General features: G+C 45.7%; 4 protein-coding genes across 8 annotated transcripts; 1 reads left to right on the top strand and 3 right to left on the bottom strand.

Annotated features, from left to right (window-relative positions):
- Positions 1-5,793: 5,793 nt before the first annotated feature.
- Positions 5,794-10,634, top strand: LOC135383765 (neprilysin-1-like). Of its 2 annotated transcripts, XM_064613098.1 has the most exons (3): positions 5,794-5,922; positions 8,364-10,263; positions 10,320-10,431. In XM_064613098.1, exons 1-3 carry the CDS (start codon positions 5,806-5,808, stop codon positions 10,340-10,342), a joined length of 2,040 nt encoding a protein of 679 aa, XP_064469168.1. In that variant the 5' UTR covers positions 5,794-5,805; the 3' UTR covers positions 10,343-10,431. The 2 variants fall into 2 exon arrangements, with proteins under 2 accessions (XP_064469168.1, XP_064469167.1); XM_064613097.1 differs by having other exon boundaries at positions 8,364-10,634.
- A 28,064-nt stretch (positions 10,635-38,698) lies between these two features.
- On the bottom strand, positions 38,699-80,412 carry LOC135385618 (ATP-binding cassette sub-family G member 4-like). 3 transcript variants are annotated; one of them, XM_064615051.1, is made up of 17 exons: positions 80,295-80,412; positions 78,956-78,991; positions 75,635-75,673; positions 62,357-62,404; positions 62,199-62,264; positions 61,876-62,061; positions 61,565-61,724; positions 60,402-60,591; positions 59,799-59,944; positions 57,284-57,407; positions 51,400-51,514; positions 50,005-50,240; positions 48,070-48,147; positions 47,821-47,989; positions 45,168-45,268; positions 43,707-43,862; positions 38,699-39,072 (listed from the first exon to the last, which is right to left on the bottom strand). In XM_064615051.1, the coding sequence occupies exons 1-17, from the start codon at positions 80,398-80,400 to the stop codon at positions 38,716-38,718; spliced, it is 2,313 nt and encodes a 770-aa protein (XP_064471121.1). In that variant the 5' UTR covers positions 80,401-80,412; the 3' UTR covers positions 38,699-38,715. The 3 variants fall into 3 exon arrangements, with proteins under 3 accessions (XP_064471121.1, XP_064471122.1, XP_064471123.1); XM_064615052.1 differs by having other exon boundaries at positions 80,201-80,379; XM_064615053.1 differs by lacking the exon at positions 45,168-45,268 and having other exon boundaries at positions 38,983-39,072.
- A 6,370-nt stretch (positions 80,413-86,782) lies between these two features.
- On the bottom strand, positions 86,783-97,077 carry LOC135383764 (major facilitator superfamily domain-containing protein 6-like). Its single transcript, XM_064613096.1, has 5 exons — positions 96,937-97,077; positions 92,813-92,959; positions 89,804-91,210; positions 87,518-87,682; positions 86,783-86,979 (listed from the first exon to the last, which is right to left on the bottom strand). Exons 2-5 carry the CDS (start codon positions 92,907-92,909, stop codon positions 86,891-86,893), a joined length of 1,758 nt encoding a protein of 585 aa, XP_064469166.1. The 5' UTR covers positions 92,910-92,959; positions 96,937-97,077; the 3' UTR covers positions 86,783-86,890.
- Positions 97,078-109,372: 12,295 nt separating this feature from the next.
- Positions 109,373-143,765, bottom strand: LOC135383762 (homeobox protein rough-like). Of its 2 annotated transcripts, XM_064613094.1 has the most exons (4): positions 143,444-143,765; positions 116,669-116,903; positions 112,904-113,092; positions 109,373-109,433 (listed from the first exon to the last, which is right to left on the bottom strand). In XM_064613094.1, exons 1-4 carry the CDS (start codon positions 143,727-143,729, stop codon positions 109,430-109,432), a joined length of 714 nt encoding a protein of 237 aa, XP_064469164.1. In that variant the 5' UTR covers positions 143,730-143,765; the 3' UTR covers positions 109,373-109,429. The 2 variants fall into 2 exon arrangements, with proteins under 2 accessions (XP_064469164.1, XP_064469163.1); XM_064613093.1 differs by lacking the exon at positions 109,373-109,433 and having other exon boundaries at positions 111,712-113,092.
- Positions 143,766-144,179: the final 414 nt, after the last annotated feature.

Genomic DNA, 144,179 nt, shown 5'->3' with positions numbered 1-144,179 from the left:
AGTTTTTGCGGTAGCTGTAGAGGGCATAGCGATACACAACTGTAACTGGTCGTTCTGACGTATTATGCCAAATCCTTTGTTAACTACTTCTTAACTTGTGTAACAACTACTTTATTTAAGCTCTTTGGGAAGCCCAGATGGGCTTTTGAAGTTCGGCCACATTACATATGTAATGCTTGTCCATAGCGCACAGCAATGCTGAGTGTGAGGGACAGCTCCGCATCGTGAAGAAAACAAGAACATAGTTTCGTGCTTCCATGTACTTTTGAGAAACTGTCAGGGACCTTGTCACAACTTACCCAGAGGACTTCTTGAAAATGGCAAAGTCGGTTGCCGTAAAACTTTTGCAGTACTAAGTTGTGCCTGATGAACTGCTGGGTCCAAGCCCGCTTCCGTCGCATGTGTTAATCAACATCGTCTTTCTCCCTACCCTATATAAAATAGCAAGTCCATTTGCCAACAAACGTAACCCCCGTTTTAACCCCCTCCCTCCCCCCAGTCAGGTTTCGCCCAAGTTGGCCAGGTCTGTAAATGCCCAAAGCCAGTAAACGTTCGTTTTTTTTTTGTTCTTTTTTTTTTTTCGGTGGTATCGAACGTTGAGTGGTCATGGTGAGAGGTCACTACTCGCTAGTACTGAGCATTTGGTCCTTGTGGGGCCCAATCTTCGGCACCCCATTCTGCCACGTGTGGTAGGCTTCCGTGGTATAATTTGATTGGAGGCACACATTTGACCCGAAATGAATGGCCCAAAAAACCGCGCGATCTATACCATATTCCGTTGACTACACGAAACCCAGTTTCGAATGAAGATTACGGCACACGACAAGGACGCGAATAAAGATATTGCAGTAAGGTTAAGACGAGTTTGTGTTCTTGCTACTGCGCTGTGTACCAGAAACATATACGAAATAAACGAGACTTTGAGAACAGGAATAAGAGATGGGAACCCGAGGCTACGTTTGTTCCCAAGCCTCCGTAGAGGCTTTAAACAAATACGCCGTCAGACGAAGATTGGTGCGCACGAAATGGCGTTTCAGGGCGTATCGGAGTAGGACTTCCTTGCCATACGTATACCGGAGCAATTCCAGATGCAATGCTTCGAAACTTCAGTCAAGAATTGTAACATGGCAATTGCCTACTATACGTTGCACCAGTTATTGCACTCGAAGTTTTATGTTTTCTGTTCTATGTATATGCATCTGTTTTGGCTGTGTTGAATACACACCATGTTTATGGTATTATATAGGGAACTTGCACCGCGCGCGTGCAAGAGAACATCCCAAGAATCCCTACCTCTCAGCAAAATCACAAAATTCTATCCTAAAGCAAAATCTGTAGCAAAAGGACGCGGACAAGCGGGTTATGACAGTAAACGTGGTGCGGTGGGGAATGACCAGACGGACAGCGCCGTAGAAGCAGCCCTCTCGTATCGGAAGCGGACCAGTATCGCACTGCTGCGAGACCATCGCCCCATTCTGCGACGCCTCGTGACACCCTGGCTTCCAGCCAATGGACAACCGATATTCTCCCCCATCTATGCTGAGCAGGGTTGATTCATCCCTCGCTTTCCGCATGCCACTAGACACCTCTCGTCAAGATGCTGCATTAATTCATCGAATGCGACTCGATGTGGTTTTTACAGCTCAGTGGAGCTACCGCTTGAGACAAGTTGACTCTCCCAGATGCTGTCACTGCGGTGCTCTAGAGGATCTGGAGCACATTCTTCTTCATTGCCCACACTATACCAGCGAACTGCTGCTGTCGAACCGCACTCTCCGGGTCTCTTAGTCAGCTGGACTCTCGCCCCTTCTCTTTATCAAAATTGCTTGGTCCCTGGCCGAATCCAGCCCACCAACGCTCTGCGCTCAAAGCTCTTTCGACCTTTTTGGACACAATAGGACTTCGATCCTTATTCTGAAAGAATTCACTATTTCGTTCCTCACATCACCACCAGCAATGGGGTACAGTATCGTCCCTGGCGATGAAACTCCCCATTCATCATCTCAAAATAAAGTTGTTGTTGTCGACAGTAAACGACAGATAGGAACCTGTATGACTGTTCCTGCAGACAGGAACAGATACTGCGGGTCTGTCTTTCGATTACTGCTTAACCAGCTCCAAGGTTTATCTTATTTTACTAATTTACTAACTAACTACTGCTTAACCCGCTTGTCCGCATCCTTTTTTTATTGCAGTTTTTACTTTAGTACGTACTTCAACAAACTACCTCACTTCAACCCGCTTGTTTCATAAATTCCATCCACAGATTCTGCCTGAACCTTTGATGAGCCCCGTCTTACAAAATATACCACAATGCTCTCCCTAATAATTTAGATCAGACGCCGCAGACGTCGAAATTGAAATCCGGGAAGCCGAATGGTCTTCATTTCGCTAATGGGCATGCATGGTTAGTGTCACGCTCACAAATGATCGGGATGAATGCGCCGGAAGGAAAGACGTATGTACCCGTTAAATTAGACTCTGAAGGAGGAACATTTCCTCTTTCCTCCGATAGAGAGACGCTTTCTAGGAGGAATAGCATCGCGCGCTCCACAAAACGGTATGTAAGGGGCGAAGGCGACGGTATCGCACTTCACCGGTATGCTGTTGCCACAACCGAGCATCTTATACAACAATCGTCCTTGGAAGAGCAGGAAAAACATCGCGTCCTAAGATATAGTTATTTCTGGATAATAACCTTCAGGCCTGCCCAAGTCAACTCAGATAATGTTATAACCAGAGACCGGATTTTCATGCAAATGTTTTTTTTTCCTGAACATGGTTTACATTGGGGGTGACATGCAAGCACATTTGAGCCTTGTCCCAAACGATTTGCGGTATGTTTTAAGTGCATGTAAATGCATATTTCATACGTTGCTGCATATTTTGCGTTTTTGCTGCATATTTCCCTGCTCGTCAGATATGACGTATCGATCTGAACCATATTTCGCATTGTAAGCCGCCCATTAGACACTCGGCATCGTGCCGTCTGCTGTGATTCCTTCCCTGCGAGCGTCGACGCCACTATGGCTGCGCCGAACGCATCTTGTGCGCTCTCTGGCTGCCACAGAGTATGACGCATTCTCTTGTCTGGCGACTAGTGTGCGTTTGCCGCTTTTACGTCGTTTCCTTACGATGCCGAGACCTAAGCCATCAATTTCATGCCTCCTCAAGAGATGAACGACAGAGAGTCCAGATTTGTGCACCGACGGAAAGATATTATTCTGCAGGATTTGCGAGAAGAAGGCAAGAAAGGAGCGTGCATGGAACGTTCAACTATAGACGAGCAACACTTAAGTTTCATCCCTTGCTATATTTTTGCTTTAGGAATAGCAAGCCGACCTTCGGTCAGGCTGACCTTTCCGAAATCAACATATATCCCCCCCCCTCGTCCCTTGACGTTTACAAGGCATGGGCTTTCATGCATTGGGGAGGATTACGAACGAGAATCTCTCAAGCAAATATGCGTAAATGGGGCTCACTTAGCGACGCAATGTAGCGCATAGACGCTTATTAACGACGCAAAATCAAGGTCGTTCTTTAGTATTTACTTCACAGCAGTTCATTGCCACGGCTGTTTATTCCCGTTTTATTTATGTTTATGTTTCCCGACTCAATTTTTCTTTTCTTTTTTTCTGTCTCTTATAGGTCAATGCAGAGAGGAAATTCCAAGTGGACCAGCATGTGAGGTCGCAGTGCCACATTTCTGAAAAGGCAAACAGGAGCAGGACTTCACAACCCCAACTTGCCCACGCTGCGAGCTCTCGCCCTGAGTTTACGAATTTTCTGCGGACCTCTCTGAAGCCTTTGTCGCGGCTAATATTCCGTGGTGCAAACTCGAAAACCCGACGCTAAGAAAATGCCTTGAGAAGTATACTCACAGGAAGATACCAGCAGAGTCAACTCTCCGCAAAAATTACCTGCTTCTTTTGTACGAGAAAGCCGTGAACGAAATAAGGTCTTCTGTTGGAAACGGCCCAATGTGGGCTGCTGCAGATGAGACGACGGACGCTTGCGGTCGCTACTAGCGCATCTTGTTGTTGGAAAACTTGATGAAAATCAAAGGTCCAGGCCTTATCTGCTTGCAGGTCGAACACTTGAGAAAACAAACCACGGCACTGTAGTAGGATTCGTAAACGATGCTCTCAAGCTACTCTGGCCAGATGGGGGCGGAGAGAACTTTAGGATATTTTACACAGGTGCAGCTGCGTACATGATAAAGGCTGCTGACACCCTGAAGGTTTTCTATCCAAACCTCGTGCACGTAACGTGTTTGGCGCACGGCCTCAACCGCGTGGCAGAGGAAGTTAGGGGGCTCTACCCACTCGTCAACAAGATGGTGTGAGTCGTGGAGAAAATTTTTGTGAAGGCGCCAGAGAGTTGAAGAGAAACATACCGAGCAATGATGCCAGACGTTCCCCTGCCCCCTCAACCTGTTCTCACAAGATGGGGCACCTGGTTGGAGGCAGTCAACTTCTATGCAACTGACTTCGACGACTTGAAGGACGTGGTGAACACGTTCAGTTCCGAGGAGAGCAATGCTGTCAGAGAAGCACAAGCGCTCTTTGAAAACCCAGTGCTAGCTGTGGAGGTACAGTTAGTGAAAACGCACTTCGCCTTCCTTGCGCGAGCCATTCGGAAGCTTGAAACGGGAGGCCTCCCGCTCGTGGAATCCTTAGATGTGGTGAAAGGTGTACGCGAGGAGCTCGCAAAGATTACCAGCCCAGTCGGCGCGAAGGTTGTTAGCAAATTTGACGCCGTGCTACAAATGAATCCTGGATTTGCCGTTCTCCGAGTAGTCGGCGATCTGTTTGCTTCGGTTCCTAACGCCACCCTACCGGAGGTTGTGCCCGCACACCTACTTTCAGCCTTCAAGTATGTTCCACTCACAACGTGCGACGTAGAGAGGTCATTTTCGAACTATAAGAACGTTTTGACTGACAGCCGCCAGAACTTCGCTCCAGACAATATTGAACAGTATCTGGTGGCAAACATTTTCTTCAACAGTTCTAATCATTGAAACACGGCCTTGTATTATTTTTTTCTGAATATCCCGCTTTTCGTTATCTTTCATTGTAACCGCAACATATCCGGTTAAATAAAAAGGACATTTACATTTAGAAACCATTCGTCTCCGCGGCGGTGTGCGAGATCACTTCATATACGGCTCGATTTTTTACCGCATATATGACACATTTTTACTGAGTGTTGTGACCAGGTTTAGTGCATAGTTGCATGCATATTTTATTACTTTTTAGCGCATATAAATCCGGTCTCTAGTTATAACACATCGTAGTGCAACGGGAACCAACGACGCTCCCTTTGATATGGGGAAAGAACTTTCTACCAGCTTGGCTAGACCAAGTACTGAATCGTCACTACTTTCTGTAGATGTTGGCTTCGTTCATAAAACAGCAACATAAAAACTTGCCATATGAACATACTGAAGAACTTTCACCGAAGAACGTTGTGCGGGTAAACTGCCACAGATCACCCATATACACGCTCGTTTCAAGCCAAAAATACGCATTGCTGTGAGGGCAACCGAGGGGGACGCCGGCTCTACAGTCTCTATGTGTTTTCATAAGTCTCTTGTTTGAGCCTTCCAACCGGTTTGGCACACTTTGGGAAGAAAAATCGAACCAACCATATTTGTGACAGTTTGGCCATACTTCCCGAACAAGCGTACTCTTGCACAGTTCACCAATATATTCCATGACTCCGATGGTATGATTCCATGATTCCATGAGCATGCAATCATACATGGGGCAGAAGAAGAAGTTTCGTCGCAGCGGAATGCGTTGAATGCTCCGACACATTCTTTTCGTGCCTAACTTAAGCGTAAACCTGATTATTCCCCGTACACTATACGTTCTCATTGTTGAATTACATCCAGGACCACCGATGAGCCTCTGGGCCTGGGTAAGTGTCATCGATAGTTTCAATAACGTAACTTTCTGTTTTGAGTTTGGGTTTGATTACAGTAATATTCTGTAATTAATAACGCATGAGGTAAGGTCACATTGGAGGAGTTTCATTCTTAAGATTTGTACTATAGAAACGTAGCAATACATACCGCGCTTCCAATTTACTGCACGTCCGTTTGATGCAGGTTGAACTTGCAAAGTACACAAGTGATATTTACTTTTGTGGGACATCGTTGCTCTCGTATAACATTAGCGTGGCATCCAAAACGCACCCTATAAAGTTGGTTCTGTGCAGATTCCTAGGACTGTTGTAACATATGATAAGTTCCGCGTAGCTTTGAAAACGTAGCAAGGCGTGCCCAGAAGATGCACCTAGACAGTAGGACAAGATGATGTTACAAAAAGCAGCTTTTAAAGCCACTATTAGTGATTTTAGCCACTCTAGACATTGAAAGGAATCCTCTAAATAAAATAAGAAATGAAATCGAGGCAACGAGAGAATGTCTGATTCTTCCGCTTGGCTATGGAGTAAAACGGGTTGCACAAGTGTTGACGAGATATTGTAGAAAATGGGTTGGGCAGTACTGTCCAAAGTCGAGGCAATTGGTCCTGATGCGGTGCAGAGGTTGGTCGAGGTGTATGCGTGGAGAACACACAGTCGAGACTGAGGTTAGGCCTGTCACAGGTGGACGCGTAAAAAATGCGTAATGAGGTTAGGTCAGGGTACTTGACGCGTATTCGAGAGTGGCGTGAGAGTGACCTTGTGTGAGGATACGCAAGGCACTCTATACCAGGGGCGTAGCAAGTGGGGTACTTACAGGGTGTTATTATTCCGAGCCTAGATACGAGCCCCTAATGCCTTTCAGGATTTTGTAATGGTCCTGATGATTGCGTCACGTATCTCCTGACAGACAAGTGTTGTTTTTTCTTTGACACCGGCACCTGCCAGTTTGATTTTCCACGACTTTTATCACCATGTCGCAGAAGGGACCTTTTCCTGTGGATTAAGTTGTCGTTTTGCAGCCACTCTCGGGAGGAGTGGCTGCAGTTTTGGCTTCAGGGACCTAAAAGCATGGGCGTTCCCACATATTTTGCGAAGGTGAGGGAGGGGCAAAGTGACGGATGCTGCGGACTGTGGGGGTGTTCAGAGGTTTATATTATTATGACGTCTGAGAAACCTCATGACGACTTATGAATAAACAGCACACAAAAATCACAAATGAACTTGAAGATCCGGGGTGGGGCCACGCCCCCTTCCCCTTGCCACCCTCTCGGTCGCCAATGGTTCTAAGCAACACAACCTAGATTTTGAAAGCCTGCTAACTCGTCGACGTGGCGTAACAACTAAGAGTCAGCCAATCAGGACTGTGTTTTGAACGGCTGTAGCAAATCACGAACGTAATTTGAGCGGTCGACAGTGGCTGCCCATGCGGTTGACGGTGGGAGACGAGCCACCGTCAACCGCATGGGCAGCCACTGTCGTCTGCGAGTAGTAAACATCTCCGTGTACTAAATGGGAAAACAAAATAAAGCGCTATACGGTCCTATATTTTTCTCAAAGCTAATTTTCTCTGAAGCGTGTTGCAATTTTAGTCTACAGGTTCAAATTCGCGAAGTTAGCTGCAATCATTTGGGGGTTCCTGAATTCGCAGAACGGCGAATCGCGGTAGCAGACGAATTCTGACTTTACGTGTCACACGAAAGTGAAATCGCCTTTAAGCAATAACTGGCGTTTTCGGCTAACGGAGCTCACTAACGGCCTTTAGAGAGCATAAACGGCGTAGCCTCGATGAGCACTCGCATGTATCCTCGCACCTACGGTTTGTTTACGCTGTTGACCGCGAACGATCTGCTTTTGTATTTTGCTTCTGCTCTACGTTCGGTTGACTTTTTTCGTTGTTTTATGTTTCTGTAGACATTTTTTTTCTAATATATTGTAACTATTAGTTGCTTGTACTCACAAGTAATTGTTCCATGCGCCTGATAAGGTTGTTCATCGCTGCGACGCCGTCGTTGCTGCAGCCCGCCATCTCGCAGAATGGACGCGCTGTTCCCCCTCTACTTAAAAATATACTGCCGCGATGGAGGTCAAGATGGATTGAAACATGCTCTGAGTAACATTTTCTCTTGACGTAGAGAGCTCCATTTTGTATTGTTGGGGTATTATGTGACACGTGTTCCACCGTGTATCCGAAATGATAATTTGGTTATCAGCATTACCATCACTGACACTCATCTGGCAGGTGTCGACGATATAGATAGTTAAGTAACACATATTTCAGTTCACTAATTTGAATTAGTTGTTCGTCTGACAGGGGTATTATGTAAATATGGCTGTGTGCGTGTGTGTTTTGAAGCTGGTTGTCCATTTACGGGACTACAGCCAACACTAGGGCGTTAATTACTATCTAATATCCCCGTATTTCTTTGCTGCAGGGTAAGTTGCCTATGTCGCAGGAGTCAACTAGCGGCAGTCCTGGTTCACCAAGTGAATCACAGCACTCGCAGATCGCAAGACCAAATCGCACGTGGCTGCAAGCCGCAATGATCGTCATCGGCGTCAGTTGTACCGTCGTCAGCTTCATAGTGATCGGCCTCATCTTTCACACGACAAGACATGAACGCAACTTCTCGTCACAGAAGCTCATGACATGCGCCACACCTGCCTGCCACAATTTCGCAGCTCTGCTTTCAAGCAGCATGGATGAGCACAATGAACCTTGCGACGACTTCTACCTGCATGTGTGCGGCGGATGGAGGAGGCGCTTCTCGGCGTCTGTTTACGAGGTTCATATTAGGAAGTTTACCAACGAATTGACCGAAAGCTTGAGGAAAGTTATCATCCCGGTATCCGGACAGACTGCTTTCGAGAAAGCTGCTGCCCTGTTCCAGAGCTGTGAGTCCGTAGCGCGCGGAGAACTGGATGAAGTGGACAACTTTAAGCTGATACTGAAAGAAGCTGGGCTGTTTTGGCCCAGGCCGTCGCAAGCTCCTGACGTTCTGACGTCGATGGTGCTGATCTCGAATGTTCTTCAGTTACCGACACTAATGTTATTTTTTAAGAAAGTCATGAACGGCACACACTTCGCTCGTATATCTCCGTGCAGTGCAATTGAAAGGAGCCGGCGCAGGCGGTCGTCCATAGAACGAAGTCACAGTGGTCTCATACCGAGAGGGTCAACTCCCTACGAGCGCTATTACGGCACATTTTTTGACGCGTTTACGAGCCGTAACGAAAATACCACAGGTTATATGTCGTACGAAACCTTCCGCGACGTGGAATACCAAGTGTTCAAATACCTCGGTCCACACGACCAATCCAGGGCGCCACGTATTCTCGACCCTGAAACGTTCCATCACCTCACACCTGCTATTTCATCAGATAGGTGGAAAACTGCACTAGAAAAGCACCTCGGAATGCCTTCCGACACGCCCTACTTTATCAGTCTAGGTAGCCACGAGTACGTTTTCCAGTTCAACAGACTACTTGCAGAAGTAGGGGAAACAAATTTACACCTTTATGTTGGCTGGACAGCAACGCAGGGCGTTGCATACGTCCTCAATAAAGATCTATCGCTTGCAGTATGCGGTGGGGAAAACGCATCACAGGAAATCACACCTGCCTTCTGCCTTCGCCTGACTGAAAATGTCATGGGCATCCTAACGTACAAGAGCTACCTTTCGAAGCATTTCACGAAACCCGTGAGGGATGGCGTTAACAAATTGATCGAAAACGTTCGAGAGTCATTTGAACGAATGAGCGCGTCGACGTCATGGTTACGTACCCAAAATGATTCCACCTTCGACCTGAACAGGGAAGCAAACTGGCTGGTAGACCGTTGGGATCGCAGTGAAGAGTCTGACACCATAATTGAAGACGTCTACTCAGGGCTAGCAGACATGAACACGTCGGTGGCGAACAATTGGGTGCGTGGAATCAAACTTAAGAGAGAACTGAATGAGAGCACGGCGTGGGAGGTGGCATCCCAGTATATGCAGCATATCATAGGGCTAGACGGTTACTCCACAAGAGACGACCTCCAAGACATGTCTTATATCAGCCCATATTCCCTGACCCTTCCTGTTTACGAACGAGACCTAATCGACGCAGTGAAGTACGGTGCGCTCGGATCACTGGTAGCGATGAGCTTATTTGACCAACTCTATCGCAAATTTCTACAGTTTAACAAGAACGCAAAGGAGAAACTTTCCTGCTTCAACAATAATACGGAAGACACGCTGCCGTCAGAATTAGTCTCAAGAGCTGTATCTGTGGACGTCTTGTGGGAAGCATTCTACGCAGCCCGACCGAATTCTACACGCGGTAGGCTAAGAGGTCTGACACATTACAACGATGAGCAAATATTTTTCATTGCTCTTTGTTACTTACAGTGCACTGGAAGAATTCCTGCTGAGGCAGCAAGAGCGCTGTGCAACGAACCTCTCAAGCACACCGCGAAGTTTGGAGATACGTTTAAATGCCCGAAAGGGTCACTAATGAACCCAATAAGGAAATGTTCATACTTTTATTAACTTCGAAGGGCTGCCTTCGAAACAATACAGCAGTACAGAACAGTTTCAACACAGTTACAAATGCGCACAGGACTTCGTCTGATAAATACGGTATCCATTTTATTGTGTACTTCCAGACTTTCGCAAGTGCGTTGTGTAAACTACTGCTGTAATGAAACAAGTTGATGCTGCATACGTTCTTCGATGCATTTATCGTCAACATCTTGGTGCTGTTTGTTATGGACATGATACCCAGGAAGAAAACGAATGTGCACAACGACGCGAGTATCGCGTAGTTCGTGGATCCTGTAACATCACTGGCAGTGATAGACCATTACACTCTAAGGAAAAAAGGGTGTGGAAAGCTACTTCTATAGTTACCACTTAGGTCAAGATAGCGTCTGATAAAGGGTGTAAAAGGGTGGTAAAAGCAATTTTCATATATTCAAATTGCTACAAAAAGGTGTACGCCCCCACCGCTCACTGAATCAGAAGCGGTAATCCAATCATTCGTGGCAGAGAGTGAGGTAGCAGGTAGAACTTTGCAACCTCATAGGCTCAACATATGCGACAACTATTATCTCCTAAAAGGTGTAACTACTCCACCCTATTTTCTACAAGTGATAATACTCCCCGAATAGCTATCATAAAACTGAGGCCAGTACGAAGTCGAGCGAATATAGTTACATCTTAACAGTTCTCGTTCACAGTAACTCGTTACAAGTATCTCGCTACCCAGCAACCAGTTAGTTTTTTGGTAACGAAGTAACGACTTTGTCAAAAATTATAACTAATAGCGTATTGAGTTACAAAAATCTGTAACCGTTACCCACGTCAATGGCTACTTTTCTTCGTTTACGCACTGCTTCAACATGGACGACGTCTTCAATATGTGGAAATTCGGTAGGCTTCTAACACGTGCCCGACCTGGACGTTAAGCTCCTGGGAGCCTCTGGTCGGCAGTCACTCTCTTGTTGAGTCCTAAGGTGAACGGTATGACTAATACAGCAATGCTATCCGGTCGTGTCATTCACCATGCAGAGTATTCTTGAAAAAAAGGATGCCTTTTTTGTTACCTCACAGTTTGCTGCCCATGGATAAACTAGAGTCACTACAGTCGGATCCTGTAATGACGTCGTCGTTCTCTGCTGATTCGCCGTGGTGTTGTAAAATGTGTTCATCTGACTTGGATGAGGACATCTCGGGTTCATTATGCAGCTCGTGCGTGTCATTTCCGACGCAGGGTATCCCTGGGAAATTCTTAGTCCATGTATTTTCCCTTTCACCTGCACACTTGTCGGCTGCCGTGAGAATCTTTTGTTGTAGTAAGATACGCAATTTTTTATTGTTAGTGATTAGTAACATAGCACAAATGGCAACCACGTTAGCATGGACGAAATGTTCAAAGTGAAGACTACAAAATGTGACGGAGGTTCAGTATTTTCGTGCCGCCTTTGCATTCCCAAAACAAAATGCTTTACTGCTTCCTAGACGTCGTGCTCGAATTTGAGGAAGCAATGTTAAGGCAAGCATCTTTGACATTTTTGTTGGCTGTAGCAGTTAGACTATCGAGGATCATACATTAAAGGCGCTGCTTTTCACTAATCAATCGAATACCTTGTGGAGTCAATGCCGGGTTGGTGGTTAAACCGAAATCTACAGATGAACACATACTTTGCATTGACCTCACCAAACTAAATCAAGTGGTCCTAAGAGAGCGGCATAACCTGCCAACTGTCGACCAGGATTTGGGTCATCTCGGGGACGCAAAAGTGTTCTCCAAGTTGGATGTACCTTGAGGCTTTGATCAGGTGAAACTTACAGAGGACTACCAGGAGTTGACGACTTTTATCACCCCTTTAGGACGGTATTGTCTTCGACTGATACTATTTGGGTTACCTCAGCACCAGAGAAACACATGCCCAGAGTACTTGATGGTCTGGACGGTATTGTCTGCATGGTGGACTGCATTCTGGTATTTGGTCGCACAGTTGAGGAGCACGATATTCGGCTGCAGCAAGTTTTGACGAGGCTCACTCAAGCGTGTATCACCCTCAACAAAGAAAAATGCCTTTTTGGTCAAAGGGAACTTTCTTTCCTTGGAGCTCAGGTGTCATCGGAAGGCATCACCCCAGACTCAAACAAACTCAAAGGTGTGTGAGATATCAGTCCACCGAGAGACGTAGCCGGGGTGCGACAACTTCTTGGAATTGTCAACCATCTAGGACGTTTAATTTCACATATATCAGAGGTGGCAGAACCTATCAGAGGTCTTCTAGAGAAAAATGCTGTTTGGAACTGGTCACACGAGCAAGAAGCTGCGTTTACCAAGCTGAAGGATTTGCTTGCTTCTGCCAGATGCATTGCCATGTAACATCCAGTATACTCAACACTCCTTTTAGCAGATGCAAGTTCTTTTGGACTCGTAGACGTCCTCATGCAGACACAACCCTGTGGCGAAAGTTGTCGGGTTGCTTTCGCATCAAGGTCATTGACGGAAACAAAGCAAGGCACAGTCAGACTTGATGAATATATCAGCGGGTTTGTTTTTCGACATCAAGACTGATCATCTGCCACTAGTTTCGCTGTTCGGAAAGATGTACTTTGTGTCGGCCCCATGCATGTCGCCACGAGCTCTCGCGCGGAGAACAACTGCGACGTTTGTTTGATGTCCCAGCGGCTTCGTTGGCTTAGCAGGTAACGTGTTGAGCTCAAGATCGCGGGTTAGATTCCAGCCGAGGGCAGTAGCATTGTGGGGGAGATAAACATTTTGTCCATCATCATGTGTCTGAGCGCGCACGTCAAACGCTCTCCAGGTGGCAGACAACTTTACCGAAAAAACTAAATGCCGTTACTCGTTACTACAAAAAAAAAATGAAGAAAAAAAGGACCGGAAGGAAATACGTTACGCGTTACCAAAGTGCTACAAGATACGAGTTCCGGTTACCCGATGGTAACGAGTTAACACGATGGTAACATGATATTACAGAGCCAGGATCAACATGTCAAAATCAAAATTGGCACGTGCTTTATTTGGTCCGACAGTTTACATGGCATTCGCTTTCAACAAGAGCTGGTACGCGAAATGAGCATCGGTTATCTTGGTGCGTTTTCTTGTGAGAGCGACTGTGGTAAGACTGAGCGATTGCTGTGGAAACGCACGACAGCTTCAAATATGCGTTTGTTGGATGCATGGACTGGAAGACGTGCCTCATTAGTAACGAGGCTGCGTTCCCCTGTTTTCTGTAAATTGAAAGTCAACAGCCGTTTTCCACTACCTGTTCTTTTCCACTGCTTATTCTTTTCTTATTTTTTGCACCGCTGCTAGGAGGCTACACGACATCAGCAGGGTTGTGTGTTTACGTGCTGGTAAGCCCAACACCAGCATCTATAAGATGTTTTAAACCGCCAAATCAGCTAAGCTTCTTCGGCTACTACCTCACATCCCGGCGTTCATTCCACAGTGTTTTCGATTGATTAGTGAAGACTACTGTATTTAATGTATACAATCCTCGATATGCTAGTTGATACAGCAAAAAAAAAGTAATAATAATAAAGACGCTTACGTTAACATGCTTCTTCAAGTTCGAGGACGACGCCTGGGACATAGTAAGGCATTTTGTTTTGGGAAGGCGATGAAGTTACGAAAATACTACAGTTCCGTCACCTTCGGTCGGCCTCCGCCGTGAACATCTCGCACAACACGGGCCACGTTGAGGCGGTTGTCATCTGTGCTTTCTCACAAATCCAAGAAGTGATTCACACTGGAGCCGACAAGTGTGCACGTGGGGTGGGAAAATACACGGACTAAAGGTTGGTCCTCACTGGTGCGTTTCGACGCACAGGCATGCGTTCCGTTGGCACGCATCCTCAGCGCTCAACGCAGCACAATGCGTTGACATGTTCTCACTGCCACGGACCTACGTCCGTAGGGTGACACATGCGGTCGACGAAGCGCACCAACGTGGGTTCAGTGCATGCCCCTACAACAGCACAGACGAAGGCTTTACGATTGAACATCGTTTTTTAAAGGCGTTTTATTTGCGTGTTGTGGTGCCTCGATATGCAAGGTCCAGAAACGGTGACGCTCAGAGATGCTTTCGCCGGATTTCTTGTGGCCCAGTATTCCTCGGCGGCGCTACTCTTGCAGCAGAAATTGAAGAGACAAGAATACACGTTTTCACGCTGCACTGCCTTTTTATAATCTACCCCCGTCTTGTCACCTCTATTTCGCTGCAAAACATTCATTGCACAGCAACTCCTATGGCAGCACGAGATACACAAAACCACAAAACGCTGCTCCGTTGCCCGCCATTGCTGTTTACCTACCAAGCACAAACTGCGCACCTGCGCATGCATCAGGTTCGCCGCTCTGATTGGTCTCCTTGCTGCGTCGAACGCACTGCTGTGCGGACAAAGGTTGGTCCTCACTGATGCGTTTTGACGCACAGGCATCCGTTCCGTTGGCACGCATCCTCAGTGCTCAACGCAGCGTACTGCGTTGACATGTTCTCACTGCCACAGACCTACGTCCGTCGGTTGACGGCAGATGACACATGTGGTCTACCAAGCCCACCAAGGTGGGTTCAATGCATGCCCATACAGCACACACGGAGGCACTAGGATTGAACATAGTATCTTAAAAGCGTTTTGTTTGTGGTGCCTCGATATGAGATACGAAAACGGTGACGCTCAGCGATGCTTTCGCTGGATTTCTTGTCACCCAGTATTCCTCGGCGACGCTACTCTTGCAGCAGAAATTGAAGGAGACAGAACACACCTGTTCTCACGCGCACTGCCTTTTTATAATCTATACCCTCGTCTTGTTACCTCCATTTCGCTGCATTTATTCCACTGCAATGCCAGCAAGGCAGCACAACATACACAAAACCACACAACGTTGCTCCGTTGGTCGCCATTGCTGCTTACCTACCAAGTGCAAACTGCGCAAGCGTCAGGTTCGCCGCTCTGATTGGTCTCCTTGCTGCGTCGAACGCACTTTTGTGCGGAAAAGCTGAGCCGACACGAACTCTTCGACGTCCGTGCGTGGGAGCTCTCCATTAGCTCGTTGTCATGGTAACTGACGGATACCGGCCAACGGAACGGATGCCTGTGCGTCAAAACGCATCAGTGAGGACCAACCTAAAGTTGAGCAGTTGCGAACCATTGTACGTCCGTGCGTGGGAGCTCTCCGTTAGCTCGTTGTCATGGTAACTGACGGATACAGGTCAACGGAACGGATGCCTGTGTGTCAAAACGCATGAGTGAGGACCAACCTTAAGGGTTTTTCCAGGGATACACCGCGTGGCTAATGACACTTACGAGCTTGAAACAGGACATTTCGGTGCGGACGTCTCGGTGCACTACATTTCGGTGCATGGACATTTCGGAACACGGACGTCTCGACGAACGGACATCTCGGAGAACGGACTCTTCGGTGTATGGACATTTGGGTGCGCGGACAACTCTGTGCGCGTTCTTTTCGGAGGGGCAAAGCGAAAAGAAAAAGTTACAGCAAACATACTGTTTTCGCCGTTCCTTATTTACCACACATTCAGAACTCAGCAAGTTTTCACGGATGCGCTTCACTGATGCGTGCCTTTACTAGAGAAATATCATGTGACTGTACCTATGTTACTATGTTCTTCCATGGACTTATCTTATGAAAGAGAGCTTCGAATGCAGGGGCGGGAAAATAGTCACCAAGTGCTTTACGTGCTTGTTGTTTTCGAAAGTTATGTATCGTGTCTGGTGACACAATATAATAGAAATATATTTATCGCTGGAGAACATACTGTATTATGGCTGGGGGATGACTGGTGAGAACATCAGATTTCTGTGTCATATTTCCAACCACGCTCACGACCGAAGCTCCTCAATATTAAAATAAGTCATACATGTGCACAAGCATAGAAGCATGGTAGGGCTCACGTATAGTAGTGGGTTATGTCGGTAAAGGCTGAGTATAAGTGTAATAATAGAGGACATTTATTGGTCGTTGATTTACTTCTAAAAAATTACAGGACGGTTTACGACTCGCCTAAAGCGAAATTCAGCGTCAGCTGTGTGGTAAAATGAGGCCCGATGAAACTGTGTCGACAAATTTATTTAAGGGTGATGAGTATTGATTTGCGGTCGCTGAAATGGTCTGCGAGGTGAGTGGTGTCCTGAAGGAGAGGGCTCTCCTGGAACACCAAGTCTACGCATGATCCATGTCTAGTTGTGGGTTGGCGGATGTCGGTGCACAGCGCAACGTCCAGCTGTTCGGTTGTTTACTTAGGAATGTGGTGTTCTTGGCCAGTGAAACGTCCACGTTGAAGTCTCCGACGATGAGAAGTTTGTGCGTGCGGTAAGGAGCGTATACATACATGATAAAGTCGCGGATGCGTTCCGGCGAGGCGCGAGGCTCGCCGGTTAGTGGTAAGGAAGAGCACCGCACCGGTTTACAACTGCTATCGGTGGTATCACCGGATTTTTCTCACTTTCATCAATAGTGGTTGTAAACTGGCAGGATTCTCCTCCTTACTCCCAGCGCTGAGCGCACGCGCGATAAGAGTTTTGTGCGGACATGCGAATGCCGACGCGATCTCGGGGAAGTCTCCACAATACAGCTCACGCTGTAAAATATCTTCAATAGTTGCGAAGCAGAATCATTTACCAAAGTGATTTGAACTCGCATGCCTGCAAGCGCAAAAGCGTATAAAAATAATGTGTATCAATGCCGCTGTTATGAAATGCTGTGACGCTAATATCGTACTCTATGCTATGTAAACTAATCCAGCCACGGATTTTAACCCTGACTTCGCAAAATGCAGTGGGCGCGCATATAAGCCCTGTGGTCGTTCCGTGAATATTTTAAGCCGCGAAATTAGTTTTTCTTCTTTTTTATAGTATGCGTCAACAGCTAGTATACGATGAGACGCTGGGCAGGTTATCCGTATAAGTATTCTGTCGGATGACTCCATGGCGTAATCCTGCAAGGAATGGAAATTCCCTGTGTAGGTGGACCTCAGAAACGTATTTTTGAACGTCATATCTCGGGGAGCGATCCTGCTTTCTGTATGTTAGGTGGTGTTCTTCCTTCTATTACTCCCTGTACAGATAACGAGCCCTGGGAGGTTTTTCATCGCCCTTATTGCCTCTTTTCTTGGAAAGCCAGTACCACACAAATGCAAACTAAAAGACGAAAACTGCACAGACGTTTGTGTAAAAAAACTTACTCCGGCTTGACGCAATAACTTAAAACAATAGATCACCATCCACAATATATCATCTGTACACAATTAGAGATAAGTTGGTTGACTCGGTCTCATTGTGTACTGAGGATGTATAGGTGGTGAAATGTCTACGTTTTACAGCGGCAGTTATTAACAGGATGGTTCCAGGAGATCTCCGTGTCCGTGCGCCGAAATGCTCCTCGCCTCTCCCTTCCAGAGAGGAGGAAAGGGCGCGCGCAGGCGTGGAAAGGGCAAGCGGCGCTAGACAGCGGTACCTACTCGCAGGGCAGGGATATCTAAAGGAAGCACACATTAGGTATAGCTTTAACAAGTCGGAAGCGTTCCACGGAAACAAAACAAGAAATGACTGCGCACTGCCAAACGCGTATGAAATGAGGTAGCATTAGTAACATTACAGCAGACGAAGGGCGACGACTCCATTTCGAAAGAAGCACCCTTTAGGGAGTTTTAGCAGATCAGCAGCACTCTACGAAAACGATATGGTAAGGTAAATGAAGGTGCCAAATCAAAGATCAGCAACGTGATGTAATCCACTTCAAAGGAATCAGGCGATTGACTAATCACGTTTTCCGAAGCGTTATCGTTAAGGCCTTCCGATCTGCTAAAACTAGCTATTTATTCCTAAGGCCATGAACCTGAACGTATGTGTGTCACCGTACACGATCACTCGAACGATTCCTCTTGGACTTGGTGGTCTCCAATTCTGGCGATGCAGAGAATAGGTTTGTGAATACTGTTGTAGGAGATGTAGTCCATGCAGGGCACTCGATAACGCTTAGCTCACAGTATTGCGTTTCATTGAGTGCGGACACATGCGTGCGTATACGTACGACGTAAGCTGAACTGTTCACTTACATACGGGCGCCGTAAGTGTAAGCCAATGTGCGCCTTTCATGAAACGTGATGGCGAAAAGTTTGAGGTCCACGTTTGAGTTCGGAGTAGCGCAAAGTGCAGTTAGGTCGGCATAATTAAAGTGTTCAAGTGTAATTATTACTGCATCTTTCTTTCTTGCAACCTCCATGCACCAGTGTTGGGAATTTGAGGGAACAAATCCGATTTAAATCAAATCAGCGGTATGCAGAAGGCGCTAAATCAAATCACTTTTTAAATCCGGATTTTTCAAATTCATTACAAATACGGAAGAGGAACTGGTTACTTCTACGCGGAAATGTCATGTGGGCGCCGATAAAATTAAATCGAAGGTCTCACGTGCATTGTAAATATCGTTGCATACAGAGGGAATTATAAAAAAAGCATAAGAAAGAAAGAAGTTTCACCACATACCCTTTCATTTGAATTTGGGTGCTCCGTACATAGAATGGTAGCGTTGCAGGAATATCATAATTACGGAGATACGTGATTTCGCTTTGATTAAGGCGAATATCGAAGGTCTTGGTGGTGGTTGTGGTGGCCGCTGTCGGCCTCACAGAGGTGGGCAACGTCACGACTAACGCCCTGGGCAATATGCGTCCTGGGCCGGCTTCTAAGGGAACTGTGCCGGCATATGTCTGAAAGCGTCTGCGGAAAACCCAGGAAAAACCCCAGATAGCACAGCCGACACCGGGATTCGAACCGGGGTACCACCCAGTCTAGACATGGCATGGCCAGCACGCTTAATAATTGTCGAGCTTATCGATCCGCAAATAGCAACGCGTTTTCCGTGCGAGTTATTTTGCGATGTGTGGGCAACGTCATCACCAGGTGCTGCGTGCGATGCATATACCAGCACTACAACCAACTGAGAACATCGCTGAAGACTGTCTGCTGTGCAGCAAGCTTTCGTTGTGTGAGATTGCTGGGATACTGAGACCAGCCCCTTTTCATATGAGGTGAGATAAACATGATGTAGGCAGCATATCCCTGTGTTTCGGATGAAGAACAGGGCACGAACAGACGTATAGACGAACAGGGTGCAACAACGTCCTATGCTGTATGTTTGTCTATTCGTCGCCTTGACTTCACCCCAAAAACACGGAAATGCGGCCTACGTCAGGTCTACGCCAGCTGACTTGCATGCTTCTTTTACACTCCTGACATAAACATTTTATGATTCAAGAGTGAGGTTGCACGACTTGAAGATGTTGTAGTGTCATGGGGAAGTCCTTAGGAACTTTCCTGAGCGGATGCCGCAAACGAAATATTATCCCTGGCATGCCGAAGCTCGGAGGTGACGCGGGTTCGAATCCCTGCAACGGCTGTGCTGTCTGACGTTTCCCCCCGGGTTTTATGGGAGACCTTCCAGACGAATATCGAATGTCACAGTTCCTCATGAAGTTGTACGGACGCATACTAACCCCCTTGTCCCCCACTCGTTCCTGTTATCTTCTCTCCCCATGTCCACGTCTGTATAGCCACAGTTTACTTCGCGGCGCTAACTCGAAATTTAAAGAAAAATGAATATTGCCCCAAAACTTGAGGTTTTATACACTGTAAGAAAAATTTATACCTTTTCGGGTATAAACGGCTTGTCTCAGGGCGTATACCTTTTCAGGTATAAACGCTATACCTTACTCAAGGTATGCTATTTTTATACCTCCGTGAAGGTATATTATTTGCACCTCAGGGTATAAACATATACCTCCTAGAGGGTATATTTCGCAGACCTTGTGGTATAATTGACAAAAACGGTAATATTCGATTTATTTCAGCGTCATATCCGAGAAGCGGCTTCCCAGCCGAGGTTTCCAGCAATATAAAAAAGAAAAAAGAACCAAAGGAACGATAACGAAACAACAAAATACCTGGGGACGCTCGCGCACAAGCTCACAAAGCGTGGATGTGAATCGGAGAGAAACGTCATCATGACGTTGGTGGACAGACAGACTGAAATCGAAACAAATCGGAAGGGGAGAGTTGGGTTCCACGTGTGGACACTTGTTGGCTGCCTCGTACCGAAAGAAAAGTAGCACCACGTGGTAGGACCAAAGGTCGCGTCACTTTCATGGACCATCGTAATCCCCTCAGGACCGTGGCTTTCGTGCGCGACATTGTTCGTCCCTAGCTTCCAGCGTAGTTCAACCCTACCAAATGGACCTTTTTCAGAGCGGAAAAGCGCCTCTAGCGGGAGGAGTTGGAAACACGGTTGGTGGATCGCGCGCCGCGGGGTGTCTGTACATTTGGTCGAACGCCTTGTGATTGGATACGTCTGATCGAACTCCGCTTGGTCGAAAGCCTTTGACTGAAAGCCGGTTGATCGACACTGTTTGCTCGAAATAATTTTGTTCGATGGGAGTTCAAAGGGAGTTCAGTGTGTTGTCCGCACCTATTTTTCTGCAACTTTTGACGGTACTAGCTCTGTCTGAGCGTACGGAGCAGGCAGCCACTGTCCAATTGCTTTCTTTCTTGTTTTTTTTTTCTTTGCTTTTTTAGCTGAAGAGGGGAGACCACGGGTTATTTGCATATATTTGTCATTCACGAACAGAACAGCTGAATAGAACAGTGCGGAACAATCCGGCGGACCAGTAGGACACATCTTGAAGAAAATGGCCTCATGTTGAGCACAGCCGATAATCCGTACTTCTTCTGGGCACCCTTCTCATTCACCCTTCACCCTTTCCTCCTCTCCACCATCTTTCCCTTCCCGAGAAACATGCCGCCTAATCAGGCAGGCAGACCTCTCGGGTTCCTCCCAACGACACTCCTCCTCATCCTCCATGTATTCCTTTCAATAAATATATATTCCCTCCCCCCCTTCTCATTACTGGTGGCATATTTAAAGGAAACGATCTGGAATGGGATAGTCATATGTGCGCGAAAGCCACTCGAAGTCTGTGGATGCTAAGAAGGAAATTTCGCCACGGTGCAACGAAAGATATTGAATTATCAGGCATATAAAACCTTCGTTCAACCTTGTTTAGACTATGCATCTGCAACGTGGGTCCCATACATGCACGCTATCAAAAAAAAGAACAGAAAAGACACTACAAAGATCTGCTCCCCGGCTTATATTGTCTAGGTTTCGAAGGACTTCTTCAGTAACATGTACGTTGGAAGAACCAAATTTAGATTCACTTGAACATAGGCACAAAGTAAATATACCAAAACCATTCTTTCTCCTATACAATAGTCAGTTAAATGCAAACATTAATAATACATTGCTAAAATTTGTCCACATTCTACGCGAATAAATCATCAAAAAATGTCATAGATTTATTTGATTGATTTATAAAATGTTTATTATTTGACACCAGTTATTATTTGACAAAGTGTTGGGGATTAGGGGGTTGAAAAACATATATGGCATGTTTAGTAATTATGTGTTAGAGCAGAAAAACCTATCAAGTTGTCGAACGGGCTAGGGTGAACAACCCAGGCTCTTGGACCGCTTTTTGGACGTGAAAAAGTGGGTTAGCACGAGGAATGTGTTTATGGGCAAGTGGATTACACACGGGGCATGTTCTTAAGATAACGGCAAAGAAATGTGGAACGAGGTCCATGAAGGTCTAGTATACTTTTACAAGGCAGCAGTCGCACCAGGCACATTCAACATCTAGGGTTCCTGTACAAAAAATGGGTAGGGTGTGTGCCCTTTCACGGTACAAGAATGGCTTTTATGTGGTTGACGAGCAAAAAGAACCCATCAAGCTGAAGATAAGAAGGTTAAAATTAGGCACCTAAGAACTACACGCACTTGTGCAACCAACGGCAACGCATCGTTCAGGCATTTTTCGCACGGAATACGTGAACCAAGTGCTGCTTGGTTCGCGTGCTATGCTGACCACCGAGAGCCACCAATGATGATGGGGGCGGCGCGGCGCAGCTCGCGCATGCGTAGCGCGTCCACCTGAAAAAGGCCCATTGTTGGCGCTGTCGAACACTATGACGTCATTTGTTTACAAACAGGGAGATGTCCACTAGCATCAAATTGGAAACCAAATAGCAACACCAACAAATATTAGGAAAAATATTTCCAGGAGCAGTTGGCATTTGCTGGTGAACAGGTACATAAACAACAGACCGCGGTTACGCATGGTGGAGACCATCCTTCGCCCGAGAAGCAACTTAAGAAGTAAGAGCGCGTACATTTATTTATTTTGGTAACAAATAATAGGCTTCCAGGTGTCACTACCCAACCTAATTAGAATGCTACTGTATTACTATGTTTTTTAACTTAACTCTTTGTTTAACTGAGACGATATACTCCTCGCCACAAATTGATGTGATCCCACGTGTTGCGGAAGAAAAGGTATACAAAACGCTGGAGGTATAAACATAATAGAGAAGTACTTTATTATACCCTCAGCTGCCGTGTAAGGTATAGACTCAGTGATCTACCTTACACTTGGTTTGAATAGGGTATAGACAGTGGTAATGAGGTATAAATGCCATACATTATACCTTTATACCATTTATATACCTTTTGTTCTAACAGCGTGGACAATGAGGTCATGGTGGACCGAAAGAGGAATGCTGTCGAGGTGTAGTCTACTGGAAGTTCGGCTGTTAACTGGCACTCAAATCCCGGACAGTTCCGCTCTACACCCACTGCTGTACACGTGGCTGTGCACACATCCGTCTCTCCTCTTATTCCTCCTGGGTGCGTGCGTCTTCATTCTTACTGCCTGGTGTTGGGATCGGGTTTACGCTACAACGGCTCTGGTGTCTGTCTTTTTTTCCTCATTGTTTCATTCGGACTCTTCCTGCTAACTAGGTGCTGCGATCATACACGCAGAGCTTTTCTTTTATATTTAGCTCAACCAGCATGCAAGACACAACACGCGAGTCGAAGTCGCATCGCGAAGAAAACCAGAGGAAAATTGCATATCTTAATGTGGTCCACTCGTTCAACAAAAGGTTCGAGCACCGTGCAGAATACGCTTAGCAAATACGCACCGAAAAGCCACGGAACCGCATTAGGCTATGCAAATCCCTCGAGGGAATAGCGCTCAAACGAATTTCCAACAAAAGGATGCTTTGAAAATAAGGGCTGTGTTCGAGAAGTATTCTGAAGGGTGACCTCATATTTCTAAGAGATTAAATTAAGAGAGGGACACTGGCGAAACACAGAGTGAAACAGTCTCGAGTCGAACCACAAAAAGACGTTTGCGAATAGAAGAGACGCACACTGAAAAATATTTTGTCATCCTCCTACAGAGGAAGCTTCGGAGAAAAAAAAGCGCCCAGAGCGCTTTGTGGCGGTTCATAGAACTTCTGTTCTTATATGCTTCACAGAAATATCGTGAAAGTAACAGAATTCTGTAAAAAATACAAGTGCTCTGTATCCGTGATATCGGAGCATTTGCGCGTCAATAACAGGGTCTGTTATTACCTTACAGTCTCCTGTAATATTACAAGTTCGTTGAAGCTAGGATCAAGTTGCCGTTATCACCACATAACATCGCATTCTCTCTCTTCAAATCTTTTATTTTTGTCTGTATTCCCAACTGTTTTCGTTAGCGTAGCTGCGACGCCACCGGCAATATTTTACCGACATCACACATACGTCACATGCATACGTTACGCATACGTTTACCGACGTCACATGCATACGTCACACAGGCATGCCATTATAAAAGCGAGATTGTGCACGTGACAGAGGATGAAGTGCGCTGGTAACAGCAGAAATATTTGGTCGAAAAATGCGTAGGAGGAGTTGCAGCTTCTTGTTCGATGAGAGTACAACAAGTGTACTCTGGCATTGGAACAAAGCTAGAAACAGTGAAAGTGGGAACTACAAAACTTTATTTCGCATATCTTCATGGTAAAGGACAGCAAAATGTGGTCACAGCTCCGTCAAACCAGTCAAAGCCGTTCGCTACCAGATTCAGTACCTTGACAATGTGACTTCCATTCATGCTGCTTCTCTTTCTTTTACATTGCACTGAAGAGTTACAGTACGAAAAATACAGAACAGAAACTGCAGGACTTTTATATAGTTGCTTGGAGTCTGCATGGAGGCTGGAGGGAAATCTGCAGGTTTCGTTTTCAGTTTGCAAAATTTATGAAACAGCGCCTGGAAGCGTATGTCTCTAGAACAATCCTACTCAAGGAAAACAAGTGATGGAATAAATTACAAGGCCCTTTCAAAACATCCCGACTCTTACAGCGCCGGTATTATTACCAGCGAGGGTACTCGTACGTGCAGAAGAAAGACAAAGGACAAAAATGACAAATATTCAAATTTATTTGTTCTATTTCCACCACAAGAAACATGGACACAGCATGATTTGCTTAACCACTTTAATACAGAAAAGACCCAACAGTATTATGATTGCGACATTATGAACGGCCTCAAGGTGAGTGCTGATACAGGAATGTCAAAGTTTGTAAATTTATGTACCTGTTCTCTGTATTCACCAGTGCAAATACTCCGCACTAATCAACATCAACATACAACACAATCTTACATTGGCAAGTACACCATCACACAGAAGTGACTTGGTAAAAGTAGACTGAAACTCCGTTTCTTTGCTTGTTTAGTAGGTGACTGCTTTGTATATCTGCTACTACACAGTCAAGGGAATAAGTCAATTCTGTAAGAAATAAGGTAAGAGGTAGTTCTGTACCAAAGAGGTGGAGAAAGAAGGAGGAAGAGACGGAGCATGTTCACAGTGGCTGCTCCCACGTTTGCCTCTCTTCCTCCCCCCCCCCCCCGCTAGTCCACAGCAGCGTCTATGTTCACGAAGCACCTGAAGCACACCAAATTGACGTTAACCCTGCAGTACACATACAGGGTGTTCAAAATTAAGCTTTCACGAGCGCTACGCAAACACAGCGATGACAGGAAACCGGATGATAACTTTACGCTACTTGTGTAAGAAACAGGTGCTGCTAATTATGTAGCACCTGTTTCTCACTCAACGAACAGAAAAAGTAGCACCAGTTTTCTTTTGTTCGCCTATTTATAAAGTGCTAGTGAAAGCTTAATTTTGAACAACCTGTATAACGGGTGTAGGATTCATGTAAAATATAACATTCTACAAAACACATTGTGTAATGTACACGGTTTTCAAAAGCCAGCACGTAAAAATGAGGCATCCCATATTTGACAAATGCGACCCTTACAGTTACAGTTCGGCAGTGTGTTGTAATCAAATGACCAGTATGCATGGTGTACAACATTGAAGAAAATATTAGGCTACCTCAGTACATGTCGTACAACAAACAATCGCTTCTGTGGATTCTTAGCGGAATTGCAGCTAAATCGAGAAAGGATAAACAACTATGCACTTGATACACACCACGACAATCGACACATTAAACCGACCAACGAGTTTCAAACATATAGGACACAACGACGGTGCCTACAATCGGATACAATCGGAGCCATTCAACGAACTTGAGTATGTCGACTTTGGCCGATTGTGTGCTTCACTCAACGCAGAAGAGAATACACAATGACACATAACAAAGGAGTGTTTAATCAGATTACTGAAAATGACGCGTCATTTTGTTTTGTCAGTTTTCGGAGCTGTCCATGAGGTGCTGCCTGAACGGTGGATTAGAAAAGACTAGAGGATAGAGAGGTAGCAAGCGAGGTGGTGGTATAGATTCATAACTTAAAAACCCGAGACTGGGGGAATCCTAATCCTCCCCCAGTCTCGGATTTTAAGAAGAAAGAAGAAAAGACTGTCATGATTACACCGTCTGTACCACTTTAAAGTGCATTTTCTGTAATATATCTACTATTTTGGCTTTTTTTTTTCAGTGCAGGGCCGACATTATAACAGACCACAGATAAGCGATTAGATTGCGTAACATCGCATTATACTCTACTGAGCTAGATGAAGGACATAATATACAATTCATATACGCTCAGGAAAATGACCGGCAATGCACGTGGTCTCGTGAACGGTGTTCCAACCGGTAGAAGTTTCTAGACATCATGTAGAACAATGGAAATAACTGGAAACACAATGTGATGAACGTCACCCCTGGTAACGAAACTCCCCATTCATCATCTCACAATCAAGTTGTTGTTGTTGTTGTTGCGCGCAGTTGATGGTCGGTTGTCTGATGTGGCAGTGTCCGATAGCTATACGAGGGAACGCGGTCTTACGCGCCTTCCGACGCAATTATTTTGCGAGAATTCCGTTCGATCAAGGCATCGTGAAGGCGTCAGTACCATGGCCGTAAGGCAGTAAGGTGATGCCGAACACTGCGCCATGCAATAATGAGGTGGAGTTAAGTCGATTATTCTGAATCGATAAAAAATTAGGGTGGCTGAGCACAGACAGCCGACACCGCGGGGGCAGCACCACCGAGAGAGGTGTCGTCACTTCTTCGGATATCCCTCTCAGTAAGTGCGGTGAGATATGAAAAAAAAAAAAAAAAATAGAGAGAAAGAGAGAGAAGTCAGCAATGTTGAGGTTCGCAAAGGCGTCTGTCCATCGCTGCGTATCAATCGCTGTCGCATCACCTAGTGTGAAGTCTGATATGCAATACTCGACAAAAATAGTTTGTCAAAACCTTGCTGAGGACAACGCAAGAAATATGGTAGCAATAGCCTCGGAAGATATGGACTGAACATTACAGAAGATATTTTCATTCAGTGATGGGCAAAGTACCTCGAAATGGAACAACAACAACAACTACATGAATGATTATGGGATGAGGTGATTCACCGCAACAATTGCGGTACCATACCTCAGTGCCTGTGGGTTAGGACATGGGTGGGGATGACGATGAAAAAGATGAGGCATACACACTTGCACACACACACACACAGTATAAAGTACGGAATACCTGGGATCCTTGATGCAGCTGTGCTAGTGCAAAGTATTATTATATCATGAGCAAGCTGGGGTCTTTCAGAAATGTCACATGTTAAAAATGTAATTAAAAGTGCAATGCAAGACTTCTTTTTCATGTAGCTTTATTACCTGCAGCAAAATAAGTTATATTATGTAAAAAAAAATATTTTTTTTGCCGTATCATAGGTAGCAGTCGATTATACATTGTGAAATAGAATGACCAGAAAGCACTTGAATCATGTCTTGAGAGAACAGAGAAGACCCAAGTCATCGTACTGTGTATGTGCCTGCATTGCCAACTTTTAACTTCTTGACAACATAAACGCATAAATATTACTTGGAGCGAGGCGACTACACGTGAAGAGACAACACACAACGACGTCGCGGTGGGATATTTATACCCAATTCTGGGTACAAATGTTGTTCTTAATAGAATATTTTGAGAATGTCAATAATGAATTTTACTCTTCAAAAATGCCTGTTCCAGTATTTTCCGGTTTTCTGTCAGCTGTCCCAGTTGGGTACTTGTGTACCTCACGGGAACGTAGTAAGATAAAATACTTTGTATATAGAGCGAAGCACGCAAGTTCGAATATACTTCAAACAAAGCACAAGTCCCCAGAAATTTACCTAAAGTAGCACTTGAGTTGGTACTCCAAGTACTCCCCACCACTGATTTCATTCATGGTTGTCCTTCTGTCGATTCAAAAGTGAAGGGAATAAGAGAAAACATAGAAACCAGCTCCCGTGGCATAGTGGTTAGGATGATCACTTCCCACGCCGAGACTGGGAGGTGACACGGGTTCGAATCCTGTTATCGGCTGTGCTGTCTGAGGTTTTCTCTGGGTTTTCCGAAGACCGATGTCGGCACACAGTTCCTCCTGAAGTCTACCCAGGACGCATACTAACCCCCCTGTCCCCCACTCCTTCCTGCTGTACTCTCTCCATCTGTCCACGTCTGTACGCCGCTCATAGCCAAAGTTGCTTCGCGGCACTAACACGGAATAAAAAAGAAAACATAGATGGAGAAACCGCAAGAAATATGCGGACACATTATCACTTTCGTCATTCACTACTCCCAGCACCGCGCAAAATAAATATGTTGCTTTGTTGCTGTTGTTGTTTCGTGTATTGAACTCTCCTCCTGCACTGTGCGTGAACTGTCCTCCCCTGTTGCCTCTGGCGCCATGTGCTAGTGGTCCAGCTGTGTCAAACTTTCCTTTTCGACTTCATTTTGTACCTAAGTTTGTGGTGATGCTCTCATCTATTCCATTTCTTTACTCGCGTCTGTGCCTCACAAAGTGTATGGTCGTTCTTCTTTCTCCCCCACCTTCCTTCCCCTTCATTTGTATTATCATTAATTATGTAGGTCCCTAATAACGCGTCGTGCTAACATCACCACAATTTCTTTTTCTTTTCCCAATCGATCAATCAAAACGTGCAAGCATTTACAATTGCCCGCACGACCTCACCAACTACTTCCAAGGTAAAGTGATCGTGCGCTGAGACATCCCAACAGGTGCCAAGAAAACAGTAAGTAGGCATTATTAGTCATGTACGAATCATCTGACACAGCTCAAAGCCAGCACGCGGGTCTTCCGCATCAATCAGGCCTTTCCAGAACAATCTGTACCTGTCTTCGACTCCTCTTTCGTAGATTCTCCCACGAGACAAATCCGCGAAAGCTATCCTTCGAAAGTGTTGGACGTGGTCAACTCCTCCCATCTCATGCTTCATCATTCTGGAGACAGTTGGAACAGCAACTTCCATTACGCAGCTGGAGAGGACGTGAAATGAGTCGGAAAGGCTTCATATATGTCCGGTGACAGCTGACAGAGTCGCATTATCGCCTTCCTCGTCACTATGGGTTAGCCCCCGCGCTTCTGCGAGAGTGATTAGTGTGCGCATCTTTCGTTACATTTGCGTGACACGTGCAACAACATTAGATAAATGGTTGAAAATGTGACATCGAAGGGAATGAGGAGGTAGCTCCTTCGGTGATGACTTATTGTACACAATAGTAAAAAGAAAACTTTTTTCCACCTACAGATCACAGAAATCCGGCCCTCGTCAGATCCACTGGCGGACAGGATTCAAAGCTCGGCATCATCAACTTGAAAGAACTGATGTTCTGAGGCTGGAACAACATAGAAGGGACAAATACATACAAAGCCTAAAATTTCCTAAGAAAGTGTGGCTTCGAGTCCTATATAGCTGGCTAACCTTTTCAGTGACTTTCATCTTTTATCATCAACTTGTTACCTATAGCTTCAGTCGATAAACACACTGCATCGTTTCACCATATACTTGTAACTTGGTATTGTTGAGGTTTTACACGAACTGTATTAAAAATCGAACTGTATTAAAAATCAAAAATTTCTTGTATCTCACAGTGACGCGCTGACGTGATCAACGAAGGAGTCGTGACCTAGACTGTGGTATGCACATGATGCAACTTTGTTTGGTCAAAGACGAGAACTCTTGACGTACCTGCTCACGAAAACAGAAAAAGAGCCTACCAGCATGATTTGCGTCCAGAAGAAAAGACCACAGAAACATCCACAACTGCACCAATAAGCAATATCAAGGTAAATGTTGGAAATGTTAGAGTTGTCAAGGATTTCATTTTTTTCTGAAACCGGGATCGGTACCGCCGGAAGCAGTCGTGAAGAAACAACGTTTCGTACCGGGAAAAGCACCTTGAGGAGACAGTACGTGTCTTCGATTGGGCTGCACTTTTTGCAAGTAGTGCAACTTCTGCCGTTCGATTCGGCGAAGGTGCCCCCCCCCCCCCCCAAGCCTTTGCACTACACTTTCTCATTCGATTCAAAAAAGTGCCGCAGGAGTGCAGCACGAGTGCAGGAAAATGTTGCACCTCCTCATACCACCGTGCAGCGTTCCGTGCAACTCAGTAGCAGACGACAACATGGCGGACGCGTAAAATAAAGCACTGAAAAGAAAACTGTAGCTTCACGTTCTTTTTTCAATTTCGGTATCACTATTCTAATTTTTTAAGCTTTTTGATGAACTTCCGTGCTTTCGCTTTTCCGTGTTAATTCCTTATCCGGTTTCCGAATGTACTTGAAGCTTGTCGTCTGCCTATTTTGTCACCAAAGCAAACGGTTTTCCATCATGGAATTCACTGCTGGAGTTGCTGGAATGTTAAAATCTGTTCGGCCTGCGCTCGACGACGATGGAAATTATACTTTCCAACATGTGTGTCTGTGACGTTCTCATAATACAGTGGCGCTCGGTTCCTGTCCAACCCAGTGCCGTATATTAATAGGGAGTCTGGCCATTGGGAGGAGTCACAAAAAGAGGCTCGACCTGTCAATCACAGTTTCGCTCCTCTGATTGGTTTGCTTTTTACCAAGGGGGTCACCATGACACCATACTGCCACCCAAAATGGCGACGAAAACAAACACAGTGAAGCGGGGATTTCGTGACAAAAAATTTTCACAGGTTAGCCTGATTTTACGCTGCAAATGTACATCCTAATATAAGTTTCTCGGAAATCAGTTTCATCTTATGCTCATCCATCGATATCTAACCGAAAATAATACGTTTTGTCGACGGTGTTAGGCCTAGTGAACACGGCGATCACAACGAAACCATAACAAAAACGGCGCTGTGCTGTACAATCTTATATTTAATTGCTGGATTTCATGGATATAAACACTCTTGCCTTTTATATTCAAACTATTCATGTAGATTTGTTTAAAAAGCATACCGACGACAGAATCTGTCCCAGCAGGTGGTTCTGCCGGCAGTGGTACAACGACGGAAGCAGACGACAGTTCCCGATGTGCCTTACGCTCCCTAGGTGGCGCACATCAAATTTGCACCAAAATCCACTAGTTTTGCAGATTGCGTGAGGTATCCATTTCAATCCCATCCAATCCACTTGCCACCCAAAATGGCGCTGCCCATGTTGGATACAGGGACAAATAGTGAGGATATGTTGATTGATAGCGCCCTATATTTCAGAACTCTATTGGTCCAACCGCAACTCGCACAACGATCACGCTGCGATCACGGTGGACGTTGTCTTCGTCTTCCTCCTCCTCACTACAGGACTCTGTGAGCTCAAAGGCGCTGGGCAAAGAGTCGCTCATTGTTGAAAAATTGTCGAAGTTAACCGGACGGCGCGCAACAGACGACAGACTGCACGGAGCCAACTCTCCTATTCGATTCAGCTTTGGTGCAACCCGCACTGAGCCTGCACTGACGTACACTTCCGCCCGCTCGCCTTACACTCACGCCCTGCACTTTTTGTGAATCGAAGACACTTTTTATCAAAGCGTTCAAAAGGAAATAAAACACCTCGTAAGCTCCTAGCCACAGTCACGCACTCACGCGCCTGGCGTGTGTGCAGCAGCTCAACGGCAATACAAAATGTCGGATAAGAACTCATGCAGTTGAATTGCAGTGTTCAATATTAATTCACTTGTCTTGTATCCTCAAAAACAGGTACGATTATACGAAGCAATAACAGTTCTAAATACAAAAAAATATGGTACAACTTTTTAAACATGGCGGGCCTAAAAAACACACACGCGAGAACAGCTATGAGTAAGAGGATACTTAGCTATTTAGATGTTACAGTGGAACATTCTGTTAGTCAGACAAAGCGAGATATGTCATCAAAGCTATTTTCTTTGTCATACGTATGTTCAGTAGTGCAGCAACATTTAAGATGATGGTAGGTTAACCTGGCTTGTACGTGAACACAGTGTTTTCAATGCTTCAATTTTCGCGTTTGTCTTGTATCATGTTTTTGCGCTTGTTTTAGTCCATGTTTAATAGCTAGGTAATTATAACCTTGGTTTGTCATGATATGTTTTTTTAATAATTCGCCTGCATAGTAATCGAATGGCATACTTGGTTTTAGTCCAATGGACCAAGAAGGCTCGAAACATGGTATTCCCTAAAAATACTAAATATCCTAATGATTCTAACTTTAAGATGTGCGTTCATCCTATGTAAGGTTATCTGAAAACTATTGCGCTATTTACTATTTCAAAAGACAGATTGCCTAATAAGTGTTGTATAGGGAAGGGACGACCACAGGTTCAGAACTGAAATCTTTACTCATGAGGAGTTGACCAGACAAGTGTCCGATCTGAAAGCTAAACAAAACGAAAAGAAAAACGCGTACGTGCTCCAACAACTGCTCGGTGTCGTGCGCTTCCTTGCACTTCCTTTCTATAATCCGAGCTAATGTCGAGACAGCCCTCGGATCAGATCTTGAAGGCACCAACACAAGCTCTCCTAGACTAAAAAAAAAAGAAAACAACAGTGGTGCACATAGATAAGATGACCAGAGGGCACCTCGGAGACCTATAGTTTCATGCGTTAATAAATTGTTATTATTATTATTATTATTATTATTATTATTATTATTATCGGTTTAGGCGGGGTCTGTATTATGTGTATATTTAATATATTGCAATAAAAGTTCCAATTAAAAAAAATTATTATTGTTATTATTATTAATTCTATTATTATTTCTAAGGCGTTTGATGTGATAAATCACACTCATCTGCTAAAAAAAATTGAGGCCATAGGATTTAGGGGTCCATTCCTTAGATGGTTCGAGTCGTACTTAGGAAATAGAACACAGAGGGTCAAGATAAAAGAAACATTACGTAACTTCACTCCTGTCCGTGCTGGTGTACCACAGGGTTCGTGTTTAGGACCGCTTTTGTTCAACATATATGTTAATGACCTGTATGAAGCAATTAAGGGCGCTCATGTTTACCAGTATGCGGATGATACCATGCTACTCACAACTCACGTCTCCTATCTGCAAGCTGTGAAATCTTTACAATCTAATATTTGCCTGGCGATGGATTGGTTTCATAAAAATGGTATTGCTGTTAATCCCGCAAAAATCGCAACTTATCTGTTTTCATAACCCGCTAAAACGCCTAGCATGCAATTTACCAGTTCATCTTCATACGTCACATTGCACTGATTGTAGCTGTGAGGCTATGACATATGTTTCCTCAATAAAACACTTAGGTATACACTTTGATAGTGATATGAAATGGAACACGCACCTGGCATTTGTGGCTAAAAAATTGCGCGCTGTTTCATGCCTATTGTATAATCAAAAATCTTATGTACCTTACTCAGTACGAAAAGTGATTTTGCAGTCCTTAGGATACTCTAGTTTGCGATATGGTATTACATTATTTTCTAACTGTTCTACGGAATGGGCGAATAGAATTGATCGCATCCTCAGAACTGCACTTTGGAATTTATCGTATGGGCAACTTCTTGGGTCAGATTTGGAAGGTGCTGATATGTTCCGTTTACACCGAATGTCTTCCTTTAAGAATCTATTTATTAGAACTGTTGTGTTAAAATTTTTTTGGATTGACAGGTTTAAGACCAGTCGTCCATATTATTATGGCCTCAGATGTCCTGAAGTTTACTATGTACCACGAATATTTACAAATTATGGTAAGGGTTTGCGGCGCTACTACGTTCCTAATATATTTAATACTTTGCCAACTGATTCGTTGGATTTGATGTCAATTCGAGCTGCTAAGAGTGTTCTGGATGTGTTGCTAGACTGATAAATCAATGGTATTGTTACGGTTATTGTTACTAAGTCATGATTACTAACTCATTGTCTATTTCGAGTTGATTAGTTTTTTCAGATGTGTAACTAGAGCCATAAATTAAGGGTGTTGTTATTGTTAAGGTACCTCTACTGTTACTGTTGTTACTTAGTGTTCCACTTGATTGCCGGGTCCTGCCCACAAACCGTTATGGTTTAGGTGGACCTTATGACATGTACAAATGATTTAACCAGATGGTAATAAACAATTCCAATTCCAACTCCAATTCCAATTTCTACACATTGTACATAGCGTATTTTTGAGAAAGAGCCCTGACTTTAGAATGTATGTCTATAAGAGCTAATTTCTTCTTCAGCTTCTTCAGCAGAGCTGCTTCTAAGCATTTCTTAACCTCGAACCACTGTCAACGCGACGCCGTTTTCATCATATTATGCTCTGTTATAAGATCCTACACAGTTTTCTCGATACACCGTCTTTATTACATCAGCTTCATATCGTCGTGCCTGTCAATGTAACCAGACACACGAATATATTTTGCCTATCCCACCATATGCCTGCAAATCCGATCGCACGTATTCAACAAGTGAGAAACGCAGTTCACCCCTCTCTTCACATCTTTAACCCCCATACAAACGTTTTCAAAGCTCTCTTCTGGCGTTCACTGACTAACATGTGAAGTTGTACAGTTTTTTCCCTTCCCTTTTAGTGCCATGTACTGTATATCTGTATGTTTGTACTGTATGTATCAATGTGAATATCTTCCTGTTATGTTCCTGTTCCTGGATATGTTATGTTTTGCTTAATCTGTATATGTATGTACTATGTACATATACATGTATATATTTGTAAGTACTGTATTGTCTACGTGCGCCAATACCAAGGCTCTGGCTGTTCTTGGGCACGCGAATAAGATTATTATTATTATTATTATTATTATTATTATTATTACTACTACTACTACTACTACTACTGCTACTACTACGACTACTACTACTATTGGCGTCATCGACCCCCAAACTCGTTACTCAAAGCATTTATTGTCGCTCGTGACTTCTTTCCAGGATATTACAGGGTGTATTCTGCATCATCCTGGTCCAGGACACGTTATTACCCCACCGTGTCCTGGAGCAGCTAGTCGACTTCACACAAGGAAATGAGGTGAACAAAGAGCAGAAAAGTATCAGGGGTAGTCTGAGACGAAGATCAGCGATCCTGAGTTGATGATGGCTTCTACCACAGGCAGGATAGTGGTTAACTCATCGAAAGTAAGGCTGCTGCGTCCGAATCTTCAACTCTCCTGATTAACGTTCCCAAAGAGTGTACATACGATTACTTTCAAGCTCACTTAATGGTTCGTAAAATATTTATCTCGTTGATACAAATAATGTCGAAGAGTATTATGGAATATACCACGAACTGCAACCACAATGCGAGCGAGACATTCTTTCACACAGCATACCTTTTAGATTCTAAGGACATCGTGAGACGAACATCGATGTATGCTGAGATCCTTTACAAGATCGAGTCAGAGAGTGACTGAATATAATGGGATCTGTAATAGTGCTGATTGTGGGTGTAACTCAATGGGACAGACATGCTCCATATGATACTGTGCATGAAGTCACTATGGGCGGGAAAAAGCAACACGCATAGTCACGTACCTACGCGCAGAAACGCAGCAAACGAGTTTCGACTTCTGGATGTTCTTTTTCTTAGACGCAGAACTATGAAAGGGATGTCTCGAAGGGAATGGAGATTGAGAAGAAACAAGAAAGACAAGCACAAGTTTCTCAAGACGTAATAAGTTTCTGAGGCGTTGTTATCGACTGGCGGACCGCGACACTGGATCTCCTGGTACAATTTCTTCTCACACCGTTATCCCCCTTTCAGGAGAAGCATAAAATAACAAAAAAGTACATGTGATCTGCGGACGGAAAGACAGAGAGCGTAAGGTATAAGCCAAGTTCCGCTATGTTTTGAACAGACAGTACAAGAAGAGGAGATGAAGAATCGATCTTTTACTCCTCGTCGTGTCTTGACTCAGTCGTCATTTCTTTGCCTCTATTTTGCTCGTTGTATAAAACCGATCTCATTGGTAGAAATTTGTGGCGCTTCTACCCTCCAAAACAGTGACGCAGGTGGGTGGGCTCCTTCTATGTCGTGTGCAATACAGGGAACTTGCATGTCGTGGACGGCCTCCGTGCTTGATAGTCAGGATTAAAATTAATGGGTTGTGTACTACCGTACACAACCCATTAATTTGTGTACTACTCCTCGTGATACAAAAAAAAAAAAAACACTGCGTCGTTTCACCATATACTTTGTAGCTTGTTATTAGCATATGATAGGTAACGTTTTACACGAAATTTCACCATACAGACAAGTTACAAAGCTACAAAAACGAGACGCCCAAGCTTATTTGACAGTAAGCAATCTGCAGTGGCTACGAGTAATGGGTTGTGTCCTACCGTACACAACCCATTAATTTGTCAAGCTGTGTTTCGTCATTGTAACATACATGGTGAATTTAGCGATCATACGCATTCGAGAATGTCGCGAAAATACGTGGCGGGGACTACCTCACCTCGAACTTTGCAGACTGATAGCCATCAGTATGGTGCTACATTTCTCTGTAGACATTATTGTCGCGCGCTTCTGCCTGCTTCTGTCACCGCACGAACACGACGCTGTCTACGTCAATACGGCATACGTCGTTCAGTAACAATGGAAGAGAGCTTGCTGGGGGGGTGGGACCTGGGTGGGACTAAACGCAGAGTTGAAGACGCAAAGCTCGCAGCAGTCGGTAGGAGTCTAAAAGACGACGCGCAATATACCTCAACCCAAGAAACGTCAGCGTGACGTAATAATGACGTTGATAGACAGTGAAACCGGAACAACGCGGAACGTCGTGATTTCACGAAGCCGAATTTCTTCACGAATGGCACGGGTCGCATCTTTGTATTACAGTGGTACACATACGGATACAAGGGCGTGTCCTTGTTATTAACAGTCCACACTTGTAACCCCGTGCGTAATGTGATTTGTTAGTATGACCACGTGGTATGCTATAGTTAGGGACACAACAATAAATTATGCGATGCACGATGTTGCAATATGTGGTGCCTCTGAGTATACATAGTTATCGAGGAATGCAGGTTTGGCCATTTCTATGCGTCTTTTACGGCACGTCTTTTACGTTCTATGGTAGAGTATCGCCCCTGGCGATGAAACTCCCCATTCATCATCTCGCAGTAAAGTTGCTGTTGTTGTTGTTAAGGCGGACTGCTTGCTACGCAGCAAGTAACAAACAAACGACAAGAAATGCAAACGGTAACAACCCAGGTGCGTCCGTAGCTCCCGATTTGAAGCAGAACGCGATTCTTGCCCCCATTAATTTTCCTGAATGCCTATGCAATTTCGTGCAATTTGGTGCAAGGCAGCGCTCGAAACTTCGACGTCCGCCTCCATCCTGCAGACCAGAGTAACTCCAGTGTTTCGGAAAAAAAAAAGTCCTAAGGTGGCTACTCTAGGGCCACCTGACGCTACGTCATACCCAGCTCGCGAGGAAGGAGTCATGACTTATGAGAGTGTGTCCTCAATGTCGCAAATTGCGACCCCTTCCCCCTCAGGATGAAGAGCTATTGGTGAAGTTCTTCGTGAGGATCTCTGTAGCTATTAATAATAACCAGTAGCCTTGTGATTAATAGCGGACATTAATCATTAAGAGCTACGAAAAGGTATTAGTACACAAACACGTACACTTATGAATGTTCCCCAGAGGCTGGAACTGGGAACAAACGGAAAGGTACCTGTGTTACCGACAACCGAAACATGTTTACCGACACCGTGTCAACGGACTGCACTGGTTATATTTCACGCCACTCTCAGGAAAAAAAAAAGAAAAAGAAGACAAGGTGTGAAAAGGTGGTAACTCCACCATTTACCACCTTACGCGTACGTCACCTCTTTGCTTGAGACCACAAGGGGTGTAACTGCCCTCGTTATCACCTTCATGGTAGAGTGATAAAATCTCTCTTGTCAAATCTTGTGACTGTGCGCATTTAACACAAATGTTGCGTCTCTTGCGCCGTCTTTTGGTGGCTCAGTCGGTAGTGTGTCGCCAGATCGCGGGTTCAAACCCCGCCGAGTACGGTGGCAACTTCGGCGATTTCGGCGCACGTTAAAAGAACACCAGGCAGGCAAAATTAATCCACAGACCCGACCACTGTGGCGTCGCTCATGGTCGCAGTTCTCTCGCGACGTAAAGCTCGGTTATACCCTTCGATAGTGGTATTGTTACCTGCTGCATGTGGAAATGTTACACCCTTGCATGGGTGTGTAACTTTGCGCTCACAACCAGGGGTGTAACTTTACAACCTTTTGGCAACAACGTAAGCCAGTTACCCCCCACCCCACCCCACCCAAAAAGTGTAACCACTCTACCCTTTTTTTTTTTTTCTGGCAGTGGCACTGGGTTGTGGCTTGTGTAAACGTCAGTATACACAGGTGTAAAGGTCGGATTGACGCCCAGCCTGCCGAATACGTATACGTACGAATACGTACATGATTCTGACGTCGGTAAGTACAAGTTGACGCACTGAAGAATCTTGGGGTAGTTTGGTAGGTCATTTTATTGCTTTTAAAACTGGCGCATTGATTAAACGCTGAGAGATGGTCGTACCCTAATTGATTTACAACCTACGACGGCAGCTGTCCATTTAAAAATACGTTGCTGCCTTAGAATATGTGCTGCCTTAGAAGCGCCATTTAATCCTGAAAGAGAGTACAAGGTATCCAGCCACCCACAACGCTACAATGCAACACGGCAGTATGGAAATGTCAATATAGAATTCGAACTCAGAAATTGAGTATGCTTCAAGCACACTCTTCCCCGTCGAGTAGGTACAGTTCCTGTCAGAGTCCTCTGGACAGGATAGTTCTTTCCTGTTTAAGCCGTAGATGCAGGCCATGGCACCGTTGAAGGCGTAGTGCATGTACGACGTGTAGGGCATCCATCGAATGTGAACAGCCAGGTCGCTCGTAGAGAAAAAGTAGCCGCAGAAGACGAATGAATAGATGTACACAGTAACGGCCACCATGACTGCCATTTGCTGCAATCAAACAAACGGCATCGGTCCGCTTGATCGAAAATACACATCATTACGGCCTTATTATACAACATTATTATTAAAAAAAGTGAATTATTATAAAACATTACGGCTTTTAGAAACCACCGTAAATAACGCCATGCGAATTATATAGTTTCTTAATAGCCATCGCCTCATAGCTTTCGCCTACGATACACTGCAAATATTAACCAAGGAGAAGTATATTGTGCTCAGATCACTACAATTAGCGCACAATATTATAAACAACCAAATTGCAATAGATTCCATAACAGTTAGACCTCCGCAACCAATTGAACACACAAGTAGTACATAATGTGAGGCAGAATCATCGCCATGATCATCTTAGCGCATCTTAGCGCATGCATCTTAGCGCGAGTTGCAACCACCCGCGTTCATTCTTCCTGCCCTCATTAAACGGCTCTTCTCTCGCCTTTTCGCTATCCCACATTTGGTGGAGGTGCGAAGACGGTGAAGCGGGACGGGATGCATATGTCACAAAGGGCGTGTAGTTTGTGGGGCAGGAGGCTGACGTGCTGATCGTCATAGCAGGGCATACCAGAAAGAGATAATTCTTCGGCAGAACAATAAATTCAATCGTTACACATTCCCTCTCTACGTACCAATTATGGATGCTTCTCCTTTGCTACAGCAGTTCCAGTCTTTGGAACTCCCTACCACCTGATATTCGGTCCATTAGCACATTCAGAGGTTTCAAAAAAAAAGTTCAAGTACCACCTCCTATACAAATCAACTAGTAACAGATATCTCCCCTGTACAACGTGTTATTAATCCCAACACCTCTTTATTATCACATATGCTCTTCATGCAACAAACACCAATAAACCACACTGCATCTACTAATATACTGGTTGGCCGAAATGTTTTCTTCGTTTTCTTTGTTTGTTCTTTGTTGTTCTTGTTTGCTGTCATTCCACACCATTAAATTATTGATGCATGTTATATTGTCGCAAATGCCACTTTGTACTTTTTAATATATTTATTATATATATACATATACATATATGTATTTATATTTACTTATTAATTTATATTTATTTTATTTTATGTATAACTTTTCATATCAACATGCAAATAGAGCTGTTAATTCACGTTGTAACTAACACGGGGCCCTAGCTTGCTAGGGACCCCCATCTGTATATCGATATTTGTAGTACCTGCAATATCAATAAAGGATTTGATTTGAAAAAAAAAAAAAAAAAGATCCTCACGTTGCTTGACTGGAGCGCTGCTCTAGCAGACTCAGGTAATGTGGTGTTCGCTGCTGAACTAATGAGACATCTTAAAGGAGAATGAAAGGAGTTGGAAAAATAGACTGGAGAAGAAGCCCTTGGATATATATTCGCAGAAAAAGTATGACAACAACGCGCAATCTTGGTGCGCAAAACAGGCTTTCAATCGGGCGGTTCAGCAATGCCAATTCCCTTGGCTGCCAGTAGGCGCGTCAGGTCAGTCACCCAATAGTTAGGCGCACGCCTTCTTCTTTCCTTTCTTTTTTTTAGTTCATTTCGCGCCGTACGTTCTGCGTCTTGACTGGTGGTTCTTGCGAGCAGATGATTCCCGGAAGCGAATAAGAAGTGCTGACGAACGTGACGTCATGCGCCACACGCCAGGAGTAGCATGGGCGAGGTTGCCGCCGCTGCATTTTTGTTAGCTAATTTTCACATGAAATTGGCAGTTCCCAAACTAAATATTTTCCGTGACAGTTCCTGAAGGGAGTATATTCGTATCACGCCATAAAATAATATACAGTTTTTTTTTATTAGTTACAAAATTTTACGATAAAACTAGCAGAGCAAAATAGATGCCGTTTTAGCAGGTTGGTTATACGGTCATGTGAACGTCCTGTAGGACAGGGTATGCAACTATTGGATGAGTAATTAGTTAAGGTTCGTTAATAGCTTAATAATTAGATGTTTTCTGGGAAAGGCGAGATAGCAGAATTGGAGCCAGTCATTACTGAAATCCATCGTCTTTATTAAACACCCTCAGAACATACTGCGAAATGTAAGGTGCCAAATTTCACTATGCAAATGAGCCGAAACCACACCGCTCGAGTACAGAAAGAGCGACAGGCAATACATGTGAGACGGCCACATGCTTTGCAGCAGGGTGTCGGAGCGAACCGAAAACCTGAACCGGAAACCGAAAAAAAAACGTTATTTTGGTGCGAACCGGAACGGAATCGAAACCGTATACGTTTTTTTCGCTCAGGAGGGAAACCGAAAAATATATTTAACGGTTTTCGGTCCAAGAAAAAACTTCGCCGGTTTGGACTACTGATAGGCGAATGAAACAGGCGTCGTGTGCTCTGAAGTCATGTCATGGATACTATACCGGGGTTACGGTTACGGTGGAATGTATCTCGGTATACTATGACCCTTAGGCTCCCTTTGTAATGGTTTATCATTCGCGCTCGCACACAGACTTAGAGGTACATGTGAATCTCCAGCAATGTGCCGTAGTGTTCGTTTTAATTTGATCCCCGCAAACACTCCTCAACTAAACAGCGACCCAAGGGGGCTGCATAACGGCTTCTTTAACGGTAATGTCGCGCAACGCGTCCCTTTGTTTGAGAGCAGCTAAGTTGAATACATTTACGTATACGCGAGGGCAAGCCCGTGCGAAGTGGCAACTCTTTTGTGGACAGGACACGAAGAAAACAAAACGGAGCCGTCGAGCGCGTTTGTGAGTAAAGGGGTTCCTCGATTTGCGTCCTACTCGTGCGGTGGTGCTTGCTGGCTAGACAGTAGCATAGCAACAGTCATTCGGATGGGACGCGATCGCTCCAATCCAGCAAGAAAGTACTGTACGTAAGACATCACGACAAACAAGTCCGTTTGTAGCATGTGCTTCAAGAAAGGGGAAAGCCAATTTGAACAGACAGTAACGTACAGGAACCAGGAGCTACCAATTTCACAGCTGTCTATTAATATTACATACCATGTATGCGGAACAAAACGGGTTTACACTTTGTAACATTGATTTTTTTTGTGTGGATGAATATTCCCAGCAGAAGCGGAACCGGTTAAAAACCGGTATGAACCGTTATTTTTTTGCTCCGGAGCAGAACCGGTACCGGATGGTTTATGATGTAACCGGAACGAAAACCGGAACGAAAAACGTTTCGGTTCGACACCCTGCTTTGCAACGATGGCGCTAATTGGAGTATGCGCTAACCTGTTGGCCAGATATAGACCGCTATCCCACTCAGGTAAGGCGAAGTTCGCGTCGTTTCTGCGCTCGAAAATCGTGTAGTTCTGGTTTCGGTTCATTTGCATAGCGAAATCTGACAATTTATATCTCAATGTAGGGTAATGTTCGCTTCAGAGGGCATTTAATAAGGACTGTGGATTTGCATACTGACTGGCTCCAATTCTGCTACCTCACATTTCCGAGAAAACATCTAATTAATACGTTAATTAATGAATTTTAGCTAATCAGTCGTCCAGTACACTCTAAGAAAAAAGAGTAATTTTACTCCTTTTCGGGACTAAATGCATTGCAACGAAAAATGGTCCCTTTCGGGAGTAAATGAATGTCACAGAGTGGAGAATGCAGTTCACCCTCTGTTCCAACAGTTCCAGGTATACATAATTCGTGTGCATGCATGAAAATACTTCGAATCAAACCTTCAACCGTGATGTATCGAGTGATATAAAATCTTGCGAGATATATAGGGCACAATTTGCGAAGAAAGAAGCGCTAACTGTTTCTTGCTCTGTGTGGGTGGAAAATTGCTATGTTGGCTGAGCTATACAGCCTTATGTCATCAAATTAACCAATGTATCATATTTACGAAGACTGTTGCATTCGGAAGACCATTTTCCAAGTTCAGTGACAATTTGCAGTCCTGGGGAGTAAATGTCGGGGTTAGGGGACTAAAACGGGGAGTAATTGGCAATCTAGGGAACTATGAGCTGCAATTACTTCCCGTTTTACTCCTTTTTTTCTTAGAGTGTAGTTGCATACGCTGTCCTACAGGATGTTCGCTGGCCGTATAACCCATCGGCTAAAACTGCATCTGTTTTGCTCCGCCAGCTTTTTACCAAAATTCTGTGACGAATAAAAAAACACTCAGCATATTACAAGTGTTTTCCACGCTCCTTTGATAAACACAAATTCTGTCGTTGTATCACGTGAACTGAAACTACGGACCAATCTTGTGTCAGAATCCTACACAATTTATGTCATTACAACCCACGTGTTCCAGACTGCCTCTGCCAACATTGCCCTTGAAAGGTCAATTTCCGTCTCCTCATCACAGCTGCTGGTAGTCTTGCAACGTGGGACGGAGAGCGGATACACGGTGTGTTGCTATGAGCGGACAGATGCTTCCGATGGCGCCATCTACACATGGAGAATCCTAAACTATGAGATTTTGCTAGTTCTTGTGAAAATTCGTAGAAGTTCACTGACGGCATTTATATTTTGCATACTGACTCGTTAAGGGAGGCTCGTTTGCCAGCCCCCGATAACCCTTTTAGCGAGACTGTCGGGAAGCCATGCAATCTGTTTTTCGCTGACCAGTAAATGAGTTGCACGCTTTTCTTCCTTTCTCTCTTCTCTCTTAAGGGCATACACCATGCGGTACTTACATGGCTCTCAATTGTTGTTCCGATGAGCATTCCCAAAGCCTGGTTCAGGACTGCAACCTCGAACGCAAGCACAAGGAAGTAAAAGATTCGGTTCTCCTCCTTTGGCTGATGGGTCAGGTAGTAGGTAAAGATGCCCGACGACACGGCGAACATTAACTGAAATTATTAGCGATAGCTTTCACACACGAAATCGAATGTTACCTATCGCCGGTGCAATTAAGTCATTACGCATACACCGTGCCTGTAAGGGTAATACTGTATCCCTCTTGTGAGAAGAAACGCTTCTCCTCCCAGGTATATTTGGTCTCAGCCAGTATTATGAAAGGGAACTCCCCACGTAAACCACAGATAGTCGACAAAAAATTTGGTACCCCCGGCGTAAAATGAGCCTTGTGAGTTTTCGTTCTGTTGCCTAATTTACCTTATTCACATTTCTGTTTCACATGACGGAACCTATGATCTCGATTGCACCGTAATGTTTAGGACGTCACTGTGACATCGAAAGGTAGAAAAACCCAGCGAACCGGTAAGGAAATGGTAAGGGAACAACCTCAGTAAGAGAGTCGCCGATATTTCAAAACGAGACTGTCCGTCTGTTTGTTTGTTTCTAATGGAAAAAAAAAACGAAGGGAGATTGAACGCGTCTCCCGACTTGTTCTGCTACTCCACATATATTCGCACGCCACACCAAACCCCACCCACAAATACTACGTCTCAGGTGGTCTACTCGCAAGTTCGCTATTCACTATTCACATGTTCGCTATACAGAACCATCATTCTCATTGCATTGTACTCAAAGGTTTAGGGATGATGGGACTTATGGGGAAAATGGCCTATATGGGTCAACAGCGCGCGTGGATGGGAAAATCCGACTAGGAGCGTGAAAGCCTAGTTAAATTATTTCCATCCACCCACGCTGTTCTCATAATACGGCATCGATCGCCAGAGCTTCACAAATATACTACGCTATATGTGACACAAATAAATCCCCGTATCACTGAATAATTCAGCGACTGAGCACGTGAGTATATAGAGATAGGTATTTACAACTGTGCACCGCACAACAGAAAGAAAAAAAAAAGAGGGGGAAGGAAAAAAAAGCATATACGCCGCCGCCTACGGGTAAATAGAATGGGATGCAGAAATGAATTTTGAGTCAGTCGAGGGTCATTAGGAAACGAATATATTTTCTTTTAGAAATTGGAGACTCGGAACGTAATCGTACGGGATCACGACGTAGACGAGGGTTTTATTATGATGTGTGCGCAAGTGACGGTAATCCGATTAATGAAGTGCGAGTGTGCCAGTGACACGCAAGACGTGTACAATGTTTATGTGGAACGTAGAACACGTTATCCCGCTTTTTATGTGGGTTTCATTCGATTTTCGAGGTACGCCCTTTTCTGTCCGAGCCTAAAGAGCACACCATGCGTATCATACTGCCGTGTAGGAACTACTCACCTCGTAAGTTAGTTCGGAGCATACCCTTGCCAAGAAATAGACACGCTTGCTGTACATGGCATACCGTTGCTCTCGCACAACGTGTCGGATTAAGCGTGGTGCTAATGTCAATGAAAATGAAATATGAAACACATATCGTGTAAATATCATCAGGTCATTGTAAAACATTAGCGTCACTCAAGTGTTTGAACAACACAGAGTTTTAGGAAAACGTAGAAGTTTCACGATAACGTTTCCGAAAACATAACCCAATTGCCTGATTAATTTGGAGTGGGTGACATCACGTTGCTGATATCTGATTAACTGACAGCGACACGGAGTCCGAATCCGAGGACGCTTACGATTTCCTGTAACTCCCTTATGACGTCACATCACATCCCACAGGCAGCGACACATCCTGTGCATCTATTAATCAAACCGTCAGTCACTGTTTTCGTACGATTAATACTTTGGTCAGTGAGTAATTACTGAGTATTTTCTTATCACGTGATAACCGAGCGTGATATTAACTATTTACACTGTGATTCACCCAATTCGTTCACCTCATGACTGCACTAAGGTGCCCCTATGAACAAATCTCGTTACTTCAAAACCCTAACGAATTAATCGAGCGTGATATTTACCACCTACAATGTGAATCACCCAATTACTTGATACCCTTACTGCACTACGGTTACCCTACGGACTGAATATCGTGTTTTCAAAATGCTAACAAATTAATCGAGCGTGATATTCACTACCTACAATGTGATTCACCAATTTCTTAGACTGCTTGCTGTACTAAGGTTTTCTTACGAACTCAATCTCGTGCGTTAAAAATGCTAACGAATTAATCCTGCGTGATAGTCAGCACCTACAATGAGTTTCATCCAATTACTTCATATCCTTACTCAGGCTGTCTACCAAATTGCAGCCTTCGAATTCCCTGACTTTTCCAGGTTTTCACTGACTATTTCAAGCGAATTCCCTGACAAAAACAAAAGGGAACTTGGTGCCTGCTCCTACATTTTGATACAGATCCCTCATAAAACAGATCATTTATTAAGCATTAGTAAGGCTGCCCTACTTTTCTGCCTCAGATCTTGTCGTATTGGGGAACTGCTACTCGCGGTAACGTTGCTGCGGCATCTCCGCTCAACCTCGGCACTCGCGATTCGCCGCGCATCATCACGGCACTTCTCTGCGATTTTCCCTGTCTCCAGCTGCTTTTTGGCCAAATTCCCTGACAATCGCCTGACTTTTCAAGTCACATCAAAATTCACTGACAATTCCCTGTTTTCCAGGTTGGTAGACAAACTCTGTTGCTGCACTAAGGTTCCCATACGGACTGAATTTCGTGACTTCGAAATCCTAACGAATTAATCGAGCGTGATATTCACCGCCAACAATGTAACTCTCCCAATGCGCCAATGGACAGGTTCTCGTGTCTTCAAAATCCTACCGGATTTATGCCGCTGCAATCCACGTGTTTCAAATTGTATTCTCTTAAAACAGCGCTTCTCTATGTGAGTCTGTGACATCTGACAACACTGCTTCGGCAAGGCCGATTTTGAGTCTCACCACAGGTACTGGAGGTATTCCAACGTAGGACGGAGATCGCGCCTAGAAAACGCGCGCGGTGTTGCTAGGTTACTGACGCCAGAACTTTTTTATTCCATGTTAGCGCCGCGAAGTAACTGCGGCTATGAGCGGCGTACAGAGGTGGACAGACTGAGTGAGGACAGCAGGAAAGATTGGGGGACAGGGAGGGGGGGACCAGGGCTCTCCATGACGTCACTTGCCCTGGTAGAATCCAAAACTATGAAGTTCTGCGGGTCCTTCCGAAAACTCGCGTGATGTTTACTGCTGGCGTTTATATTTTGCGTGCTGTGTCCATGAGTGAAGTTGACTTTGAATACGAATTTAATACGAAGCAATACAAATACAATTTTTTTTAGTCCGTAGCGATATTTTGAGAATAGAAGACGACTTCTTACGTGACATGTAATTTTTATGTTCCTTATAGTTGATTTCAGACTGTTCTTTTTGCGCTGCAGTGACTTAAGAACAAACGAAACACACACATACAACACATGTAATAGCACGTACTGGATAGGCCTGTTCAACCAGCACAATACTATCAACGGCTTCATTTACATCGGGCTCGCGTCATGAAGCGTTAACGGTGCAACATGATAGTGAAAAGAAAACTCATTCATGTTTATGGTTAGGGCAGGGTGTCCGTAGACATCCTGCAAACGTGGTTATATCACGCCCCCTAGCACTAATGCTACAAACACGGTAAGACAAAGCAGTCGATGGTATCATTTGGCATGAATAGGTCAATCAAACGCGTGGGGCGTGAATTAATATTACTTTTTCGTTGTTTGTTCCCGCGCATTAATAGAGATTGCGCAAAGCTGCATATGGCTACATGTCTTTTATATACGTGATTGTACAAAGAGTATAACCACGTGTCCATTGCTGCCACTGTATTATTCCGTAGTACAGAGAAAACGCAGCAAAAGAAAGTTGATTGATTGATTGATTGATTGATGTGTAGAAAAGAAAGTAGAGACTGAAGAAAATGCAATGAGATTCTGTGTCTCTTGCCACGAAATCTCAGTGAACCAGTGACGTAACAAAGGGCTACTCCTCCCCAGCGAATACCTACTTTTGACGGTAGCATTCAGGAGCGATGCCATCGAGACACACGCAATGTACAGGCACAGAAAGCTGACGTTCATGTTGACGTACGTGTGATCAAACCCAACCGACTTGAATATGTTCGCAAATAGTACTATAAGGCTGATGTTCAGGAACTGCCGATAGGACATGTAGACCTGCATATGTGCGACAGTAAGATCGATCTGAGTACATACATCACATGAGTTTAATGGATGAAGTGTCAAATATTACTTACAGAGCTCCTGAAGGAGAAGAAGATAAATCTGTTGAACAGCAAGGCCAAGTAGTCGCGTGAGTCCTCATCGTACCATCCCTAAGAATGCGTAGAATAAGAGAGTAAGGAAAATAACATGTGTGTCTTCTGCTATGTCCTCATTGCGCTGAACGAGCAACACGAACCAAATTTTCGTAACTTTGTATTGCTTTCTCTTAACTGATGCGAATCAATAAGGGCTACATCATATTGTGTAATTAGATGAACCAACAATGTGCTTTGTTATTTAATAATTACTTTTGACGGCAGCCGTCAGCTTTACCTTCGGACACCATTTCGTGTTCTTATATTTCAAGCTTGTACGTCTTCATTTTCGTTCGCGAAACACAGTATCGGCGCAAATCGTTCCAAGGTGTGACTTGGGAAAGGGGGCGGCTGCGGAGACGCAAAAGAGAAAGATGAACGGTCTGCCTGCTCGGGAAGGCGGCAAGTTGCACCCCAAAGTGCGACTTAAATGCTGAACGTATTTATATTTCCGCGCTATGATGTCCTGACAGAGGGCGACCGATAGACATCTACCGCCATCTGTCCACAGCACACATAAATACGAGCAGCCGCGGGCGAACGAACACTACGAATATATATTCCCGAAGTTGTGTCATTTCGAACCCTGTTATCGTGTGCCAACATGAAGACACGCAATGCAACGCAATGCTACGTAGTGTGCCAGCCGAAAAGTGCGTGCTTCATTGGAAATTAGGAAGGTTATAGCTTGTGACGAATGAACACGTTTCTGTGTCACGCGTGACTATGTGACGGATTCACCTTCAGCAACGCAATGGTCCTACATTCGTATTAACGCTTGAGGCCTTGTGTAATGACACTATGCAGTTTTAGCACACCGTTGGTAAGGTTATCTTGCCTACCGGAGCCAATCACAGTCGTGTGTGACTCAGAATCTTTTCCACAGATTGGCTCCGGTTGATACGGTTCGACGCAAAGCCACGTCATCAAAGGTCTGCTGAAACTCTCTATACATCGTAAGCTGTCACCCTTGTGTGCGTAAATGGATGGCGTGGTGGTTCTGCGCACTACGCGATGTACTCTTTATGTTTTGCTCGTGCGCAGAGCCACCGCCACCGCTATATTTTACGTGCGCGATGGCGATAGTGTATGACAGAGCCGTTCCGATGGGCCGAGGGGGAGCGAGATGGGCAGTCGCCCCGGGCGCCCTCGCCTGAGAAGGCGCTGAACAATGCACCCTGGCAGGTTGGACGGACAGGATAAAGAGGGAATGAAGATAATTTGAATTTACGATATCGGCAGTGCAAATGAGCGTTTCCTTTTCTTTGTCTACGGAGCTTCTGACGGCAATGAGGGAGGGCGTGGAGGTGGGAACGCTTCACGTATACCCTGCCCCGGGCGCAAACTAGTCTATCGGGACTGCTCTGGTGCACGATGCACTAAAACACATGAGTACTTGATGCTCCGTGTCTATACCGGAAACATACACGGTGTACTCAACGGACCTGACACATCGCTCAAGGAATATGCCCCGTGTTCGTTTCAGGGGGTGTTGGAATTTCGTGTGCGACATTTGTATTCACTGGATACTGCTGTGAACATTCGTACAAAGTCTCTATGTGTCAGTATAAAGATTATATTGTAGAACGTTTCGGGCAGTGTATATCGGTGCTAGGAAAATCCCTATTGCGTTACCTATATCATGGTGTCCTCTTTTCTACTAGTAGGCTATTATTAGAATGCTATTCTCCGCGTCTTCTGCACACAACTTCCCTGAAGCCAACAGAGTAGTATCATTGCAAAGTGCATCTCGCATACGGCGAGTAAAGCGGCACTTAGCCACAGAGAGCCAAAAACAACCACAGGTATACCCGAAAATGCTTTTGACCGAGGTCTCATCTAGCGCCACTATAGGATCGCAAACAGACTTGCCTCGCCAATGGTGGTAACACTAGGACGTTTCTTCTTCTTCTTTTTCTTCCCATTGTCCGCAGGTTGGCCTTCTTTCTGTGATTCACCTTCATTGTCATCGAAGTTATTTTCAACTTTCACAACCACCGGGTCATTCTCAGCATTCATTTGCGCTTCCAGAAACTGTTTAGCCTTAACAGTTTCTGTTTCAGCAAGGGCCCGCAGACCTCCGTGCATCTTCGCAGTCACCTGGAGCACTGATAAAAAAAAGACAACCTGACATGAATAACATGGCTGGTTCTTGGTTCTTGGCTTCTTCACTCGTGTTCCAGTGAAGGTTACAGGGCAGGTTCACCGGGGAAATAAAGGTTAAAGGCATATATGGGTGGAAGTAACATCTTGCAGCGAAACAGGGGTCAGCTGAGTAGAGAAACAGCGTAGTGAACGACTTCAACTGCGCAGGAACACAAGGATACATCATACAAGACTACTTAACTCAGAGCACGGCATAAGCATCCCGCTTGCCTGTCACTACCCACACACTCCACTTTTCAGGTTGAAAAGCAAGGGGAATCATGCAAGTTCGGATGTCTATTGAACAATCTGTCGAAATAAACAAGGTGTCGTCAATAACTCTCTCAGAATATGTTTCCTGAATTAACGTGACAACCATCTGCGTAAGTACGTCATGTTTTCGAACTAGCAGGCAGCTTTAAAGTTGAGCGTTCTTTTTCCTTGCATCATTACTGACAGGTAATGATAGACAAATCATCGTAGGAAGACTAGATGAAGAATTTCGGTGCGCTAATTGGTTGCAGAGGAGTTGTAGTTTCCTTAACGGTTCGTCTGCGCAAACAGACAGTATCAGTATCTTGGCATCAGTATTAGCAGTAGACAGCAGACTGCCTGCTTTGAATTCCCTGCGCAGTCTCTCTATGCTTGAATGATTTTGAATCAGCTTCAAGAAACCTGTAAGCAAAAGCATCAGGCTTCTGGAAAGCTTTGCCGAAAAACGCACGAAGTGACAACTGTAGACGGGCGATATCAAAGCGCGACAAAGGAACAGTGAAATGCCCTGCAATGCCAAATGAATTGAGAGTTCTCATCATGAAGCATGAGTTCATATATAGTGTACTCTCAGTACAAACGATAAAACCCGCGTATAAAGACATGCCTCGCACAACGGTCTTTTCTTTTTCTTTTTGTGAACGGCGTGTTGGCAACACCGAAGAGATTACCGATGATGCCATTGAGCGGGGCGCCATGAATGCCGCGGAACCCCTCGGGACACATCATGTGCCCCAGTTCGAGGACCTCTGTGCCTTTCTAATCGATTCTATCGATTTATATGTTCCCCGCGTTATGAAGACACATTAGTGGCAAGGCAAAGATATCCGTATCGACTGTGCAACTTACAGTATTCGATGATGGGCAGCTCTGAAGGACATATAAAGCCATGGGCTGCTAAGGCATCTTTGATGTCCTGGGGTGGGCCTTGATATACAACCCTTCCTTCGGCTAATACGTAGACCTGCGCATATTGCATTATTGCCTTCGTAGTCCTGGTTGGAAACCAATGTTGAAATCTTAGCCTGAAGTTAGGGTTGCAATCAACGTTCCACCGCATTTAAAACGACTATGTTATGGTTAAAGTTAACAGGGAGGACGTGTCCATCTGCAGAGAGCGCAGAGGGTGCCCGGGATCGTAACTCTGATATACGCAGCGTGTGCAGTTGTCGATGTACTACACGATAGCATGTTTATTCTAACAATGCGTGAGTGAAATTATCAGTGAGGAGGTAACATGCCCGTGAACCTTAATGCACCTTGCAGAGAAGAGAGAATAGTAGCTGAACCTCACAGCCAAGTCTGACTCTGCCGTGCAGCCTAGATTTGGTAGGTCTACTGCTTCCATTGATTTGAAGAACGAAATCTGATCATATAACCGATGCTGAATCAGCCGGGGACCGCACACTTACACTCTCAGAAACGAAACGGATCCAATCTTACCCTTACTAAGCGTAAAGTTCGACAAAATCGCTGACGCCGTATCCGTCAAGCTCTGTTTTATTCCTAGTACCCGGAAACGAGCTCGCTGTAAGCGTAAAGGGCGGAATTTTATGCGTAAATGGGACGGACGACATGATTTACTCTTACATCTTGACGCATACGATTTCGTCTTGACGGATAAACTGAGGCTCTGCGTTGGAGTATTAACTCTTTACGGCTATACTGACGCTTATTGTTTTTCAATTGTTATACGGGCCCTGCCTTGTGAGAACACGTGCATGATTCCGTGTGCAAAGCGTCTTTTCTTTCGCTTCGTTAACGGTCACTCTGGCTTCTGGCATCTCACGGTCTCACATCATGCACGGTCTAGCAAATGTAAGTTGTCACATTTTGCGCTGGGTGTCTGTAGTTTTTTTTATTTCATATTTCATTTGTGTCAAACTTATCACACGAAGAGATGGCATCGAACGAGATAACGTCGCACGATATGTGGGCAAGGCACGCGGACGACGCTGCTTGAACATTTGTGATTCTCCAAGCTTTCTCCGCGCTACAAATTCGTATGCGTACGCCCAATGTCCACCAGGTGAGACTCTTCTTGTTTTTCTCGGATGTGCGTTTCTCCCCGTTGAAGCATCTGTGTTAACGATTCGTCAGTCCGTTCTTGTAATAGGAGTTCGGATGATTATTGCTGATTATACCGCAGCATGATGTGTTGACATGAAGGAAATCGATTTTCTGACAGTCACGATTTTCGATAACGTGGTGCAGGTGGTGGTTGTGGTGGTGCTGCAAAACACGTATGGAACGCCACTTCTTGGACAGCTGAAATGAGTTACGCGTCTAACATTACTCAGTTAACTGTTATCTTAAAGGACTAGAGTGTTTCCAGTTATAGTAAGTGGTTTTTGAAGTCCATGTTACGTTTATGACTGTTCCATGTAAGCGGCCTCTGCGGGGATGGACTCAGGTCTGGCAAAGAGCACCTTGTCGGCATGATTTATTTCGGCGTTACCATATTTACGAGATTAGCTTTCCCATTTAAACACTAGAAACAGTATCAGTTCCGCGATATATACTGCTGCACAGACACGTGCACCAATTTGACAGTATACCACAGATCACATCAATGACATGATAAAATGATTTACGGGTCTAACAAAATTCAGTTAAATGCTACTTAAAGGACGAGAAAGATTTCAGAATGCTATGTTTGGGAGCCTGTGACCATTTGATGTGGGAGGTCTCTGGCGATGGCCCAGGTCTGGCGAAGAAGACCTTATCGGCATCACGTATTATGACGCTAGCACATTTTCAAGATTAGCTTTCTCATTGAAATGCAATATTATATATTTGGAATCTACTGTTGAACGGACATGCGTAGCCATTTGACAATATCAGCAAGCACATTATTTTGCGCTCATGACAATAAACTTCTATGTTCAGCATCCCAAGGAACAGGACACGACACGCTCTTCGTAGCCATGCTGGACTGCATAATACCACGCATGCACCCTCAGCTGCATTAGGTGGTGCTCCTAAAATTTCTACTGTGCGACACATTCTGGGAAGAAGTACACAAGACTCTACTCCCTCACGCATGTACAACCAGTACAACTCACCTGTAAAGGTGGCTTGTAAGTTGTGACTGCTTCATGAGTAATGATGCGTTGCTCAATAAATGCAACGTCTGCAATACACTCAATTATATACTTCACTTATTATACGGTGACATATATGAAAACCTCGTCCTTAGGAGGCATATTGGCGCTGAAAGTAGCTGAAAATAATCGGTGGTTCTATTTTAATGAAGTATTATTCTGATGTGGACATTTCGACCATTGCGTTTCCTACGCAGTTTGACGCCACGTATCTTCATAACTATTTAGCACTTTTTTTTTACATATTGTCTGGGGTGGGTAGCATTGCATCGTAAGTTGTGAAGATCCTAAAGTTTGCCTTTGAGGAGTTAAAAAATCGCAAATTTGCCTGATTTGTAAAATATGGTACGTTTTGGGAAGCTCACAACTCGCCTCCCAGTTGAGATACCCTGATCTTATACCCCATATCTAAATGACAATTAATTTGGATGTCAATTGTGAATTTATTTCGTATGCGGACGACGCAAGCGTGTTTTCCAGTGGCTCTGATATTGATGTAATAGCCACTACTGGTAACGAGATGCTTTACAACTTGGAACAATGGGTCAATTTAAACTCTTCACGCATTAATAGTAGTAAAACTGAAGCAATCATATTTCGACCAAAAACAGGAGTGTTAGTCTAAATAAAGAGATAGTATATTTTAATAGTCCTGTTGATATTGTAAAATGCATCAAATGTTTCAGTGTCATCGTTAACGAACAGTTGCTATGGGATGAACACATTGAATACGTTCGTTACTAGATGGGCAGGTTGATACATGATCCTTCGATGCATCCAAAACAGGAACGAGGACAAACACGAGAGACACGCTACGTTCACATTGAATACGTTGAGAATAAACTGTGTAAAATATTAGGCATGACCGCTAGGCATAGACACATGTTTCCTTTTCGAATTAAGTTACTACTATACCGTTCACCGTTCATGTCTCACCTAAACTATTGCCGTTTAGTCTGGGGTACGACAACTAAGAATAGTCACGATGAACGTTTGTCAGCAAAATGAACGATGTTACGAGTAGGAATATATGGGACGCGCGGTGTCTAATTTACGCATTTTCGGTAGATATCCGTCACAAAAAGCCTATTGGGGGCGTTGCCCCAATTCACAATACGACGTACTTGCTATGCGAAGAAAGGGCATTTCGAGACGAACACAATGATGTAGATTACTTTCGGGTATCACAAGTGGGGGACGAGTTGTGAGGTTCCCCAAAACGTACCATATTTTACAAATGAGGCCAATTTGCGATTTTTTATCTCCTTGAAGGCAAATCGTAGGATCTTCACAACTTAGGATTCAATGCTACCCACCCCAGACAATACGTGAAAAAAAAAAAAAGAAGAAGTAATAAGTTGAGTATGTCAAATAGTTTGAAGACGCGTGGCGTCAAGCTGCGTAGGAAGCTGACATCTGAATGATAATTCATTAGAAATACCCACCAATTATTTTCAACAACTTTCAGCGCCAATATGCCTCCTAGGGCCAAGGCTTTTAATATGTGTTTGAAACAAAAAAAATGAAGAGGTCGACCGGACCACCCTGCCTGATCCGGCGTGGAATCACCCTATATATATAATTAGTTTATGACCTGTCTGCTATGAATTTCTTTTTGTATATGTCTGATATTCTGTGTACCTCGATGCCTCATCCTGTGATATAACGCTCATTAAATGTTTTTCCATTATAAACGCAATTTAATCGAATTACTAGCTCATATAGCTAGTCTACAATTTATATTTTGTTGTGTTGAAGTGTTGTAAAGATGCACAAATGTCATCTCATAATTCTCTAAAACATTGCAGGTGTTGTAATCTGTTGGTTTATGGCTAGTATGCTGTTCCCATGTTTTTAATGTTTGGTCACCTGCGCCTTATGCCACATCATTTTCAGGCCATAGGTGCAATATTCTATAAACACATGCATGTATCTATTATTCTGGGCTCTTTCCTGCAATAAAGTGGAATTATTTGGCGAATTTTTGTTGCATTACGGTTTAGATGCGTGCTGCTAACGCTGTGGGAAATACTTCCATGTATTCAGATGTTCTGATTTAAATGAGAAATTTAAATGAGTCTCACTATAGCCCGCGTGCGCGGGCTATAGTGAGACGATGAACCCGGTTCAAGTGATGCACTCGTGCTTCTTATTTTTCTTTTGACTGTCGCGAGAACTCTTGTATATTGCTTGCCTTGCGCAAGAACGTGCCTTTTATATCTGTTATTCACTTGATGGATGCGTTTGTCTGTGTCATACGATTTTGCAGTGCAGTGGGCCTAGCTATTGTGGCGTACTGTCAATTGCCAAGTCTTTTGGATGAGCAACAAGCTATGCCTATACCGTGGATATATTTTAAGCGATAGCATATAAAAGTGAACGGGCTTCCGTCCGTATGCATGCTTCGTGCACCTATGTGGTACTGCTAACGAGTCTCGGATGATATGAACTGTTTTTTCATGCCCTGTGAGATTCGTATCATCGAGATCCTGTTGTAGCAGCTGTTCTTTTTTTCCTATGAAACAATTTCGCATGGTATGCCATCTTTGCACAGAGAATTGCACCACCAGAATGCCGCACAGTACGCATCATATCTGGGAACCTTAGGCGCCGCGTGATGTCAGCGTCCCTTGGGCAGGCAATAGATGCAATGCAAAATTGACAGGCAATCCGATTTTCCGTTTACTGCTCTGGAAACTTCTTTCTGATGCTTTTGGCAATCGGGAACCACATACCCTTTTCCAGAACAGCCGCCGGAAAACCGCATTGCGGGTGATTTCAGAATTGCAGCCGTTGCCAGTACAAGGACCGTGAGGTCACGTGACGTCTACGGCGCTCAGGTTTGACGCATACTGTGTGATATTTTTAGGTGCAGTAAGCGGTATCACAAGGGTAGCCAAACAGCCCATAGAATAACCGGCATCGAACACCGCTTAAAATAGGGGTAAAAAATTTTACGATTTTTGACCCTTACTATCCGGTTTCTTTGTGAGAGCGTAGTAATCTGACACAGTGCGGGTTATGCACTCAAAAACAGAACTTTATCGCATAGCGCGATCAAGTACCAAATGGACTCACTCACTCGATCTTTTGGTTGTTAGAAGCCTGGCACTGCAGCTTTTTTTGGTAACATTTATTTTATTTGCATGTTTTCATCTTATTTGCATGTTTGCCTTTTTTACATGTAAGTAATTTTCAGCAAATTAGCAAGAATAACGGTATTTCTATCACAGGAGTTCGCTCCGAATGTGTTACACGGTGACTATTTGTAAAGCAGCCCTTGTTCGGGGAAAATAATCGGGGTAAATGTCGGGAACACATGTCGGGAAGAACATGACGACTGCAATGGGTACAAGTAGCTTTGACAAACCGTCCTCCGCGAGAGACGTTGAATATCGCGTGTCGTTTGTTGAGAAGTGCACGTTAAAGAACGCTCAGGTGGACAAAATCGGTCCACACACCGACGACCGTGGCGTACGCTCATAATCGCAGTTGTCTCGAGACGTTAAGGCACGAATTATCCATTATCTTCTGCCAGAACTATTTTTCTGATCCCAGTCAGGGTGTCTTTTGCCTCATTTCATTTATTTGGTAGTATTGTAGTTCAACATTCTCGTCGAATAACATACCTTAGTAACGTATTTTAGCATGCCCAAATTGGGATTAGAGATGGCTGCTATGACGGTGTGCCCTCTGTATGCGAGGTACTTGAGGTTTCCAAAACACGAACGTGCCTGCGACGAGTCCAAATACCTGAGGACGATGTAGAACATCTCAACATCTCGTCATCAGCAGCGCATTTATACACGAGCAGCAACAGCAATATAAGTAAACAGAATATGCGTACGCAACTTACCTAGTGTACCAAGGTACGCTAAAAATTTTACGATACCGATGTGCACCTGCTCCTGAAACTGTCACATGAACCGAAGACAAAGAACTCACACAGTTCCTGCGCGCTATGCAACAATATGCCTCCAAATGACCTGGGCCGACTTCCTTCATGTTCATTAAAGTGCCACTACGGAGTCCAGCCCGTGTCTTCAGAATCCTTAGAATTTACGTCGTTGCAATCGACTTCTCTTGCACTGTATTATTGCTGAACAGCGTTTCTCTGCGTAACGCCGAACAATAATAGAATTAACTTCTAGTTTCGAGAAGTATGACGTCATGGGTGTTCAATCTACCCGCGCGTCCGCAACGTTGCTCCTCGAAGGCCGATTTCCGCCTCCTTACCACAGCTCCTAGCTGTCTTCCAACGTGAACCGGAGAGCGGACACGAGTGCCGTTGGAGACGGACCTGAGAGATCCCGGTGACGACACATACTCTTGCAGAATCCGAAACCATTAAAGTGTTGCGGATTCTTTCGAAAATCCCTGGAAGCACGTAGTGTTCCCTGTCGACATCATATTTTACGTACCGAAACCTTTAAGCGATGTTCTTAAGCGATGTTAAGTTTCTTTTTTTTTTCCTTTTTTTAGTCTGTGGTGGCATTTTAACTCTTACTAAGGGCTGTACAAACTAGAGCCCTGCACGGGCCGACTTTTCCGGGCCCGACCCGGCCCGGGCGCATCAAAAAATGGCCCGGCCCGACCCGGGCCCGTACCTTCATATTTTTATGCGGCCCGACCCGGCCCGGCCCGGTGACCCAGTGACTAGAGCCCGGCCCGGCCCGGAATCTAAGCAAATAGAGCCCGGCCCTGCCCGGCCCGGTGACCCGGCGAGTAGATCCCGGCATAGTATCTCCAGCCGCGACGTACGCGTTTCTGGCGATTATCAAACAAATTTATCAGTAAATTTATAAGGAGAGAAGACAAACAAACAAGTGATGGCGGTTTAACACCATAACCGCAACAGAACGTACGCGGGTATGGGCGTTATCGTTACACTGTCAAGATTTTGCGGAGGTAGAGGATGCTGTCGACAAACTCCTTCTCCCAGTCTATACCCTTCTCACCAAGCTTTGCCAAGTGATTGTGAAATACGTGAGGAGTGACGAGCAATGTAAAGTGGCTTTCAGAATGTTCTAGAGGGTCGAATCATATGCCTAATGCAGTATCCCTTGCTTGTCTTTGCAAAATATGCACAGGAATGACGCAAGCGCATGATGATATGAACTAATGCATCTCCATTGTGTGGAATTAGCTGCGTGGCCCGGCCGGGCCTGACTCCCGGAAACATATTTGTCGGCCCGGGCCCGGCCCGGCCCGCGGTGGTGGCGTATTTTAACGGCCCGGGCCCGGCCCGGCTCGCGGTGCTAGCGTATTTTGTCGGCCCGGGCTTGGCCCGGCCCGGAGCACACAGCCAATAACAAGCCCGGCTCGGCCCGCGGGCCGGGTCGGGGGCCCGGGCCCGTGCAGGGCTCTAGTACAAACACGAACGTTCCTCCTCTCTGTGTGCTGTCGGTCCTTTTAACGGAAAGCAAAAAAAAATATTTTAAGGTGGTGCTGTTGACACATCCATTTCTTCCACGGAGCATGCGTCTGTCCGGTGACTCTCACCGCCTGGACTGTTTTTTAGAAAAACGCGCGCAGGTGGGCAGGTGCGTGTACACGGATACTCACTCACACGTGTGTGACCGTTTTCACGACCATTTTTTCCGGGACGGAAAACGGTCATGTTCGTGTAAATCAGACTTTTCCTTGGAGAGCCTTGGTGGATCGCCTATTCAGCATTCCGGCAGACGTTTTCGCGGAAGCGCGCCAATGTAACAGACGTTAATTTCGAACGTCCATTGTTCAACGTAATTCAGCGTTGAAAGGACAGAAAAAAAAAATGTTGATTTTATACTTCAGCATCGTGGAATATTATTTTAACGCAAGAAGTATATCGTACCTGCGGGCAGCGAGAAATTTTTTTGTCTTTTTTGAGGAGTAACGTATTTAGTTCCTTTTTTGTTCTTACGTAGTAGCGAGTAACATTATTTAGTTTTCTTTCGGTAGCGTACACACGTCTGGTGATTAACAAGACAGACAGCGTCAGTGTTACTTCTTTCAGGAGGTCTACCGGGCTGTCTAGCACTGCAATGGTTAAAAAAATATTAGAAAAAAAAAACATACACTTGATCTGCGCTACAAGCACAAGGAATCCTCAAGCTAGGTATGTTCTCGTTCAGCCTCGGACAGTGGCGAATGCAAACAAACCTTGTCGGGTCGTCGGCGAATATGATAGGCTGAGGATTTATGAATTGTTCGGCACATGTGAGCAGACGGCGATGTGTCTTGTTTACACGCTCAACCGATACCCTTCGAATGTCCATGAGTCCCCATCTTTCCATCACATTCACCACCTGGGAGGAATGATGACCATAAGTAGATATTCATCATTACGCACCCACGCCAACCACAGACTACACTATTGCCCCATAGCCGGGATCATACCCTAACGAGAACTACATGTTACATATTTACATTTTTGTTGCATTGAATAAAACCCTTATTGACATAAGAGAACTTGTCCTGTAACATAACAACTATAACAACGTATTCCTCTATTAGCAAGGAGATAAATGATGTGTGGGATAACGACCACTTGTATCTGGACGCATGACTCCGACCTTCCATTGCACCCCCCCCCCCCACCAGATTTAATTTTCGGTATTCTATCGACTACATTAAGTCGGGATTCAAGTGAACTAACAGCGGTTCAGTCGCCTGCAAGTGTGGCTATTTCACAGGGGCGCCATTCCCTGGCTTGCGAAGTCCATCGGCGCCTATACCAGTAGGCGGTAAGAAAGGCAGACGAACCGCTTTGAACTTTTCTTTTCTTTCCGTGATGGTGGGGTACTTGAGTTCTGCAGCAATCCACAACGTCTCCTTGACCGTGAAGCAGTCCATGTGCATGTCTGTCTCTGCAACCCAGGAGCTGCGCCGACCAATATCGTCGGCATTGATCACTGTGCCATTAACGAGAACGTCACCTGTGTAGCCTTGTCTGCTGTAAAAGACCGCATGTTTTTTGTTACGTTCAGCTCGTGCAGCAATACGTCATTAACTTCACCTATAGTGCAATTCCTTTCGTGGTAGTTTTCCGTAGAAACGGCACACCACAGTCTAAAGCTATGTTGGAATTGAAAATAAGCTTAACCAATCCTACAGGACACACATAAAGGTGTATGACGGTGGGATTGAGGTATAGTTGTGAACGTTCAACTAATTGATGAATTAACAGGAGTGCGATGAACTCTTTGAGGCAGTCCTCTGCCTCACACGGTTTTCGGCATAACATTGTAAAGTGGTTAGTGTCACATTGATGACTTCGGCACGCTTTAAGTGTATTTCTGTTAAAGGGAGACTCCGGGACGATTCGAAATTTTTATGATGACTGTGTAAATAAGTTCGGTACATTCTTCAGAAAGGAGAAACAAAGTTGGTTTGGCTCTCCAGGACTCGTTAGTTGCCAAAAGAGCTCGGCAGCTTATATCGAAACCGAAACTCCCGGAGGTTCTCTCTCGGGCCTCCTGTACTCCGCGAGACGTCACAGGTAGTTTTGTGCGGGCCGTCGGCTGTTTACTTAGCTTCCTGCAGGCGCTTGGTAACTTCTTCGTGCGACACGAACGACAAGTCGTCTGCTTCCTCGATTTCCTTGTAAAGTATTCGCCACTGGTAGAACAGAACCTACAGAAACGCGCACGTGAAGAATACCGGTGAGGTGATCCCCGTGGTGCTGGACCGCTCTTCCGGGGAGGAGCGCTGAATGACCCAAATAAAATATTTGTTTTCTAATTATGATGAGAAATTGTGTTCACTCAAACATCATACGGTATGGATTGATGTCGCACCGCTACGTCAAGACGTTTTCGGTGCGGAGTCTCCCGTAACGTCAACAGCACTGCGCTCAGATTTTTACTCGTGACATTCAAGCAAACAAAACAGATTGGGGATGATGTTGGTGTTAACGCATGCCTTACCAAAATCCGCTCAGAACCTTGATAAGGGTAGATTTTCCGCTATTCGGAGGTCCTAGTATCGCAATTAGATCTCCCGGCCTAGCGCAACCTGTCATGCTTCTTAGCGCTGTTCTTCTCCGTGGTGGCTTGGCTGTGCTATCATCCATCCTCTGGAATAAACCTAAACGACGCAGTTCATACTTTGTAATGAAGTTATATGTGACATCACTGCTTCTGTGGCCATAGTGGACACGGGGGCCCCTACACATGGGTGCTCGAGAGCATGTACAGCTGCACTCTTAATCTCGAAAAGGTTACGATTGATTTTTTACTTTTATTGAGTGGTAGCGTGCAGGTGAGATTCCTCCACTCCACAGTGACCCTCATGCTTTCCGGAAGTCCTGCGCTCGACGTCTTTACCGGTGCATCGATAGGAAAATGCATGGGAGCATTCTTATGGGACACCACATTCCGCAGAAGTTCCGAGTCAGAGAATGATGTCATTGTGCCCTTGTTCGCTGCATTTCGTAAAGCAATACCGTATCAGTTTAGAGACAGAGTTGTAGGAGATCGCGCAGTAGTGTTCTGCAACCACACGTTGGCGTTATTTAGAATAATCAAGTGCCCTGTACAAAACTTGCAATGCGTAGTTTACCGTAAGCTGCTCCGGCGTGGATATCCGTTGTTGTCTGAACGCCCGAAGGAGACATGGTTTCCGTAACTGGTAAGGTGCAGGAAAATGGTGCGATCAATAGACAGGGAGATAAAATCATGAACTTGTCCCTATGGTAGACGTGTACTGCGTAAATTTACCTTTTGTGACTTCTGGGCCTTGATCCATTGGCTTGTCTGGGACAGTTTCTGTAAAAGTAATGGAACGGTAAGTACCACGGCCCCTTCCCAGGTTGTGCGCTACAGAACTTCCGTTGCACCTGCGCGCACAGTGCCGCTCCAATGCGGCTCCATGACATCGCGCCCTTCCGTTTCTAGCATAGCAAACCCGTGAGGTTGCAGAGTTGACGTACAGAGAAATACAGCCACTCGCTTGCCCCTCCATGTATAAACACTGATATTTGGTAAAGGATGTTCACATATGCATTGAGGACCTGGAGGGACGGGAGACATAACTGCAATAACTGGTACTTCGATACAGCACCACATGCATGTTGACCTAGCATTTATTTGTTGCTTATTGTTGTTGGCGTTTCTTTGTTGTAGGTTGGTGCGCCTATAAGGATCGACCATTCAAACTGTTTTCTCTGAGCGGTCCTGGAGGCTGTACCTGACTATGCTGCCGTGACGTAGGTCGAAGAGGAGCTCTAAATGAACACTGAAAGTGCGACTGCTGCGTTGACTACACACGCTCAGCCGCTTCGGCCGAGCCGGTTGCCGTGACTGTGCGACACATTATTTTTTTTTATTACACGTTAGCGCCGCGAAGCAACTGTGACTATGGGCTATGAGCAGCATACAGATGTGGACAGGTGGAGAGGGGACAGCAGGAAGGAGTGAGAGACAGGGGGAAGACATGATATAATGCAGCATTAAACGCCGGGGAGACGACAAGACCACTACAGCGTAAGGAAGTTGACAGTATCGGTATCGGCGATGCCGCAGGAGGTATACACAGCTGCTTTAAACGTGTCATTGTCCTGGCAGCGTGGCAGCCACTGACCCATCCGCCACTGGCTAATGCAAACTGGTATGATCATGGGCGCCGTTACCTGTGGCAAAGGAGCACTAACTGCCCCCTCCCCGTCTCAGACTTTTTTTTCTTTTCGTGACTGCCAGAGCCCTGCTGACTGAAGTGAATCAATCAGCATCTCGGCTCAGTCCCGGCTCTCGGGCCGTGTAACTTGTAATTCAAGGAATAGCAACATCTCAGGCCCCAACAAGTTGCAGGAGGCACAGACAATAGCGGGAGTGTTCTAATGACGGCCGTCACTGATGGTACTCGGAGTTATTGCGCAAGAGGGAGCTTTAGAACGACACCGTCCACTGGGGGGGGGGGGGGACTGTGCAGTAGTGCCCGGGTTCGAGATCTTGCATCTCCCTGGAAAATTGCCTAGCGGCGCCCCTGGATATGATCAGTGTCCGGCTTTTTCGCACAATAAAGGCTAGAGCTGCCATGGAATGTGACTGACAAATAAAGTTCAGATTGGAAGGGGACGGCCCTGAGACCGGCTACAACCAGTCCCTGCTTCACCACAAGCTTCAGCTTGCTTGACGTTTTAGGGTCTTGCTTTTGATTTCGGTGTACCAATGGCAATACTCCTTCATCTATGTCACTTTCTTCATCCGTGCTTCCCGCGAACGTCGGTCTCATGGAACCGAAAGGAAAAACTTGAGGGCAATTAATGTAATTAATGCGGTAAAAATGCGTTAGCATTAGACGTTCGTCTTATTTCTAATTGCTTTTCTTATGCTTCTTTTCTCCCTCTTATTTTCACTTGTAGAAGGTCTGGGATCCATTGGAGAAAGTTGCAGTTAAACAGCCAGACGACATGGGACACAAGCTCAGCCGCTCGCGAAACTCTCGGAGAACACACGAGACACCTCTGAAAACGTCCAGAGACGAGACGAAACTGACGACGACTCCAGCTCCAGCTGACGAGCTCCGCGCTTCCATGTGACAGAAAAAAGCGAATCAGCTTGCGGAACGCAGGCTTCATTTGCCCTTCTCCGTCACGTGCCACGCTGTGCACGGAAACCACGCTCACCCCGCTACGACGCTGGCTTTTCATCGAAACGGGGCTTTCAATACTATCACGTTAAAACAGTTCTGTGCGACAGCAGTCCAAGAACATAAACAAGGAACCCAAACCCACCGAAGCCGGCACAGACTACTATAAATTGAAGTGACGTGATGATGTCAATATTCCTGACCGGTGTAATTAGTCGACCGGCTCTATGGGTCCAGGAGTTTTCGCGTGGTCCATGAGTAGCCTTGAGCAACGGCCGCCAACGATGCTAGTTTGGGGGAAAGCACGCTAAAACGTGACAGGTAATTGCATAAAACGTAGCTTAGCATGTGTTTCCAAGATGCGGTTCACCAGCTGCTGTAGCGTCAGTTTAGTGGCTAGCGAAAGCGATTATGTGCCTGCAACCATCCATGAGCTTAGTAACGACCACTACCGCAGGATGTTCACACTGCTCTTACAGTAGCATAAAGTTGTATCCAACGTGGCCCATAACTGCTGCCATCTTCTGAAGCCGTGTATGATAGGCATTCCCATAAAGCAATTCTGCCCAAAGCTTTTCACTCCGGTGCAATTTCAATGACAAAAGCGCCGCCGCGGCGAGAGGTTCGAGCGCTCGAACTGCACCATATTCCTCGAGTGTGACGTCTCTCAGGGATAGCCCTCTTATTCGTTGGCATAAAAAATATTCAGCTACAAGCATGGAGCGCTGTTCCCTGTTGACAGCCATTCATTTTTTCTCGTTTTCTGAAAAACGAAGCATATATGCAGTCCTACAAAAAAGTATTACGACCAACAGAGTAATTTTCGCTTCTGAGCAATCATTCGTTGCACGCCTCCAACTGGGAAGCGACGTACTCGTAGGTGATGTCATGTGATGTGGCGTTCAAAGCAAGAATACTTCCGAGGAGTTTCCTGTGGTGCGTCTGCGCGTTTCTCAGTGGTATTCGCTAATAGACCTTTTCACACTAGCGTCGTATCCTCCCGGTTGTCCAGCGAAACACGATCGCACTGTAAACTGAAAAACTCCCTTTTGGGTGTAATTCCATGGTATTTTAACTGACTCCCTTTAAGGTGTATAGCAACACCCTCGAAGAAAATACACCCTTTGTATATTGGTGTATTTCTACACCAATATTGGTGTAATGAGATGGTATCCTAACTGACTCCCTTTTAGGTGTAATGCTACGCCTTCAGCTTGATGTACACCCTTTCAGAAAGGGTGTTTGCAGTGTCCATGTGTGAAAATATGTGACCACAGCTGAATGACAAGCACGAATGCATGCTTACAAACTTCCGAGATCTGCCAGATGCAACGGATGCAATAAGTAAGCTACAGCCAGAGCCGGCCTCCACAGGGGCAGCTGGCCTGAAGTGGGAGGCACAAAATTGCCATTTGCTTGGACACTGCGGGAGGTGCGCAAATTCCTCTGCTTGTTTGTGCATGCCAAGAGTGGATGCCGGCTCTGGCCACAGCTTTGGAAAAGTGCACCTGCAACAAGAATGAGAGTGCATACTTTATTCACAGCCTGACGAAGAACAAACAGTGAAAGAAAAGAAAGCGAATAACAATGCAAGTGCCACGTATATGCATGCCCTATCAAAAATTCCATCAGGCCAGACGCTCAAGGACAAGTAGACACGTAATTTGGGACCTGGACCAGCAGAAATGCTGCTGGAGCAGTGGACCAGCAGAAATCGTGCTGGAGGAGTGGGCCACTTTGCAGCCTGTGCTACACTACTGAACCAGAATCGCCACTCTTTGTCCAGCAGGGGCGCACACTGTACGTGCCAATGGCGTACAGAAAAATAGTTGGTGGCTAAAAGTATGAGAATTAAAAGAATGCGCATGCAAAGATTATAGATACTTCATACAATCTCTTCTGCAGGCTTGTCCGTTTTTTTTTTTTTTTTGTTTTTTTGCGAAAGGTATAGTGTCGGACGTCATACAACGTTTCATGCATGATGCAGTCAGTGAGCATGGGTGAAGTGTATGCTCTACCTGTTGCGGAACAAATACAAGTCAGTAAGGAGCTCTGCAACGCACTTCAGCTTAACTTACTTGACCTCTTTCAACATCTCCACGACGTAAATGTTGATTTTCCCACGTCTCGTGCGTGTTGGCACATGTGAGCTGTTCACCGAAATTAATCCGGCAAAATCGTCTGCAATTAATAGTTTCCACATTAGTAACAGTGTGACTGGAGCATCACATGTGGTATCTCCTCCCTGATGCTAAGTGACGATACAAGTTTTTTTTTTTAATTCCGTGTTAGCGCTGCGAAGCGACTGTGGCTATGAGCGGCGTTACGGACGTGGACAGATAGAGAGAGGACAGCAGGAAGGAGTTGGGGACAGGGGGTAAATATGCGTCCTGGGCCGACTTCAGGGGGAACTGTGCCGACATTCGTCTGGAAAGTCTTCGGAAAACCCAGGGAAAAGCTCACACAGCACAGCCGGTGACAGGATTCGAACCCGTGTCACCTCCCAGTCTTGGCGTGGAAAGCGATCATCTTAACCACGCCACGGGAGCTGGTGACGATACAAGTTAACCAGCCGGGTAACGAGCACACTGAGATAACAGAGAAATGATAAGATAATATGAGTCAACCCAAGCAGCACAATGTACTGAAAGTCGAGTGCAATAGGGGTGGACGGTATGTGTCTTATCAGTGTTCTTTAGCTTCACGATTGCGTTCAAGGCCTTCCACCTACCCGTCCACCCCTATTGCACTCGACTTTCAGTACATTGCGCTGCCTGGGAATATAGTAATAACCACACTGCGCAGATAAAGTTATAGGAACCCACATGCTAGGAACATTACCAAGCAAAAGGTGAATGAAACATAGCACTACAGGCACACAACTAACCTTGAATTCACGAAGTCCAACGGCTTCCGGAGGTATCTTCCAAGGTACACACAAAAACAGATATCACTAGGAGGGCACAATAAACAGTCGCCGCACCGGGGCACCAAAACCACGACGAAAGACGATTCCCAAGCGAGAGCCCTCCGAACATACGCCCGAACGCGTCTAAGGGCCGGGTCCCATAGCTTTATGCGAGCAGCAGCAGCAAAGCAGCAGCGGTGCGGCAGCAGCAACACGGCAACATGGCAGCAGAGCAGCTTTCTGCTGCCGCTGCTCTGCTCCTGGAGGCGTCCCATTGCTTCGATTTGAATTAGCGGCAGCAGCGGCTTAGGAAACACAAAACTTGTTGGCAACTGTGGCATTGTTTACATTTCGCACATTCCGAAGGCGTACGCAGAGGCTAAGCCTTTTAGTACACACACCTAGGAGCGCAATCCTAGGTGAAACGCGTTTGTGTGAGAGATATATTTTGGATTTGGAGCTCATAAGTGAACTTTGAGATAAGTGTGGTGGTGGCCTGAGCCTCGTATTACCTGATCGACTCTTCGTTGATGTGTAGTCAGTTTCATGACATTCAACGTAGGTTCGTCCTACTGCTGTGCAGAACAGTCCTTGCTGTGTTGTGTGGAGATTCTTCTACGGGATTTTGTCGTATAAACATTGCCTCGTTACTATAGTATTCGATATTTTGATTTACGGTGACTGTGAGCGTACGTTGGTCTTAGTGAAATAAAATTGTCTAACGAAAACAAAGGCCCCTTCTGCTAGTACTCACTGCTTTCTGCCTGTTTTCACAAGGAATGGGTTCATTATCTATCTGTATAGAACCTTTTTTTGTTGTCTGAACGTTGTCTATCTCCATCTAACCCTTTTCAAGGGTCAGTTTCATTTACAACCACCTAGCAAGGCCTTGGAATACCGACCACAAGAAATTTGTTCGGTTTGGTTTTCACACGGCATGGACGTGAAAGTAATTTGCTCGTACGTTATCAGGTCACGGGTATTGAAGTACTTTCCAGAAAACACGCGAACATGTACCTACAACTGGTACACAACATATGTATCACGTAGGTTCGGTCGAACACTTTATTGGACTTTATGAACTGAATTATGTCCTGAAAGCGCACTTCACGCAGTCCCGATGATTGAACACTCGCTCCAAACTACTGGCAATCACAAGGGTATCCAGGTCTTCAGAATCAAATCACAGAACAACCAGAAACAAACCTTCTGCCATCACTCACCGCCCTGCTAACCCTAAACACCGTCGAACGAAAACAATACCAACCAGCCTCCTGATTGGCTTTCGAGACCGGTTGCTCAGGCTGCACAGCAACAGGGCAGCACAGCAACCAAAAATTCGGATACGAGAGCAGCAGGGAATTTCTGCAGCTCGGCAGCGCTGCTGCTCTCGCCCAGTGCTATGGGACCGCTCGTGTCGCTGCAGCTCTGCTGCTCCGCTGCTGTTGCTCTGCTGCTGCTGCTCAAATCGAGGCTATGGGACCCCACCTTAACACGAAATTTGAATGAGCAGGGGACGCGGGACGCGCTGCGCACTCCAAGGACGCTGTCTGTAACGGCTCTCCCCGCGCTATATCAAGAAAGCAGGAAGTCGCGCTAAGACGGGATCAGAGCTATCGCAAAGGGGATGTTTTCCCCGTCAAAATAAGTCCTCGATCACATTCCTACGCCAATAAACAACCGATATCGGGAAAAATGCCACCAGCCCCGTGAATATAAGAAACCGCCCTTGCCATGTTGTTCTAACTCGAGAACGGATATGGGGCCCTATTCCGAGCCGCTGTCGATAGAGGAGTATCGGTAAAAGACGATAACGAGCACCGGGAACGACACCTGTCACTTTTGGCATTCCCATGTAGCTTTTAACGACAGTGCGCTTGGTTTGTTGACTGTCGGTAGAGGTTAAGACGTCTGGGAACGAGACGTCGCACTCTGAGCCAATAGTGTAGCAGGAGGAGAATCACGCGGAATGCCTTATTTTGGAAGCAGACGACGACGACGACGCGTTGACGATGGAGAAGTCTCGCGCTTCTCGCTCAACGCACGAATAATAAGAAATTGTGTTGCTGTTCGTGATAGAGCACCGCAGTTTAGTCACGGACATTTTGCTGACGACCTACACGCAATTAGAATCAGTCGCGATCTTAAATTCCCAGAGAAGGAGCTGTGAGAACAGTTAACAAGTGGAGAAATGGGCTGTACTTTAGTAACGCTGCCGCGGCAGACGGATAGGTGTGGAATTAGCGTTTGGCGATTTTGGCACGTTGTCATTGTTGCCAGACGATGAGTGCATACGGGCGAGTGGTCGGCGATCGGCTATATGTCTCATAGTCGTCTGCTATCCAATATAGTCGCACGAGACGCGTATGGGGTACGGAGAGGTTAATAATCGTCCCTTATCGGATGTAGTCGTACGAGAAGCGTTTTAGGTATGGTAGGGTTGCGTCGTTTTTGTTTCATAGAACTTTTTATGTTGGAAGATTGAAATAAATGCTACAAATTCAAGTAAAAAGCAACACCTGGATGTGGAGGGAGTGCATCTTTTCCCAGCTTAGGTACTGATGTCGAAGAGTGGGTCCATGTAGAACGAGCATCCGGCGTGACTGAGGTTAGGTTAGGTTAGGTGATTACGTATTGCACATGTTGAAGAGTGGGTCCATGTAGAATGAGCATCCGGCGTGACTGAGGTTAGGTTAGGCCAAGTGAATACGTATTCCATGTGTCGGTGGGGCTGATGTAGACTGTGCATCCGACGTGACTGAGGTTAGGTTAGGTTAGGTGATTACGTATTGCACATGTTGAAGAGTGGGTCCATGTAGAATGAGCATCCGGCGTGACTGAGGTTAGGTTAGGTGATTACGTATTGCACATGTTGAAGAGTGGGTCCATGTAGAATGAGCATCCGGCGTGACTGAGGTTAGGTTAGGCCAAGTGAATACGTATTCCATGTGTCGGTGGGGCTGATGTAGACTGTGCATCCGACGTGACTGAGGTTAGGTTAGGTTAGGTGACTACGTATTGCACATGTCGAAGAGTGGGTCCATGTAGAATGAGCATCCGGCGTGACTGAGGTTAGGTTAGGTTAGGTGACTACGTATTGCACATGTTGAAGAGTGGGTCCATGTAGAATGAGCATCCGGCGTGACTGAGGTTAGGTTAGGTGATTACGTATTGCACATGTTGAAGAGTGGGTCCATGTAGAATGAGCATCCGGCGTGACTGAGGTTAGGTTAGGCCAAGTGAATACGTATTCCATGTGTCGGTGGGGCTGATGTAGACTGTGCATCCGACGTGACTGAGGTTAGGTTAGGTTAGGTGACTACGTATTGCACATGTCGAAGAGTGGGTCCATGTAGAATGAGCATCCGGCGTGACTGAGGTTAGGTTAGGTTAGGTGACTACGTATTGCACATGTCGAAGAGTGGGTCCATGTAGAATGAGCATCCGGCGTGACTGAGGTTAGGTTAGGCCAAGTGAATACGTATTCCATGTGTCGATGGGGCTGACGTAGACTGTGCATCCGACGCGACTGAGGTTAGGTTAGCTCAAGTGAATACATATTCCATGTGTCGATGGGGCTGATGTAGACTGCATCCGACGTGACTGAGGTTAGGTTAGCTCAAGTGAATACGTATTCCATGTGTCAATGCGGCTGATGTAGACTGTGCATCCGACGTGACTGAGGTTAGGTTAGGCCAAGTCGATACGTATTCCATGTGTTGATGGGGCTGACGTAGACTGTGCATCTGGAGTCACTGAGGTTAGGATAGGCCAGGATAATACGTGCTATTCCACATGTTGTGGAATGGTCAATGTAGAGTAGGTATACAGTTAGAGTATGCATTAAATAGGAATGAGTATATGTGTTGCCGAAGAGGGTCGTTGTAGTTGAAACGTATTTACAAATATATACATGCAGGTCCATGGAAAGCTTTAAGAGCCCTGTTGAGGACTGTAGAGACTCTTGATGTCGTTTAGCAGCCTTTCGAAAGGCTGCTCATTTTTGTTGCTACAGTCAGTCCTCCAAAGGTACTCACTGAGGTGGTGTGCCATGTTTTCACTTGTCACACCACCTCTGGCCAACCTATGCCGTAGTGGTCTCCACTGAGATTCAATGTGGTTGGTGGTCACGCCGGTGTCTGGGTCAACAAAGTTGTACGTGTGGTTGACCGTCATGTGCTGGAAACCTTCTGCTGACAGACCGGCGTACCCCTTCCAGCAGTCAGTGTATAGGGTTGTGCCCTTTTCAACGTGCTTGTCAATGAGGGCAAGGAGTGTCTCCTCGTCTCTTTTGTTCAGCGGGCATATTTCCAGGCACAGTTGTTTAGTGTCAACGTCAATCAGCCCCAGTATCCATGTCCCTTCGACGATACGGCCACGTTGGTATTTGCGACGACCAATTTTACATTCGTCGATTTCCACAACGTGGCCAGGACCGCCGATTTTCTGAGTTTGTGCGTTGGCCAGCGAGTCCGTGCAGACTTCTCGGCAGTACGAGTACCAGTCTGCAACGGTAGCTGACGATACACTTACCTCCGGAATTATGGAGGCCTCGTCGAGGGCCTGCTGAAAAGTCATTTTTTTTGCGAAACAGTACGTAAGAATCAGGACTTGTTCTGGTGCGAGTCTCACGTTCTCGAACCATGTTCCCACAGTAACAGACTGTGAGAACTGGGCATGGCCGTGCCGACATCGGAATTGTCCGAATGTACGCCGCGACGGCTTCACGCTTAATTCACGTCCGCAGCGGGGGCAGTTCATGTTGTTGGGTAGGAGATCTTTGGAGTGAATCCACGATACAGTTGTGTCGGTGTCCGTGAGCACACGGCCTAGCATGAACAGGTTCATTTTTCCACTCATTTCGCAAGTTCGCGTTTCAAAACGGCCGCTTATGTGTCGTCTGCTATGTTGTTTCGTATATTTTTAGCTTTTTTGTCTGCCAAATGTTTGTGTTGTCTGCCGTACGTTTATTAATTGCGCTCGTAATACACAAAAAAAGGCTGTAAAGTATTAGGATTTCGTTTTGCATTTCTATGAATTTTCGTGTTCGTTGTTGGTGCCGCTGAAGTAGTCGGATGGTGGTAGAATATAGATAGCCGTAGTGCTCAGTTTCGAAAAAGTCATTTTCGTAAAACATATTTTAAAAGGTGCATATTTTTAACTAACTTTGGTTCGTAAATTCGGAGATTGTCTTAAAGTTGCTAGAAAGATAGCGCATTTTTGGCTTTTCTTGTTTTTTCAGTTCGAAAAGGCCGCGGCATCGTTGCTAAAGTATATCCGAGAAATGTAAGCTTTAGGCAGACATTTGTGTATTGTTTGATATGTATGATAGTAGAGAATTGTCTCCATGGCAAAGTGGTTTCAATATAGGCGTTTCATCTGATACAAACCCGTTGTCGCACAATCTAAACACCGGCGCCAACCGTGATCGTGCTTAGCCACGCGACTTGCAGCAGTCTTGGCCAGGGTGTCGAACCGAAACGTTTTTCGTTCCGGTTTTCGTTCCGATTACATCAAACGATCCGGTACCGGTTCTGCTCCGGAGCAAAAAAATAACGGTTCATATCGGTTTTTAACCGGTTCCGCTTCTGCTGGGAATATTCATCCCCACAAATAAAAAATCAACGTTACAAAATGTAAACCCGTTTATTCCGCATACATGGTATTTAATATTAATAGGCAGCTGTGAAATTGGTAGCTCCGGGTTCCTGTAGGCTACTGTCTGTTCAAGTGGGCTTTCTCCTTTCTTGAAGCGCATGCTACAAACGGACTTGTTTGTCGTGATGTCATACGTAAAGTACTTTCTTACTGGGTTGGAGCGATCGCGTCCCATCCGAATGTCTGTTGCTACTGTATAGCCAGCAAGCACCACCGCACGAGTACGACGCAAATCGAGGAACACCCTCTCCCACAAACGCGATCGACGGCTCCGTTTTATTTTCTTCGTGTCCTGTCCACAAAAGAGTTGCCACTTCGCACGGGCTTGCCTCGCGTATACGTAAATGTATTCAACTTAGCTGCTCTCAAACAAGGGACGCGTTGCGCGACAATAGGGATAAAAAGCCGTTATGCAGCCCCCTTGGGTCGCTGTTTAGTTGAGGGGAGTTTCGGGGATCAAATTAAAACGAACACTACGGCACATTGCTAGAGGGTCACATCTACCTCTAAGTGTGTGTGCGTGCGCGAACGATAAACCATTACAAAGGGAGCCTAAGGGTCATAGTATACCGACATACATTGCACCGTAACCGTAACCCTCGTATAGTAGCCATGACATGACTTCAGAGCACACGACGTCTGTTTCATTCGCCTATCCGTTGTCCAAACCGGCGAAGTTTTTTCTTTGACCGAAAACCGTTAACTATATTTTTCGGTCTACCTCCTGAGCGAAAAAAACGTATACGGTTTCGATTCCGTTCCGGTTGGCATCAAAATAGCGTGTTTTTTTTTTTCGGTTTTCGGTTCCGGTTTTCGGTTGGCTCCGACACCCTGGTCTTGGCAGCTCTCGCTCCGCTTAACGACAGTATCATCCACCATATCGACAGGGTGGAGGCTGTCGTTCCCGTGAGCGACACCGTCGCCTACGGGGGACGCGTTTGGAGCGCAGGGAATACCAAATTCTCTTCCATAGCGTTACGTTGCGTCACATACCACGTGTTCTCGCTCCCGAACGACACGTTCGCGCTACCGACATAGATCGGAATAGGCCCCATGGATCGAAAGATACCGCAAGTTTCTACGTACTCGGCTTGTAGAGTACAGCAACTCGTTAATAGGCGGTTCAGATCCCCCGCACGGTTCGAACTTAAAAACAGGGACAAAAATTGCAGAATGGCGGTTTGCCTAAGGAATTTCAAGAATAACGTCATAACTGGTTGCAAAAAAGACTGGTGGTGTGAATTGGAAAGTTGTAGCGCAAAGAACAGAGCACGCGCGCCCAAAATTTCGAGTAAATTGGACGTAAGGTACGCGAGTTACGGCACAAACTAGAGGGAAGCGTTTCCGGGCGGCGTTACCCAGACTAAGCGTCGCCAAGTGCAAAGCCCTCGTACTCCAAAGCCCATATCTGTAGAACGGAACGTCGCGTGCCTACGGGATTAAAACGGTTGGAAGGAGCATGTCGAGACCTTCAAAACTATATCACACACGACCACGTAGCTGCAACAGAAGCTGTTTTAGGAACAACTACCACCACACGGAGAAGACGACTACCACCAGACACCTATTAGAAGGAGTGTAAACACGGAAACCGGTAACTCGAGAACCGCAAGCTTAGAGAGCCGAAGTAAATTTTGTCACGCTCACCTAGTCGAGACGAGTACGCTGCAGAAAGATGAACATCTTCCGACACGTATATCCTTCCCCAGGCCCCAAAATTTGACAAAACTGAGTTACAAAGGCGTCTCTGCCCGTCTCTGAACGACAGAAAGTTTTTATGCTTGTGCATGGCTGGAAATGTGACGCAAAGCCGATGAAAATTGGTCCCTTTCTTGCGGGAATTTCCTAAAATTGAGCGCTTCTGCTAAATTCTGTGTCAAACTTTGAATTTCGCGAATTTTCGAAGTTTGCTGACAGGGAGGGGCCTTAAGCATATTACCTGTGATCTGCAGCAACCCAGCAGGGATGCTGGACCCAATATGGGATGCACCACATACTCGACAAACTAAAAATCCCATCCCTGAGCATAACAGAAGGGGCTTGTTGGTCGAAGAGAAAAGAAAAGTAGCGGATGTTTGAATGCTGGGTCACTGTTTTATAGCAGTGTAGACAATTGTGTGATTGTTACTGGCTGTTTCTTATTCATTTATTCATATTACTGATGCGCTGGTAGTCACGCAAGGTGCCGTACCGGAGTCCATTTCTGTATTGCAGCTACATATCTTTGTGCATGTTTTGCCAAGTATTTTGCCGAATTTTCGCTGGTGTATTTTGGACATTTGCAGTGATATCAATCGTCAGTCTGCTAGTAACATTTACTATAATACGTTTTTATTCAGGGTATTAATTCCCTTACTTTGATTGACAAAGAGTAAAGTGTTTGTGATGGCTTCAGAAAGGCTTCAAAGTTATGAACAAAAAATTATCCCAAACAATAGTGCGGATCATTGTTACCTCGTACACCTTTTTCACACCAAAAAGGTGTAAACGGGCTGTGCAGAAGGTGTTCGAAAGCTCTAACACCCTTTTAACACCCTTCAAAGGGTGTTCCTTTTTTTAGGTGTAATAAGGGAGTAAAAAGGTGTATATACAAGTTTACACCCTATTTACACCCCAAATACACCCAAAAGGGAGTTTTTCAGTTTACAGTGCGGAGCGCGCCAAAGGACAGCTGGTGAGCGTGGCACAATACTTGCGCCTTCTAGACAGATCCTTTATTATCCACGTTAATAGCAAGTCCATTAGGCTTAATAGCCAAACTTCATTTGTAGACTGCCGACTACTAAAAATGAAACCAAAACCTAAAACTAGAAATGCTTGCCCATTACCAGAGACTACGTACCTTTCGAGATTCCCGCCTGTTCCGGTGGTTTCTCTGAAACTATGGCAAATCAGTAATTTTCACAGGAGTAATAATTCAACGAGAATCAACTCTACTTTGCTTAAAAAAATAGATTTAGGCTATTTCCCCGAACGACCGATTTCCACACGCGACATCTAGGTGTCACACTTCTCGCAACTAAGCCACACGAAAATATAAGAGCACGCACACGTACGAGAACGGGGAGTTGCGCTACTTTTGACTGAACTATGGCAAGCACACTCACACACGCACACAAAAGAAACCGGCACTGCGCTCTTTTAAGCAAATTGTTGTGTGTCAATAAAGACTCTTCAGAATACACTAAGCGGCTCCACGTCTCTGCAGATATTTACAAAGCAAATAGGCCAAAGTGCGGAACCCGCGATAAATAGTTAGGAAAGTTGGATGAATACGTTTCTGAAAAACCAAAACGATGTTGCTGTGAAGTTGCGTGTGTTATAGCGGAGCTACAAGGATTAGTGCAAAAGACACAAACAGAATTAAACTCGTCTTTCACAACACAACTCAGAAATCAATGTAGAACTTCGCGCGCATAGTGAATGTGCGGAACACAAAAGAAAAAAAAAAAAAAATTGAAACATCTCGCATGTCATTATGTTGGATGACTCCGAGGGACTACACACACACATTTGGGACAACACTATGAATACAGTCATATAGCTGCTCCACCGCTTCTCGTGAACACACTTTTGGTAACAGAGGCGCCAGACGATTAATCGCTAAATGATAGAGAGAGGCATAGGGCGTCCTCGCATTCCCGTCGCATTGCCGCTCTCGCTGTAATACTGGCTCGTTTGGGAACGTAGCATTATGCAGACAGCTCACAGAGGCACAGAGGGTCGACGGTCTAGAGCTGTCGACTGATTTTAAGGTTAGGGTCGTCATCAGTAGTTAAGCATCGAAGCGTCACAGTTTTGTTTTTCAGTTCCTTTTTTATTTTTTATGGCGAATTCGGGTGATGTATAGGGGTGCGATGAGCAGCCAACGGAGTGCATGCGCAAATGCGGCATAGGTTTTCTTGCACACACGCTGTACATAACAATGTTGCGGGGCCGGGATAAAGGTGATTCAGCATGAGGGAGGACTGTCTTCAGATGCGATAAAACGAAATCTGCAAGTTTTTTCTCGAATCGGTGTCTTTATGCGCTCCGTAAGTACGTTTCTGAGCAGCAGAAGAGGGTCGAGGCCCGTGCGCGGCGGCGTGCCGCGCTCCCTTTGGCCAAGGCCCCTGTCGCCTCCACGTGCGAACCAGAGAAAGGTAAACTGTAGGGAGACCGAGACCGAGAGGTCCCCGGGTTCTAATCCCGGTGCCGGCTGTGCTGTCTGGGGTTTTCAGTGGTTTTCCCTCAGACGCTTTCAGATATATGTTGGCACAGTTGCCTTAGAAGTCGGCCCAGGGCGCACATTCACCCAGGGCGTCAGTTGTGACGTTCCCACCTCTGTGAGGCCGACGATGACGAGCCCTTTCACCAGCACCACCGCCACCAGCAGTCGGGAACCCGCCATACGTTTCGTGTGTTTTCCGATTTGCTAAGTGATACGGTGTTACATACCTCCTGTATTTACGACTGTAATTCGTTGCATTTGGATGCAGTGTCACTTTTTTTTAGTTCCAAAGCGCCCACGGCTGCGCTGACCGTGGGAGAACGCGATTAACTGTTGCTGCTGCGGGCGGGGTCCAAATGGCATTCTACGGCTGGGAGTGTTTGTGTGCTGTTGTGTTGAGCTGTGTTTTACGGTGGCTACACAAACAGTTCAAACACGATGCATTACCAAGGCTATGCCTTCGTGACGGAAACGAAGAGCGCCACGGTGGGTCACAGTTTAATGTGCTGTTCTGAGTGGCCCCATAGAAGTTCCAACATCAAATAACAGTGGAGTGTCACACTTTATCAGGAATCAGGAACGAGCCTTATCACTGCCCGTTCGGGTGCCACTGCCGCGGCATCACCCAAGCAGCACAATGTACTGAAAGTCGAGGGCAATAGGGGTGGTCGGGTAGGTGGAAGGCCTTGAGCAGACTTGTGAAACTAAAGAACATTGATAAGACACATACCGTCCACCCCTATTGCACTCGACTTTCAGTACATTGTGCTGCTTGGGCAGGCTCCAGTTGCCTCACAGTGTAAGATGCAAGTTCGTGCGCGTGCTGAGGCGTGGTTGTCGTCGTCCTGTCCGAAGCAGCACAATGTACTGAAAGTCAAGTGCAATAGGGGTGGACGGTGTGTGTCTTATCAATGTTCTTTAGTTTCATCAGTCTGTTCAAGGCCTTCCACCTACCCGTCCACCCCTATTGCACTCGACTTTCAGTACATTTTGCTGCTTGGGGTCTTTAACGGTAGTTTAGATCATTGTTGCTGCCACGTGACTAAATTTACCATATCTACGAGGACACCCGCAGTTCGCCCTAGATTGTTGTCTACTCCGCGAACAAAAGGGGAAAACTGTCTGCAGGATGCTCGCACCAGCGAACTTATACGAAAGCCGAATAGTTCGAACTTCAGCAAACATATTGCGTTAAACTTCCATTTGTCTTTCGTCGATAAACCAAGATCATCCCCAACGAAAAGTGGTACTTCTAATGCAGAAATCAGAGCCGTTTCAGCCCTCCGGGGGGCACTCTGTGCATCGAATGTCCCTTTATTTACCATCTTCAAGCGCGCATATCGTTCCTCCGGCCAATCAGGAGCGTCCTAGAAACGTCACCGTGACGTCATGCGCATTGACCTCGCGGACTTGCGGAGCGCACTACCTTGTAGAACAGAAACCGGATGTGAAGGACAGGATGTTGGTTATAATTGTTCTTGATTCCGTGTTAGCACCGCGAAGAAAGTGTGGCTATGAGCGGCGTACAGATGTGGACAGATGAAGAGAGGCAGCAGGAAGGAGCGGGGGATAGGAGGTGTTGGCCATAAGGTGCAATCATAAATGATTTGCTGCCCATTTAGTCGAAACATTCTTGCGCGGTGACTCGTAGCATCATGAGAGAGCACGTGAAAACATTTGTTTAGCTTTTGTTTGGGTCTCGAACAACCGAAGCGATGTTCTACGAAACAAACTGTTTCAAACTCTAAGCAACACGCACACATAAGCTACGTTTACATGCATGCGACAAAAGCGTATCGTATCAACTTAGGATCTCCGACTGGGCCACGTCAACCAATCCACTGATCGGAATGGCGCGAGGAGGTGCGAGAGCTCAATGCGATGCACTTCTGTCGCATTTATGTAACCGCGGCTATAGTCCACTGTGGATGCGACACTACTCCACGAACGCACCTTTTGATATGCCTGAAGCCTGCTCCATTTGTTTCTCTGAAACAAAAAATTGCAGTCACAGGCACAGAAGGTAGCTACGGCACTGAAGGAAACCAGCATATTAAATCAAAAGACAGCGCACAAGTGTAAAGCTCCCAACTCGAAGCACCCTATATCAACTCCCATCACGTTTTCTGGATCCGTGCGATTATACGGACTTGCGGCCTATGAAGTATACGCCCGCGGGCATGCCTGCTCGGCAATCACTATGCAGGTAGAACATTGTGTTGTGTACATGCGAAGTTCTGAAGGACATGCGCAAGGATTTATTTCCAGGGGAGGGCAGGAACTTTCAAGGACGCGAAAACCGTGCAACCAATAGAGGATAGCCAACAGAATGACGACAATAGAAACCTCTCATATGCAGAGGATGCGGCGAGTATGGTTCAGAGACGACGACGAGGATGACCGCGTCTGAGTATAAATCATGACGGCTTTAAAGAGCGCAATTTCCACAGGTGACTCTGGAGCTACAGGGGGCTTCGGTTGTGCATTGCACTCCTCATGGAACACACATGTCTGAAGGAGATTTAAACCTAATAAATTTTATAGTTATTGAGCATCGTAGCTCAAGGTTATAAAGCGAAGAATACGAGCCCCAGATTGAAGCGCCGTTGAAACGCAATAGGCGATTTCAGATATTGCCCTTGTGCTCCGCACGGGGGCCCTCCGCCGTCCAAGTCACGCGCATTGCGTCGTGGGAAATGGTTTGCATTCGTGCTTGCCTGGCTGTTGCTCGAAGGAAGGAGGGAAAACCGAAACCGTTTGCGCTCTTCTTCTTCTGTCTGACTCATGAAAACTAAATCCCAAGGTGCAGTGGGGCATTCGCAACACGGCGCTCTCTGGCGGGCCATCCATGCAATTTCTGAAATCGTCTATTACTGTCGCTTCAGCGTTGTGTGTCATAGGAGCAGTGTCTAAAACTACTCTTCGCAACACCACCATTTTGATTGTTTTGATAACGGGATCCGTACATCTCTCGTTATTACTTCGCGCTAGACGCTGAATCACTTTAAAATTTACCGAGACCGAACACTCGTCAGTGTTTTGTACGTGGACACCACAATGTTCCACCTGCATGGAGAAATTGCCGACTATGGCTTGTCGGCACGGGTAAACTTTTATAGGTCGACACCCCTGTATATCTCTATGAACAGTGAATGTTGACCGGTCTCCGCCCAAAGTTGGCAGTAGGGGACACCCTACCTCGAACAGTCTTTTCCGCGTGCTCAGTTCTGGCACGAATGGTCTCGATGTGGGCGGGTAGGCGGACTTATGTCATCGCAGCTGAGTCTATTACCTGGTGTAATCGACGTCATCGTGGTTGTTGCATACGACTCCGATGGTAACGCGTTGACATCGGGCGACAGTTCTTGCGGCCTGGATTTCTTCTTCTTCTTCCCCATGGTTCCCGAAATTATCACGTTCTTTTACGTCAACGTCTTCGTTTTCATTATTCATGTGTTTCGTTGGTTGATTCCTTTCCGAGCGGCCGAGCCTTCCGAGGTGTAACGCAAAAGAAAACGCAGCTGAGAAAAAACGTGATTTCCAAGAACATTTGGAAATGTTCCGATATATTTGTGAAAGTTGAGCTAGAAATTGCGAGCAGAGGCAATAGACCTCTAGCCAAGAAACGTCACCGTGACGTAATTATGACGTTGGTAGACATAGCGAAACCGAAACAACACGTTTTCAGTCGCTTCGGTGTCTTCACAAACATGCGCTTCGCGCTCCCTGTCCGCGGCGGTACTCCTGCGGTCCTGGAACTGGAACATGGAAAAGCAAGATTGCCATCTTGAGAATATGCTGCCCGAAAGGTAAGGCTACCGGTAGACTGGAGCAGAGCAAGGCCATATAAGTAATAATATGTAAGAAATTGCGCAAAATTCATAGAATATCAAATGGTATATTTGTTGTGACATTCTTGTCACCAATTAATTTTCTACTACAGTAGTTACAGTCTACAAGTTGGCGGCGCTGTTGTACCATATGACGCCATTGTTTGTAAACAGGGAGAGGTCTGTTGCCGCACATCATTGGCAGAACTGAGTCGTAGTTTTTCCCCAGGAAGGGGCAAACACTATTCCGTTGGCAAAATCGTGGCTTGTGTTGAATGTTCCATCGGCGAAATTGGGGCAAAACATTTGCTACAAGGAGTAATAGTGTTTTACCCAGTGATTTATTTAGGGCAAAGCTGGCGGGACACAACAGAGGAGAAGAGGCATGCGTGAAATAAGTGAGGCCGGTGATGGTGCATTATTAGTAATGAACTTCACGGCATAGCACGCTCCTAACCAACCACCATACCGAATGATATCGTTCTGTCTCCTGATTTATTGAAAACGTGAACCTTAGGCCTCTTTTGTGACAATTATAAACATGTTCATAACTGTCACAAAAGAGGCCTAAGCCTCTCGTGCCTAAGCCTAAGTCTCTCACTTAAGCTGCAGCTTAAGTGTCACAAAAAGGCGCACGCCTCCCGTTTTCAACAAACCAGGGGGCTTAATCACTTCCATCATTCGCGAGCCAACGAGGGACGGAGCTCTCGTTAACACGAACACGTGACGGGTTTAAGGTGACGCGTGACGCGCTTTTTTCGTTAACGGGACAAAGGCGTGATCTCTTGCTCGCGTAACGACCGACGGCGTCGTCTGCCTAACGAATGTGTTCACGTGCTCACAGGCTTCATCGCCTACATGGCTCATGATATAACGAGGCGCGAGGCACTCGGGAGCTCGAGCACGTGGTGTATGACGCGCTCTTTTCGTTAAAGTGACAGGGGCGTAATCTCCCGGTCCAGTTACGATCGAATGGGATTGTTTGCCTAACCAAGTGGGTGAAACATCTTCATTTGGAGATTTGCAGAAGCGGAATTTCTGTCATACTTAAGACCATTCTCACCCGACACCATCGTCAAGGCAGGAGAATGATTTAAAATTTTTTGGGTATTGCTTGATTATTATCCTTACAGTGACGTACTGTTTGTTCATTATTTTCACACGACTAGCGAGCCATATATTGTGACGGAAAGAAAAAGAAGAATGTGAACGAGCTTGGGAACGAACATTGAAACGCAACGAGCATGTATGAGAGCACGAGAATGCGAGCTATCGGTATTGCGAGATTGCGGAATTGCGGTATCGAGAATGCGAGATTGCGGAATTGCGGTATCGAGAATGCGAGATTGCGGAATTGCGGTATCGAGAATGCGAGCTATTGGTCGGAGAAGATGCAGCCTCGCTGCCAGCCTGCTCTTCGCTCAGGGCGGTGACATCACAACACGCGAGCGCTCGCAACGCGCACAAATAACCACAAAGAAGAAGCTCCACGAGGAGCACAGATTGTGACCTCAGCAAAACATCAATAAAGTTGCTCGTTTCGTTAGCCTGAACGACTCGTTCAGCTGTCTCGTGCCGTTAAGTTGAACGTGTGAAACGATTAAGCCCCCAGGGCAGATAACGGTATCCTTCGAGATGATGGCTGGTTAGGAGCGTGCTATGCGGTGAAGTTCATTTCTAATAGTGTGGAGCATTTTTTTCTTTTCGTGTGTCGCGGAGACTGTCGTCGCGTGTATTGAACATTCGAAACATGGCGCGTCCCGCTGTGTGTACTTCAAATTATATGGCACGATTCCGAAGCAGTGTGCTGAGACCGAGCAGCCAAACGGGTGCGTTAAGTAGACCTCCGGTGTTCCAAACTCCACTCACTTAACGCGACACAGGCGACACTCGCGCAGCCGGGAGTGTGAGTCTAGTAGCCGCTTTTCGCGCTCCCGTTCCATGTCGGTGCATGGAAGCAGACGACAAGCGTCCGGGTGCTTGAGATTTTCTGTGACGTACTTCCTGTTGAGCGCCGGCAGGACGGCCTCCGAAGCGTGGACTCGGAAGCAAAATACGAACTTACTATGTTATCTGATGCTCCCTTTTCGAGAAATTGTAATATTTTTATAACTGTTCTCTTGCTTTTCTATTGGTGGACACCCTCCACACGGACGTCGGCGGTTATTCGCGGGAAATGCATTGCTTTGATGCGGACATCCTCACGCCATGCAGCCATGTTCACAGTAAACAGTTACCACGTCGTCTGTTACAAATTCCCGTTTTTTCCATTTAAATCGAAGTTATAATGAGAGTTATAATGAGCTTCCAACGTTATTATATAGGTTCAAACTAAGCCAACGTGTCCTCTGTCTGTGCACTGCATAAGCAGACAACCAGAAGCGGCGACCAGTGTAGCGCTCCAAAGTTGCTTTTCACTGTTTAGTAGCAGTTCTGGGTGTGTCATGTCATCGATTTCAGCGCCCCAAAAGCGTGCCTCCTACTTTACGCACCCAAGATAAATCCGATAGCGCACGTCACACCTTGAACGAGCATTCCATTGACGAAGCAAACCCGTACCCCGCAGGGAGCATGCACTTAAACCCTGCCCAGCCCGGGGCAGAATTTGGTTTCCCAATGGAATTTGCGAAATGTCTGTCTTTACGGAACAGCAGCGACTGGTTCACATTGCTGCGTTTACATTTGCATGCGGCGGTTTGCGCTTACACGCGTTTCCTCAGAGAACGAGCTGACGCTTTCACACACGTCGATTCGTTCACGTTTTTACGTTGGCCGTTGCGTTCTTCCAATCAACTCTCTCTCTGCTTCTCTGCTTGAAGCAGCGGGCCGCTCACGTAACAGAACGTGTCAGCGATTTTCTACGGTTCGATTAGGCGATAGCTTGCGTTGCTTACGTCGATAAAGTTGAAGTTGGCTCAACTGCTTGCGGTGTGCCGGCGAGCTGACCTTGCGGAGAGCGCGTCTCCGCTACCATGGCAACAATCCCCCGAAACCGCACGCAGCATGTGAGCGCAAACGTAAACGCGGCAATGTGAACCAACGTTCACGCTACTGCGTTTCATTGCGTGCGGACGCAGGCGCAAAAATTGGTTATCCTGGCAACACACGTGTAGAGATCTTCCGCAGCAGAACGCAGAGTTCGCCCGAGCTTAACTTTTTTCGGCCGTGACTTGAAGGGGTTGAGACAGGTCATCCCACGTTATCCCAGATAAACGTAAAAGGGGAGTTCTTTGAACCAATATGAACCTGCATTGAAAGTTTCACAGCGAAACGAGTAATAGAACCGGAGAACATGGGCACTGCGAATACCGAAACTCATGCGGCTCTGACATCACAGCGTCACGTGCTTGCGGCTGCCAATAGGAATGGACGCAACTCAAGGAATGGACGTCGGCGCTTTGCTCGGGAGCATGTTCGAGGGCTTGTATCTCGCTAAGTAAGACACCTAGAAGAATAATTCTTTTTTCTTCACTATTCTGACGCGCAGTAGAACGCGTCCGTGATCTAATGAACCACATCTATGAAAGTGTCCCAACCCATTTAAAGGGACGGCCGCATGACATCCGTTCCAGTCGATTGGGGAACTATAGTGTCATTTTATTCCTCGCGGACCACTGACCACGGTATCGAAAATCCCACGCGGAATAGTAGCGTGGTTGAGTGTTATTCGACGGAACACATGACAAGAGCAGACGCCGGATGTTGAGAGTATTCCGGACTTCCCTCTCCGGAAAAACGAGCCCTAAGAACCAACAAAGGCAGAACCTTGAGAAAAGGAATGCCGCGGCCGAGCGGGTGTCTCATAGTTACGGGGCGTCTGGACGGTGCCTTTCCACATCTGAGCGCCACGCTCTCACTCCTCCGAGTACTGAGTGACGTCACGCCACCGGAGCTTCTGGAGGCGAGGAAGTAGCTCTGATCTTTAAAATTCGTTTATTTAATATTCAAAGCACTTTTCGAACGAAAAAGTTAGCCAGGTACATTGTTCGCCGATGCCGAGCATATAGTGGAATCGGTTTCATAGATGGGTTTCCGGATGCCAACGGCCCTTTAAAAGAGAAGTCGACACAGTAAAGATAAGACGCTCGAAGACGCTTGGGTAGTTCAGACGAAATGTCGACTGAACTCCGCCATGTAAACTTCGTCTGCCGACTTATCCAGCCACTCCCCATATGTAACTGCTGGGTACCTCGCCCTCCCTCGCCTCATAATAGAATAGGCAGATGACGGCCAGAGACGGAGGAAGAAGAATAGCCGATTATGAAAAGAATGGCATGCCGGAACGCTACAAAAGTATTCGAGAAGTAAAAGAATTCACACGATGACAAAGTTGCGTATAACGTATGTGAATTTCAAGGCTTGGCAAGGCTGAATTCAAAGATGAGGGTGGCTCTTCAGTCGAGGATCAATTCGACTGAATCCTGCAGAACTCTATGAACATAGAGCGATTCTTGAGAGCGAACGTCGCGCTCGGCGACGTCTCACCAAGTGCGACGATGTGGCTTGTCGCGTCCCGGACTACAATGCGCGCAACACCGCGATATCGTGCACACAGTATCCAGACGTGCAAGTCGTAGTTTCGAGCGAACGTGTCGCGGAAGTTTTACACCATCCTTGTGCTTGCTGAACTGGAAGAGAAATTCGGCGTGGTTAAGTGTTACAGATTAGAAAAAAACCTTTCCAGGAGCAGTACTGCAGCCAATACTGCTTGACGACAGCTTATCGCTCCAGTTCACTCCTAGAACCGCTAAGCGTTCGGCGATCTCATTCTCGAACCGCTGCTTTGCGGGACTATTTTTGTACACTTTACCGGAGACGTCTCAAAGTGGTGCACGTGCGTGCACTTACTCAATCATACATTCACTAATGTCAGCCGACATTACTTTGCACGACACCATGGAGGAAAGAAACACAGGAGCGGCCGTTTCGAACAGATTTCCGTGGGACCCCCTGGCGGTAACCCGTGTCAAAATCGCCATTACTTCCTATCCACCACGTGATCCTGTCTAAAGTTTTGGTTTAGCAACGCTTTGTTGCTCGCGCACCTTTTTGTGTTTTTATGCTTTTCCAAAGCCATTTGCTCTTAGAATGTGAGCAACATTGCGGCAACAACGTTATGTTAACGTGTTCTTACACGGCTGCGGCTCTCGTTCGACGGAACGCAGCTTTGTCACGGGAATTACGTTTCATTCGTAAGTACCTACTTGATCGGTTTCGTGCCCCTGTGTGCGTGTGTGTGCGTGTCATCTTGAATCCTTCGTTTGCGCGCTGGCGCTGTGCTGCAGATTTATTCGATTTCCTCCATTCTTATACAAGTTTGATTAATGGGATTCTTTACCACTTGAGCAACAAACACACACGGTGTGGCCACGTCGTAACACAAACGTCGCTGACACGCATGATGTTTCTAGTCCAGCGTGGTTGCCCTGCGCACTGTGACTAATCTTGTAATAGGAGAGTCAACCCCTAACACAGAGAAATAAAACTGCACGTGCGCGTTCGTCACAATGCAGATATCTGAACTGTATGGGCCAGTTCTCAGTTGGCGACGCGACGTCGTGAGCGGACGGCGGAAATATACGCGCATTTCCGGCGTTGGGAAAGAAGAGACGTCGAGTCAGAAAAAAAAAAAAAAAAAAAAGAAGTGCCATGCCAAACTTCTTTCACGGCGTCGGCGGGAGCCACCGAGAACGATATACTGGCGACCAATAAGGTCAGAAAGGCCACGTCTCCTGATTTTTCGTCTGAATGCCACTGTGGTGGGAACATGAAAATCGTGCGCTCTGACGCGGAAATGCGCCCGTCAGGGGAGGGAAAACAGAACGGAAGAAAATGGAAGTCGATGGTATGAGAAGAACAATACCATAGATTATGAGATATGCAGACACGTACACCCGCATCGAACTACCACCAAAACCGTCTCCTTAGGCACAACTATAACACACAGGTTAGTTTGTTACTAACTGTATTTCTAAAACATTAGCACCACGGGCGAGTGCCATGATGAGTGATAAACAACAACATAACAAAATACATATTCATTTGCTTCTAAGTACTATCATGCTTCTTGAGTAGGTTCTTGTCCAGTATGTCCCCTTTCTTTGCTGGAAATGAAGGGCTGGCTGGCCGGGCTGTTCAGCTCGATCTCTGCAACAATTACGTACATGCAGTTATGAACGACTCCGTGTATGCAGGGTGCTTGATCATAACAATAGATGTCATCTGGGCTACTGGTTTTGTCTCCCAACATGTAGAAATGTAGTGCTGATGCAAGGCTTAATCTCGGGAGGTCACAGAGGAATCTTCGCTTTCTTCCTCTGACCAACGTGACAGCAGCGTTGCTTCCTTCGTTTTGTTTTTGATATTTGCATATTATGCTTTTCATTTTAGAATGAATGAATGGCGAGGACAGGCGACTTGCAAGGAGTCAAGAGCAATCACACACAAAATGTGGTGAGTCTGTGTGAGTCTTGTATAGACGACTTTCTATTTACAAACATGTGGCGTCCAGAGGTGACCGGTTCGAGGTTATATTTTGCTCTGGTTGGCAAGAAGCGGGAAAAACGCGTCGGCTGATGGACTTATAAAGCTGACAGTGCCCACTAGCATGCCTTGCGCGGCGGCGTTACGTAATCGATGACGTAGGGCTGCAGGTTGTCTATAGACAGTTCTGCGAAATGCGTACCTTCCCTCAGGTTATTGTCAGAAGCCGTGCACTCGTTGATGAAAAAGTCGCATACAAGAGTACAGATGAGCCACACCACAGGAACGATGCTGGCAATAAAGTAGGTTTTCCTCCCACCCACATAAGCAAACCCCATGCCGCCAAGAAAGGACCCAGCAGCGACACCTGAAAAAGAAGCAAAGCGCGTGTGCGGGACACACAGAAATACTCACTTCATATATATACTTAAGATTCTGGTCACTACCTCTGACACATGACAAAAAAAAAAAAAAGCATGCACATGACATCGAAGTGCACGGGAAAGCAGTAGACCACAATGTAGCAGTGGGTATCACGGCATGCGAGATATATTCGCTGTGCGCACTACGGTCGCTTCCGGCATGCCATTTCAGCTTGTGGGAGGTCCTCGTACAAGGCAATTAACGCAGCCTGTGACAGTTTTTTTTTTAAATTATGAGTAGTATTAGGCTATTGATGGAGAGCGTGGTTGATTTAATGGAGTAGTGCAAGGCCACGACAAGAAATGCGCATGCGAAAAACGCATGAGAAGGTCGCGTGCAACCGACGTCATATGCCACCAGGCTAAGGCACCACCATGATGAGAGCCATGGTTCCCACTGAATTTTGTGACAAAAATTCAAGGGTCTTTCAATGACCTTTCAAGGCTCAGCCGCCGTTTTGCCTGGGATGTAAAACGCAGTTCATGACCAGGGTTTCAACATTTCACTAAAATACAAGCTACTGTTACCGCACGAGCAAATACATTGGGGACTGCAGGATAGTGATCCTTTCACAAGCGTGACTAATGACTCCTGAACATAGGATCATAGGATAGAAAGGAAGGTTGATGGTGCCGTTCATTTCATGCACTTCTGGTTTCTACTGCTGATTCCTGTTGCAATGAGTGCTTACACCTGCGGTCTTGAGGCTATAATTCTGACTCCGGAAAAGCGGAATTTGCCTCGCAGCTCCACGGGAATATGGAGAAATATGCAAAAGCAAGGGTTTTCAAGGACTGTGCGGGAAATCAAGGGTTTTCCAGATCTTGAAAATTGTATTTTCAAATTCCAGGGTATTCAAGGGTTTCAAGGACCAGTGGGAACCATGTGCGACATGTCACTTCCAACCAGAAGGATTGCTATTGAAAGGTTAGCCGCCACCCTGTACAGTTCAGTACGGCCAAGGTGCGGCGGTGTGCACGCGAATAGCGCCTCATCCTGTCCGTAGTAGACGAATTTGCCGTAGCGAATATGAACAACACTCCCCGAAGCGCGTCACGTTCTCTCTGTCCCAGATTTGAGAGTCTTTCTCGTCACGCTGTGTATTTATAGCGCTCTCGTAAATGAAATTGCGCTCTGATAATAGGTCGCTCTGCAAGCATATTTTGTGTGGTCGCTCCTCATACGCTGCTTGACGTACAAAACAAGAAGAATAACTCCGACTTGACTTACAGGGGCTCTATTCTCGTCAAAGTAATCGACCTCGATTACTTTGTGTCTCGCCTGTCATTGGTCGTTACGTGAAGAAGGCGTGAAGAACAGAAATGAATGTGACGCGCCCTCAACCGATAATCGAGTTCTTGCTCCTTCAATATTCGTGACAAAGCAGATAAAGCACGAAGAATGTAGGATCAAGTGCTCAACTATTGATTGAGGGCGCGTGGCATTCACGTCTGTTTTTCATGCCTTTCGGCACAGTTCCCCTAGAAGTCGGCCCAGGACGCACATTTCCCCAGGGCGTCAGTCGTGACGTTGCCCACATACGTGAGGCCGACAACGGCAAGCCCTTTCACCACCACCACCACCACCACCGTTTTTCATGCCTTCTTCACGGAACGACCAATGACACGCGAGACCCAAAGTAATCGAGGTCCATTACTTTGACGAGAATATGGCCCCAGAGAAAACAACTTAATACAGCCAGGGGCGGATCCATGACTTTTCTGAGGGGAGGAGGAGGGGGAGGGTCCTGCCTAGGACAGTATGCTATTATACTATTAAGGTTAATTGATACTCTATGTAACGACTGAAATTAAGGGGTCAGGACATCCGGACCCTCCTAGATCTGCCCCTGAGTACAGCCGTTTCGTATCCCACACGGGACATATCATCAGTGCAAGGCAGCATGAGGAGGGACACCAACCAGCTCGGCTATCTGGGGTGTTCAGAGCAGACATCGGGGTTCAACATGGGTGTTCAAAACTTCAACATGGTACACGCACCTACTGAACTCTGCGGAGAAATATGGGAGCTACGTGATTGTGAGCATTCACCGTTATATACTCACCCAAACAATCGAAGACACTCGAGACAACACTCTGAAACGTAGCTTCTGTGCCAGGGGGCGAGATGCTCTGCGCATACGATGTCATTGCAACGTAGAACGAGCCATACGTAGGCCCTTGAAGCAGTTCGATAGCGATGGCCCACCAGGGATTTGTCAGGAAGGAGTAACCGAGGAACTTCAAGAAGAAGCCCACGTAGGCGAGACGAATCACGTTAATGTTCTTCATTTTGCTCAGCATCCATTTTGCTAGGAACATGAAAGGCAGGTCTCCGAGGAAAGATTGCGTGGCCAGGGCAAGACCCATTAACAGCTTCGTAGCACCAAGGTCTTGCAAGTACCAGTACATGAAGAACCAATGAACACTGCTACAGGCTCCCACCACAAAAATATCCAAAAGGAAGCAAAAGTTCTTCGGGCGTCTCACCAAAGATCCAACGTTTTTTAATATATTCCTGTTAGACTTGGTCTTATGCAATTTCCATTTCCAACAGACTATCGCTTGCAGCATGAGCAAGCCGGCAGCCAAGTAAAAACCGACAGTGTAGTCTGTGCTAACTGAATCTTTGTTTACAATATCAATGAGAAGACCACATAGCGGTGCCATAATGCCCCACCCTATTGTTCCCCACATACGTTGCATGCAATAGTCTTGAGGACACTCTCCAAGAACTTCGAAGCACGCTGCGTCCGACAATGAATAACTGCTAGAAGCGCACACCCTCACGAGGGAAAGTAAAACAAAGAAGGCGCACAGCTGATAGCTCATCACAACATCTGAGCTCTTTGCCGATATCACGTCTTTTGGAAAGCACACACCGGTGTCCACTGAACAAGCTGCGCTGCAGGTTACGGCCGTCACTTCCAGGGACGGAATGTCGGATGCTGGAATAAGCGCAGAGTCATTGTAGCTCAACACAAAACTACTAGGCACTGCCGTAACATTGTCCAAAGGTTGAAACCGGGCTTCAAGTGAGATCTCTTTCTCGCACGTAGAATAATTACTATGAAGAGAAGCATTCAATTGCGTTGCACATGGGCATGCTATGTGGCAGTGAGTAGACGTATTCGTTAAGAAGCGAAGCACGCACGATGTGTTGGGTGATCCACGAAACGCGCCCACGACGACGCCACGGTCAGACTGGAGTTCCACGGATATGGTAGTATTTGGTTCAATGGCGTGAGTTATCGGAGGTACTATGGTTAAAAGGATTATGCCGACCATCTCGATAATCAGCACGATAGCAAGAACGAAGCTTAGTTTCTGCAGCCTGTCCGCGATGCCACCAACCACTGGTCTGGCAACAAATATGACGAAAGGCACCACTGTCAGCACCATGGTGACGGAAGCGGCGTTTAGGCCAAGCTGTCGCCCGAAGACCGGCAGTGTTGGAAGAATGATGGCTCCCACTGAAACGAGATTTGCAACGAAAAGACACTTTACCACTCGTTCGCATTCACAAGTAAATCTCGTGTTTCCAATGTCGTTGCGTGTCACTTGGGAGGTGCGCTGACCACAAACGACATACTTCACAACGTGTTAAGCACATTCACTGGGGCGCTCCCGTTTCACTAAAACATGCAATGATACAGGATGCCTTCTAGGCGTTGCAGATCTTCTTCTTCTTCTTCTTCTTCTTTACAAAAAAGCTATAAGAGCAGCTCAAATGTCGTTTTCACAAGGAATTTACGTGAGAAAGTGGAGATGTTCTTGGAGGGAGCAGCAAATGCTGGATGACTAAATACATTAAATCAATTAATGAGCTTTTGGTCATATGATTTCAGGGAACACACGTCCAATCTAAGAACGGCACGTCGACCCTAACAGAGTCGCTCATTCGGAGAGATTATACTGGGTCACCACCAGGTGTCGCCTGTGGGGCCTCCATAGTTTCGGCGTCGGCGCACTACACCTTGCGGTGTACGTAGAATGTAGAGTGACGCGGATAGTCGTTCCAACTATGACAAACAAGCATCGGGCGGGCCTCAAACGTGTCGTTCTCGGATTGAATATGACCAGATACTAATTGTTTCTACGAGCATGAGGCCTACACTTAAAGATGACTTATACTAAACTTAAAACACGTAAAATTGTGTGACACGTGACACCATGCAGTCTCGACCAGCAATAGACGTCTCCCTGTTTGTAAACAAATGACACCATAGTGTTCGACAGCGCCACAAATTAGGTAGAGTTGAACTACGCTCGAAGATAGGGGGCGAACAAGGTCGAGCCTGAAAGCCAGAGTCTTGGGAACTACGATGGTCCCTGAAAGGGACGCGACCTTCGGTCCTATTTTTCTTTCAATAGGAGGCAGCGAACAAGTGCCCATTTGTGGAACCCAGCCCTCCCTTTCCGATTTGTTTCGGTTTCAGTCCGTCTACCAACGTCATGATGACGTTTCTCGAGTAGAGGTCTAAGGGGTAGAATAACGCCCCTGGCGATGAAGCTCCCCATTCATCATCTCACAATAAAGTTGTTGTTGGAGTCTCGAGTCCGTGTCTTCAGCAATTGCAGTTTACGTGTACCTACCAAGATATTTAAATGTTCACACGTCTGGTCAAGGGCGTGTTTTAGTACATTAGTGTGTTCCAAAGTCAAGTGCACTGTACGAAGAATAGATAGTTAATTTGTTAAGGGAATAGCTTCAGGACGAGAGCCGCCGATATAGTGAGCTTGAAATATCGGCGGCTGTCGTCCTGACGCTCTTCCCTTCACTGGACTTTCTACCTTCCTGAATAATTTTTTTGAAGGGAATTCCACTCTCGGGTTTCCTAAACGCCATTGCGAAAAGCATTTCCGATACTCTGCATGGCCTGTATACTATATGCTCTCGCTATGTTCCGCTAACAACAAGGATGCACACACGAACACACGAATAATGCTTCTTTCGTTTCCTGGTGAATATTACCTTGTGCCCAAGCCCGTACGAGAACGTACGGGCTTGGGCACAAGGTAATATTCACCAGGAAACGAAAGAAGCATTATTCGTGTGTTCTCTAGTTATGTACCTGAATAAAGAAGGAAAAAATTTATCTTGGTCCGTAGTCTTTCTGTGTTGACCCTGAAGTCCATGCAATGACGCGTCACCTGGCCATCGTCGTCCATGTTGTATTTGGTCTTCAATGCGGTCTTGAGGATTTTATGGCAGCTGCTCTCTGAAATGAGACAAGGGCCTCGTGAATTTACTACAAACATGCACCAATATCTTTGAAATATCTTTGTCCTTGGAATAATATTTTAGAAGTCAACTAACTAGTATTATCTAATTAATTAGGCACAATGAAAGAGATACTGGCGATCACAACACAGGACAGCTAACGCCGAGTTGGTATGATTCGCCTTCAGCGCTTCGTTTTCTTTTTCTTTTTTTGTCCTTATAATACCACTACGGAATATAGAAATCATATCTTATTTCGTATTATAAATCAGCCTGACTCAGTGCGCAAACTATAAATGTAGTCAGTGACCGTCACGAGCTTTCACGAATCTTCCAAAGAAACCGCAAAACTTCATAGTTTCGAATTCTCCAAACGTAGGTTACGTCATCAAGATTTCGCGTCTTCTCTCCTAGCAACAGCGCGAAAATCTCCGCTCTTCACTCAACGTTGGAAGCCTTCCAGCAGCTGTGATCAGGTGACTGAAATCTACCTTCGGAGAGCAATACTGCCAGACGCATTGGTAGATTGAGCACCCCATAAACCTCATACTTCTCAAAAATATAAATTAATTTTAAGATACTTTTGCTTCACGTGGAGAAAAAATATTTTGGAGAAATACAGTGTGAGGCACGTGAATAAAAGAATATATTTTTCTTCCGACCGTGTGTATCCTACGTTTTAATGCTTGCGATACAGCTGCAAATTCGCTCAGCATCGGGAACGCGTAAAAAATTTAAAGTTAGGATGTTCATTTAATTAGTGAGCGTATGCAAATGAGCCGCTCACAACTCAGTTCATGGGCGATGTCCCAAGGATTTTTACCAAAAAGAAATTTCTTCGATGGCGCCACCTGTTCACGAATTATACAGCCGGGGGATTTTCGTGAAACACCGGGTATAATAGTACCGTGATGTTGCATGCAAGGTTTGTCTGCGCAGTGTGGAGCCATGTTGCACATGCGCAGTGTAAGACTGCGGATAATTTAGACCACTTGGGGATCTTTTGACGAATGCCAAAAATCTCCGACACGCGGTGCTGGAACCAATATTTACCTCCCCCACATTGCTACAGCCCTCGGCGAACCCGCGATCTTGAGCTCAGCAAGCCGGTACGTTACCGACTGAGCTACCGAGTACGGCGTCCTTTCTTGTACTTTGATTAATGGGTCCGGGGCCCGTCGGCCAATTAGGCTTTCGGCGGATTCCGGAGGTGCCAATTTTAAAAAGAAACAAACAAGCGCGGTTGGTGGATTCGAAAGGTTCGATTTCCTGTTTTGGGCACTGGGATTCGGATTCCCAAATCTCGAATCGCTGCCTATAGTGTACGAGGATTCGGTTGGCCCATCCCTAATTATGGGGAATGTCAATTGTGTGGATAAGGAATGGTGCGGTTTGCTCTTCCTGCTTTTGTTCATCCACAGTAACCGTCGTGTTCCGTTCTGGAGTAGCTGAGTCTAGTTCTCGAGAAGGCTGTGTCCAAAACGGTGATTCTTCTTCTTCTTCTTCGTCCGACGGAGAATGGCCATTAGCCCCAAAGCTGCCATATTTTGTGTAGCCCATGGATCGGAAGACTTCTTCTACTACTTGAGGGCTGTTGTGAGTAATGGTTTGCGTCGCTCAAATAAGTCAGCAGTTAACGTCTCTGTCATATGTCGCGGACGATGAGGTAGGTTCGGTTTCGGACTACCAATTATATTTTCCGGGAAAGGGAACGCTTGAAACCAAAAGTCGGCAAGACATTGTTCTTTCCTTTTCACTCGTACCACCGAGTATTCGTTGTCCAGAAAGTTGAAATTTATTATCCCGAAATCCTGGGATTTGTCCCCGCGATATCCCGGGATTTCGGGTCATGTAATTATGCCGAAATTCCGGGATCCGATGCAGAACTGTGTTTCTTCCTGTCGCTTTCCGTCGGCTATTCCCTCTCCCCTACACCAGTCAAGTGTCCCATTCCACTTTTTCGGGTGGCTATATGGTCCCTTCTAATGGTTCCCCGGAGTGTGCAAAACTACTGCGTCAGTCAGTTGATCGGGTCATCACAAAGGCGGCCAATACGAACGCAGTACAATAATAATAATAATAAAAAAAGATCGGCGAAGAAAAACATTTGTACAGAGCGTTACCCTATAAAAGTCTACCCGCGCCGGGATGCCGCGCTGGCTAACTACTCAATGCAGGTTGCACATTGTATTGTCTGCAATAAAGTTCATAAGGACATTCCATCATGGTAAATTTCGAGGTCATTGAGCACAGCTACGCAAAGCTGCGGAACGAAAGGTGCATCTCCCGAAGGTGAGATTGCGAAAAATCGCGAAAGGTAGCGTAGCGTAGTCCAAACAACCAAGATGGCGGTGTTGCGAACGGCAATTGAGACGCCGTTTCCCAGACGACGACGTGTCGCGTGTCACTTTGGCCGAGACTTCTCCGCGTTATGTTATTTTACTGTCTTACAGAAAGCAGACGATATCCATTTTGGTTGTCATCTGCAGGGCCGGCGAGAGGAAGGGCAATCTGGGATGAAGCCCCGCGGCGCGGGCCTCTTGAGGGCCCGTCACAACCTAATGCCCGACGGTTGCCAGCACCGCAGGAGACGTGAGGGGGTCCTGGGGACGACTTATCCGGATTCATCCCATAATTTCTCTCGCCGGCCCTGGTCGTCTGCTGTTTTCGTCGGCAATTTTGTTCCTCACGTGGCTCATTTCGGGAGCAAAATGAGACAGTTACACGAAACCGAAATGAAAACCGCAGTTCTTTCAGGCTGGCAGCATATGCGACACGTCGCCGTCTGGGGAGCAGTGTCTCAACTGCTCTTCGCAACACCGCCATCTTGATTGTTTTGGCTACGGGAATCGCATGTTTCGCGTTATAACTTGGCACTGTGGTGCTCAGTTGCTTAGAAAATTACCATGATTGAACGTCCTTGTGAAGTAGACAACACAATGTGTCACCTGCATTTGAGAAACTCGCGAGCACGGCATATGCCGGCGCGGGTACACTTTTATAGCGTAACACCCTCTATTTAGGGGGATGCAAATGCATAGAAAAAGTTGATGGATTTGTTTACAAATACAAATTCGACATATTCGCACATTCAATGTCCAGCCACATTGGTGGAGGGAGCTGTGTCTGTAAGTTGTGTCCAAAGTCTCTCAGTCTCTCCGCTTCGCCAGGTTACAAACTCGCCTACCTTCAAGCGTGTTCTCGTGAAAGAAGGTTATAGCTCACCCACAGCTGCGAAAAAGCCGACACCTCGACTTACTGTGTCACGCGTAGTAGTGCAACTCATGCTGGTTTCACAAGGGTGAACAAACGAAGGCAAAGCAGCAGGTTCTTCCTTTTTCATGGATTGAGCGAAAAAAAGAAAAGAAAAAACGAACATGGCGATGTGAGGCAACTCCAGAACACGTAAATGGAAGATAAAGTCGGAAAACAAAACGAATGCAACCTCAACATGTCGAAGAGACAAAAAAAAAAAAAAGTTTTTTTTTTTTTGTTGTTGTTGTTGCTGACCCGTGTGTTTAACCTTCGTACACCAAAGTTTATCCTGCATGTTTTAACCCACGGCACCAGCTTCCGAGAACAGTCACCTTCAGATAACATAGCGAAATACCAAATAACGTGCCGGGAAAGAAAAACGGCAGATTCCCTCAATTCTGTTCTTAGAGTAAGATAACCTTGCAAATGAGCCTTGCAAATGAACCTTGCGCAAGAAACGGTGCGTAGAACTTCCTGAAGGCTGTGTTCAACTCCATGCCGCGTACCCACGCAATATATTTTCGTCAAAGCGATGGGCCAGAAATAGCAGGACTTTGGCCGAGACGTATCGAACGAGTGCACACTTTAATTTCACCGCTAATACTGCGGCAACCACAACGGAGGACTTTGCATGCGCCTGGAGTTGATAGGCCATCGCTTACTGCGAGAAACGAACAGCAGTGTGCCGCGTAACCCCCACAACTAGAAAACGTTGCTCACCTGCAAGAAAGGATGTCGAAGCAGTTGTTAGGAGAGCACGTGTACAATTTCTATGCACAACACCGGTAACATCTCGGGATATCCGGACATGATATCAACGAGACCGCGAGTTGATTTACCTTACTACTCAGGCTTGCACGATCCGAAGGCCCCGCCGTGGGAAACAGCAGTATCACGGCAACTCAGCGTTTCTTGAGCTCACCACTGGATGGCGCAACGAGTCCTGCATGCATCTTAGCACGCGCGTCGACAGCTTCTTGAGGTAGTGCAGAATGAGCTTCAAAGCAGTATAGTGGGAAAAGATATTTTACGAAGGTTACCCAAACACAGTTACTACACAAAAGAGCAACCGAGCTGCTCTGCACAAATGGTCGGTGAAAAGCTGTAGTTACAAAGAACTCAGTTACTTTGAATAGAAAGGTAGAAAATCCAGGGAACCGGTCATGAAGAACGAACGTCAGTGGTTCATCCAGAATCTCAAACACGGGTGGAGAGGGGCATCAAAAAAAAAAGGGGGGGGGCGTCATTGTCTTTATGCATTTTATGTATGTATGTATGTATGGACGTCTTTATGTATCATTACGGACGTGTGCTTAAAGCCATAATAGCAAACTCCCCATCTAGGGGGCTGGGGGTATCCCAGCTAAAAAACTTAGATTGGTGGTGTTGGGGGTTGTAGGGGGGGTGGGGTGGATGAAGCACTGAGTCCTCAGGGACGAGATCCGGCGACATATCGGACAGAGACTGTTCTCGCTCTCGGCAGAGATATTAAGATGATTTTCGTCTCTTATTTCGTGAATTACCGTAGAGGGGATGTGACACCCATATTTGCTGCTTTTCTGTTTTTGTTTTTTCTTCCTCCTGACAGGCGTTTTGGGGGAGAGGGTTGCAAGGTTCGGGGTGGCACTAGGGGGGGGGGCAGTAAGGGATGGTCGCTGGAATAATCCCTGCCTCTGGGCCAAGAAAAAGAACAGTGTTTGTTCTAAATTTCGGCACCTCTTCCCCTTTACTGCACAGTTACTTTTCGGATGGACAAAAGCATGAACTCAAATCCAACAACTTCTATTCCAAACAATCACAAGAACTTTATTTTAAGATGATGAATGGGGATTTTCATCGCCGGAGGCGATACTCTACTACGGCGATACTCTACCCCATTACTGGTGGTGATGTGGGGAATGAAATAATGAGCCCCTTCATAATAAGGTTCAAAGTCCGATTGTATCCAGAAAGGTCAAAAAGAGCTTGGAGCGCAGAGCGTTGGTGGGCTGGATTCGGCCAGGGACCAAGCAACCTTGATCGGGAGAAAGGTCGAGAGTCCAGCTGACTAACAGACCCGGAGACTGCGATTCGGGAATGTTGGTAATGTGGGCAATCAAGAAGAATGTGCTCCAGATCCTCTAGAGCAGCACAGTGTCAGTATCTCGGAGAGTCAACTTGTCTCAAGCGGTAACGCTACTGTGCTGTAAAAGCCACATCGAGTCGCATTCGATGAATTAATGCAGCATCTTGACGAGAAGTGTTTCGTAGCATGCGGAAAGCGAACGTTGGATCAACATTTGGATCAAAGCGAGCGTTGGCGAGGGAAGCCAGGGGAGTCACGAAGCGTCGCAGAATGGAACGACGGTCTCCTCTCAGTAGGACAATACTGGCCCGCTTCCGATACGAGAGAGTTGCTTCTGCGGCGCTGTCGGCCTCCTCATTCCCTACGATACCACAATGGGCTGGAACCCACTGGAGAACCATCCTGTGGCCTGCTTCGCATACAAGGTGGTAAGCCATTAACACATCCGTGACTAGGGGTGCCGATGAGCGTCGTATTTCATTTCATTTCATTTATTCATTCAGCTCTCACTAAATACACAACATTACATGGGCGGGCCTGCCTAAGCCCGAGGGGCTTGTGACACAGGGCCCGGCGTCAGCAGCGGTTACCAACAGCATGGAAATTATGATACATGACATTGTTGTATATCACATGGAGTACACGAAACCGACACGATTAATCTCAGAACAGTCCAGATCATAAGGAGCAAGACAACTTAAATTAAAGCATCCGGCACTGTCTTCAGACCCTGGAAATAAATTTCACCAAGGCTACCTGAAATAGAGATTTCTTAAGCCTCGCTTCAAGTCTCGCTTGCATTGGGTGGCGAAAATTTCGTTGAGCAGGTTGTTAAAAATAAAAGGAACATAATAAGGACGACAATAGTTGCCATAACGGGTGAATGTTAACGGCTCAATATACCGGGGAGGTTGCTTCCTAAGAAGACGCCTGGTGGGGCTACGTTTTTGTATAGCTGCTATCGGAAATACTTCAATACAAAAGTGTATCTGAAAAGGTTTTCAAAATGGGAAAGTTGTACATATACAAAAGGACCCGTCATATACTGTGCAGGAGTACTTTAGACAACGCTCTTCAGGCAGTTTTTTAAAGATAGAGTTAATTTTACTTTTCCAAGTCTTGCTGCAATGCCCAAATATGGTCACACCGTATCGAATGATACTATACCCTAAACTTTCTAAAATAGTTTTCCCTACTCTAGGAATGGTGGTACCACGTAGCCAATATAATATACATAAATTCTTTCTTAGCTTTGAACATACGGAAACCAAGTGATGACTCCAAGCCATATCCCTGTTGAATAAAATACCCAAATATTTGTGTTGCCAACTGTAGGATGGGGCAAGCGCAAGTCTTTCGCCACATCACCCAAATATTTAACCGTATTACTATAATGGATAGCTACACAGACACAGTTATCACACTTAGAAGAATGTAAAGTAAGTGGCAATGCGGCATGTACATGTTTGGGTGAACTATGGAATACGGTTAGTTGGATTTTTTTGCTGAATTAACCCGTATTTCATTCTCGTGGAACCAATCCCACACTGGACAAGCATCCTGCTGCAAGAGACGCACATATTCTGCGAAATTAACATGAACAGAAGCCAAAACTGTGCCGTCAGCATATACTGAAATAACAATCTGTGTGAAAGCGTATGATGCATATTATTTGCATACAAATTGAATAATAAAGGGGTTAAAACAGAGCCCTGAGGCACCCCGGAACAAACTACCGGAATGTATGTATGCCGGAATTCATGCCGGAATTTTCAATAGCTTGCAGTGCTGATTTTGAGTCAGTGAAGACTGTTTTATTCCACATTTTTTGGTACTGCATAGGAAATATGTATATGTTGCAACTGAGCAGTAACTCCATATTTTAAAATTCGATTCAGTAGCTCTTTCTCGAGGCTTCTGTTGGCAAGTTCGTCCCAAGCAGTTTAAAGTCTGGAGTGGGTTCGAGTCCCGCCAACTGCACGCGCTGACTTTTCGTCAACTGCCGTCTTCTTCTTCTTCTTTTTTTTACCTTTGTTCTATTTTTAATGCCAAGAACGTCCCGCGCTGAAGAACGTCCCACCCAAGAACGTCCCGCGTTCAACTGGTATACTCTGCACAATAGCACCAGGTATTATGAGCAGACTTGTCAACCTGTCCTTGTGTTCTCCTTTATCGTACGTGAATGCGAAAAGTTCTATCTATCTATCGACGTGTCTGCCAAACTCTCTGTAATAACGAAAGTATTGTGCTTCGACTGCTTTCGTTCCCCTTATTGGTCTGGCATGGAACGACACGGACACGGTTTGCTCCAGGGTCATGTTGCATACATCAAACGGACACTTACACTTTGTACAGGGAGAAGCAGCAGGAATAGACCTCGAAGCATTAAGATAGATACTCAAAAAGTGAACGCACGAAGTATGCTGGAACGAAAGACACAGAAAACCGCAGCGCTCCCTCACGTGCATTTGTTTTCTCTCTCGAATGTCGTCTGCTACTGGCTGAAAACAAATGCACGTGAGGGAGCGCTGCGGTTTTCTGTGTCTTTCGTTCCAGCATACTTCGTGCGTTCACTTTTTGAGTTTCCATCTTAATGCTTCGAGGTCTATTCCTGCTGCTTCTCCCTGTACAAAGTGTAGGTGTCCGTTTGATGTATGCAACATGACCCTGGAGCAAACCGTGTCCGTGTCATTCCATGCCAGACCAATAAGCTGTGCACACTTGTTTTAAAGAAGAGGAAGAAGATTCGTGCGCTTGTTGAGTGCAGTGCAGTCATCCAGCACTAAAGCTATTCGTTATCGTTCCTGGGTCCCTTCATACATTACTGGTGCCGAGAAGCGTAGCCTCACTAATTGACGGAAGCAATCCAGGAACGGGATAATGGTGTATAGCGGCGTTAACGTAGTAATGGCTACGGCTGTTTTCAGCTATGGTGGGTTCCATTGTTTTCAACCAGAAGAGCAGAATACGCGGGATGGGCATGCGCACAGTGATCGCGTGAAAATGGCGGATTTGGCATCGAGGCTTTCGAAACCGAAAGCGAACGAGTTATTCTCGTATCACCTTGTTGTTTCTGAATTGTCGACTCGATTGCTTTTCAAATGTCTGTTTCCTCAGAGCTACGGCAGTTGAGTTGTATGAACCATGAATATCGGTCTGCAATAAGTAAAGAAAGAAAAGGTAAATAGCGTCCGACATTATGGCGAAAAACCTAGTTTGCTCAAGGGTAGTAATTGACTTCTGTAACTAGTTGCTGAAACAGGTAACGAGCTATTGGGCGCGAGCTTCACCACTGGAGAAATGGGCACTGCCGTCGTTTTTTGCGGAGAAAGTAGGGCCACGTGACTCCCGCCTGCTTCGGCACATGCTAGCGAGATGCACAGCTCGAGCATTTAGGCCAGCTATTTCGATTTTCCTTCTTATTCTACTCGTTGTCTGGTGTCCACATCGCGTATTTTAACATTTTTTTGCCAGGATAAGCAGTGTTTGCCACTCAACGATCCTGCTTCTGGACTGGTTTATCCATACAGCTGTGAATGGGTTCGCGAGATGGCAATGGTGAAAGGAATGAAGAATAAAAAGACAAAGAAAGCGAAGAAACAATTTTCTTGTTAATGGTAGGCATGCCCATGAGACGGTTAGTAGGGATCAAGGCACTTGTCAGCTAATTTAAACCTTCTGTGTTGTTTCGGAAGACTGCTTCAGTTTTCCTTCTTGCGATATTTGCACTTCGTCTAATTCGAATTTTTGCACAATGTGTATAGGCCCGTGCTCACTCCTGTACTACTTCTGTGTACAAATAGTTTGTCACAAGCACACGATGAGCTTCCCCTAATGTTCAACATATATTTCTGATTAGGTTATGTCTAAATGCAGGAGAGAAAACCGCTTTTTCAACCGTCAACCCTGATGTTTAATGCTGTGCTGCGTTTAACATTTTAAAAATCTATATATTCAAAATAAAACGGTGTATACAGGAGGTGAGCGACAAATAATCGACCCGTAATTCACTATAAACGGCAAGCCCTGCGGTTTTGCGACAATGCAGACAAATTTCACAATTAACTGACACATGTTAAATCGCAACACTGCATCACTTTTTAAGCTGATTAGTATGCTATTTAAGCTGAAACTTTTTTTTATTTTCTGATGTGCGGAGAGATTCTCAACATGCACTGTGACAACCACAAAGCGTACAGTAAATCGTGGTCATGTCACTGTAAATTCGAGTCATACGTTGTTGACAAGGATTTCACCAGGAATTACAGTTCGCGTTCATGGAAGATACGGGATTCTGCAATCTCCATTGCGACATACGCTGCGAATGACGGCGTTGGACTCCGTGGTCTTTTAAAATCCTGAGTTATCGGAAAACATAATTCAATATCGAATGAGCTGATGTATCGCACGAGAAATCAATCAAGCCATGGGCTCATATATCAAGCTCGAAGACCAGATTAGCGAAAGTAAACCGCAGCCAAATACGCTGCCAAAATGCGCTTCCAACAGGGGCCGACACCGAATCTCCTCGCGCCCAATAGAGTTAAAAGTTATATAATAATATATAAATAATTATTCTTCCTCAGAGCCTAGCGTTTAGTCAGCAGAGCAACGAGGCACTCGGATTAACCATGTGGTGAAGGGTGCATTATTCGAGCACAGGCGTATACGCCAGTGCCGTCGTCCCCGTCACATTGTGTTCCTTTTCGAAGGCCTGACCTCTCGGTCAGAGAGTAGCACAGAGAAGATGACAAAAGAAAGATGCCGATGTGGACGTGGAGACGAAGATGACGTAAATTATGGCAGAAAATGGTGACGAACAGAAGTCAGATGGACCGGCTGCATGGTCGTGCTGACAACTGGGAGGTGGAGGGTTTAAATCCTACAACTGGGTGTGCTATCTGAGGCATTCTGTAGGTGTTCCGGATTATTTCTAGACGAATATCGGCACAGCTTCCCTCGAAGTCGTTCCAGGACACATACTAGTCCTCCTGTCCCCCACTCCTTTCTGCTGTCATCTCTCCATCTGCCCACGTCTGTACGTCGCTCATGGTCACAGTTGCTTCGCGGTGCTAACACAGAATAAAAACCAAAACAAAACAAGTGATGTTGATGGTCCCTGGCATTGGTGCGGGGATCCTTCGAGCAGACATCGTCGCAACCCGGCACTCGGTCGTAGACAGTGAAGCTAAGGGCGTCGTGTAGCATAGTCGGGGGTGGAGAACTTGCTGAAAATATATCGCGTATTCGTCGTCATCATATCATCGTCACATCACTCACTGATTACCCTCACTGTCGTCATCGGGGATCAGTGGGGCTGTGGCGTCAGTTCCCAAACCGTCACCGTCGTTGGGAAGTGGGGTGTCCCTACGTCGTTTCCCTACTGCCTCCGTACCGGCCTTGGTGGCTCAGTCGGTAGCGTGTTCACCTTCTGATCCCGAGAGCGCGAATTCGAACCCGGTCGAGAACGCCAGCAACTTGTTGGCAGGGTACAAGTTGCTTTGACACGCCGTCTTCCGCGAGGGAGCTTCCGAGGATGAGCGTTCATCGTACGTTAAAGAACCCTCAGCTGCAGGATCATACAGCGCCCTTCTTTGAATACTTTGAAGCTTGGTAACGTTACCCGCTTTGTAGAGAATAGGCAGAATGTATGTGTTATGAGCATGGAGCTTACAATTAATATCATTACAGTTACTTATAATTAAGTCACTTCCCAATACTGCAGAGAACTGGTGCGGCGTTATTGCCTGACGTGGGTATTACGCATTGGCTGCTGTGGCAGTGCAACACGAGCTAATAATGGTACTCAGGCACTCCACTGTTCACATTTGCACCCCTTGGCTTTTCAGTATTCTCGAGTTATCCTTTGTCAAAGGCTATCGATTAACGTACACGAATCCAGTCCGATGAAATCGAAGCTTCGCCTTATACTGGTACACGTTGAAAGTGATTAAAGTGATGGGCATGAGAACGACGGGACAAAGCACTAAAAGACACTTCACAGAGCTCACCATACTAAGTAAATATTTATTCCGCACGACATATTCGCGTCTATGCGCATGGCAAACTTAAGTCAGGAAAGTGAAACTGGGATTACTTTGACATTTGTCTGAATGGAACAAGGCAAACCAGCTTCTTCTGTCTAGCATATAAATAATAAGGAGAGAGGCTAGAAGAAACGCTGGGAGAGAGAGTAATTGGAGAGAGCAAAGGAGCTGTACGGAAGCGAGACCTCCTCCCATTGTCCAAGTCCGGTAGGTGCCATGATCGAAGTTCTGGATTCTGCCGGATTTTTCCACAGCCTTTTCACGCGTGAAGGCATGGTATCCAATCCAATGTAATACGTGCTTGCTTCCGCCTTGCTCTGTGTGCCATGCTGTGTGCGAAGTGTGTTTGTTATGTCTGCTCTTACGTGTGCGCTTGGATTGCTTGGGAACGAGTATCGTACGGTTTAAACCTTGTGCTGCGACATGAAAAAAGGGCGGTCGTAGGAGACACCGTTCGTTACACTCTATAGGCCTACCGTATCGATCATGGCGGCTGAAATGTTGAGATGCCCACTCCGATAGCTTGTTTTCGAGTTATTATGAGAGTTCCACGCTGTCTAGTAAGCTTCCAAGTGTCTTTCTCACCTCCAAAGCTCGTACAGAAATGACACAACGGCTTTTTATGGTCTCTGAGGGAAGCACTTGGTGTGCGTAGCTCAGTGCCTTTCCGCAGAACATGCCTAAGAGTTGACGCCCCTTCCTTGTTAGCCAAGTAGCAGTAACTCCGCATCAGAAAGCAAGGAACCTGAAGCAGGACGACATATTTTTTTCTCCCTTGATATCTCTAACATGTATTGCAAGATTTGTAACGTGCTACCCAAGAGTATGTTAACTGCTGAAACAGATTGAAAATCAAATTTAAAAAATATGGCGCGGTATTTATCGAACGAGCTGTCCACGTTCGCTCGACTACTTTATTAATTTGTTAGATATTCACCTAGGAACAACCATGACTGAATATGTGGGGGTCAATATATCGTTAAAAGGGTGAGGCTGTATTGGTTTTAAAGTATTGTCGAAGGCACCGTAACGATTTGTATCTTGCTGATGGAAGTAGCCGTGTAAATCGCCTCTTGAAGGTCAGTGAATTATGAGACACTGTTGATAACATATTTAGACACGTGGATGATTTTTTGGTCAGTGCAGAACAAATCATAATTTTCCTAAAGAAACTATGAATTTCCCTGTCACTTTTTTTGTGTGTTAAAGACTGTGCTTTCTGTCACGGAACTCCCCGTACACCAGGAGGAATTTTTCTGGATCAAAGCGCGCCGCCCTCAACCACACGGGCACTTGAAATCGCCACCGGACATATCTCCTCTACGTTCCTGATTACTCTCGTATTCCTCATCTCATTTATTGAGAACTACACGAGTGGTCCCGGGTGCATCCTCACGTTGGGGCATAGGTGGGGAAGTTACTTTTATTTTGTAGTGCACTACCGTTACTCACTACTTTTTCAAAAAGTAACGCGTTACGTTATTCGTTACTGTTGCGGTAGTAGGTAACGCGTTACTAACGCCGTTACTTCTGATAAGTAATGCCGTTACTTTTGCATTACTTCACCAGTTGTCCTTATAATATGTACCATTTTTGGTTGAGTCACATAAGTGCATTCCGCAAATCAATACAAGCAATGTTGGGCACAAACAAGGGTCACGCATGAACACAACTTACATGTATGATTTATTGCAACGCAGAAGTAGTTGATGTTCAAAATTTTTAATCGATGAGCTTCGCTCGTTGGGCTGAGAGGACGCCTAATGACCAGTGAGTGCTCCTTGTCAAGGTTGATAGAGACGGTGACCTTTTATCTCATACAGTACAAATCCAAAAAGCCAAGTCCTTGGTACGTGTTACTTGTTCAGAGGGTAGAGGCTATTTTTCTGCCGCTTTTGCCCCATTCGTCCGAAAAATACCAGAGGGAGTGAAAAACAGAAGTGGTAAACAAAGGTGACACCTCAACCAGGGTAGGTCAACAACCCTTCTTTTGCGTTCTTCGTGGGTGTCGATGTGACCTTCTTGTCATTGTTGAAGATGGATAGAAAAAATCGGGGATTTTCCCGGATTCTGCAGGCACGGTCCTCGCTCAAGCTTTGAAGTTCCAGAACACGCAGTAACGCATAACGCCGTTACGCGTTAGTTGTTAAAAATGTAATGACGTTACGTTACTCATTACTTTTCTCCCAAATGTAATGCGTTACCATATTTCACTACTCGAATGTAACGCGTTACCGGTAACGCACTACTTTGTAACGCGTTACTCCCCATCTATGCGTTGGGGTCGCACGCAGCTCGCGGAAAGCAGTGTCAATCAATCATGAGCCTATATCATGCGGTGGGCGGTGAAGTAGTCCTGCGCATCGATAACATGGTCATGTTGATGGCCATGGTATCACTGTGAAATTGACACGGTCAAGGTACAGTCTGCAGCAGTTGACTGCTTTTGAGATCATAACTGTATTCGACTGTAAGTTACATGTAAGATGTAGAATATCATCCAGGACCGTCGTAGGTTTTGAGATAGCGAAGGAAAATGAACGGCACCTGTTCATGTGCCGGTTTCGGTTTCACGGTGATGTTAGCATGATCATTCCATCTTGGCGGACGTCACAGGGGAGTACGACTGAGGTAACATGGGCAGTGTTCAATGATGATTGAAACCAATGGCCATTGAACCTGCGCGTAGCGCCGCCAAGCGTTTAACTGCCATCTTGTAAGGAAGCATGGGATTGAATGTATGTTGAAAAGTTCACATGTTAGACGCTTGGTGGTGTGTTCAACGTCCACGATCGCATGTTCAATTGCCATTCATTTCAATGATCATTGAAGAGTGCCCTTGTGGCAGGGTTATGAGGTTGGCTGAGGATTGTTTCGATGGGAAACTTAACTAAATATGGGTATCTCTCTTTGATTAGGCCATGGTTTTGAGATGTCAGACAATGCGCTCTTTAAAATGAGCCTCACCACATAGCACGCTCCTAGCCAACCATCATCCCGAGTGACATCATGCGTACCCCCGATTTGCTGAAAACGGGGGACATACGCCATTTTTGTGGCATTATGATGTTCATGATCGCCACAGAAATGGTGTACGCCCCCCCCCCCCCCGTTTTAATCAAATCAAGGGAGTGAACATTGTCATTCGGGATGACGGTTGCCTAGGAACGTGCTATGCAGTGAAACTCTGTCTGTAGAGTGTGTAATCAGCAAGTTTCTGGTGTTTGGTTCGCAGAAGAAGAACGGGAAGTTGCCGAAGGGGACGAAAGCGCTACCGGGCGAAACTGCTGGATTTAAAGTTCAATTATTAATAGTTCGATGCGAATTTAATGGAAATGTTTTGCAGAAGAAAGCTCGTGACAGCGTTGTTACGGCTTTGGTCTGGGTCCGGACTGTCGCTGTAATGCAATTAATTTAGAAACAGATAAAATGTTTATCCGAGGACAATGTAGCACGGAGCGCAAGAAGAGAAAGCCGTGACATATCTCAACAACTGTATCTCCAGGAGTATCTCACTGGGATGAAACGCGCAACGCCAAGTAGGCTTACATCGTCCACCACCTCGTATCGCGTTCAGTCTCTCACACACATTCAGAGATCGAACGTCGGTGATGTCACTAACATGAACGCAATATGAAGTCATTTGAAAGAGGTTTCCTGCCGGCATACTATATAAGTGCGACCCATCAGCATGTACGCGACTAAGATATGTTAGCGTTCGCATCTTGTTGCTGTACCGCCTATAGCGCACTCCCGGCGGCCATCGTGAGACGGAGCCAGACGGCAGGTGTTCTTCCGATGTGCGGGTACCACAGTGATGAATGGTTATTGCTGCGAAAACAGCATTAAATACCCCCTCCTTTGCTGAACGGCCTGCGGGAGATGAATCGCGTGCTGAAGCCACCGAGCGGAGGGAGCATCTTCCTCCCGTTTGTGCAGGGGAACCTACAGATCGTGTTGTTTCGTAAAGAACTGGATTAGTCCGCTGGACGAGCTTTCGCAGCTGCCTCCATTCCATATGAGCCGGGACAATCCGAAACTATTATAATGGATGCGCAAATAAGTTCGGTACGTTCTTCCGAAATGAGAAATAAAGTTGGTTTGGCAGTCGGGGACTCGTTAGTTGCCAAACCAGCTGGGAAGCCAAGAACCAAACCGAAACGTTTAAATGCTTCCCTCCCCTACCTCCTGTACGTCACTGGTAGCCTCGTGTGGGCCGCCGGTTGTTTTTCGGACACGCGCTTTATAACTTCCTCGTGCCAAATGGATCACCAGTCATCTGCTTCCTCGATTGCGTTCTAAAATATTCGCCAGCTGTAAAAACAAAACCTACAGAAAGTCGTACACGAGAAATACCGGTGAGCTGAAGCCCAGTGTGGTGTGACTGCTTTTCTGTGGAGGAGCGCCTAATCACTCAAAGGAAAATATTCATTTCCTAATTATCTCTGTCACTTGGGATGAGAAATAGTATTCACTAAAATATCATACGGTACGGAGTGATGTCGCACTGTTACCTCAACACGCTTTTGGTGCCGAGTCTCCGTTTAATTATGTCGACTGCAACCCGCTAGGTTTCGACCTTAGTTTTCTCGCTGAATTAAATCTCAGTCATGAACAATTCAATTGAGTTGAAAGTGTCCAAGTGCCTATTGTGCCACTGTGTAGTTGCTGGATCATACAATTCGTTTTGCACTTCGCGCTAGTTCTTCGTGACTTTCCATGAGCAAGTTATAGGGATCAGAAGGAGACATAAGTGGTAAATTCAAATGTGTATGAATACGAATATGGCCTCGGAGGCATGCTGTTACTAATGTTACTAAATAAAAAGACACGTGAGTGTTTTGCTTCTTTGTGTGCACATTGTAAATCCAACGAACCCTTGCAGTTCGCTTGAGTAGGTACATATGTAAGAGGCACATTCAAAATTCATTTAATGTCATATATAGTAAATAACAAAGTCGATGAAAGAAGGAAGTGGAAGGAAGGAAGGAATTGCCATCATGTTCAACAAAGTCGAAGCGTACTTAATAATGCAGCAGAGGTGTTCAGAAGCGGGTGGGATGTTGTGTTCCTTCAGACAGGATAATTGTGTGAGCAGCCATCACCTGTAACAAGGAACAGAAATAACAATGCCATCAGCCTTTTCCTTCCGCTTTTCTTGGACGAATTGCTCTTAGGCGAATTACTCCACTTAGCAACGGGTGCCCAGTACAAAGAAACTACTGGATTAGACTAAACGTTTCAGGGCGAGGTCAGTACCATTTTTGATACGTGGTGTGGGCAAGCATGAGCTTGTTCCATCCATCAGTTGGAAAAAAAAAGCAGTACTGTACTGCTCTTGGAAATATTTTTCTTATACTCCTGCTACACGGACAGCCTTCGACGCCGGTTGAAGCAAACTGCATTGAAAAACGCGCGCAGCGCCAGCAAGCGTGTAATGTGTCAACCTGTCAAGCAGCATTGGATTTAATGCCCTTTTAGAAGTTGACACATTACACGCTTGCTGGCGCTACGCTCGTTTTTCAATGCATTTGACTTCAACGGTCGTCGAAGGCTGGTCGTGTAACAGGGGTGCTAATCTACCAGCCCTGAACATCGGACATTAAGCGTTTTATTTCTTTGCTTTCTTTACTGACTTCCTTCTTTTTATTTGAGCAAATGTATGTCTAATGCAATAGCGAGTTTTTGCAGATCGGAAGATGTCGACGATGACGTTTCCGAAAGCTCGCAAAACAGCAACTCCCCTTACGCCTTTGAAGTGAGTGCGTCACGTTACTGGTCTCTGATTCGACATATTTGTTATAGTATCATTTTCATTTGATGCGCGTGGTAATCGGCGGATAACCGCAGAAACTCCGAAAGACGATAAATCCTCCGAGTATCGGGCTGCTCTTTCGTGCGTCTTTCGTTCGTTATGGCGAACCCTATGTTGAAAAGACCCCGACGTGTTGCGTATCTCCACATGTCTGGTGCTGGCTCGTACACGAACATATACTCGATCTCGCTACAGCTACGATTTGCAAGGAGGAGAGGGTCGTTCAGCAAACTTGCGCTCGCCATGTTGTGGGGTAAGAAAGGTGTGGCTTGGATTTACAAGGCTGCAACACGGAAAATTTCGAAGAAAATTTCGAAGGACAGTTTAGGTAGACTGACTAACTCTCTTTCTTCTAGCCATTAATTCCACAGTGTTGCTTCGTTAAGACATCACATTCTTAACTCAGTTCAGTAGTTTTCTCGATCGTGTTTAATTCGACAGCCTACAGATGCTGCCTCTCCGGTCCATCCGTAATATCGGAGTAAACGGTGTACTAGAGCTGCCCGAGCTCACGAAGGCCGACACCAAATTGCTATCGCATATCGGTTATCGTATCGTATATCGCTCCAACAACGACGATGTACTAGAAGTTCCTAACTCTCTAGTACGATAAAACGCAATGACAATGCGTTCAGTTTGAAACGTCGGGCACATTTCCTGATCTGGAGTAGCAGACCCGAGTTATCCGTAACATCGTGCTTCCAGCACCGGGTGTCTGAGATTTTCGGCGTGCGTTAAAGAACCCGAGATGATAAAACTTATCCTGTTAGTTCTACCCTGCCGTACGCGCAGCATGTCGCCACGCAAACTATAACGAGAGTTGGGCCAAACTATTCATATTTTTCTCCATTTTCAAATCAAGTCAAGTCCTGACAGAACATGAGGACATAGCAGTAGATCTCGTGTTTCTGCATTAGACTTCTAAAAGTCAAGTACGCTGTCAAAAAGAAAAAACAACAACATCAAAAACATAGAAGTGTTTAGATTATTCTCAGTAATAAAATACAATAAAAATATGAATTCAAGTAACTCAGGGAAAAGCTTACTTACTGTTACTTGCTTACAAGCTTACGTACTGTCACTTGAATTAATTAATTTCTGGGCGTTCGAGGCTTATGTGTTTGTTCGTCCGTGTTTGTGGCCTGCCTCGGCTATTTCTCGTTGCTTAGAATAAAAATATCCCAAAAAGGTTACAAAAAAATGGCTTACCAAGTCCTACAATTAGTTATAAGACTAAACAGACTAAACCGAGCACGCCGGTTTAATGGACGATAAGTTCATGCAGCCTTAAATTCAGGATCCTCCTTTTGTAAGCTTCGCCCTTGCCTCAAACTTCAAAAGCCTTTATCACAGGTGACTATTAGTGATTGCCCAACTCGAACAGCATCGATATTAAAGAGTGGAAAATAATCAGTTTTGATGACGAACGCTGTTCCTAGCATCAATTTGCCCTAATTAATTTCTCGGCACAATGAAATCTCATTTACTTTATTCCAGTGAACGCTAACACACATACAGCAGTGCTCCATTAGCACGCGGGACCAGCGCACTATTTGTACAGCGCTGGATATAAACGATGAGCGAAGGAGTGAGTCATCAACGGGATAATCTTCACAAATTCATCGTTTTTCGATTAGAATGCAGGAGGTTGCTGCAGTATAGTTCCCCGGGGCGAACTGTTTGAACTTTTCCTGAAGTAGTTTACCGAGATGGCGTTATCGTGATTCACAACCAAATAGCTTTCATTGGAGCTCAATAATTAATTGAAAACAACAATACTTAGAAACCCTAGAAATCAGAATCCACCTTGTTTTGAGAAACACTGTGCTTCACGCACTACAAAAGCCATATCTATGCATGTCATCTACTGGCATCCCACTTTACAGGATCACCCGACGGGACAACAATTTTTTTTTAAATGTAATTCGTTGTGAAACGCGGTGATTCGACTCAACACCTGTGTACATTAAACATTAGCAACAACGTGAGATCAGAATTTAAATGCACACCATTGTAGGGGCGAAGCCTTGTTGTGTGGTACGGCGGCGATCCGGCGGCCGTGGCGAGCGAGTATTCTTAACTAAAATACCAGAATGGGCGAGATGGTACATGACTACATATAAAACCTGGAGCAGTTCAAGAGCTTCACCCTTCCTTTCTCGTTTGATATTCCCTTTGAGAAACTGAACATAGTCGTTTCTTCGCCAACGTTCGCCGTATTATGCCAACTTTCTGATATATGCGTCAGAATAAACAAGTTTTTACTGGAGCTCGTGTCGTCTTGGTTTTCTTTGTCCGCGTCCGTGTTTGTTTCGCTCCAGGTTTTATGTCGCTCATTCCCTTTTGCGCGATCGGTGCTGCGATTCAGCGTGCGTTGAGTTTGCGTAAGTCAACGTTAACTATATGTGAACGTGCATGTCCCGTTGATAAGGGAGAATGTGAACATCGTATGAGTTTTCCTATATTACAAAGAATAGGCAGAAAATGAAATCCATCAGTGTTAGTCTTCTGACCAGTGGTAAGTACATCGCAAACTCACGAGAACGTATGGACAGCACACACGACACGACAATAGTACAGCTCTCCATTCATGCACTTTCCACAACAGATACGTTGTTGACCGGTCTTCATCACTGGTCAGTATTCTCACTGTGGTCGCGTTACTGACATATTTCATTTGCCGGCCACATTTATTTACAGCAGCTCTCATTTCGGGATTGTCCTTTCAAGGGGTTTTGCTCTATCTCCTAGACTGTAAACCTGGAGGCCGTTGAGTCCGACGGCGCTGTGGATTGTGGGGGTTGCGGAGTTGCAGGAGAGCTGAGAAGAGACGGGCTCTGTCCGGGCTTGTAGTAGCATGCGCCGCAGAAGCTCTGTAAGGTATTGTGAGCTGCACTGGTTGGATTGTTGCCGCACAGGGACCCCAGGCCGCTTGCAAGCGCCAGGCATCTGTACAAAGGCATGAAGGATATAAAGATATGGGCGACTAAGCGTTATCTTATCGATCTCTTCTCTGTGTAAGCCAAAATGTGACTGCTCTGTAGAGAGAGCCCAGCAAAAGACGACACGGTAATTGTGATTTTCCTTGCTAAATATTTTTTTCGAAGTACCAGTAGCGAAACATGTGTTTGTAAGTCCCAAACGTCGCCACACCAGCAATGGACTGCTGTTTTGGCCTAACTGGGCCATCATCAGCAGTGCGCAGGTGGGCTACGTTTGAGCGAGTGGCGTGGAAGGTCACGTGGAACGTGATGTCCTCCCGTCAGGGTGAGAGACTCATCTCCGAAAGCCTAGTGCAAAGTCACTGGCTTTCCACTGGGCTTTCAGAGGTGAGTGCAGACGTGCAGCCAAAGAACTTTGGCTACTTTTCTTCCTTCAGTAGCGAGACAGTTGTTTCGGCAAGAGAGGGATTTTGAACACTTTCGATTCCGATTGAGCGTTCTTAACGAGACGTTATCAGGGATCCAACTCTGCGAAGCAATGTACTCGCAATGCTATTCCAGATTATCAGAATGCTAAGCTTCACAAATCACTGAACTGCAAGTGCTGCATCCATGAAAGCTGACCTCCGGTTAACTAACCTCGCAGCACGTTGAAAACTCTTTCCCGCCTGTGCCTCTTTCATAAACCATACTGCCATAATGATTCGCTGCGGACTAATCTACTCCTCCTTCCCACGTACATACCCCACCACACTAGTCACCATCACAAAGTACAAATTCCTCATTCGTCCACTAAAAGCTTCGCATATTCTTTTATTCCAAGGACATCTCATGATTGGAACCACCTCCCCAGTTGCTTCACATCCATTTCGTCGACTAACCTATTTAAAAGTGCCATTAGTGAGCATCTAACTCAAGCGTGGTGTTGTTATCTGTACCGCGATTTTATAACCCAACGAGTTCCTCTTTATCGCAGTGTTTTATACAATATGTAATTAACAATTCATGCTCCGACCGTGAGGGTAATTAAATAAGGGAATAAAATGCAACGGGTCGAAATATCGGCATTATCGTCATTTCTCAGGCTCCGATTCGTTCCAGTGTTTCGTAAAAAGCATAGTGGATAATGACTAATAGAGAGGTTTAAGAACTCGTAAGCACCCCCCCCCCCCCCCCCCCAATTCCGACCCCATTTCGCTGTCAGTCAATCAGGTATCCGCAACGCGATGTCAGCCACTCGATCCAAAGGAATCAGGCGATTAGCTTACCATATGCTTTCGGAAAAAGTTATCATGAAATTCCAACGCTTTCCTAAAATTCCCTAATGTCTCGCGTTCCGCGTTTCCTTTTTTGGAAAGCGTTAGCAACCCGCGTAAACTTTCGCAAGCAAACACAAATCAAAAACTGACATTTTTATTTATGTATTCTGTTTCGTTCCCTTGACACGTCATAACGCGATCGACCACAAATTCGTCGCAATCACGGGCCTTCTACTTCCGGCGACAGGGAGAAAGCGACACGCGGGAGAGCCTTATAAACAAGAAGAAGAAAAGGGGAGCGGTCGATCATTTTTATACCGCAATTAATACGCGGTCGGCGCCTGCTAATCGGGTCTCCACATGGATTAGATCTCTCCGTTTGTCCCAGCAGCCTGCGAGGAAATTGCTCCGCTAAATATTCATAGCCATAACCATTACACTGCCGTGGGCAGGTGCAGCCTGCATTATTGAGCGAATCCAGTCCAAACACGGCTCCTGCGGGCCCGAGGTAGGCCGCCCAAATCCTCCTCATTTCGCGACTCATTCTCCACTCCTTGTTGCGGGTGGAGTTGGGCTCTTAACGGCATTGACAACATGACACTCGACGAGCGACAAAAATGACTCGCGGCGTTCTCAACTATTCTTCAGCGAACAGGCTGCATGAACAAATTTTGTTGATCATCTGGCACATGATGGGCAAATAGTGTATGTTTATTGGTTTTTCCTTTTTTTTTTATTCCGTGTTAGCGCCGCGAAGCAACTGTGGCTATGAGAGGCGTACAGATGTGGACAGATGGAGACCGGAGAGCAGGAAGGAGTGGGGGATAGTATGCGTCCTGGGCCAACTTCAGGGGGAACTGTGCCGACATTCGTCTGGAAAGTCTTCGGAAAACACAGGGAAAACTTCAAACAGCACAACCGGTGGTAGGATTCGAACTCACCGCATCCCACTCTTCAGCACTACCTTGGCTACCACCACCGAACGGGACGCCTTAGCCCGCTCGGCCATGCCGCTGGTGTTCATTGATTTACGTCCTGTTCGATTAGTCGGTGGAGTAAACACTCGGAGTCACTAATCGAATAAGGCGTTTCGCAATACGTCATCGATAGTTTCGTTGCCTCCCTATCGTTATAAGAGGGTTGTTATAAACAATGTAATGTAAGAGATTAGCTACACCTAGCGATCGTAATGGCAGCTTTTATATATACGATTTCTGATTAGGATAACGAACCGGCATCTGTGTAGGGGATGTCCGCAGTACGCCGTGGCTGCTTTACAGGACAGAAAGACATTCTGTTTCGTTTGAGTTTGATTATTGCGAATGTCTACCACTCAGGGTGGGTTTTTTGTATTCGTTACATATTTTTTTTTATAAGTATGTTGTGAGAGCAGCAAAGATGCCATTGTGCAAGCGGGTTATGCGGCCGGGGGCGGACGTCGTGTCGGAAAGTGTTTGTAACTACTGGACGATTAATGAGCTAAAATTCAGTAATTAACTTATAACAATAATATATATTAGTTGTTTTGTTGGAAATGCGAGATAGCAGAATTCGAGCCACTCATTATTAAAATCAATCGCCCTTGTTCGTCCCTGGAGAGCGAACGCATACGTTGCGATATAAATTGCCAAATTTTGCTATGCAAATGAGCGTAAACCAGAGCTGCGCACTACTCAAGCGCAGAAAGAGCAACAGGCATTCCACGTGAGAGGGCCACGTGCTTGGGACGCGATGAACTTGATTGAAGTAGGCCCTAAGCTGTTGGCCAGATAGACCGCCCTCCGGGAAAGATAAGGCGACTGCCGTGTCGTTTGTGCGCTTGAGAAGTGCGTAGTTCTGGTTCTGCTCATTTGCACAGCCAAATTCGGCAATTTATAGCGCAACGTACGTTCGCTTCCTAGAGTGTTTAATAAGGACGATGAAATTGAATACTGGCTATCCCGCATCCCGCTATCTCGCATTTCCGAGAAAACGACTAATTAATAAGTTCATTAATAAATTTTAGCTAATTAGTCGTCCAGTAGTTGCTTACGCTGTCCTACAAGACGTTCGCCTGACCGCATAACCCGCCTGCCAAAATGGCATCAGTTCTGCTCTCACAGCTTTTTATATAAAAAAAATCTGTAACGAATAAAAAAATAAATAAAACACCCTTCGTAAATGCCCTTTGATTTCCAGCGTATCTGGGAGCGGATTTTCTCACGTGGCAGGTAGATAAGTAAGTAAGTAAGGTGATGCAAAATTACAAAATCGCTGAAAGAGAAATGGGTTGGAAGACCTGGCAAAAGGCAATCGTCCCAGGCCACTCTGCTCTGTTTCTTTACCTGTATTGTTGGTCCATTTGCGCTTTCTCGATGCGTTTGTCCTTGGCTCTCCTATTCTGGAACCAGATCTTGATTTGGGTTTCAGTCAGGTCTAGGCTTTCTGCCAACTCGAAGCGCCGTGGTCGACTGATGTACTCATTGCGGTGGTACTCCATTTCCAGTCGCAGCGTTTGCTCACTTGTGAAGGTCGTTCGTTGACGACGCTGTCTCCCATCCTTCCGACGACGGCGCTGAACTACGCAGAAGATAGGAAAGAAATGATGTAGGGTCATGTTACCGGCTGTCCCTGATTAAAGCGTATTTTTTTATGGAGGCGTTTTATCCCTTCGTAAAGGTGGCAAACCGCAATCTCACGCAAACACAAATATGTGCAAATACGCTATCGACAGCGGCAACACCAGGAACGTCTTGATGCAGTTCTATGAACATATTCCTAGACATGAGGAAATTGTCTTCGTATACCAAACAGAGCAAATCATGGGCGTCGGAGGGCCTTCGCTACTGGGGAAGGTGAACCGATGTTAGAAGGATTGGTAAATTGATAACTTTCTGTGTGCAGAAAGATGGCGTAATAGAACAGCACATACTACACGCTCAACACGACTTTAGTTACGTTAAAGGTGCCAGTCTATCAGAAATAGATATATTTAGGTTTGGGATGTGTTCTCCGTCAGAGCATTAGTGACGACAGCAGTGACCGCGTGTGTTGTTCCCGTATACACTGTCTCGTTTCCAAGCTCTAACTGTGAAGGTATAGCAGGAAATGTGCTTATCAGCGCTTTAAGAAAGTTTCGTGTGAACATGTGCCCTTGTAATCATCATTCCTACTCCTCCCGACATTTTTGTTTTCAGCCGTTCCATGCTCCTTTAATTGCCCCCGCAATACACATCTCTTCGGCACATTTACGCAGCGGACGCTTAGAATCGTGACACTCATTGGCCATAAACATCTCGCACGGATTTCTTTAACTACGCCATCAGTAGAACCACAAATTGCCAGCGTTGTGTGACAAAGTGCGAGTGCGATGCTCTCTTTTGGCCCATCTTTTCGACAGGCAGTTGGTCCTAATGTCTTCGCATTCGGCACATCATCATCCACTATGGCGCGCTTTGATCGCTCGTGTAGGGGCGGGAGCGGCAGCATGATAAAAGCAAAAGCACCACGTTATTCCGTACCCACGATCGCATTAGGAATAATATCGGGTGCCGTCGGAACGCTCAGATTGAGCCCATCCGTGGTCTCCGCATCTACCGACGAGAACTTTCACGTCACCAGATTATAAAGCGTTCTGTTTATCTTGCGGTAGACATTAATAATGTTAATGGATGCGCACTAGACGAACGATATAGAGAATAACGGGAACCCTGTGTGAAAAAGAGTTTGGTGAACTGGTCGTGCGTGACGCGATTTTAAACGCCGCATTCCAGCGTTCTTCCGTGTATCTCAGGACGCATGCACATACGCACAGTGGAAACCGTTCGGGTGAAACGCAATTGCAATGAAATGTGTTCTCGAAAATAAGAAAGATAATTGCGAGGTTTCGAGCAGCATAATGCTCAACTCGATTTCGTCGGATGTGGAGTAAATGGCATTTGGGCATGCGAGCTGATGGAGTCATTACGTAGTGGATGAGAAGAAACAGAGCGAGGTATTTACCACAGGGCAGCGCTGTGCGCGACATTTGATGGGAGGGACTTTCATGTAATTATGGGTGATATATGGCTGGCAAAGCATATGCCAGTTAAGCCTCGAAGCTTTTGACCTCCGATATCGAAAGGTTTCTCTATGGGACGAGCGACAGAAAAATTTGGGTCAAAGACGCCAGTCACTCCAATATGTTCGCTCGCAGATGCGGGAACTGACAGAATCTAAGCGAGCACACCTCGATTTTGGCAGGGTGAACAAGAGAAAACGAATCATTAGTCATCATTTCGGCAGGGTGCCGGAGGAATTCGTGATGGGGGACAAGACCTTCGTAGACGTCAGTAAACGTTGCATTTTGTAGTTAGCGTCCACGCCACACGAAACTGGTTTTATTCGGGCAATCACAGCCATAGGGCAGAACATGTGTAACGTAACTTAAGTTAGAGACCCAGAACTTTCGTGCACAAATGGGACAGCATTTGTCGACTAACAACATCAGTATCTCACGCCCTGTTCCTATCTGTGCTTTTCGCCTTTCTTTTCACGCAAAGACGATTAGAAAAGTGATGTGGGATAGTCTTCGGCGTGCTTAAAATAGTAAGGTGTTCCGTTTAACTTAATTAAGAGCTTCGACCAGAGAGATTAGCGAACGTTAGTCGTATAAACAGCTCAGATTGCTAATCGTTGAAGGAAAGTGTCAACATTTTGTGAGAATGCTTCTACAGTTGGCAAGTGTTGGTACTTAGGCAGTTGAATAAACGAATGAAGACCTTCCACAGCTACTAGCTACTTGCTCACAGTAGACTAGAGCTAAGAACTAGAAGTAAAATCCTGTAAGATCCTACTGAACACCAACGTACCAAGGCTACCCAGAGTACTTGCTAGTACCTTGCAAAGTAGTACTCTTCAGAGCCCCAAGCCCTCGCAGGGGGGGGGGGGGGATTAGTTTATTAAGAAAAAAAGAAAGGAAAAGTTAGCCAGCCCAAGAGCCGGCTTGCTATTCCATCGCAGGATTTGCCATAAATGCATTGCGACACGAAAATTATCGCCGCGTATGACGTCACACGCGAATTTCCTTCTTTGCTGTCCGCTACAACTAAGAAGCGCAACTACGTCATTAGAAGCACCACGCAATCAATTTCAAAGCCAGATGTAAACATCCATAGTCGCAAGAAACTCGTAAATTAATTCAGAAGTATGCGTACGTTTTGTAAGCAAACAAGCCCCAGCAGAATAATTTTCTCTTGCGTTTAAGCAAACGATCATTTATTTCCAACGACGGACGCGTGATCGTAGGCATTGCTGCACATGTGAAAGAATGGGCTTGAGCTCCATAAATTACGAACGTTTTTCGGGCGATTTTTCATACACTTTCAGACAGTACGCGGCGCTGCATGACTTCCTGGCTACGCCGAACGTAGCTTTCGTGCAACAGCTTTCCAACACCAAATGTTTATTCCATCATCCACCATTTTCATTCTTGTTCCCGCTCCCGAGATTCGTTCTCGAACTCAAAACAATTTATGCGAAACTACACGCGGCACTCTCTAACTTGTTTCCACAGCGATCCATTAACTAAAAATTTCTGTAGATGCAGTATCCTGTCGCTGCAACACGAAATCTCCTTTTTGGGTAATTAATTCAGGTTGAAGGAAATTCTAAAATTAATTTTGGGTCCACTGCAGGAAGCAATAAACGTTAATTCTTTTCGTAAGGATTGACGCGCATTTAGTAAAGAAGTGAAAATAAGCTCTGCGGGGTAATTTTAAAGTACATCAACCAGTCAAAAGTCCAACTCTCTTTTCTTATTTACTTTTTTCTGTGTGTTCTTGGTTCCATAATTCGAGGCAGAAATCACACATTACACACATTATCACAAATTATGGTTATAAATGCTGGCCGGAGTCCTAGACATAAAATCGGGGCCAAATTTATGTGCCGAATGTTTATGTGCACACATGTAATCACAGTAACTCTAACTCCTGAAGAACGCGGAGGCACCGCAGGACGTCGCCACTCTCTTGTTAAACCCCCTCAGGCACTTGCCTAAATAGTTTGTCTTAATAAATAGCCGTCTTTGCAGCTTTACCTTCATTTTACCCATTTATTTTGTACCTACATACAGGGTGCGTCACGTAACATGTCATTTGACCTTTGTAAAAAAACGGTTCAACAGAAAAATATGGGGTAAGCGGCTACCTTCCGGCCATTCAATTTGTCACCTACTAAAATTACTTTCGCCGTATTTTAATTAATATTAATTGAATTTTTTTAATTGGACTCGCAAAATACGATTCGTAGTACGGTGGTTATGTCCAGGAAAGTTGTCCGAAAATTGAGGTTTAGTTGCGCATATTTCAGCGACGCACTCCGCCGCAAAACAGCGGCGTGAGGAGGGCATATCACTCGCCACCCGACCGAGCGACTGCAGAAAAGGAGGAATGGGAACAAGAGAAGTCGCATATGTGCAGATAAGCGGGTTTTTGATTGCTGGATGCGAGGACATAAAAAAAGAAAGCAAATACAGCGAGAAAGTTAAGTGGTGCTTTTTGCTTTGTTTTCCATGCTGTTGGAAAGCGCTACTCTTTAGCGTAAACGCCTGATCGTACATGTGCGTAATACATCGCGGTGTCCGGGTCGGAACCAAGCGTGCCTCCTGCTTGCTTTGACATGCCCGACCCTCTCGACCATCCCATCGTCTTCCACAAACACCCGTTACGAAAAGGAGAACACGAATGTGAATAACATAATTTATTTGTACAGAACTTTGGTTTACCCGGTTCTCGTGGCTTTTTGTGGTCTCCACGCTAAAAACAAGGTTTCACCGCGCAACACACCAAGAACCAACCGTTATTATGCAGAATGATATGGCTCCGTTCCGTGATTTGCAGAAGACAGTGGGTGTACGCCATTCTACCGTTTTCAACAAATGAGAGGACACGCAACGATATCATTGGACATATTCACTGGCGAAAAGCGATGTTATGCGGTGAAGCTCTGTCTCTAGAGTGTGGTGGTGGGGGTGGGGGTGGTAGGGGGGGGGGGGGGGTTGTGAACATCGTGATAGAGCAGCGACATGCAAGTGTATCGTCGTACGAGCCGCCCCAGCTAAAAATATTCAAAGTCGGCACCAATGCATATAGTTGTGACCTGCGGACAAGTCCCGCGTTGCTCTTTTAATTTCCCGTGGGCAAAGTGACCTGCAGAAAGAAGTTATTTTCTCCTGCATGTCAAGCGGCGATTGGGGTTCTTTGTATACCTCCTCCTTGATGCGTGCCCACAAATAAAAATCCATCGGAGTCAAGTCCGGTGATCTGGTTGGACATGACACGGGCCCAAAACGGCCTATCCATTTCTCACCGAAGAGTCGGTCCAGAGACTGGCTACGGACAGAGCGGGGTGGGACCCGATCATGTTAGTACCACAAAGTCAGTCGCTCCCCAAGGGGCAAATTATCAAAAAAATTCGATATAAAACCTTCTAGGATTACACCTATGACTGTACAGCAGGCACGCCGATAACGAGGGCGGTGAGACCTTCATGTGTGATATTCGTTGACAGCATCACACTACATTGTCGCTACCCTTCCCTTACTTTTCAGCTGCTCTGTCTATCAGATGGAGAGTGGTATACCCCATCACGCCGCTGTTTTGTGGCCGACGTAGTGCGTCGGTGAAATATGCGCAACTAAACCTCAATTTTCGTACAACTTTTCTGGACATAACCACCGTACTACGAATCGTATTTTGAGGTGGGTTTGGCTAATTCAACCACGGTCTATCTTATTTAGCAAGAAAAACGTTCCATTGACAAGGCAAATTTCCGAGTTGAGTTTAAAAAATAATTTATTTCAATTAAAAGTCGTCGAAATTATTTTTAGTAGGTGGCAAATTGAATGGCCGGAAGGCAACCGCTTACCCCTTTATTTTTCTGTTGAGCCGTTTTTTTTTTACAAAGGTCAAACGCGTTACGTGACGCACCCTGTACATACGTATGCAAACAAACCTACATGGGTGTTGTACATACACAGAAATAAATATCTTTATGTGCATGTACCCTTATGTTCCTATAATGCACATGCACTTTAAGGCTTTGCACTGCGGCCTCCAACGGTGTTTCTAACACCGTGGAACACTGCTGTCTCGCCGTGGCACACTGTCTGTGCCGACCCTATAACGTATGTCACTTCGCTGTGGCGCGCTGAAACGGGACACTCGTCCGCATTAGGATAGCGGCGGGCTTGAGGAATGAACATCGTTACATATACACAGTTCGTCTGCGCTAACTACGACCAAAATTTTGTAAATTAGGAAAAAAAAAGACAATAAATAGCGACATATTAGTGTGATCCACCCGAGGGCCGCACTAACGACCTCTTAGGTAGTTGCCCTGCTTAATCATGACTAATGAACTTTTTAAATATGAATGGTAGAAGTTCGGCACAATGACAACATATCCCTGTGGTGGTGATGGAACTTCTTGCTGTAATCGGCCACACTCAGGCGGACAACGTCACGATTATCGCGTGGGTGATCGTGAGTCCTAGGCCAACTTCACAGGTAAGTGGGTCGACATTTGTATTAAAGCGTCCGAGGAAAATCCAGGAAAACCACCCAGACATCACAAAACGGCGCCCGTATTCGAACCCGGGTCACCTGCCGGTCTTAGAGTCACTGTACCGGGGGTACAGTGACAACCCCCGGGTACAGTGACTCTAGCCGGTCTCGGCGTGGAATGCCATCTACCGACGCCGCGGCTCTGGGAGCTGTCCTGGGTTCGAATGCGGGCGTCGCGCCCAGCTTTATTTTTCATAGTGAAAAAATCATTAGCCAAAATAATTAGGAGAACGCCTCATGAGGCCACCAGAGCTGCCAGTGCCGTGTATTAAAAGAGACCCCGGCCATTAGGAGGAACCTAAAAAAAGACGCTCGAACTTTCAATCAAAAACTTGGGCGCACTTCATTGGTCGCCGTTCTCCATGGGGGCCGCCATGACAACAATTTTTTTTTTTTTCAAAATGGAGGATAGTGCTTGGAACGTGAAGCGGAGATTTTGTGACAAAATTTGTTCATGAACTGCTATAATTTTATTCTGTGAGTACGCATCCTCTTGCAACTAGCTGCAAAATCGACATCACCTTTCGCTCTGCCATCATCATTTACACGAAAATGACGGTTTCGTCGGTCCCTTAGGCCTAGTAAAGACCGCGATCTCAAGAAAATGGAACGAAAGACGCCACTGATGCGTAATATTTTGCATTGCATCATTTAATTTTATTTATACCTACATCGTTGCGTTTGATACCATCTACTTACGTTACGTGATTAAAAGTTCATACCGGCAGCTGTCTGTTACGAAGAAGCGGTTCTGCCGCTCCCCTGGCCAATCAGTTCTGCCAGCAACCATTTCTGCAGTTCCGAGTCTTTCTGACATGCCTCTCTCCATGCAGATGGCGTTGATAAAAGTGGCCGCAAAATCCGTCGTTTTGGTCTGCCACCAGAATCAATCTAGTTTCTCTAAAATGGTGGCGCCCAGTAAACAACGGTGAGGTACAAATACTGGATGGCCTGTAATAATAAGGAACTGTATTTCGACCTGCGATTGGTTAGATACCTCAAAAAGAGGGTGGAGCCTCAGGTATATGCATGTCCCATTAATGGCCAGACTCATTTTTAATACATGGCGCCGCAGAAGGTGGCTCACTTAACCAAGAATATGCCGCCATTTACTGCAATTGAAAAAAAATATATATATATTAAAAATATATATAACAGTTAATGCGGACCCGCTGTATATGTGTGGGTGAGTGTTTAATCTAGGCAAACGTAAGTCACAGCATTAGCCACTCGTCTTTCTTATTCTCCAAATTTACGATGCTTTACTTGGACGGGAGTTCGTTGTTCCATTCGCACTGCTTGCGGAGTGTGGTTGGTCTGTTATTTGTGCCGTTGTTCGCATGACGTTAGTCGTCATAAATTACGTGAGCCCAACAACGGCATGCGAAAGAAGCTGATGAAAGAACGTTCATGCTTCCTAAAAAGAGAATGCGATGTCCATGAGTTTTACGTTACTGGAAGTACTGACATGATTTTTTGTGAGACGCTGCATAGCATGACGAACTGTTGTGATGCTTATTTATGCCGCGGTGCTCAACACGGCTGTCCAAGCGCCTAGCACGCCATATAAAAAACGAGTTTATAGAACGATATATGACAGCTGCATTAATTGAATGGAGCTTTTCACTTTGGAAGAAAATCGTCATTATAAGATTCAAGCTTGGGTGCTTCCATCACGAACAGCTTTGAAATACGTTGCAACTATTAACGAGAACTACTCCGGAGGTCTCACTGATTGATTGCAAGCCAGTTCTTTTCTACTCTGAAAACGCTATAAGTCATAGTCAACCAGTGCACAGATGCTATACGCACAGGTCTGCCAAGAGGTGGAGGCCTTACCAAATGCTGCGACAGCTGGTCGATCCAGTTTTACACCCTCCGGTGGTTCTAGATTTCGATGCCTCCTACAGCGCATTAACAGACAAAGTCAGGGTTCGTAGCTCTAATTGAAAAATTCTCCTCCGCATCGCATCACTGGCTTTTTCGCGTCACTGGAGCTTCTTTAAATCAGAAGGCAGCAGCTAAAAGTTGAACTTCAACGATGGAGTTGCCATTGGAAGCATGGCAGAACATATATAGGAGCACATGTGGTTATCGGTTATTGACGAACAAATTTAAATGGTGCAAGCGAGCTGGTGTACTGTACAGAAAGACGTAACAATTCATTGAGTTTGAGCAACACTGATTTTCAGACTCCTCATCGTCTTGCGTGCTTCTCAGACTAGGGGAAATGTTATCTCTTTCTGCGATAATACGCTATCCAATAGAGATAGATAGAGAATACACAACAATAGAGAAGGCGCATTGCACAACCAGCAGGATAGGGGGGGGGGATATGTTAATTGCTGATAAAAAAAAAAGAAGAAGAAGGAAGGGAAATAGACGAAACTCTCCTGATAAGAGAAAAGGGGAATGACAGAAGTGAGCGCAATCCCTCCATTGACTTGCACGAAGAAGAGATAGGGGGGGGGGGATATAGGTTTATTGCAAAGAAAAAACAAAGAAAGAACGGAGAGGTTAGCGTGGCTCCAAAAGCCGACTTGCTATTCCCCCGTTAAAAAAAAAGCTAAAGAAAAGAGGCGCAGTCACAGGCTCAGCGCGAGCCCTGTGTCAGTCACAAACAGCACGAGTACCCTTCCGACGCGCCACTGGAGGGGGCGTGGCAGGAGGCACAGTAGCGTTGCCAGCGAGACCTCCCTCAGTCCCAGGGCAGCTAGACGCTCCATGAGAGTGGCACGGGATACGGTTTTTGAAGGGCGATAATTATAGTGATAATCACTAAAACTTCCATTTGGGCATGTTGGTTTAAGACCTGCATTCTACTAAAAGCGCTCAAAAACCAGGACAATCAGGACAACACCACACAACACAGAAAGCTATTTTCAACACATTACTAGGGACTTTTTGAATAGCGTTTGTTGGAAACAAAAGCGCAAAACGTAAACGCTATATCGGACGGAACCGGCCTGTCCGCACAGTGCTTATATAATAGCGTTTCCGTGACGTAAAGTCTGCTGGCTTGCGTCCGTCGCTTGCAGGGCTGTTAGGGATAGAAATGAAGACTTAAGAAGGTATAGAAAATCAAAAAGACAGAGGAATTAGTTTTTCTGAGCATGCTTTGTTGATTTCTTCATTTCTATCCCTAACGGCGCTGCAAGCGACGGACGCAAGCCAGCAGACTTTACGTCACGGAAACGCTATTATATAAGCACTGTGCGGACAGGCTTTCAATAGATAGAAAGATCGTGTAAAACGCAAACGCTGAATTTACATTCTGGGCATTCTCAGTGGCGGTAACGTTATTTCTCGCGGACTCAAATCTCTTGAGCCCGCTATTCTAAAATTCCCTGAAGGTGCGTCCTCACCATGCTGACCGGCCTTGCCGGCCGGCGTAGTGAGGACGCAACTTAATGTAGACACATTCTAAACCGCTGCCTCTTCCTGTCAACGCAATGCTTTCTGAGCTGAGCTGAGATTACGGAAGCCTTGTTGATAGAGGAAGCGGGAGACACGTGACGCGTGTCAGCTCAGAAAGCATTGAGTTGACAGTAAGGGAGAGGGAGTACTTACTGCAGGTAAAAATAACGGCTTTGAATATGTCTATATTAAAGAGTTGGAAGTAGCGTTCTGTGTTGTGTGGCGTTGTCCAGATTGTCCTCGTTTTTAGTGCTTTTAGTGGAATGCAAATTAGTGATAAGTCGCTGAAATGTTTTTCTTTCTGCCCATTGGATGGCGTCCGGAATGTGATATATGTGTAAAAGCGTGTGTGTGAATTAAAATTTCTAGTTGAGAGTCCGCAGTCGTCCTGTCTTCATGTTCCGTACGTGTTTGCTTTTCTGCGTTTACAACATGGGTGCACTGCATACCAACAACCCCGCTTCAACACGCTAGTTCAGTACATAAAGCATCGTACCACAAGGTGTCATGCAATGTCATGTTCACCCTGCATATACAGAACAGTAACATAACCCTGTTACAGTGATCTAGAAGAGAACAGTGGAACGACCGCGCTCTATGCGTGACTATCGCGGTGTCGACAGCCAGCGGCGGCGCTGCAATCGACCGCTAAGGTTAGTAAGGAGGAGATGTAGAATAAGAATACAATTAATTACAATTATTATTGCAATTGCAATTAATTGCAATTACAATCAGTTGTTCTCAACAGAATAGAAGCGAACAAAAACCTAAATTCGTAAAATTGTTGAGACGCATATGACACGCTTTGCAAACCGTGCCTGCGTCCTGGGCCGCGCACTGTAGTTGGCGATAGCAGCGCCGCCACTATACTTGCGCCATTTCCTCTGACAGCCATCCCATGGCGCATTTCCCTCCGTTCTTCGCACTGCCTTCTTCTTCTAGTTCACTGTCACAAGAGCAGTTGTCAATGATAATTAAGACGAATGGCCATAGTACGAAAAAAAAAAAGGTGTCCAAGCCGTGTCAGAATGTGAAACACAGACACGGAAAATTATTACTGGAAACCATTTATACATGAATGAAATGCAGATTAAATTCTGCCCGCAGGTGGTTTCGTAATTGTGCACAAAACCTTTCCCTCGATTAACAGTTTTAACAGATAACCTCGATTAACAGATTGTCTGCATCACACCACACAGCAACCGCAACTTTCATCAGTCACACTCATCCGCATTCACACAAAAACCCGTTTCGCCCCAATGAACTTCATCATACCAATCAGACATCTCACGCCATCCACACAATCAACTCCAACTGAGCGTCGCGACGTTTCACCCACTACCAGGGACCTCCCTTTCTATACATGTACCATCTGCCCACAGTCCTCGTGAGCGATGCAATGCCTTGCCCATTCAAATACATTTCTGTCCGCTCATCCCAAGGTGTCACGCTGGACTCGAATATTAGATAAATATCACCTGCGCATCAAACAAAAAGACTACCCCTACACCTTCCCTGCTTTCGAAGAGGGAAGATAGGTTAAGAGACTCTTTACAAATCCCCTAATTTGCGATCATTACACAAGCAAAAGTGGGGGAGCCACGAGCGCCAGCGGTTGATGAATGCTGCGCCCCCTGTGAGGAAGGGTGGGAAATGGACCGTGGATGAGAGCGCGTGTAAACACGTGGCCAGGTTCTCGTCGGTTGCTCATCCTTGTTCCGTTTTTAACGTTTATTTATTTCTCGTGCGAAGGAAAAGAGCTTTTTCAGCGGCAGTTATTCTTACCGCGCTGCTGACAGCGAGCTTGTAATTAGGTGATTGCATCAAATTTTCATCGGCCATAAGAGCGCGTGCTTCTAGGTGTTCCAAGAATATGCAGTTCTGTTCGAGAACCAAGGAGTAGACGTCGTGTTTGACTATTATTTCATAGTCTACCGGATTGTACTGCGATGTTCTTTGGTGGTTTACGTGTCTTCTTGTGTTGTGCGAGGGTGAATGTGTAAGAATGATGTAGAAAGCATAAGTGCAGAGACAACTCTCTCGTCCCAGCCTAGCTGGTAGTGAAAACGGCGGTCGCGCACATGTGGCAGCGCAATACATGCAGTGGTTTATTGAGAACCCCATCACATTATAACAGAATAAACATAGTGGAGAATTTCAATAAAAAACTTGTAAATATGAGAGACGAGAGGTAAATCGGGGAGCAATTACAGATTCCAGTCCACTAGATCGCAGTTGTTCCCCATTTTAGTCCTCTGACCCTGAAAATTTGTGCAAATAGTCTCCTAAACTCCGCAGACACTTCCGTGCATTCAGTCCCGACAAAGACTAATCGTTGTGGCAATGCATCTACAGGGTGTCCCAGAAAACGTGTCATTGAACTATAATAAAAAACTACGCCACCTAGAATCATGCGGTCAACAGCATTTGCTCTTATTAGGTTTTTGCCACCTCCTAATGTGAATGTCATGTACTCGAAGTTTAATTATGTAAATATTTGCGAACTGAACTCGGAAATTTGCCAAGTAAAGGTCACTTTTTTACCCCACCGATACGAAGAGCGTGCCGAATTCACTCAAATTTGTGATAATTCACAGTGATATTCACGAGCTATCCCATCGAAAAAAAATCGCCGAATATCATGCTTTTCGGAGCACCGGACCATAGCGCGCGATGACTTTTTGGGCGCAATCGCTCGTAGTGCGACGAAAGGAGGTTCCGAAGCCAGCCCACAGAGTGATAGTAGAAAAAGTAACAGTTCCTAAAATTGGGGAGAGGGAAAGCATTATCCCAGCGAAAGTCGGACGTGATAAGCCGTGCTTGTTTTATCTCTTTCTGCGATGTCGGGGAGGGCTGGGTTTCCAACCTTCTTTCGTCGGACTGACAAAGATTGCGCTGAAAAATTCATCGTGCGCTATTCTGTGCGACCTCCATAGAGTATGATGTTCGGCTATTTTTTCCGATAGTATTCCTCCTGAATATCCCTGCAATTATCATTAATTTGACTAAATTAGACACGCTCTTCACATTGGTGGGGTAAAAAAGTGACCTTTACTAGGCAAATTTCCGACTTAAGCTCGCAAAAATTTACATAATTAAACTCACGTTACACAACATTCACATGAGGAGGTGGCAAAAAGCCAGTAAGAACGTTCAAATGTCATTTACCGCATGACTCTAGGTGGTGTAGTTTTTTTTTATTATCATTCAATGACACGTTTTCTGGGACACCCTGTGTAGTCTACCAAAAGGACTAAGATTACCTTTTTTCCTTCTTAGAGTATATAGGAGGTTGAGTTTCTGAACGCATTTTAGTCTCATGTCTTTTAGGTCATCTTGTTTCACTTAGAGCTGTCACGCAGTGTACACGAAAAGATTATAGAAGAAAAATAAAATATAGGGTAAATGTACGAAATTAAAAATGTTTGCCTTTGGAGAGCATCTCGCTTTGCTTTGATCGGCCTCCGCGCTCTCAGAGGCATAGCCGCGAAATTCTTTTGGTGGAGAGATTTCCCAGAGCTACCAAGCGGGCGTTGAACGGATGTATTGAGTGCGAGTCTTCCGATACAGGCATAATAAACTTAGCTTAGAATCGCTTCCTCCTTAAATTCAAGGAACACTCTGAAGTTCATATAATGAGGGAGGAAACACGAGATATTACTCGTAAGAAATTTGCCATAAACTGACTATGTTCCTATAATTTTGCCAGCATTTTCCAATTCCCCATAGAATACACACACTGCACACTCTGGTAGAGAAAAATCATTTATGCTCTCCAGGGAACTCTCATTTGGAATACCATTTGCGGCAACAATCACGTCCGAAGATTCCCAACCAAACACACCAAAGGAGGAGAAATGCCCGAGTTACACCCAAATATAATAGCTATACCACAATCCCGCATGCCTATTCCAGAGTAGAACGAGATGGGCAATACCCGACGGAAATCCTCTGTCCCCTATATCATGTATGTGATCCCATTTCACAAAATCGCACCCCATCTTCATATCTGTGGGTGTTGTCTGTGTTTTAAATTGCGTCCAGCAGACTAACGACAACATTATTTTCAAAAAACGGACGACATTGTTCGTCGTAACGCACAATGGGTGATTCCCGTGTAGGCGTTCCTCGCTCAGGAATACGAAAGCGACCGTCATTGGAATCGTCGATTGTGGTGGCGAATGTTCCTTTGATGTGCTGCTTAGACGTTCGCGTGCTCAGAACGAATCAGCAAACATAGTGAACATTTTGTTGGTTCCGGCAGGTTAAATACATCGGCCATTATCGACAGGTCTGTGTCTATACTCGTAGATGTCTACGTGGCACATTGGTTTAGGTACCTATTATTTAAACATATTGCAGGTCTATCTACCGATTGCACTTTTGGGTATTCATTACGGGAATTAACGGTTGTATCGGGAAGGACAGTTGTCGGTTGCTACGACGTCTGTTACAGGCCCTCCATGTAGTTGGAGGCTATAAGGCTTGAGATGAAGTTTTAACCGTCGCAACTACAATATTCTACATTCATATTCGAGCCTATAGTATGCATGTGATACGCCAGTTTTGTCCGAATTTGTTTGCGCCGTGCATGGCACATCAAATCTGAACAGCGGCAAATGAAATCTGAGACAAGCCGCCTTCTTGAATAACTGACATAACGGCTCGTTATCACCCGCACGGATCATTTGATTGTCAATAATTAAATTATGAATGATGGTGCCACGACGCCTTTCCCGACCTAGGCTGTAGGACCCTAACCCCTTGCTCGTCAAGGGTTTATAGATAATCCATTTTGCATATACCAATGATGAAATGACGTGTTTTTCTTCTTTCAGTCATGCTATGTACATGAATATTGCACAAACTCAACGGGCCATAAACGAGTCGCTCAGATTTATCGTAATATCCGGCACTTAACGTGCAAGTTATATACGGCGGAATTTGGCCTTCGCCCCCTTTCTGCGCTCTATGCCACGCCGTGCGTTATACGTGGAATTTGCTACGCGTCCCGGCGGCAAGCATGGATTCATAGGTTGTGGTTTCGAACTCGGTCGGGGGCACCGGAAATTTGGGTACAAGATGCTTGGACACGCCGTATACAACGAGGGAAATTCAATACTGTGTGCAGTGTGCTGAGAATTTGGCGTCACGTTAAAAAACCGTCAGGTGCTCAAAATTAACCCACAGACCGACCGCTGTGGCATCGCTCATGATCGAAGCTGCCTCGCGAGGCAAAGCTATGAGTCATCTATGCGTTATCGATAATGATGATAATGATCATTATCGCTAACTATAAATCAATAATTATTATCACATGATCATTCCTTGTTTTCCATGCATTAGCACTGAATGACTGGTAGGTGTTTTACAAAAATCCGTGTGTATGCGTTATCTGCGGCTCGCGTTATCGGCAGGAAATTGCGTTAATCGTCAGAGTCCTGCGAAAGCCCACAGCGGGGATAAAATCAGCACACACACACAAGAACGTGATATTGCAGGCACCTCGATTTTTGCCTTTTCCGAGGACATAGGCCCGATTTCACCAACGCGAGTTAACACATAAACGCGGTCAGACTTCCTTAATCTCGGTGTTAGACGACAACTCCATTTCAATAACGCGGGATAGTGAGCTTTCCCGTTAAACAGGGTCACACAGAGCCGTTGGTAACACAGGGTTGACGATTCACACCCAGTGGAGCTGTTAACTGGCGTTGGTGAAACCGGAAATTTAGTGATTCAAATATTCGATACAGCTTGTGTCCTGTACTTCATTTTTGTCAGGCAGTACATTTGTAAGGTTGTGCACTCGGCAGCTTAGAGAGGGAAACCATGCCTCCGCACAGAATAATGATAAAAGAGAGCGAAAAAAAAAAACAAAAAACAAGATGAAATAAATTACGACAAAACTAAAAATAAGAGACAAGTACGCCTAGTATCTGGACAACGCACACGCGACGATAACGTGCATATTTGTGTGCGACGCAGATTGATGATGAACCAAATAAGCGCAGGTAGGGGTGACACAACCCGTGTTTTTCACAATCATAATCGTTCCAAAATCGTCAGATCGCGCACTCAGAATCATCAAGATTGCGCTGCTCATTGCGGCTCCTCATAGACTTGGCGCGCGATAATACCACTTAAGCTGGGACGGAGGCGGGGCATCCTCAGCAGGAATGCTAATACTCACACCTCCATAGCAAACCCGTCTTTGAATTTATTATTCAATAAAAAACTGCTTGGGAGACATCTTTTTTGGATTACTCCTCAACCCTTCTAGGAGTCTATTAAAAATCGCTTACGCTCGAAGCCGACACCTCCCACTCCTAGGAGCAATGCTGCAAAAGCTATCGTTACAGCATGCGGGCAAAAAATGTGTCGTCGATTGAATCATAATCGTGTGTAGGGCCAAGAAGTATTTTGGTGTTCCTGATGGACGAGATTCATCCGAACATTACCGTCACTCTTCGATTATCGGAATGAGGAGCCGAGTCTTCACTGAAACGGCTGTTTAAAGGATCAGCGAACACTTGAGGGGAAAGAGCTGATTCATAAGATGATAAGATTTGGGCGTGTATGCTGTGCGAAGTTTGGGAATTGAAATATCCTTTGTACTCGTGCACTCAATCTGAGACGTTGAACAACACTTCTGGTAATCAATATAAAGGTGGAATCGATTTACCCAGCTGGTGAAGAGAAATAAGTGATCTTGCTGCATTCTTTTCATAGCACCATTCCATTCATAATTTTTTTTTCCTCCTCGCTGCGACTTACAAGTGCATGAACATCGCTTACACTGTTTCTTTAGGTCCGTCTTTAAGGCCTTCAAACTGCCCGTCTGACAGGGATATAATACACCCGAAGGACGGGCATATTAAAGACCTTAAAACGCGAGGGCTGTAAACAAAAAACTGAGGTTGAGATCATGCCAGACGGCAGCCATAAGGCATCGAGTAGAAAAGGAGGTACAAAAGGAACGGCGTTCCCGAAACCCCCGTAACCCCCTAAGTTTCCAAACTGCGTGCTCTCGGACGCACAAAGAAACGGGATACTCTCGACAGCAAACACAGACATGCTTGTTGTCTTGTCGGCAGAACAACAACAGCAACAACTACATGAATGACAATGGGATGGGTGAGGTGTCGGCAGAACTGATCTTCACTCCAAATCACTTAGCAATCAGTGTTTTTTTTTTCTTCGCAGTGAAAAGGGGCAGGCTATATAAATGGCAAACAGGCCAATGGCACAAAGGCAAAATTTCACAAATGGGAAGGAAATGCTTGGTCGATGGGAACGAATGTCATGGCGTTTGTGAGTACATGCGAAGAAAATGTCAGGAATCGCTGGCACCAAAAGTGCTATGGTGCTGCTATGAGCAGACTAAATATATATCTAAACACCGTGGTTCAAAGAACGAAGCAGCAAGTACTGGAGAAGATGGAAGGCTTAAGTACGTATATAAGTACGTAACATATCTTTTTTAAAATCGATAAAACCCCAGTGCGAAGGTATGAAATAAGAGGACGAGACGAACGACGAGACGAACACAAACAAAGCGACGATGCACAGCACTGACTGCAACCATGCGTCGTCGCTTTGTTTGTGTTCGTCTCGTCGTTCGTCTCGTCCCCTTATTTTACCTTCGCACTGGGGTTTTATCGATTTTAAAATGTCATACCAACCCGCCCAAGTTTTAACCTTGTTCCAACATATCTTGCCATTCGAGATCCATCAAGCGATGTCATGAATATTGCTTCAGCCGTTACCGTCTGCTTAGGTCCTACAGAATACTGGCTTCACCTAACTATGGCCTTTTCTGACGGCCTTTACGTTAAGGGCATTATACCCCTGACCATGCAGGGCCGGCGAGAGAAATTACGGGACCCGGGGGTGGGTAATGCCCGTGCCCCCTCCTCACGTCTCGATAACATAGTCTAAGTATTTATTCTTTATATGATTACGACAGGCCTTGGCTCATGCGGGCCCCTGAAGTGTCCCGGGTCGCCATCCCCGGCCACCCTTCCCTCTCTTGCTGGCCCCGCTCCTGACACACGGGCACTCTGAAGGCCTTTCCAGAGAAGGACATTTTCCGGAACGACGTTTGTGCCCAGTGACACACGATACCAGAGATTCTCCTTTTAGATACCGGACTTTTTCGAAAAAGGAGATCGACTATCTCCTTTCCGACCGAAAAGGCGTAGCCTCGAACACAGCGTCTGCCGATGATTAGCAGATCCCGAGTATTTAGCACAAAATGCCTATCTTTAAGATTTTTATCAGTATTTAAAATTATCTTCCAAACTTGCAGGAGCCTTGCCGTGTCTAATACGATCGATCATAAATTGAGTGCCCTTGGCATCCGCTACGCATGCCGGTATCGTTGCTGTATACTGACTACGGTATAAGTCTCCGTCAAAGGCATTCCCCGGATGGATGGTCAGAGGGCCAGCTGCCCTCGGGCACCGTCCACTGCTAATATTCCCAGATGTTGGATTCCCGGAAGCCAATAAGGTTGGGTAAAACCGCGACAACCGAGAGAATTTTCACCGCAGAATTTGTAAGAAATTTCCCCCCAACTTGTTTTTCACCGTCTCACTTTCTTATCAGTTAGAATTCTTGCTGTTTAGAGAAATTAGACGTTGGCAACATTTCCCTGATCTAGGGTGAAGGACAGAAGACAAAACCTTTTTCTCTTTTGTCCTTCCCTAAAGCTCAAGGACATATTGCCGACGTCAAGTATACACCAGCTCACTTGCATCCGGCTTACCTGCATTTTACTTCTATGTTCAACGAAATATATTGAACGTGACGGTGTTCTGGCACTAAATACAACTACAGAGCCCACGATGCCCACTTGAGTGAGGCCAACAACGGCAAACTACTTCGACCCCCTCCCCCCCCAAAAAAGAAACAAACAAAAAAAACTACAGGGGTACAGAGCGATGCAGGTCATTTATGCAATAGGATAGTACCTGTCCTAGGTGCGTAGCTAAATGTGGAGAGCGCACATGTCAATTCTACGGCTATTTTTTTTCTCCTGCGTATTGTGTAATCCTCAGTTAGTGCGTCCAGAGGGAGTGGAGCATCACGAACGTCTCGCGGACCTGCGCCAAGGCGGAAGGTGGCCTTAACACGGCTCTGCTCTCAGTCAGTACTACACTAGTGTTACTTCCTTGTGTTACTGATGAAGGCGTAACATTTTGGGTAGAACGGGGGAGCGGGGAGGCGAATTGTCCCTCATCCCCCACTTCATACTAAACAGATTCACATACGCCTTTGCCTTAAGGTTGTGATTTCCTCCACTTTGTCGGAATGTTAAAATCCGCAAAGTACGCACTAATGCAGTCATGAGCTCGCTGTAATGTCCACTGAATGTCACTGAATGATTGTACAGTCAGTGCATCAAGATGGGTCGACATGTACCTCGCAGCACCACCGATGGAATGCTCCAACACGCATTGCCTTATCCCTCCATAAGCTTGCATATTCACGCCCCCCCCCCCCCCATCTCAAACTAAATCCCGTCACCAGAAAAAGCGCGTCAGCCGAGACTCTAATTAGACGGCGCGCAAAAGCGCAGAGAAAAAAAAAAGACAATAATAATCGTTCGATGAAGGTATTGTGGAATAAATGGTGTTGCGTGATTAGGCAGTATATCTTCGAGCGACTAACAAGTTTCGGAAATGGAGGTGGCAGCAGCTGGGGAGTGGCGATCGCTTGCTTCCGCCGGTATATGCAGGCCATATGTGTTTGAAAAAGAATAATGTTCTTTAAAGAGCTGCCCACGCGGGCGGAAACCTATAAGAGGGGAATAAGTTACACGTGCACGCTGACAGGCAGGAATGACAAGAAATGTAATTATCTGTTCTTGCCTACACTTTATGGAGGTTTGTAACAGGGTATGTTTGACTAAATAACATCTTGCAGAGAAAGAAAAAAAATTCCCTCCAGAAAATTGTAAATCAGAGGGATGAGCGCGCATATTAGTGAGCGCCGCTTTCGTGAATGAAGCTTCCGGTTTCGGTTGAACAGCATTATTATTGAACATGGCAAAGGACATTGGGCTTCCCGAATCATTGCGTCATATGCCATGATCTTTAGATGTGCCTCTCTTGTCGTTTTAAATGTGTGTTAAATAGAAAATTATTCCAATGAAAATGGAGAGAAAGTCGAATTTCAACTTCAATTTGTGCCTCGCAAAGTGTATAGACTTGTATAGTTTTCCATTCCTTCTTTTTTCCAACCCTCCTTTCCCTTCATTTGTTTTACTTATAATGAGCCCGAAATAACGCGTCCTGGAGTAGCCAGCCCCGAGTAGTTTGGGACTAACATCTCCATTTTTCTTTCTGTTACCAATCAATCAATTTCAATAGCTTTTCCCTCCGTCAATCTAAATTTCAATGCTTACCGCTTAATAAGCGCTCAATGTAGAATGCATAGGTATCAGCCGAATATTAATTCACAAGGCAAAGTCGCAATCGTTAGTGAATTCTTATTAACAACACTGTTGAACGGAAGCCTGAAATACAATGTAGGGTTATTCCCCTCCCCCGAAAAAAAAAAAAAGAAAAAGAAAAGAAGAAAACTTCCTTATCTTCCGACATTCTCGTGTGCCAACCAGGCGGCTGTACGTGAAACTGACAGCTGGATCCAAAGAGCGCAATGGTGCACCGCTCCGCGCCAGAAATATGTAAACGGAAACCGATAAATTACTGGAAACAAAAACCCAAGGTTTCCACGCTGCTTTTTTTTTTAAATATTTTTCGCTGAAGGTCCTTATACGTAACACAGAGATTCCGTAAGCGGGCGAAGTAAAATATAACAGTTAGAATGTTTGTCAAATTAATGAGCTTACACTCTTAGAAATGGGGGAGGGGGGTCGAAGTAGCTTGCCGTTGTTGGCCGCACTCAAGTGGGCATCGTCACGACTATAGCCAAAAAAAAACAAAAAAAAAACGAGAAAGACAGGGGGTAGAAGAGAGTTGACGATTTCAAAGTGAGGCATAGGCAGGATCAACGATACTGTTGGGACGGAGGTGCACTGTAGGAAGCCCGTTTCTTGAAGAAAACGCATGGGGGGGGGGGGGGGGAGGTTGCGAATTTTTGTAAGTCGTTCTGCATAAGAACCTTCGGGGAAGAGGACGTCCGTCAGTATGCCAGGCCTGGAGTGGGGAAGGTCAGTTTCCCGCATAGTATGGTATGCGTGGTATGAACTTCACCGCATAGCACGCTTCTAGCCATCCATCATATCGAATGATATCGTTATCTGCCCTGATTTGTTGAAAACGGAAGGCGTACGCCTTTTTTGTGACAATTATGAACAGCATAAGTGTGAAACTCCCGATATATATTTTCCAAGGAGGGTGGAGTGTGCCCTCAACGAGCAACCGTGCAATGCAAAATAACTGCGTCGCCTTCAGCATCCGGGACGTTGTCTACAATACAAAGATAATAAGGGACAGCACTCTGTCAGCTGCAACAACAACTACATGAATGACGACGGGATGAGGTGATTCACAGCAACAATTGCGGTCAGCGGCAGTATGCGCAGCGTAGATATCGAATGCGATACAGTGGCATCGTGCGCTGAATACCTCCGTAACTGAAGGTGCACATGGCGTTGCTTGTGGTGGTTTTTCTCGCGTTTCGTACAGTTCGCACACCAATCAGGGGCACTATGGATTTCGTGCCGTTTCAGAAGAATCGGTGTTTGAGTTTCTTCAAAGGTTTATGTCTGTCGAGGTGGCACCCGCACGGACAGAGCGTCAGCGGTACGGTGTTGCTATCTAGGTGAATGCACACCGTCGAATTCAAACTCACTGCGCTGCCGTTCCAGCCAGCGGGAGACCTGACCTCTTGGTTTGTTCGGAGCCCCGTAGCCATTGTAGTACACTGTGGTCGGTTCTACAAATAAACTTCTTGTCCTACAGGCAGTGATGGAATGACCAAGGTGAAATAGACGATTGCTAACGGCTCTGTGCGTGTTACGGTGGTCTCCCTCGGATTTTCTTAGGGCACGGATCCTGAAGGCTGTCACTCTCTGATTTCCCTCTCGTTCCTGCGAAAGGACAGCGCCTGTTCCTCTTTCATTCTTTCTTCGCTTATTTTAATTATATGCATGCGTTGTCCTAACTCAGTATCAGTTAGCAGCCGCAGTCTGACGTGGGATGCTTTGTTGTTGCATGCATAATATTGTCAATGGCAGATTTTGAAACAGCTCATCCTATTGTCATGCATGTATCTGTTGTTGTTGTTGTTGTTGTTGACAGTTTATCGCATAAGGAATTTCGCGGTCTCATCGTCTTCTAATTAATCATGAGAATCGGTTTGTCCTGTGAATGGTACAGGTCGCAGATCGCATTTAATTCTCTTCTGCATGATGTTGTTTCTCCGTTTTCTCGGTTCTTCATATTGGTTTTCCTATACTATGCGAATAGCGATGCTCTTGACAGCTGTTACGTTCAACATTCACAAGGCTGCGAAGCTGCTTTGTGCACTTCATGCTGTGCCGTATTTGTATGTGTATTTTTATCAGTCTACCGAGTGAATGGTAAATTGAAGTCTGGTTAGGCGAGGACTGGGCCGCTTGTGAGGAGCCCCACAGTCATCTGTCCATGCGAACACTGTTCCCTTTTTGACTTGCAGTTTCGGGGAGCTGCGATAACTGCAAATGTATTAACCTTCGGCAGTGTGGTGCTTTTAACCGAGGAGTGATCACAGCTTCTCTATGCTTGAAGGAGATGACCAGTTGGGCACCTTAGCAGTTCTTTTTTCTTCTCGGTGCGGATGCGGGACCAACCTTAAACAATACTTCCAAAGAAAACAATTAGCACTTTTCAACCGTATTTGAGTTCAGTATCATATGCAGTATTTGAGGTCCCCGTGAACCTGCTGCACGAGCCGTTGAAACGTGGAAGGTGCATTGCAGTGCCCGAAAGGAAACATGTTGAATTTGAAGTGAACTTTGTGTGTCGTTAACGCTGTTTTCTGTCAGCTGCTTCCTCCATCTCCACTTGCCAACAGACAGAGAGGAAGGTTCCAGTACCTGCCACCGTTCAGTGTGTGTGTGTGTGTGTGTGGGGGGGGGGTAACGTTGGGTAGACGAGCGGTCTGCCTGCCTATGCTGGCCGCATGTTGCTCAGGGGAGAGGGAAAAGAGAGGGAGGGGAAGGGGAGAACAGTTCAGAAGCAGAAAAATCGAAGGGCACATAACTGCCACCTGAAGTGCATGAACTGCTGTAACGTTACAGGTGGAACCTTGGAACGCGTATGTGAAAAATGGGCACGCATACCTTTAAACGTGCAGGTGGTGTGAAATAAAATGCGGTTGGCGTTCCCTGCATGGGTAAATTTAACCTCTAAATGAAATAGACAGGAAGATCATAACGGACTAACTTGCACGTATAAGCGGTTGCGTACGACTTCTTTGTGTAACTTCGCACTGGTTTGCATTATGCAGTCGTAAGAAAATTGAGGGACTTCTGACATCAGCTCGTTTCGGCGATCCGCGCCTTTCTACGCATTGCAGGCAACACGATCCAGAATTTGTGGTTTGCAGTGGGCTATTTCAACGATTGCGGCGAATCGGTGGAATAACACATAAGACAATGTATTTTCCTCAGCAATGTTCCCTCTGAGGGCGTCAGAGCCCATATAGGATATCCTACGTGTTTCCTTGCGTTCAAAGCTTCGGTCTTGTTGTGCTTAATCACGTTACAAATTTGCCCTCACTTCTGACATAATTCAGACGTAAATGCCGAAATAAATGACACTGTGCCTGCTTTTCACTTGAAGTGCACACACGGATCGCGGAGAGAAGTTACGTAGGTCGTCCTATACCGCCGAGTATCCGTCATCTACACATGAGGGCCTTCGGGGGAAGACAAGCGCCCACTGCCGGCCAATTAAACATCTGCCCCGTTTTTTGCGGCAGCTGAAAAGTACCCGAATCAATCGCTTGCCACTGCTCCCCCCATTTCACTCATGTAATCTTCAGTGCGCTAAATACCTCGCTTCGATTAGTGTAACACGTACGCTATCACATGCACTGGTATATAGGACGCATACTATACGCGCTGTATACTGTCACTGGATAATGTCAAAGAACGCGCTCTGCCGATGGATGGGACGTAATAGCGAGATCATTCTTTACGATCTTTCAATACACAAGTAAATCGTGTTTTACGCCCCCCAGTGTAAGCATGCCAGTAGTGATCAGCAGTAATCAAGACTACAAGTTATGATTATGACATCAAATTAAAGCTCGACCTTTCCGTTGCAGTTGGAGTTGGACGGACTAAAAATAATACGAAGAGGCGACCTTTCCGTGTCCCCGAGTGACGCACTGTCGAAACTCAAAGAATGTCCATAATACTCTACGTATCTGCTCTAAATAATATCTGTTAATGACTTTCTGTGTTGGTTGATATAAGTATAATTACGCTTGAACGGAGTCAGACACGTTATAGCTACATTAATAACTGATATATAGCGTCTGTTTTCTTCCTATTATTTGTTCATTTCTTTTGAGACGTTCACGGACTATAGTCCAACACGATTGAGTGTTGGATGGCGTAATAGCGACAAGAAGGAGACTTATAAAATGGCACAGGGATGGTTGAAGGAGCTCCAAACGAAAGAATATAATTTGAAGAAAGACAACGCGAAGCACGGAAGCAGGCAAATTTATCGCATGCTTCGCTTCCAACCCTTGGGCATACAATGTGTGCCGCCGAAGGCCTATGACACTGTACTCGTACAACGAATGTTAGCATATGTGCGGTCATCCACACACTGGGGAGAACCTGAACTAATTGGTTTGGGTCTTTGGATATGGAATACGCAATATGTCAATGCGTGCATGCAAACCTCAGCACGAATAGTTCCCGTGATACTATAAGCATGTTTCGTTTAACTGCAGCGGTGATGGATGGGGCGTATTGTAATGAATAAGTGATTGCTGTACCACGCGTGCGAGTGGGAGCAAACCTGCGTGGAGGGATGCCAAATATTGTGGTCAGCCTCTGTGCTTACCTACACGTGTGGCACGCCAGATGGTCTGATGGGTCACTTTTTTTTCTGCAATTAAACGCCGTGGCATATTTAGTTAACTTCGGATACGATCGGTACAGTCGATATGTATTTCGTCATAAAGTTAAGGTGATGAGCTGTGAATGGGAGAATAATTATATATAACCGAAGCAGAAACGAAATTCAAGGGTGATATGATGACGGACACCGAATTCACAGAACGTAATACTCATCCTCCGTCTTTTTACCTTGATATTAGTTTAATGTATACATTATTACACATGTATACATGTACATTACCTTACATTATACATGTATTACGTTCTCTGAATTCGGTGTCCGTTATCATATCACCCTTGAATTTCGTTCCTGCTTCGGTTCATGAAAAAAAAAAAAGACTAATTGGAATAAGTTTGTTTCTGTTTCTATTTGCGTTTCCTGCGGAATTCAGGTAGATAACGTTTCGCTTTACCGTTACCCTTTCCGGTAACCAACCCCGCTTCTCGCCGTAGCACGGAACCCTTCGCATGCTTTTTCGTTTTCGGCAGAAAAGACAGCACCAGTGGATTTCGATGAATTTCTTCACCGACTAGAGTGATGATAAACGCGAAACTCTTTCAGCGGTACTTGGTATACGCAAGCACCGTGCTCCTTGCAGGAAACGCTGGCCTCAGCTAAGGACGCAAGCATTACTAAAGTAAAGTCCAATATGGACCCAACAAATACAGACGCTGTATCTTGCTTTTGTTTATTCAGTGTATAGTCGACTATACTTTTCATCAACAACATTATTTATTGCTTCGTAATACGTAGGCGACGCATCTTTGGCAACGGGTGAGAACCACGCACCCGTGGCTATGTCACCACGAGATGGACAAAATAGGTAATTTGTTCCAAATGGAAATAATTAATTCGCGTGTCGGTAGTCGCATCCGCAGAATTATGCCGTAAATGACACATATCGTAACCGGTTTGCCCAACGATGTATAGGATAAACTTAATTAATCAAGACATTAAGGCCATTAAGACACTGCAAGATCTTCAACTCGTCGTAGCACGGAACCCTTCGCATGCTTTTTCGTTTTCGGCAGAAAAGACACCACCAGTGGATTTCGATGAATTTCTTCACCGACTAGAGTGATGATAAACGCGAAACTCTTTCAGCGGAACTGGGTATACGCGAGCACCGTGCTCCTTGCAGGAAACGCTGGCCTCAGCTAAGGACGCAAGCATTAGTAAAGTCCAACATGGACCCAACAAATACAGACGCTGTATCTTGCTTTTGTTTAGTCAGTGTATAGTCGTCTACACTTTTTGTCAACAACATTATTTATTGCTTCGTAATACGTAGGCGACGCATCTTTGGCAACGGGTGAGAACCACGCACCCGTGGCTATGTCACCACGAGATGGACGAAATAGGTAATTTGTTCGAAATGGAAATAATTAATTCGCGTGTCGGTAGTCGCATCCGCAGAATTATGCCGTAAATGACACATATCGTAGCCGGTTTGCCCATCGATGTATAGGATAAACTTAATTAATCAAGACATTAAGGCTATTAAGACATTGCAAGATCTTCAACTCAGCCGCTTCATGCTTGCTTCATGAATTAACGTTAGGACCCCGTACCCAATATATTTCAAACAACATAATTATAGATAGTAGGCTAACCCTGTTGTCAGCTGCTCAAGTTTTTTCTTTTTTTTTTTTTCCGGCTGAGGACACAGTATATTACACTCCTGGAGGATATGCATGACAAATGCACAAGGTTTCGTGATTAGTGAGTTATGGTGCAATAACCCCTACATACGGGTAAAGCGTTCTGAATATTTCTAGACAGGTATAATTTTATTACAATATAAGAATTCAGGAAAATAAAGATATAAAGATTAATATTCCAGTACCGTTAGTAATAGGGCATTCCAGCAATGTAAACCTGTGATATTATCGCCTAACACCCTAATGTCTCTGACACGTGCAACATATATCCACACTATCCTGCCCCGCATTTCCTGCTAGGAAAGCCACACGGTGAGTATGCAAAGCAAGTAAAAACAACTCACAGAACATGGGTAGAGCAGCTGGATTGAGAGCCAAATCTGTCAGACTTCGGCAAAATAGGGTGGGCTCGAGAGCTGCTGCAGGAAACATCGCAGGCAGGAAGGGTCGAAACAGCGGAGGTGGCAAAGGACCCGGAGGACCTCCTGCGTGCAAGACACCTTCTATGGGCGAGGACGACTTTTCAGCCGATGGTACTGGTGTGAACGCGGAAGAGCCTCTGTTCCCTCGCGCTTTCTCCACCGGCTCCACCGGTGCCTCCACGTCTCCTTTACTGTCCTCCTTTTGCATTGTAAATACCTTCGTCCCGGAACACGGTTCTAACGCCACGCCGATGCCATTGCGACATCCGTCGAATGCAGCTAACTTCGAACCGGGGCGCTTCATATTTCGAACCCTGTGAGCTATTTCGTGATTGGCTCCCGAAGTGAGATATCACACAGCTACGTCACGCGGCGCTCGCCTTCATCCCATTTCAACCTTACATCCTTCGCGAGCATTCCCTCACGCCCGCGTCACGTGGTACAGAGGCTGCCGCGTGCGGATTGGCTCGCGTATCGATTGGTGTGTGGATCGCGTGCGAAGTTCTCCTGCTTCCTCCCGTGAAATTGCGGGGCGTGCTTTCTCCTCCAGGTCCCCCTCCAGCTCATTTCTTTAAAGATATGTATATTGCCCTAGAGTGGCGATAAAAAAGCGGAAGAAAGAAAGGCAGGGGAACAAGTGTTGGTAGCAGGTATAAGA

The sequence above is a fragment of the Ornithodoros turicata genome, chromosome 2 (genome assembly GCF_037126465.1).
Source record: "Ornithodoros turicata isolate Travis chromosome 2, ASM3712646v1, whole genome shotgun sequence".
Lineage (NCBI taxonomy): Eukaryota > Metazoa > Arthropoda > Arachnida > Ixodida > Argasidae > Ornithodoros > Ornithodoros turicata.
Note: the sequence above shows the minus strand (reverse complement) of the source record. Positions and strands in the feature narration are given on the sequence as shown.

Bases quoted from the DNA above. Each gene is read 5' to 3' on its own strand.
- LOC135383765 (XM_064613097.1), top strand. From the start codon at position 5,806: ATGCTCCGACACATTCTTTTCGTGCCTAACTTAAGCGTAAACCTGATT. The intron at 5,923-8,363 runs GTAAGTGTCATC...TCTTTGCTGCAG, and splicing joins CGATGAGCCTCTGGGCCTGG to GGTAAGTTGCCTATGTCGCA.
- LOC135385618 (XM_064615051.1), bottom strand. From the start codon at position 80,400: ATGGGGAAGAAGAAGAAGAAATCCAGGCCGCAAGAACTGTCGCCCGAT. The intron at 51,515-57,283 runs GTATGTTATTCG...CAATATGCGCAG, and splicing joins TGCTAAAATACGTTACTAAG to GTCTACGTATTAGCCGAAGG. The intron at 39,073-43,706 runs GTAAGTACCGCA...GTTTGATTGCAG, and splicing joins GAACAACAATTGAGAGCCAT to CAAATGGCAGTCATGGTGGC.
- LOC135383764 (XM_064613096.1), bottom strand. From the start codon at position 92,909: ATGGACGACGATGGCCAGGTGACGCGTCATTGCATGGACTTCAGGGTC. The intron at 91,211-92,812 runs GTACATAACTAG...ATCTCGTTTCAG, and splicing joins TTTTTTCCTTCTTTATTCAG to TGGGAGCCATCATTCTTCCA. The intron at 86,980-87,517 runs GTACGCATTTCG...TAATTGTTGCAG, and splicing joins TGACAATAACCTGAGGGAAG to AGATCGAGCTGAACAGCCCG.
- LOC135383762 (XM_064613093.1), bottom strand. From the start codon at position 143,729: ATGCAAAAGGAGGACAGTAAAGGAGACGTGGAGGCACCGGTGGAGCCG. The intron at 116,904-143,443 runs GTGAGTTGTTTT...TCTTCTGCGTAG, and splicing joins AGCTGCTCTACCCATGTTCT to TTCAGCGCCGTCGTCGGAAG. The intron at 113,093-116,668 runs GTAAAGAAACAG...GCCTTTGTACAG, and splicing joins CAAATGGACCAACAATACAG to ATGCCTGGCGCTTGCAAGCG.